Source organism: Ascidia mentula, chromosome 3 (assembly GCF_947561715.1).
Source record: "Ascidia mentula chromosome 3, kaAscMent1.1, whole genome shotgun sequence".
In the NCBI taxonomy this organism is placed as follows: domain Eukaryota; kingdom Metazoa; phylum Chordata; class Ascidiacea; order Phlebobranchia; family Ascidiidae; genus Ascidia; species Ascidia mentula.
In genome coordinates this window covers 18,196,417-18,324,029 of record NC_138568.1, presented here as the reverse complement: position 1 = coordinate 18,324,029, position 127,613 = coordinate 18,196,417, and the positions used below count along the sequence as shown (strand labels likewise).

At 38.8% G+C, this 127,613-nt stretch overlaps 14 protein-coding genes and 1 non-coding gene across 18 annotated transcripts; 7 read left to right on the top strand and 8 right to left on the bottom strand.

Annotated features, from left to right (window-relative positions):
- Positions 1 to 1,323: 1,323 nt before the first annotated feature.
- On the bottom strand, positions 1,324 to 13,589 carry LOC145895857 (uncharacterized). Its single transcript, XM_082984637.1, has 16 exons — positions 13,586 to 13,589; positions 10,960 to 11,082; positions 10,715 to 10,888; positions 10,031 to 10,117; positions 9,782 to 9,988; positions 9,197 to 9,321; positions 8,055 to 8,193; positions 6,690 to 6,878; positions 5,682 to 5,792; positions 5,156 to 5,330; positions 4,702 to 4,891; positions 3,988 to 4,163; positions 3,419 to 3,643; positions 2,537 to 2,714; positions 1,854 to 2,070; positions 1,324 to 1,508 (listed from the first exon to the last, which is right to left on the bottom strand). The coding sequence occupies exons 1-16, from the start codon at positions 13,587 to 13,589 to the stop codon at positions 1,324 to 1,326; spliced, it is 2,505 nt and encodes an 834-aa protein (XP_082840763.1).
- A 10,385-nt stretch (positions 13,590 to 23,974) lies between these two features.
- Positions 23,975 to 35,691, bottom strand: LOC145895855 (uncharacterized). Its single transcript, XM_082984636.1, has 15 exons — positions 35,577 to 35,691; positions 33,032 to 33,175; positions 32,679 to 32,852; positions 31,890 to 32,102; positions 31,500 to 31,627; positions 29,110 to 29,248; positions 28,390 to 28,578; positions 28,035 to 28,145; positions 27,619 to 27,793; positions 26,783 to 26,972; positions 26,263 to 26,438; positions 25,635 to 25,859; positions 25,185 to 25,362; positions 24,537 to 24,753; positions 23,975 to 24,156 (listed from the first exon to the last, which is right to left on the bottom strand). The coding sequence occupies exons 1-15, from the start codon at positions 35,689 to 35,691 to the stop codon at positions 23,975 to 23,977; spliced, it is 2,556 nt and encodes an 851-aa protein (XP_082840762.1).
- A 15-nt stretch (positions 35,692 to 35,706) lies between these two features.
- Positions 35,707 to 39,784, top strand: LOC145894527 (uncharacterized). Its single transcript, XM_082983142.1, has 5 exons — positions 35,707 to 35,801; positions 36,805 to 36,975; positions 37,313 to 37,410; positions 38,068 to 38,255; positions 38,644 to 39,784. Exons 1-4 carry the CDS (start codon positions 35,782 to 35,784, stop codon positions 38,118 to 38,120), a joined length of 342 nt encoding a protein of 113 aa, XP_082839268.1. The 5' UTR covers positions 35,707 to 35,781; the 3' UTR covers positions 38,121 to 38,255; positions 38,644 to 39,784.
- A 1,657-nt stretch (positions 39,785 to 41,441) lies between these two features.
- LOC145895256 (uncharacterized) lies at positions 41,442 to 43,193 on the top strand. The gene is made up of 3 exons (XM_082984026.1): positions 41,442 to 41,580; positions 41,954 to 42,221; positions 42,514 to 43,193. Exons 1-3 carry the CDS (start codon positions 41,485 to 41,487, stop codon positions 42,735 to 42,737), a joined length of 588 nt encoding a protein of 195 aa, XP_082840152.1. The 5' UTR covers positions 41,442 to 41,484; the 3' UTR covers positions 42,738 to 43,193.
- A 909-nt stretch (positions 43,194 to 44,102) lies between these two features.
- LOC145894894 (uncharacterized) lies at positions 44,103 to 47,426 on the bottom strand. The gene is made up of 4 exons (XM_082983563.1): positions 47,289 to 47,426; positions 45,846 to 46,005; positions 45,205 to 45,375; positions 44,103 to 44,906 (listed from the first exon to the last, which is right to left on the bottom strand). Exons 1-4 carry the CDS (start codon positions 47,379 to 47,381, stop codon positions 44,362 to 44,364), a joined length of 969 nt encoding a protein of 322 aa, XP_082839689.1. The 5' UTR covers positions 47,382 to 47,426; the 3' UTR covers positions 44,103 to 44,361.
- An 11,469-nt stretch (positions 47,427 to 58,895) lies between these two features.
- Positions 58,896 to 61,125, top strand: LOC145895130 (uncharacterized). Its single transcript, XM_082983888.1, has 3 exons — positions 58,896 to 59,139; positions 60,224 to 60,366; positions 60,435 to 61,125. Exons 1-3 carry the CDS (start codon positions 58,933 to 58,935, stop codon positions 60,607 to 60,609), a joined length of 525 nt encoding a protein of 174 aa, XP_082840014.1. The 5' UTR covers positions 58,896 to 58,932; the 3' UTR covers positions 60,610 to 61,125.
- A 1,386-nt stretch (positions 61,126 to 62,511) lies between these two features.
- Positions 62,512 to 66,041, bottom strand: LOC145895854 (uncharacterized). Its single transcript, XM_082984635.1, has 6 exons — positions 65,693 to 66,041; positions 65,293 to 65,460; positions 64,464 to 64,562; positions 63,839 to 63,945; positions 63,057 to 63,221; positions 62,512 to 62,754 (listed from the first exon to the last, which is right to left on the bottom strand). The coding sequence occupies exons 1-6, from the start codon at positions 66,039 to 66,041 to the stop codon at positions 62,512 to 62,514; spliced, it is 1,131 nt and encodes a 376-aa protein (XP_082840761.1).
- Positions 66,042 to 66,914: 873 nt separating this feature from the next.
- On the top strand, positions 66,915 to 73,617 carry LOC145894465 (FSD1-like protein). Its single transcript, XM_082983060.1, has 12 exons — positions 66,915 to 66,965; positions 67,408 to 67,635; positions 68,502 to 68,603; positions 69,017 to 69,039; positions 69,248 to 69,369; positions 69,643 to 69,876; positions 70,227 to 70,418; positions 70,683 to 70,802; positions 71,259 to 71,419; positions 71,807 to 71,900; positions 72,497 to 72,627; positions 73,006 to 73,617. Exons 1-12 carry the CDS (start codon positions 66,951 to 66,953, stop codon positions 73,096 to 73,098), a joined length of 1,515 nt encoding a protein of 504 aa, XP_082839186.1. The 5' UTR covers positions 66,915 to 66,950; the 3' UTR covers positions 73,099 to 73,617.
- On the top strand, positions 70,962 to 71,035 carry Trnat-ggu (transfer RNA threonine (anticodon GGU)). The gene has a single exon. It is a non-coding gene; the product is annotated as a tRNA-Thr (tRNA).
- Positions 73,618 to 74,186: 569 nt separating the features above from the next.
- LOC145894756 (uncharacterized) lies at positions 74,187 to 82,129 on the bottom strand. The gene is made up of 15 exons (XM_082983402.1): positions 82,079 to 82,129; positions 81,419 to 81,655; positions 81,153 to 81,254; positions 80,626 to 80,768; positions 80,111 to 80,266; positions 79,543 to 79,689; positions 78,558 to 79,159; positions 78,154 to 78,306; positions 77,486 to 77,594; positions 77,055 to 77,206; positions 76,299 to 76,529; positions 75,740 to 75,879; positions 74,977 to 75,257; positions 74,701 to 74,819; positions 74,187 to 74,527 (listed from the first exon to the last, which is right to left on the bottom strand). The coding sequence occupies exons 1-15, from the start codon at positions 82,127 to 82,129 to the stop codon at positions 74,187 to 74,189; spliced, it is 2,964 nt and encodes a 987-aa protein (XP_082839528.1).
- Positions 82,130 to 82,501: 372 nt separating this feature from the next.
- LOC145894315 (uncharacterized) lies at positions 82,502 to 89,099 on the bottom strand. Of its 2 annotated transcripts, none has more exons than XM_082982859.1 (10): positions 88,767 to 89,099; positions 88,547 to 88,626; positions 88,317 to 88,432; positions 87,393 to 88,119; positions 86,979 to 87,078; positions 86,685 to 86,785; positions 85,908 to 85,966; positions 84,864 to 84,967; positions 84,527 to 84,649; positions 82,502 to 84,065 (listed from the first exon to the last, which is right to left on the bottom strand). In XM_082982859.1, exons 1-10 carry the CDS (start codon positions 88,867 to 88,869, stop codon positions 83,938 to 83,940), a joined length of 1,641 nt encoding a protein of 546 aa, XP_082838985.1. In that variant the 5' UTR covers positions 88,870 to 89,099; the 3' UTR covers positions 82,502 to 83,937. The 2 variants fall into 2 exon arrangements, with proteins under 2 accessions (XP_082838985.1, XP_082838987.1); XM_082982861.1 differs by having other exon boundaries at positions 82,502 to 84,062.
- Positions 89,100 to 98,079: 8,980 nt separating this feature from the next.
- Positions 98,080 to 104,209, bottom strand: LOC145895853 (uncharacterized). Its single transcript, XM_082984634.1, has 10 exons — positions 102,570 to 104,209; positions 102,270 to 102,492; positions 101,666 to 101,914; positions 101,192 to 101,394; positions 100,877 to 101,001; positions 100,562 to 100,697; positions 100,332 to 100,485; positions 99,829 to 100,186; positions 99,265 to 99,441; positions 98,080 to 98,858 (listed from the first exon to the last, which is right to left on the bottom strand). The coding sequence occupies exons 1-10, from the start codon at positions 104,207 to 104,209 to the stop codon at positions 98,080 to 98,082; spliced, it is 4,044 nt and encodes a 1,347-aa protein (XP_082840760.1).
- Positions 104,210 to 104,978: 769 nt separating this feature from the next.
- On the bottom strand, positions 104,979 to 111,256 carry LOC145893874 (uncharacterized). Of its 3 annotated transcripts, none has more exons than XM_082982246.1 (9): positions 111,129 to 111,256; positions 110,388 to 110,519; positions 110,008 to 110,075; positions 109,546 to 109,693; positions 109,026 to 109,099; positions 108,651 to 108,791; positions 108,206 to 108,310; positions 107,504 to 107,678; positions 104,979 to 107,121 (listed from the first exon to the last, which is right to left on the bottom strand). In XM_082982246.1, exons 2-9 carry the CDS (start codon positions 110,508 to 110,510, stop codon positions 106,225 to 106,227), a joined length of 1,731 nt encoding a protein of 576 aa, XP_082838372.1. In that variant the 5' UTR covers positions 110,511 to 110,519; positions 111,129 to 111,256; the 3' UTR covers positions 104,979 to 106,224. The 3 variants fall into 3 exon arrangements, with proteins under 3 accessions (XP_082838372.1, XP_082838374.1, XP_082838373.1); XM_082982248.1 differs by having other exon boundaries at positions 104,979 to 107,118; XM_082982247.1 differs by having other exon boundaries at positions 110,993 to 111,131.
- A 3,105-nt stretch (positions 111,257 to 114,361) lies between these two features.
- On the top strand, positions 114,362 to 120,679 carry LOC145895852 (alpha-(1,6)-fucosyltransferase-like). The gene is made up of 10 exons (XM_082984633.1): positions 114,362 to 114,375; positions 114,655 to 114,768; positions 115,216 to 115,286; positions 115,548 to 115,645; positions 115,828 to 116,080; positions 116,483 to 116,738; positions 117,399 to 117,569; positions 117,818 to 117,965; positions 118,571 to 118,750; positions 120,473 to 120,679. The coding sequence occupies exons 1-10, from the start codon at positions 114,362 to 114,364 to the stop codon at positions 120,677 to 120,679; spliced, it is 1,512 nt and encodes a 503-aa protein (XP_082840759.1).
- A 19-nt stretch (positions 120,680 to 120,698) lies between these two features.
- On the top strand, positions 120,699 to 125,331 carry LOC145895220 (alpha-(1,6)-fucosyltransferase-like). Its single transcript, XM_082983994.1, has 8 exons — positions 120,699 to 120,825; positions 121,272 to 121,342; positions 121,605 to 121,702; positions 121,884 to 122,136; positions 122,537 to 122,792; positions 123,434 to 123,604; positions 123,853 to 124,000; positions 124,677 to 125,331. Exons 1-8 carry the CDS (start codon positions 120,719 to 120,721, stop codon positions 124,968 to 124,970), a joined length of 1,398 nt encoding a protein of 465 aa, XP_082840120.1. The 5' UTR covers positions 120,699 to 120,718; the 3' UTR covers positions 124,971 to 125,331.
- Positions 125,332 to 127,613: the final 2,282 nt, after the last annotated feature.

The following is a 127,613-nucleotide window of genomic DNA, read 5'->3' as shown; positions in this document are numbered from 1 at the left end:
TTTGTGGGACAAGGCAAAGCAGAAATTGTCGAAGAACACCAAGCACTAAAGAATAAAATTTATATTTAGGCGAAGAAAATCGTCTGGAATTAACCGCAGCCAGTGCGCCTGGCAGCTGCATTGCATTGATGTGCGCGTTTACTGTCTCGTGAGTGGGGAAAATCGCGGCGTCTGAACCAAAAGATTCCAAATCAAACTTTAAACGTGTTCTCTTATTTCTGTACGTCACTTAAGAAAGTTCTGCAATAGATTTTGAAATTACAAAACTTTTCCAACTCAGTTGTACGCACTAACATAATATCCGTCTGCTGTCGGTTTTCGCCAAGACTGTCGGTTTTCCAAACGGTAACGACGCATACAACAGCCAAGTTGCTGCCAGGCGCGCAAGTTGCAATAAATTCCAGACGTTTTTCTTCGCCTGAACGAAGTGTAAATTTTCGTTTTTGGTGCTGGGCACTTATATTCTTCGACAGTTTCTGCTTTGCCCAAACGTTTTAGGGCACGCGTTTAGTAAATAACTCCCATCTAAACCAATGCATTTTCAGCCAATCTTTACCGACAGCATTGTGATGTCAGACCCATTGGTGACCCGAAGGAACCATGAATAACAGGAACTCGCTTAGTAAATACCACAAGCCGTGTAAAATTGTGTCTCAAATCTGGTGATTTGCCACTGATCTCTATGTTTATAGCGTTTATATCACATCGAGCGCGAGTGAAACATTTGCCGAATCCCCGGCCGCACTGCAATTTCACAGCATCTTATACCCACTTGCAAAAGAAACGAGGTTATTCGAAGTAGCCACGGCATTACTTAAACCTAGTTAACTCTGTACCCGTTTAGGTTCACCGGAAGAACGAACAGGTTTGTCATGTTTCCTTGTGGTCAAAACATAAATTAAGTTTTTACTGCAGTGATAGTCATCGTTTTGCAATATCGCGCATTATTACTTTTTGATGCATAACTGCTTATGGATGTTTAACCCTTTAGGCATATTACAAAGGATAAGATAAACAGACTTCCAAATCCACAAAACGAATCAGCATATGATATCCATGATAGTAGGATTAGTGTGGCAGTCAACATTTGGGCGACTATAGAAACCAAGTGTATTTATCTGTACACGATTTCATTGTGTTGGGGCTTATATATCCATCCCGCCACGATATCCCTGAGAATTTTTTGATAGCTGTGGGAAGCAGTTTTTCACAGAAAGCTTCGTGCAAGGCAGAAGATATTCCGTTTATTGAACACAGCGACCAAACTATTTTACACACAGCAGTCGCACAAACAAAAGTTACTCCTACAATAACTGAAGCTTTCTAGGGATCCTCCCCGAGGTCAGCCAGGTCTGGCATCTTATACGACTTCGCTTTCCCCTCATTCACCTTCCTGGCTACAAGAATGGCTACTGCAATGAGGACGACAGCCACCACTGGTATGGCGATGTAATACCATTTCACATTGGGATTTCCTGTGCTAGCTGAAGGATTTGGGACTGGAACACCTGCAAAAAGTTCATAATTGTGGGATAGCGTCATTGGATACATCAGGCACAAAATTAACCGGTAATTCAAGGACCATGAAAAACCACACTCAAGTCTTGCGTTAACTTGGTGCGCCGTACTGGCTGCAAACTTCTCTCGTGGGGCGTGACACCACTAATAATTTGTGCTTCAATAAAATTGGCGAACTCAAGGCACCCATGCTAGAAACGCGTGCCAATAGCAAACAATTCCCTGGAGAAGATTTATATGTCGGTACCGAAATTTTGTTAATTAACTCTCTTTTCGCACCAAGGAACATTTCCCATTGTTATACTAAATAGATTATGCAACAGATTTATGCTCACCTTTGCACATTTTCGAGTCATCTGGGTCGACTTGAAATCCTCTCACACACCCACACACTGCTCTATTATCTTCACTCACTGAACACAACTGTTCGCATCCACCGTTACCACTACCCCCACAAACGTCTTTCAACACGATTTTTCCGCTCGTCACCGTTTCGGTCGTTGAAAGGAGAGTTACCGAACCCTTGTCATCTCCGCCGATACCGGTACAAACCTACACAGAACAACGAGCGTATATAATACAAGTAAAGACCTGAATGTTCGATATTGGCGAAGTGCAAGAGGATTTAATGTTTATTAAGGTAATTTGTTGTCCGTTGGTACCAGCCATGATATAAATTCAAAGCTCTTCGGGCAAAACTTATTTATTCCTTCCAAACTTTTTTTGCCTTATTCACGCTTTACTAATTGTCGTCTTGATTACTTTTTCGTACTTGTCTTGATGAAGGTCAGTTGGATGACGACTAAAACGTCGACCGAATAAAAAAGTTTTGCCAGAGAAGGGTTAAATTTCTTGTTTAAAGAAGAAATTAATACCGTGTGCATTTTTGCAACAAAACAATAAAAGTACATCGCCGGTTTTGTGGTTTCGCCCCATTGGTGCTGCAGTGTTTTCAGATGTGTGGGCGTATGACTGTTTCTTGTTTTTTTCAATAAAGCAAAAACGAGTAAATCTTTACCTCCGAGCAAGTTTGATCCCCGCTTTGGTCACACTTGTTCACCACACAGTGAATGTAAATATCCTCACTCTCACCACCGGAGAAGGAAGTTGGGAAGAAGGCGAGTTGAGATTTAGTTGCTGTGTTCTTGTAAATCGTAACCGAGTTCTTTAGTTTGTCGCCGTTCGATGCCAAACATCTAATATACAAGTTGCGATATTAAATTCTTTTAATTTTTCGTAGTAATTTCGTTTGACTAATAAATTCTAATATGATGTACTTTACTAATACAATAGCGCTGGACGAAGCACAATGTCATACAGTAAAGTGTACGTGGTTGCAATAATTTATGCGTTTGACGTTTTTTGACTACTCAAACATGTAGTGTGGTGTGGTGTAAGCCTTAAAACGGAACAAAACACAGAAGTAAATGTATTATCGGGCGAAGCATTGTTGCTGAAAGTAAGTGCAACCTAAATATAAATGCCAAAGCCAATATGCTTCTCATTGAGCAGACGTTTCGAACACAACTGCGTTCATCTTTAATGCTTTGTTCGAAACGTATGCTCGTTAAGAAGCAAAATAGCTTTGGCATTTATATTCAGATTATTAACCACCTAAGCAAGTGCAACCTAAATATAAATGCCAAAGCTTTTCATTGAGGAGACGTTTCGAACACAACTTTCATCATCTGTGCTGTGTTCGAATCGTGAACACAGTTGTGCTCGAAACGCTTTGGCATTTCAAAATTTTTCGTATCTATGCAAGTGTAACCGTGCAGCAAAAGCACTGTGAAAAGAAAACTTTGGTCCTTCACTGGCAGCGTCGTAGAACCAAAGCAAGTTTGAGTGTAATATATTTTAAACCTAATTATTTTAATTCAATCGAACCTCCCCCGCTTACCCGTTTTCCAAAATAACTCGCTTCTTTCCCAATTTGGGATCCGCGGAGTCGCTCTGCCAACACTGCAGCCACTGGAGGGCGTAGTTGTCCTCCAACGAAGGTAAATCCACTTCGAGGTAGGCAATGTCTCCTTTTGTCAGAGGAGAGCTGATGTCCAATGCCGACGAAAACGTTGCGTCACTTTTTGCTTGAAGTGTGAGTTGGTTATCGGTGGAAAGCAGGTCTCTGCGAATATTCAGATATTCCATTCAGTTCCAGATGTAATGGAGACGCAAAATCTGTTACTCAAAGCACACTAGGGAAGGTTTGCTGACCACTTTTACGAAAATGTCTATTAATTTTGTTAATTGCTTTGCGTGTCTTTATTTGCTGCATCATTAGTCTCCCACCAAAAAAATGTGTTTGTGGTGAGTAATTGACCTTCAAGGAAATGCACGACCTTGTATTCATTGTATGTAGACACTTGCTAAAACTTCGGGTTCTATGTGCATGTTGTTTACACAAAAGAGAATTACTGAGCGGGTAAAAGTAATTTAAGTTGTACAGGGTAGTGAAATTGTTGTCTGCACCTTCTTCTTCTACTCGGTGTGTAGACGTGGAAGGTGCTTCCACTGTTAATCGTCTGTGTTTTGGCGTAAGTACAAACCATCTCGTATCTGAGAAGAGCTCGTCGTGTCACTATTGTGTTTTGGGCGTCAGATATCCCAGTGAGGAGAAAGGTAATGATTTCTTCCGAGGAACTTGACTGCATCCAAAAAGAGTCACGAAGTTGAGATTAATGTGCAAATAAGGAACAGTACCACTTGGGCTCTTTACAAAACTTTTACAATGTAAAAAAATTCAAATGAAAAACACATTTTAGGCTATTGCATTTTTTTGGTGTTTGGATCTTTGCAATTATTTCAAATAAAGTAAAATCATTTTTTGCTTGTAAATTCTGGACTCACAACGACACCTTGTTTTTAGGATTATTAACACGAATCCAATTATTTTTCCGTTGAGTTATGCAATAACGTGCCAAACATATTTGCTAATGCCAACAGAAAAAAAACAAGCAGTTGTTTGGCCAAAATACGTGGTTTGTCTCTGTGGTTTTGTGCCAAGCTCGGTACTCAAACGATCGAATTTAGCTGAATAGTGCAACAAAGTAAATCTAGTTCATTGCCACATTCACCAGCTGCACTGACGAGACCTTGTAGGTCGAAATAATATACACTACTATCTGCACCTCAATGATTATTTTGTGACTCTTTGCTTCTATACAACAGAAAAAATACACCCACCACAGTTCGCGTCACTCCACACTTATTAGAGAAATCGTGCTCGAAAATGTAACGGAGTCCGGCGGGATCCGCGTAACGTCGTCCTCTGCACTCGGATGGGTAGTTTGCGGGATCCATACCACTAGGGTAATCCCCCAGAGCCATATCAGCCAAGGAAAATTCTGCAGCGTTTAGGACAGACCTATCCAACCTGGTGAAATATGGAAGGAATAAAACAGTTTTCACACTATCTACACTCATAACACCCCCTCCCCTGGAAAACGAAAAGCAACGTACTTATCTGGGCGGATTAAACACAAAAATCACCTGGAAAAAATATTTTTTTTTTTTCCAATGAATTTTTTTGGTCCGCTTAAACATGTGGAAAGTAAAAAGTGGAGTAATGACCACTTACGTCACGGGCGCATAAACAGCCGCAGCTTTTAGAATTCCAGACAGACACAACCTTACTTACACCACGGAGAACGTAGTTGCACCACAAGTAACAACTGGAGTCAACAGAGCCCAGCTCGTGTTAGTGTTAAATTCGCTGAATGTGAAAGAGTCGCTGTCGTAAGTGCTCACGAGGCTTCCGGACATGCAAGCACTCGATCCTGCAGTTGTTCCGGTCTCAACTTCCTCTGCAGTTCCTATGCAAGTGGAGGTATTGATGTGATTAGACCAGAATTTTCTTCTTGTGAAAGAAAAACTGAACAACTTATAATCTCACTTGCGACACCCTCAAAATAAACAATTTTAAACCAAATCGAGTGGTTTTCGTTAGGAATCCTTCTCTATATTTTTTAAGGTGCAGCATGCAATATTGCGGTTGAATTAATAAGGTATTTAGTTTTACTTTCAAGAAACTGTTACGCTCTAATTAACCATTAAATTTATTGCGTACTGATGCTGAAAAACTTGAATCAAAAATCAACATACTGGAAAGGTATAAAAGTTATATATTTATATATATATAGTTATATACTCAATATTTCACTTACCTGATCCATCACAGTTTAAGAAGCGAACTCTCGAGCAATCTGACGCCCATTGTTCAAGTCTGTTTAAAGTGTTGTCTGTTTCTGGGTTATCGATTGAACTGCAATCCAGTTCTACATGAAAGTATATTGCAGACAGTTTTAGCAAGTACCCAACTGCACAGATGTAGTGGCCACATCAATCTCTTTCATTTTATTGCATGACAAGCCAGGAGTCGTCCCACTGCGTTTACAGGCCCTTAGTGGCCGAGCTTAGCTATCGTTTTGAGCTCGTTATTGTGCTCACTGGCATTGATCAGTCAACCACTTTTTGTGTGCAAGTAAATTTTAATAGATGACTTCGACTTTCCATTGTTTAGCTGTATTGTGGGTTAACGCGGTCTAAAACACTAAACAAAGTGTTTGTTTGTTTTTCGTGCTTATCACCGACACGTAATCGTGCCACATGATTTAAAACGGCGGTGATAATTAAGTTTGAGTTTTATTCACGTGGTATACCTTAATTATCGACATTTTTGAGAAACGGCTGTGACAGGTTTTTTCACTAGAACCTGCTCGTCGGTAATATTTTTTTACATATTTTTATGGAGTGGTATATTACGCAATTTGTTTACAGTAAAAATGCATCTTGATTAGTTTAACTTTCAGTAACTTTGTTGGAGTTACGCTAATTCCGCATGATTGTGTAATATATCAGACAATTTCTCATCGAACACTTTTTTGTGCAAAAGAAATACTTTTGCTAGCTTAGAATTATTTGTAGGCGTTGTTAAAAACATCTGTTTCTAAGTCGTTGTTGGCCATAAAGACAAACGGAAAAAACAATCTTTCATTTTTGCTTCATATATTTGTCCCTTTAAAACTGCTTGTTCATCATACCAGCCGTTACAGTCGTTATAAAAGGTTTCAGGTCGACATGTTAAGAATGGCGGAGAGTCACGTCACAATAGGGTGAAATGTCTTGTTTGTTTGCAAACAATGTTTAAGAAACACTTCTGTGCACAATCTTACCGTTTACCGCGATACATTCACCCATTCCGTTGAAAATAAAGCCGGAATTGCAAAGTATAAGAAAGTCGTTCACAAGGTCAGTGCATTGTGCGTTGTTGGGTATTGTGGCAGTGGTGCATTCGTTCGTTTCCGAGCAAGTCTCTCCGTCGCCTACGTAACCGGCATTGCAGGTACATGTATGATCGGGACCTGAGTACAGAATAGAATTAGTCAAACCACCTCTCTCAAAATGAGGTATTCTGCGCGTAATTTTCAGCGATTGCATCAATGTCCTCTTACAATTTGTGCGCAGCCTTTTATGAAACGATACACTCTTACAGATGCAAAAAAACCTAATACAAATATCTTAACGTGACAAGTTATATAAAACAAAGTATATGTCAGAAACCAAATCACAAACACGATCATAACCAAAAATGACATTAGGTTTTTTCCTCACGTAAATTGTCAAACATTCGCCAACAAATCAGATTTTGGTGATCCTGATACTTCACCAAAGACTTCTATTTATCCTAAGGTGAATAGTATTTACAATTAAGTACGTTGTGACTAGGAATAAGTAGCCAGTTGCCATATTGCGCCTCTAGCGTAGCCAGTTGCCATATTGCGCCTCTAGCGTATACCTTCGTCACATTTATGTACGTTGTGACTAGGAATAAGTAGCCAGTTGCCATATTCTGCGCTAATGTGTTTGTGAACACAACACTGAAAGGTATACGCTAGAGGCGCAAAAGAGCACTGACAATTATGCGAAACAGTAAAGTGAGAATGTGTTTTTACTAGGGATGCACCGAAAGTTCGGTTTGCCAAATTTATTCGGCCGAAACCAAGGTTTTCATAATTATTCGTTTCCGGCCGAATAGTTTTGCAAAATTCGGCCGAAACCGAAACATTTGTACTACATGCAACGCTGATACGCAAAGATTAGAATCATTGTTCAAACTGTACTAATGTGTTTTAGTTGTTAATTGTCATCGAAATCAACTTTAAGAAGTTGGTACAGCATTCTTTAAGTGCCAATTAAAGGCTGTATGATATAGGATCAGATCCATTCCAGCACATGTTTTGTTTAAATTTATTGCGATTTTAAAGAGATGAATACCAAAATTAGTTTCGGTTTATTCGGCCGAATTTATTCGGCAACTATTGGCGAATATTCGGTTTCGGCCGAATAAAAAAATTGCTGTTTCGGTGCATCACTAGTTTTTACCACTATGGTATATTACCAGGTATGCTTTCAATACAACTTCTGCAATCATTTTTTTCGCCGGTACAACTCTTGCATGCGTAACCTCAACGGGATTCGGGTTCATTTCCCGTTGTGGTAAGAAAAGTTCCACTAAAAATATAAGAAAGTTCACGAACCAGTGATGTAATAGTTGGCGTATGCGCGTGTTGAGTCTCCGCACTTTTCGTTGTCGGTCGGCCCGCACGACTGATCACAGAGAGTTGATGTTACCGAGCTGCCCGGAGCGTCGTCCGTGCAGTAACATTGGTTTCCACCCTAGAATTTAAAGAGAAAGTTGACTCAAAGCGCAAAGTTTAAAAAATGTATGTTTTGGAATAAATGAGCCAGCTATATACCATTAGGTTTACAGGCATCGCAGCCCAGCTGGATCAAACACTTTATCCCGACAAGTCGGAGCAAGATCTGATAAATCAAGCTCCCGGTGAGGCCTAAACTCACGACCTCGGGCTAACCAGGCCCAACGCTCTACCAACCGAGCTACAGGAGCTCAGTGGTTTCACGGGTTATATTATGGCAAAGGTACACTGGTGAGGGTGCGCAACACTTTGCCAGACAACCTACACGTATACGGGGCTGTGATCGCCAAGTAAGGACCAGTGCAGTAGGGCGATCATGCAAATTATGCCATCGCATGAAACATCACTGTGTTGTCAGCTATACCATATACACCGACCAATATAAATGTATTGATTTCTGGTACTGCAATAATTCGGGAAAACAGAATTGTGTCAAACGACTTCTTAAAGTTGGTACCCTATACCTAAAAATGATAAGTTGTGAGTCAAACATCTTGTTTCTTGCACATACGTGTCTTTAAAGATGGTAATATAATAACATGCATACAGTGTGTAGTTTTTGAGACAGACACAGCATAGCTATGGTGCTTATTAAAGTTAGCAGGAGTTTTGCCATTTCACGGTCATTCAAGATTGCAATGCTGTTTTGCAACGTTTGACAAACTTTTAAAAATGTCTCACGTTCAGACTGGCAAAATATTGTGAAAACAACATCAGTGTGAATGATATGGTTGCATATTACGTTTAGAGTAAACGCAAGCAATAAAAATAAGAATTATTGCGTAAATTATAGTTTGGATATTTGATTTCATGCAATGGCTCTGTGACTAACAACACACTAAGTTTGTTTGTTACAAATTGGACCATTTAATTTCCAGATTTTTGTAAACGGTTCGTCCTATGTTGTTTCTTGGCATAATATTTCCATGTGCCAGACTAAGCTGTTGATTTTAAAGACTTACCGTTAACACTGCGTATGTGTATCCAAAGTCATGACATCTCTCGAGGCATTCATATGCAGTTGCGGGTGACTCGTCGGGCGTGGCTCCGTCTAATGCAGCTGGAAGTGAGTAGCAACCCTGCTCACCTGAAAATAAGGAAGACTTAAAGTAAAGCTTGTTTGCGCTTTCAAGAAAATCCGCTTTGTCCAAAGAAATTTCGACATTTTCAACAGCATTTCAACAAGAGCGGAAAAAGAGTGGTGTAGATTCCGGCTTAGCAAGTTTAATGAATTATGAATTTATGCAAGCATACAAAAGTTTATTTGTCCAATCTTCATCAAAACGGTACCAACAGAATTTATTCGTTCTACACAAAACTACTCTTGTTATTAATAGCTGGGCTGATACAATAGTTCTTGAATATATTTTCGCAGGGTAGTTGATAATCCAAAATTATATAAAACAGATGACTTTTGAATCGGTAGTCGATGTCTCAATATCAATGCTCTTTCTTATATATTGTCGTGAAGTGCGACCATTGAACTTAATCTAAATCTTAACAAGCTTGACTTCCTGAATAACCCACTATATTACATTCGTACTTACGTGTTATGCTTGCGCATGTGGCATGGATGTGGCATACGGGTGATGCGTTGACGTTGCAGGAGCTCGAGCCGCTCGGCAATTCGCAGGAGAAATCAGTGGTAGAAGTGTAACCCGATGTACACGTGCACGTGTAGCTGCCTTGGTTATTGGAACAGGTCGATCGGAACGGATCACAAGCGTCTGTCATGAGGGTGCACTCGTTCACATCTGAATACAAAATTGTGATTATCTTGTGAGAAAAGCTCGTACGGCAGAGCGTAATTCTCCGTATGGAAATCATGTGGGAGCCTGACTCGATAATCTGTAACGTTGTATCGGTATCCATGTCATTTTTAACTTGGATAGTTTATTAACGTTGTAGTATTTTGCATACATAAATTTACGTATATGTTTTTGCTACAGATATGCCAGACACACATGGATTTTGAATTTTTCGTACTTTTAGTTGTGAGTGCATGCAGTCATTTAAGCCGGATGCTTATAATCGGTAACTAAAAAGCTCAAAGAAAAGCTCACAGTTAACTATGATCAGCAAAAAATCCCAAATCTTTAATGTGGCCATCTTTGGCAGCGCGGGCAAACCTTGTTTTTCAACTTAAAATATACTGTTCTTCTGGCAAGAAATTGTGTTTTGTTACAGTGCCCGGAAGTCTCGCTGAATTGCACACGAAACGTCGTAACAATACAGTAAGTTAAATTTATGCCTTATTTTTTCTGAAAAGGCCTGCGCTTCGGTATCGTCTACAGCGAACTAGTTAGCAACTGTAGCTTTACCTGTGATAGCACCAGTAAATATTACAAACGCATAATAAACGGCGGTGATCGAGTATTCGCAGGAAATTACATACAGTTAGATCGACTTTCGAATTGGCTGTGTGGTAAAATTATGCAGTAAAATTATGCAGCTGAAAAAATGAGTAAGTTTGTTTTTACCGTTGCAAGTTCTTCCAGGGAGGTAGGTGGCGTCCATTCTTCCCTCTGTCCATCCTGGGCTCGGACAAGCGCAGGCAATCTCGTAGTTTACCGCGTTGTATGTGCAGTCGTAGACGTCGTTCGTGGAATCATAGAAGCATTCATTCAGAAGGTTACTAACGCAACCGTCTGAGACTGAATGATACGGAAACGCCTTATAAAATCCAAAAAAATGAATAATTCTATGTAATCATTACGATTCTTACACGCAAAAGTAAATGGGGCTGGAGCAGGAGTGGTTCGCAAGCTCTCCATGCATGTTGCGTAATCCGCTATCAGCAATTGGTCACTGCAACCATGTGTTACAGGGAGCGTCTGGCACTCCACATCTGAAGACAAACGAATAATAGCCGTTAACTTGCGTTAGTCGTCCTCAAACTTTTCTGCGCGAGACACACTTCCAAGAGATTTAACTCAACGAATCATTCATAAATCTGCCAGGGCGATTAGATTTAATGCTTGCAGTTTTCAATCGCAGAAGGTTGATTTAATTTGTCATTTGCCTCCAATTTTCACAAAAACCTGCATTTTTTTTGTTTAAACTGTTGCGCGACGCCCTTGGAAACTCTAAATGACGCACACCGTTTAGCGCCGCGACGCACAGTTTCTATACCTCCGACTAATGTTATTGAAAACTAACTTCTTAGCCTCTGGTTATATTAGTAATGTATACAATTTATTCCATAAGTTGGAGAAACTGATGATGCCTTTTTAGCCGAAATATATTTTTCTCATTTAAAAATCCATCTGAGCTGTCCACAGATCGCTTTGTGAAATTAAAAAAAAAAAATATATCGATACGGTGAGCCTTCGGTTTTCTAATTGATCCATTTTTATTCATTGATCACAATTTATTCGTTGTAGATTTTACTTTTATTTTCACTGACATGTTAAAAACTGATTTTATGTTGATAACTACGTAGTAAGGTTGCAAGCGTTTACACGGAGTTGAAAAGAAAACGCGGAAAAGTTGCCAAAAATATGCATTTGTTCACTGGTAACTTGCTTGTGACACAACGTGTTATTTATTTGTCAAAACAGGATACCAGCTGGGCTGAAATTCACGTCAAATCTCCGTTTTAACTGCGTGTTTTAATCACTCTGTGCCACAAAATCTGTCTATCTCAATATGGAAGAACGAATCTTTTCTTTGTTTTCAGCAAACTTCATACATAGATCATACCTTTTAGTAAAAGCGCACAAATTGCCGTTAGCAAGCACAGCGATTTCTTCATTATTTCGGTCAGTTGACGGCTCGAAAACCAATAAACTTTTCTTCGTCGAATATGGATGTCCAATCTTCGCAATATTAAAACAACAAGGCACGCTTCGTTGAGACCTCAAACACTACAAACTGACTCGTGTATCTAACATAATAGAACACCGCGCGCGTCCGCGTTGTGTGATTCAGACAGCGCTATTGTATCGTTACGTTTCCTGCTTTGCGCAGTGGGCCGGATGCCCCAATTGAATATCTCGAAGACATCAAACCTCCAGTCCCTGCGGTTCTATTATATTGCAAAACAATACCAGCAGCGCGATAACAAACACAGGTTGACACACTATTTTAAAGTGTTGATTACATTATATAATAAAAATACCTTGAAATCTCTTTTTGAATTCCCGGTATACAGTGATTTATTTTTCGTGAAATGTTATCATCTTTTTCCTTCATTTAATGATTTTTTTGAAATCTTATTATTTTGAACCATGGGGATATTTATATGTTTATGGTCACGTGTCATTTAGGTTTTGGACGATTCAGGGCCTTGGAACAGAATACGTTTTAGTTTATCACATATCTTACTCCCTTAAGTCACACACAAAAATACAATCCTCTTGGTTAGTTATTTGTAGTTGTTTGGTTGCCTTGTGTACACGTAACGTTTGATGCAATTTTTGCATTGCTGCAGTGGTTATTTCTGATCAGCGCGCAACAGGAAATGCGTACGTAACAAACAATGAGCGAGACGCCAATCTGGCGATTAACAAATCGGGTCGTCTCGTTTGCAAGCGAGCCCAGTCAGTTATTAGTTTGATTTATTCTTGACTGATTTATACTGAATTCTTGATTATTCTTGATTTAACACTGAAATGTTCCACTCCCTGTTATTTCGTTTGGACTCCATGTACGTGAAATATTTAACGAAAGGCAAACTACTATGTTATTGTACTACAGCAGTGTGCGTATTGTTTAGTCTTGGTAGAAGGCAATCCAAGATGTATAATATGTGCCTAAACCAGTCGTTCTCAACTTTTTATGTAACGCCCAAGCCGCGTGGACTCCTGTTCATCCAATCCATAAAAAAAAAATTTGATGCGGTGCGCACGCCGAACGTGGCCCCTGTAAAAACGCCCTCTAGTCTTGGGGGGATTGACCACCGTTGAGAAACCCTGGCCTCCACGTTATGTTTTTCAAAGAACTTGTTTGCTTTGTTTAAGTTCATTGAAATAATGGAAACGATTGCATACAAGAAACCCAATGTGATTTTGTGGTTATGACAAATTGTCTTTTGATCCCCTCAATTGTTAATACATTGCGACTATAGGCTGCAAAGGTAGCGCCACCATGTGGAGTAAGTATACAATTATACCAGCGTTTTACCAGAATAAAACAAGAATAAAACGCGTCAATTCAATTCAAGTCTGGTAAGAAATCGAAGGCATTTATTCTGAGTTCATGAAGTGGAACATTTTAGCGGAAATCCGTTTATTGCACGAACATAGATAACAAGGTTTGAAGTGAAAACATCAATCGGCTAGCACTTGTGATATCAAAGCAGACCCCCGAATGTAATGTTACTATTACTATCTAGTGCAGGGGTCTGTTACCCATAGCCCTAGAGACACGTTTGGCATTTTAATTCTCTGCTATGGCCCCATAGAGATGGCAAAAAAACATATTTAGAAGCAACTATAATGCAAAAAATACGAAACATTTCAAGGTTGTGATACACTTGTATGTTCCTGTACGGTATGCAAGCAAAAACGTATTGTCACGATCCTTGCGCGTTAAAATGCAAAAAACAATCTTGCTCACTTATGTTTTGTGTCACGAAAATACAACATTGTAGGCTACTAATCAGCTACTAAAATCCTTCATCATTAAGCAGAACACTAGTCATCGAGGTCAGCCAGGTCTGGCATCTTATACGACTTCGCTTTCCCCTCATTCACCTTCCTGGCTACAAGAATGGCTACTGCAATGAGGACGACAGCCACCACTGGTATGGCGATGTAATACCATTCCACACTGGGATTTCCTGTCCTAGCTGAAGGATTTGGGACAGGAACACCTGTTAGAAAAACAATGGTTTTGCACAAAGAGATTACAAAATCACTGAATTGTGTATATTATTCAGTTGTGTATATCATTAAGTTAATTGAATGTTAAATAGATCGCTTTTGTTTAATGTTGGCAAATACTCATGATCCGCTGTTTCGGAAAATGTGCATTTGTATGATGCCTTTGTTAGGTTCACTAGCATCGCAACCTACGCGTTACATCCAAGCTGTAACAATGCAAGTTTTTCCTATGACTACCGATAAAGTACGTTTGGAACAATTATTTAATATTTAACGTGTTTACATCCATAAAAACCCAATGTTTACATCCATAAAAACCGAATGTTTACATCCATAAAAACCGAATGTTTACATCCATAAAAACCGAATGCTTACATCCATAAAAACCCAATGTTTACTTCCATAAAAACCCAATGTTTACATCCATAAAAACCCAATGTTTACATCCATAAAAACCCAATGTTTACATCCATAAAAGCCCAATGATTACATCCATAAAAACCCAATGTTAACATCTATAAGCAGTTTTACTACCTTTGCACATTTTCGAGTCATCGGGGTCGACTTGAAATCCTCTCACACACCCACACACTGCTCGATTATCATCACTCACTGAACACAACTGTTCGCATCCACCATTACCACTACCCCCACAAACATCTTTCAACACAATTTTTCCGCTCGTCACCGTTTCGGTCGTTGAAAGGAGTGTTACCGAACCCTTGTCATCTCCACCGATATCGGTACAAATCTATAGGTGTAAAAAAACAAATTTTACATCTCGAGGAACTCGTACTAGTGAAACTGAGTACAAAAAAGTACTACCTGCGATCACGTGATACGCACAACGTTTTTATCTACACACGCAACGCATGCTTGCGGCCGCTGTGCTACACCACGCAAGTAGGTCACCAGACATTGCATGTCAGACTTGCTCGGCCAGTTTTTAGCATTTGTTTTTCAGCTATTTATTTTATTTTCCGTTTCATTTTAGAACTGAAGATGCTTATTTAGCGAAACATGTATTCTTGAAAATAAATGCGTTGACATCAGGCTATTTGATATTGTAATTTTGCAAACGTGAAGTTTCCACCTGTGTCACGCACAAGTGGCGTTGGACAAAAGGTAGATTTCGGAATATATACATTAACTTTTGAGTACAAAGAGTCATACACTTGGTCTATAGCAAGTAGTATATTTTGTTGCCTTTTTCACATCATTGGTCAACAAGCTGTAAGACCCGACAAACAAGATCGTCTTGAAGCCTTTTTACACATTGCAGTGAAATTATCCCATCTCGAAAAATAATGAGATTTGAATAAAATTCCCCGAATTTTGCAAGGTTTAACAACAGTATAAAAAGTTAAAGAGATTGAGTGGAAAAATGTTACGCTAAGTCCTAGCAATGTTTGGCCAGCGGCTAATTAAAGGTTGCCGACCCCGCATAAACAGAATGAGTAAACAGCAGCCCAAAATTTACCGGGTAACAAATGAACAAATTAGCTGCAAGACTTTGAAGATGCGACTTTTTTTGGATTTTTTGTAAACTTTACATGTATGCAAACAGTAAGAACATAATCATATAATCACAATATATAGCCAGTAAGTAATATATTTCACCTCTGAGCAAGTTTGATCCCCACTTTGGTCACACTTGTTAACCACACAATGAACGTAAATATCCTCACTCTCACCACCGGAGAAGGAAGTTGGGAAGAAAGCGAGTTGAGATTTGGTTGCAGTGTTCTTGTAAATCGTAACCGAGTTCTCCAGTTTGTCACCGTTCGATGCCAAACATCTAGAGAGAATATACAACTATGCCCTAACCTACGAGAATTTGACTAGAGTTGCTTTGCGATTTAGATGTGAAACTCTTCTGGTAGCCTAATGTACTATTATGTGCATTTACTCCAAACCTGAAACCTGTTTGCAGGCAGTGCAGCGACTATGCACAAAACCCACCTAAATCAACTTCACAAGCATGACACTCACCCGTCTACAAAAATAACTCGTTTTTTCCCAGTTTTAGGATCAACAGAGTCGCTTTGCCAACACTGCAGCCACTGGAGGGCGTAGTTGTCAACAAGGTTAGGCAAATATACTTCAAGGTAAACTGGGTCTCCTTTCGTCAGGACTTGGTTTGTCTGCAAAGCTGATGAAAACGTCGCGTCGCTCTTGGTATGAAGAGTTAGTTGACCCAGAGCTGACAGATCTCTACGATATTTTGGAAAAGATTTTCGTAGAATTGCAAAACGTTTTCAATTTTCTTTCACATTTCAAAAAGCAAAAAATATGCGGTGTCAAATATGCATTGGTGAAAAAAAATATTATGACGTGTTTTACGTTACGTATTAACTATTGTGCAATCGCAACGAATTGGTTAAAGGCATAAAACAAGAAGCACCGATGTGACTTCCCAAACGACCAAAGTTTATGTCCTTCAGATATTGTGTTATTCGATATGAGGTATTGGGAAGTCTATTTTCTTTTCTCTAGGTGGCGCTGTGGTGAAACCATATACCAAGAAGAACGGGATTCGTACCCGGGATATCCTCTGTTCAAATCCCGGCGTAGTCAAAAACAGACCTTTAGGATAACTTGCGTTCTAATCCCGATATGGGATAATCTTAAATCTACGAAGGTTTTGGCTTGTTTTTGCAAATTGTGATAAAATATATTTTACTTGCTGTGAAAAACAGCAAACCTTCTCTTTCTCTTCAAGTTTTCGATGACTCGGAAGGACTCATCACTACTGATCACTGCCCTGGTGTTGTAAACGCAAGACATTGAAAACTTGATCGTTGCTCGCTTCAACAAAAGTGCAGTGGTGAATCCCTTGATTCCGGACAGTGTGAAAGTCATAATCTCCTCTGAATCGCTCACCTGCATAGAAAACAATAATGGTCATAAAAATTTGTCAATGGGAGATCTATGCTTTGCATAAACGTTTGTACGTGGTTATAATTTTAGCTGAGCCGGAACATGACCTATTGTGAAATCAGGTCTTGATTTCCACTGCAAAAACGCTACTTTGGCGGTCAAACTCACCAATCCAGCTTGTGGTGATTTACAACGGCCTTGTCAACTAAATAGCTAAGCAAGATTTCTGCTATGTGGTGACTATGTAGCCGCTATAAGCATTGGGTACCAAACTAGGTGCAACCCCCCAGATACAAACAAAGCCGCATATTTGGGACATTTTAGGTCGAAACAGTAACCCAGCTCACTATAAAAATGTATAATTGGCTGTACAGGTTTTCGTTTTTCTGGTTAGAAGACCTTAAACTATTGTTAAATCACTGATGTCTTGATTTTCACTGTGCTGCAAAGCTACACTAATGAGACCTATTAGGTTAAAACAGTGGTAGCTTATGCATTACTTTTGTCTTGCTTTACGCTCGGCAAGTTGTAATCTATCCATTAGACTTCATATTAGTTCGATCAAATTACCACGTTTCGTTTCACGCCACACTTGTCAGAGAAGTCGTGGTCGAAGATGTATCGCGGTCCATAGGCGTCAGCGTAACGACGACCCCTGCATTCATCCGGATAGTTGGCTGGATCCATGTCCAAAGGGAAATCCCCCAATGCCATACTGCTCAGACTGTAACCGTACGCGTTGAGAATGACGCGATCCACACTGAAACGTAGTGCATTTATGAAGGTACATGCGAAAGTAAAGCACAGCAGTATAAGGGAATCCAGCTTTAGGACTACAGATGACTCATTTAAATAACGTTTCACAGTCTTTAAATCAACGCAACGGAAAAATTATTTAAATTACCTTGGTTTGGGACAAATCATACAAAATTTAGGAGCAACCATTTAAGAAGGAGTTATAACAAAACTTTGCAAAACTGAAGTTGTTGTGCATACAAAACAACGAGGAATTTAATACGTGTTTCTTCCCTAAACAGATGTAAAAGATAAAGCAAAATCTTTCCAGGAACTCACGTTACAGAAAATTGCGACTGTCCGCATTCGATCACGGGGGTCAGCATGCTCCAACTTTGGTTGCTTCGAAAATTTCTGGCGGTAATGCTTTTAATGTTAAAATGTCCAACTAGACTTCCGTTAGTGCAATTACTTGTTCCAGCCACGTTACCGGAAGTTACTTCTTCTACTTCGCCTATCCAAAGAAGTTTAAAACACATACTTAATATAATGATTCCTAAATATATACTTGTATGTTTTCAGAATATCGCTTTCCTGAAGTTTGCCTCAAATTCACAAGTGTTTTAAATTTTAAAACGCTGCAATTGTTGCACAATGTTTTTGTCTATTTTTTAGTATGCTGCGTACGGGGCCAGGCCACTGCTTCGACTTAATAAGTCTCATCAGTGCAGTTTTGTGGTGACAACACGGCGATCTTGCCGCCAAACGGACAGACAAAGAACTGAATATGCAGTCTGTTTTGTCCATCCTTACCACAACATATTTGATCGAATACAACATGACCCCCACCTGTTCCGTTGCAGTTTGTAAACTGGACTCTGGAGCAGTCGGGCGCCCAAGCCTCCTTTCTCTTGTAAACGTCATCGGTTTCTGACGAGTCGATTTCATCGCACGAAAGCACTGAGTTTAAAAAACAAATACGGCGTGCTTATGTTTCATAAACATTTGTTTTTAATTATATTTCTTTAGGTTTGAGAACATTATCATCTGTGACAAAAGAAACTCTTTTAACATTTTCGGTGCACGGTCGCAAGTTTTGAATTTCTTCGTTACATTTTGAATCTATTTGTGTTTCCAGTTTGTCCTTCTCTTACCGTTGGGAACCACACAGTCACCGTTGCTATCCATAATGTAACCGTCTTCACAGGTTATTTCGTAGGTGTTTTGAAGGTTAGTGCACCTTGCATTGGGAGGGATTTCAACACCTTCACAGTTATCAACTTGTATGCAACTTGTTCCATTCCCAATGAAACCCTCGTTGCAAACACATTGTTGTCCACTGCCTGTAAATATAGACAGACTTTAGTTTGGAAAAACAGTGTGTAGAAGATCCACGAAGTTTTTGCAGACTTTGACAAAGCGGAACTCTCTAATTACATTCTCCAGGCGGCCTTAGACATTGTATCGGCCAATAAATATCGGTATCACAACTTCAACCTAACAACAAGAATCACAAAATGAAGAAAATATTCGATTGACATTTGATACATCGGCGCAGTTTTCATGATCACAGCATCACATACAGCTAATCTATACCTAATGTGTTACACCAACATCGTAACACGTAGTGCGTGTCATGAAAAAATGTATTGATGTCAATACCTAACAAGTAGTACGAAGCGAAGGTTTTAGCTGTGTTCCCGCATATTTCGTTTTCTGTTGGGCCGCATGATATATCACAGTTGGTTGGGCTCTGTTGATTCGTAGGCATCACGTCTGTGCAGTAACAATCGGTTCCACCCTAAAACAAGTATAACGAATGTGATAAAGCATTGTCAAACTAATTATAATAAATTATAAGTTTGTGCTTAACAATGGTGGTACTTTTTAACTGACATCGGTAAAACTAATTCGCTCAAAATTCTGAGAATGAGGAGACTGGCCTATGCTCTAGAAAGCATTAACATGTTTTTTTAAAGACGTTTTGACATGAACATATTGGCTCATTTTATGCAACATTTAAGTTAAATCGGAGCATGGTATACAGTTATTGCTGCGTATGCATTCCCGGCGTCATAGCAGAACTTCATGCATTTGAATGCTGTCATTGAAGAAGACGCCAGATCCGGAGCTCTGTTCGGCAAATTATCCGAAGCATCATAGCACCCCTGTTCACCTGAAAATCCAATGGAAATTTTGTAAGTCTTGTAATTATTGACAAGAAAATGTGTTGAATCGGGAATAATTCAATCACAAAATATAATTGGATACAACAATTTTTATCTGTAAGCTAGAAAGAAGCCGTGGAAACTGAAAGTTTGCGAGAAACAGTAACCCCAACGTCGGGTGTAATAAAAAAACAGTGTTTCTACGTGAGTTATAAAACCAAACCAAACAAATTATATTTTTTATTATGTTTTGTTTAAATATATGCTGTGCATCGGAAAGAAAATATATTTCGTCACAAAGATGGCCCTTACGTGTAAGACTTTGACAGGAAGCGTCTGGGCTGCACGTTATATCCGGTAAGACCAAACATGCTTCCTCTGTGAGAACGCAGGCGTGATCTCCGACTGCCACGTAACCGTCTTTGCATTCACAGATATAGGAACCCTGTGTGTTGCTACAGAGAGCTCGTAACGGGTCGCAAAGGTCTGTACCCATCTCACACTCGTCAATATCTGTGTCGAAACAAACAAATGAAACCCTTTAGATATCATTCTCATTCTCACAACTGGAAACCAGCTGCTGTGTAAAGAAATGTACAGAAATAGATGAGAATGCGGGGGTGAAAGATAATACCACTTTGACGTGACAAAATTTTGCGAGGAAAACAAAACGGACCCTCATTTGCAAGCGAGCAAAATCATTGTCCTAATGTCTATGTGGCTGAAATTCGGTTGCCAAGAATTTGAAAATTAGTGCTATATTATATAGAGTACTATATTAAATATATTATCAAAACTATCGTTTACTGACCAACAAATAATTGCAACAGTAATACACTGGATCTTTTGTTATATAACAACAGTTGGGTGACCTGAAAATGCTATTCATACTGTCTTAATTTTGGCCAAAACATACCGAGAAAGCGGACGTACCGTTACAAGTCAACCCCGGAACGTATGAACTGTTGATTCTTCCCTCTGTCCAAGCCACGCCTTCGTTGGGACAACCACAACTCGTTTCAAGCGTTTCCTGGTTGTAGGTGCAGTTGTACAGATCGTTTAACGTATCGTGGAAGCAAGAGGAAATTCCCCCAGCGCAAGCATCTTCGACTGTGCAAAATAAGTGAGAAGGAAAATTGCATTCTAGTGCTGGATGTATTTGGAATCACGTTTGGAAATTGTGTAACTTGTACAATATTCAAAGGTTCGTACATAAATGCATTTGGGCTAGATCTGGAAAAAATAAGACTTTTCCACTTGAAATAAGTTGACGAATTCAAAACTCACATGAGAGTATGAAGAAAGGGCTGGGATTCTCTCTTGCAATGCGATAAGCTTCAAGGCACGCCTCGTACTTTGTGATGAGGATCTCATCAGCACAAGCGTGGTTTACTGCGATCGTAAAAGGGAAACCAGATGTTTCTGCAAGAAAAGTAATCTCTGCAAGGAAATCGCTGACAGAGTACATCTACCACAAACACACAAAGAAAGATTAAACCTGGATAAATTTTTGATAGGGCCGAAGCCAAATTATGGCATTCAATTATACGTTCAATGTGTTAAAATCAAATTTAAACAACGGTGCTTGGAATCGTTTATTATGTCGTTGGGATTTGTGAAATATCAAACACCAACGAATTTAGTGCACGAATAACGACTATAATTTTGTTATTGTTTTGCAGTGATTTCAGTCAATCAGTTCACAAAAACAGAAATCATACCTCGAAACACGAACAAGAAAAGCCACAAAGTGACGCCGATCGTGTTCAACTTCACCATTCTTAAAGAACAACTTTTTATTAAAGGTTGAACGTAATTCACTGTAACAGGCAACAAGCACGATAAACTAATGCACTCGTTTTGTTGCCCAAGGTTTTTCAAAACAACTACGTCTGTTGCGTATAGTGAGATTTCACGAAGCTCATATGAATCAAAAGTACACTTTGGGATGAATTAATACGTTAGAGATCGACTACCTACAAGTTTATACAAGGCTGAAGCATGACAAAAACTCTTTTTTTATGTGTGTGTTTTATGCAGCCGACGAAGAAGTGTTTGACTATGAAGTTAGCGAAGACAGACTAAAATGCAAAAGTCACTTAACTGTAATATCGTTACTTATCAACAGTTCAATACAGACCAGGCAATCAACAACACATTAGTAAAATAAATTAGATGCAATCTATGTAATGCAGTTGCACCAGGCAAATTGTATTCACTTAAAACTTTGCCCAGAAAAAAGGCATTAACAATTCACTGAGGTCAGTTTGCATTTGAAACACTTGCACACACAAGTGCCAAATTTACAAAATAGTTCAAAACGTTACTTGATTTGTGCTGAAACAAATACGTATCGATAACGACATGCGATTAACAAGCATTAAAACTAACTGTTCTGAACACAAGCATAACCACCGAACCCTTGCTAACAGCCTCCTGCCAGTTTACTCGGTGCGGTTGCATTGCTTTGGATGAATCAGTTTAAACGTATCTATTGTATTGTGTTTGTTTCCTGAGTATAAAACACTGAAGTCAAGAAATGCTTTATGGCGCTGATGAGCCGTACGCGCTGTGTTTAATCGTTTAGCAGAATAAAGTGATTTCTACACTAACAGTACGGGGTAAGCAAACTCTGCTGTTTTTGATCCCCTGTACAGTGTGTCACATTAACGCGAATAAAATGCAATAAAAATGGATATAAGTGCAACAACACAGTTATTAGACAATCAAATTCTATGGGGAAATTGTTGACATGGTGACGTATGACTGGGCATGACGAAAGGAAGTTACATAAACATAGACACTAATGAACATCAGCAATAGCTGCCCCCTGAAAAGAAATGCATTCCACGTGCAACGAGGAGTACACAAACTTACCTTTAGCAAACGAAAACAAACTGGGTTTGTTGAGGTCATTTGAGAAAGAATCATCGAAGCGTACAATTTTATGGAACACATCGCTTGAAACGTGCCATTCACCTCCATCTTGTACTGTGCTTGAACATTCAAATGCAGCTTTCTCAAACCATAAGATAAACCGGCCACAGAGCACCTGCAAAGTCGCAAAAAGACTGAATCAATTGGCAAACAAAATCTTTAAAGTGTTGGTTTACCAAACGTTGTTGTTCGCTATATCCGTACCACTTTTGTCTCTTGACAAAGAAAGTGAATGCCAACTTGTCAGATGTTCTGATAACAAACAACATCAAACGCAAATTCACAGATTGTTCTGTCGACGAAAGCTCGTATTATGAAAGTGTCGAGCGCGCAAGCTTCTTTGGATTGCAACGTTTGAGGCAGCATACGAAGAAAAAGGCGAAGGGGATGAAATTTGACACTGATAGGAAATGGTTGTCGATTAGCGCAGAGTTGCGAATTGTTTGCAACTCCTTATGTCTGTGGTTGTCTGTCAGTAAAGTGTATTAATTTCAACTGGCTATGTTCAATGTATTCGATTTGAAAAGACAGAAACTGACAATTGCATTAAACATGGGAGACAGACGGCGATTCTCCGTGATGAAATCACCTTCACATGGGCCCCTGACTTGACAACCTTCATGATTGTTCTGATTTTAACAGGTTATTTTCAACATACTCTTTTGAATAACGTTTTTTGTTGGTGCCCATGCCACTTTATATCTTTTATGTTCGTCTGCGTAGTTGTTTTCAGCGCAAAATACGCATGATTGGATTTTAATTTGACAATGTCATTAGGCGAAATCAATATTTCTGTTCATTAAAATAAAAGATCGTACTGGCACTAATCGTCTGCCACTCTATTTGAGTTTCTTGGACTGTATTCAATTGTATAAAAAAAAACGACTGTTACTGATCGACTAAAATGAGTTTAACCACCAAGACCTATTGTTTCTGCGCTTTGTAGCAAATTTGTCTTTAAACTTGATTTCAATTTTAAATTTCAGCGCTTTTATCCACTGTATCCACGCCTTCCGAGACTATTTGATGTTTCCGAGACTTTGTTAGTGTTGGTTTTTGTATTACATGACATCCGATTAAACAGGAAAAACACTTCACAACAAAACGATCTCGGAGAGCCAAACACAAAAAACAATTTTATGGCAACCAATAGCCATATGCCATAATGCTTATGTGCCCAGCCACAATGCCCTCTCTATTCATCATCATCTCCCAAAGCAAGGTCTGGCATCTTGTAGGAGCTGTGTTTTGGTTTTCGAGCTTTGTGGGCCACCATCAAAGCCACGGTAATTAGAAATACTGTAACCACAGGGATGGCAATGTAATACCATTTCAATCCATCACCACTTCTGGAAGCTGGGCTTGAAGATGGAACAGCTACAAAATAAAGATGTTTTGTTTGATTTCAAGTGACTTCCAACAAAAATATTGTGAATAACCATTATTAAATTAATTGTATTGAGATATTATAGTAAAGCAGCTTGCGTCGCATATTTAAGCTAAAGTGCACTTTTGTGCATTTAATTCCTGAAAAATCCTGAAATATCATTAAAACGGACAGCGGGTTAGCGGAAACATCTCGTAATCTCGTGTTTACTTTGGCAACAGTTGTCTTCAATCGCAATAATTAGTAAATGTAAGACGACATCTTTTGGTAATGTGGTGTGGTTATCTCATCCTTTGCTGCAGCATCTTTGCTTTGCTGTTTCATTATATTAAACATAACTTAGTTTTTTCTTAGCTAATGACCCTCTCACCTTTGCACATTTTCAAATCATCTGGGTCGACTTGAAATCCTCTCACACACCCACACACTGCTCTATTATCTTCACTCACTGAACACAACTGTTCGCATCCACCATTACCACTACCCCCACAAACATCTTTCAACACAATTTTTCCGCTCGTCACCATTTCGGTCGTTGAAAGGAGTGTTACTGAACCCTTGTCATCTCCGCCGATACTGGCGCAAACCTTAGAGGAGAAATGTTTGTTACAGCGTGTGTGGCAAAATTATCATAATAGATTTAATATTTCGTAAAAATCGCCTAGAGCTAACCGAAAAACAAACTTTGTGCTTGCATATTGTCAACAGCACAGCTTTAAATATTTACTGTGTGAATAAATACAGTTTTCTTGCGGTTTTTAGGTTAAAGAAGCATTCTATTTCTTGCAAGAAAAAAGTGATTTCACACAGAAAAGAAAATTAGCAAATTTTATTTTACTTTTTCTTCACATTGCTACTTGAGTAATTGCAGATATATTGTGGGTGTTTTCTAAGTTTTCAAATGTGTTTAATGGGGATGTTTACCTTTATTTCGCTAAGTGCGCATTAATTTGGTAACTATTACGTAAAAAAAATAATTTAACGTTTCTGTGTAAAATACACAAATAACATATGTTACCTCCGAGCAAGTTTGATCCCCACTTTGGTCACACTTGTTAACCACACAGTGAATGTAAATATCCTCACTCTCACCACCGGAGAAGGAAGTTGGGGAGAAAGCGAGTTGAGATTTGGTTGCAGTGTTCTTGTAAATCGTAACTGAGTTCTCCAGTTTGTCACCGTTCGATGCCAAACATCTGTACGAAATTTTTGAAACTAAGTTCGATGTCAAGACGCCATTCTAAGACAGATTTGCTAGAGTTGCCCAAATTTTAACGTTGTTCGGCCGGATGTTCTTTTATGGCCAACAATGTTCATTTGATTTAAACGCTCGTGATGTTGCGTTTGGTAGGTGCTGTATTTCTTATCCGCTGTGCTGGGAATACTGATGATTTTCTCTAAGATTTGCTTGCCATGCTGACTACCAATGCCCTTTACTTTGACAACGACCTTAAAAGATTCTACTAACCCATTCTCCAAAATAACTCGTTTCTTTCCCAATTTTGGATCCGCGGAGTCGCTTTGCCAACACTGCAGCCACTGGAGGGCGTAGTTGTCTTTCAGGGAAGGTAAATCCACTTCGAGGTAGGCAATGTCTCCTTTTATTAGAGGAGAGCTGATGTCCAATGCCGACGAAAACGTTGCGTCACTTTTTGCTTGAAGAGTGAGTTGGTTGTCGGCGGAAAGCAGGTCTCTGTGAAGACACACATTGATGTAAACTCTTCTAATGGTTAAGAAATACTCACACCAAGACTTCTTCTGCATTATTATTTTATGCGTTTCTACACAAGTGATTATGTATCGTAAAAACAAGCTAAAGTGTTTTAAACTGAAGTTGTATAATATCTACATTATGCACTGTCACTTACAACGTCGGCAACATGTCGCAAGTTTTCCTGGCGATATTTATGTTTGGGCGATTCCGTATTTGCTAATTATGTACATGGAAATGTAAGGTCATGCATTTTCAGTACAACATAAGTAATGCTTGCAACCGACTTATGAAAGGTGTTTCGCATTGTAAATGAAATTTTGTCGCACAGAGAAATGACATTCGCACCTTCATGTAACATTTTTAGCCCAAACAACCAGTTTACCTTCTTTTTCGCAATGGTGTATAGAAGCGGTATTTGACCGGAGTCAATAGAGTTCTCGCTTTAGAGTAGGTGCAGTCCATCTCGTATCTGAGTACGGTCCGTCTCGATATGACTGGTCCTCGCAACCCGAACACACCAGAAAGAACGAAGGTAATGATTTCCTCATCGCTGCTCATCTGTGAAAAGAATTGAAGTTTAAAAAATCTTACATTTTTTTACAGATACAATTGTTGAAGAATAAGAAGTCGAGCGAAAAACGTTTTTTATGGTGAGCTTCACATAGGGCCACCTATAGGTATTTACGTATTTTACCGACTGTTTAGCTGACAAGATCGTTGCAAGTTGAACCACAGCTGCACTGATGGGACCTTACTAAGTCGAAACAGTGGCCCTGTCTGCATCTCAATATAAAAAATAGTTCGTTGTTCTTGGCCTTATGGACAATACACAGTACTATCTGCATCTCAATGATTGTAATGTGACTTTTTATCTCAATACAACAGAAAATAATTACACCCACCGCATCCCGCACCACTCCACACTTATCCGAGAAATCGTGTTCGAAAATGTAACGGAGTCCGGCGGAATCTGCGTAACGTCGTCCTCTGCACTCGGATGAGTAGTTTGTCGGATCCATATTGAATGGGAAATCACCAAGGGCCATGTTTGCGAGGTTGAACCCGGCAGCGTTGAGGACAGACCTATCCAATCTGGGCAAAACCAAAGGAAAATTGCAGATATAGTTACGCTATTGCAACCTTTCAATATTCCACTTTTAAACCGTTTTCACCGTCGTAAACTTATCCCCTGACATGAAAAGTTGTTGTTATAAAATAGCTATTCAAACTGTTGATTTTTGCAAAACTACTATTATAGCATCTTGTGTATAAACGTATGTTTAACAAATCAATAAAATTGGAAGAGACCTTGTCCCCACGCAAACGGGAATTTATTAACAGCTATTGGTGTTTTATACATTGTTCTATTGATCAAGTATATCTTTAGGATATGCACAAGCGGTTAATCAATAAAATGAAAGGTTTGTGGCGGATGCCACCCTTGAATTCACTGAAGCGTGATACGTTTTGATTTTAGGATTGCCTTTTTCTGCGAGTTTCGAAACAATTAAGCGTTTTCTGGGAACGACGCGCATTTCAAAAAAATACACGCTACGAGGCACCCGCTTCAGGTTTAATATTTACAAAAAACAATTTCTTTTCTAGTTGAACAAGATACTGGGCTATGACAAAGATCGGTTTCTCGTTTATACAACTCAGACTCCTTATGTTAAACACGCAGCGCATCAGCAGCCGCACAGCTAGGAGGCTTGTGACAATTGGACACAACTTTACTTACACCACGGAGAACGTAGTTTCCCCACAAGTAACAACTGGTGTCAACAGAGCCCAGCTCATGTTAGTGTTAAATTGGCTGAATGTAAAAGAGTCGCCGTCGTAAGTGCTCACGAGGCTTCCGGACATGCAAGCACTCGATCCTGCAGTTGTTCCGGTCTCAACTTCCTCTGCAGTTCCTGTGCAAGTGGACAACTTGATGTGATTAGATTGTTGTTTATCTAATGTTTTTGTCTGCGTCTGTTTTGGAAATATGCTATGCAAAAAAATTACGTAAAGCTTGCAGTGTGGCCTGTGGTTGCCAATACAACGTATGATAAATTTATCTGTTTTTTTTTTTTTATTTAGAATTCAAAATGTTTTAGATTAAGGTCAGTTAGTTGATCAATATTAATTTAGCTTGCGAGGAGGTTATCTTACCTGATCCATCACAGTTTAAAAACCGAACCCTAGAGCAGTCCGGTGCCCATCGTTCAAGTCTGTTTAAAGTGCTGTCTGTTTCTGGGTTGTCGATTGAGCCGCAATCCAGTTCTACATACAAAACGCCAAGGCAGTTTGTCTTATACAAATTGACCTGCACCAAGGAGAATGATGTTTCAGTCTTCTGTATAGTTCCCCCATAGTGCCACGAAGAGAACAGAGTTTAGTTGCACAAATAAGGCAGTGTTTTGTTATTACTGTATGTAACCAAGTTGTTGTATCATGTATGCAGTAATATAAAAAAAAATTAGAAAGTTTTCAGGCTAGCACAGATAATACTAAGGAGAATTTTTACCTGTGTAAGGAACGCATTCACCAGATCCGTTGAAAATATAGGTGGAATGACAAACTATGAGAGAGTCATTCACAAGGTCAACGCACAGTGCGTTGTCGGGTATCGTGGCAGTGGCGCATTCGTCGATGTTCGAGCAAGTTTGCCCGTCGCCTTCGAAACCGGGATTGCACGTGCAAGTATGGTCGGGACCTGTTGAAACCGAAAAGCAACAACTTATTGTTGATCGTATTTTTTGGAACACTTAAGCAGCAAAAGTGAGCTCTGGGACAGGCTCCTGGGAAATGCTTATAGACAGAATATGGAGCTTGTATACGCCTACTTCAGGTAAGCAATATCACAATTTGATTCGATCTTTTGGCCTTAAAAATTTGCCCTAAATCAGTCGGATGTGCATGAGACTGGCCCTGAGTTTTCAAACTTTAAAGTAAAGTTAAATTTTCACATTGGTTGAAGTGGAGATTTTCCGACAGTTGAGCAGGGCTAAACTATTTGTGGAGGTTTCATACAATGTGAACCAATAGAGTGACGCGCCTATCACTACATTTAACTTCGAATTGACCGGGAGTAGAAAATGCGAACACAAGTAGTGGCCGATTTTAGTGAAGTTGACATGTTTCAAATTTAAAATGGGCCAAAAACTTATAAAACCACCGGACTATGGTCTGTATATTCTTGACACAAATTCCAATCTTTGCAAGTTTGAGGAAATCTACTACTTACCAACTTGATAGTAGGAAGCATGGATTCGATCACTGCTTCCGCAAAGCTCATTAGCAGTAGGGCCACAGGAGACATCACAGTTGGCTGCCGCCGTGTTGCCAGTGGGGTATGTGTCTGTACAGTAACACGAAGTGTTCACCTAAAAAAAGAAAATTGTTAGAATTTACAATGTAGAATGCAATATACAGTGTTCCACTTTGGCATCATGCAAAAAAACATAAAAATCATTACAAAATCAAAAACAAAAACAATCACAAAATCTCGTTTTTCCTCTCTTAAAATGCACGCTAGTGTTGCAAAATCCTCCAATTAATAAACATTGTAAAAAGTCAATCCAAAATGTAAGTGCGATTTAAGTAGCTTGTATTATTAGAATCTCGTGATAGATTTGTGTCCAACAGAGTAACCTAATTTTGAACAACTCCTATTAGAAAACACAATCTTATACAGGGAGTTGTTTGAACAACTTTCTCAAAAAATTTGTTGCGCGAATGCTTTTTGCAACATAGTTTAACAACTTTTACGCTTTCACATTTTGTTTAAATTGACGCCAAGTATGGTCATCATCGTAGTGAGGCGATCTCAGCTATCGTGTTTCGGTTGTTGTAGGCTTAATAGCATTTCCTAAAACGACTTAAGTTTTTAAATTTAAAAGTCAATTCACAACAAACAGATATTGCACTTTTTGAGAACTCTTAGTATAGTGTTTCAACTACGTTTATTACACAGCAAAATGTATTTGTGTTTTGCCTGCATTACATAAAATACGCAATGTTTGCCATAGTATGGTATGCGTCAAATAATTCATTAACTACAGTATTGTTTGGGTAAAATAGTTTACAAAGCCTACTATTCTTATATTTGTGGTGCCCAACTGCACCTTCCGGGTTATAGACGAATGACAAAGGGTGGAAATGGGTTTCCTTATTTTGTGGGAGTTGCTACATTAAAAAAAAAATTAATATGCATCTTTGATTTACATTTTTACGCCAAGGCAGGATCGACCAACTGCATTTACTTGACCTACACAGCTTTCTTATCGAACATAAGGTTAAAGTGCATATGACACGGCCATGACAACTTTGCGTAAAACTAAAGGTATACCTACAACATACATATATCCAAAGTTTTACGGTTCTACGTCAAGTAGAAATGTAGAACACTGCACGAAAAGTAGCGGCGACCAAAAATCGTAAACCTATTGCGCTGAGGCGGAAATGACATCACACAAAGCGCTCGCGTTGAAAAAATGTATTGTTTAGATAGGAGAAGGTACCTTACATTGCAGATATCGAGTAGTTTCAAAAATAGGAGAATCCACAGATTATGTCTGACCTCAAAGGTCAGGACAGGGTTTTACATCACACAAAAATATGTCACTGTGACGTCACAAAACAAAGACTTATTTGTCCCTGATTATCGGAAGACCAAAGGGTTTTGCAGAAACGACATTTCTCTGTACTTCGATAAGACGGGAATGGTGCGTTTCTTTGCTCAGTGACATAACATGACGTCATTTTGGGTGTGATGTCATAACTTTAACCTCGCCTTTGAGTTGACTTTAATTTGACGATTCCAACATTTCTATAGTTACAAACTATACAAACTCGAAAAATACAATAGTGGTTGATTTTGGCAAATTAAATAAATCATTTATGACCCGAACTCTTAGGCAACGCTGCTGCCAGGCAAAAAGTGGTACTATGACAGAATAACTGTGTTGCATAATCCGCTCATTTAATCGGCCTTTTTCGGCGGACAAAATTCAATTAACCTACTTCTATCTTTTGCTGTGAGTGGACAAAACGACAGAGCTAGTGCTAAACTAACGGTTTGTCTCTGTCGTGTTTTCAAAAGTTCATGTATCACGTTAGCGATCATGAATGCTGTAACAACCAGAACACCCTGTCCCAGTAACTGTTTTATTATTAAACAACTAAATAAGACATTATAGGTCGAACCAGTGGCCATCTGTCTGCAGCTCAAATTAACATAAAAATCCGTTTGTTGCACTTGTTCACTTGTTGTCCCCTATTTAATGCAAAACTATACTAAACCAGTTTTACAATGTTTTCCATTTCTATGCATAAGGCTTGCTGCACTCACACTCTCAAAGCGTCTTCTTTGATGTCACGCAACAATAATCTCGCTTTCGCAGGATTTCGTTCGCAGTGGTAAAAGTGCGACTTTAATCAGCTGAATCTTAGAAACCAGTCATCGTATCAAGCTACTTTTTTCGCCAAAAATGTTTTAAAGTTATGAACATCTCTTAGTTTAATTATAAACATGTTTTATTTTTCCGTGTCACATGCACTTTAAATCCCTTCATGCTTTGATTCAGCTTGATAGCGATTCCACTGTTATTTTAGAATCGAAAACAATCTTCTTACCAATGCCGCATATGTAGTGTTGCCGAAACAATGTTCCATACATTCAAAGGCTGTCAAAGTTGCAGATTCAAGATCAGCTGGTGCAGATAGTGCCGAGTTTGACGCAGCGATGTAGCAACCCTTCTCACCTGTGAAGTATAGTCTGCAGGATGACTGACCTAATTAGAGTAGTGTTTTCCAACCTTTTTCGCCCGCTAAACAATGTTATCTAAATGCGATAAAAACCCCAAATATCTCAGAACTCCCAAGTAAAGACGTTTTGCCCTTAACTTGTCGTTTAAAGTCACAAAAAATCGCCCAAACAAAATTGTTTGCTTTAAAACTATCTAGAATCTCAAGAAACCTCAATAATATCGTGGTGTAGTTACTTGTAGTAAAAATCATAATTACGTGTTATGCTAACGCACGTAGCATTAAGACTACAGACTGGTTCGGCGTTGATGTCGCAGGCGTCAGAATCTTCCAACAGAGAGCAGGTGAAGGGACTGCTGATGGTGGAAACGTACCCTGCTGCACATACGCAAACATAGCTACCGTTCGTGTTGCTGCAGGTTGACCTAAACGGGTCACAGATGTCTGTTTCCATGGCACATTCATCGACGTCTAAGTGCAGAAAAAGAGATGTGAATGTTTACAAACATGAACCACCAGCTTAATTGGTGGCAGATCCAAGGCAGTATTAATGCTTTCCGTTATTTACTTGGACTGTGCAAAAAAAAGCCATAACATATAATGCATTGGTGTTTTTGCCTCTAGCGCTATCGGTTACCAAGCAGATCTGTTTGGCCATAGTGCGTTCCGCAGTGGTTCGTCTCTGTTGTTCGGCACGCAGTTTTGGGTACCCAACAGATCGACGTTGACCGGAACGGTACCACAATGTGGAATTTAGTGTGCCTGCTACTGCAGAAGCTAGCATAGTGCCACTTCAACAGCTGCACTGATGAGACCTTACAGGTCGAAACAGTGCGTGTACACACCCTGTCTGTAGCTGGCCAATATTTGGACTGTATGTACTTGGAGATGAGATGTCCAATATTACTGCAACCTTACCTCAACTTAATTCTACCGCATGCACACCCGCATGACGTTGATACACAAATGTGTTTAATTTTCATCTGCGAGACAACCTTGGCCTTGCATACAGGCCTGAATAAACACAAACTTGCTGTGATGTTTTACCGTCGCAATCCCTGCCAAGGAGGTAAATATCACTTATTCTCCCCTCTTTCCATCCTGGACTCGGGCATGCGCAGGCAACCTCGTAGCTGGTCGCGTTCCACGTACAATCGTAGACGTTATGTAGAGCGTCATAGAAGCATTCATTGTTAATGTGTTCGGTGCACGGGTCATTCCCTGATAGAGAAGGAAGTAATAAACACAAGGCAGAAACATATTTAAAATGAAAATGATTTAAAGTACAATCGACGTCGATTGAAAACCACATGTTCCTTTTAAAAGTAACCAAGCCTCGCCTTTTACCCAATACCGGCAAATAAGTGAGGAAGTCAAACATATTATACAACAATTCTTACACTGAAAATGGAAAATAAATGGCGCACTTGGATCCGACTTATGATCGCGCATGGCGTCCATGCAAACGGAGTAATTCGCAATCTTCAGTTCATTTGGGCATGCGTGGAATTGTGGGACGTTGATGACCGTTTGACCTTGAACACCTGAGTAACAACAGAACAATAAACGGTTTAGTTCTCAAAATGACTTTTGGTATTGTGTGCATGGTCCTGGGCCCCAGCTGCAAATGACGACTAGGCGACCGACCTTAAGGATCAGTCTGCATCATGTGACAGACTGTAGCTTGTACTTCTAGTGTGTACGGTTTTGATGTTTGGCGTGTTTTGTGGCTTATTGAACAGGCAATTAAATCTTTTCACCTCAAAGTTTTGCTTATTGTGGATGTCTCGAAAATTTACGCATATAAACAAGTTTGCAACATCAGTATGTGAAACTTAGCGAAATATATTCTAGGGCGAAAAGAATAGTGTTCTTTTCCTTATAAACCCCCGCATTCAAAATATAAGGCGAGTTTATGCTTTAAAAAACACCTTGGCACCAGTGACATAAAAATATGACCTTCAGTCACTAATTTGTTTCAATGACTATAAATTCATTGCAGAGAGAATAAACACAACATTTCTGCCCCTCGTGTCTGCTGGTTTAGTGCTTTTGCGAAAATCCAAATTTCTCGCTGTCGATCTCGTAACCGTCACATGCCACATTTTTTATGAGGTCTCACGACATTTCTTTAACAAACCCCGATCTGTACAGGATAATTCCCACGTGAATAAAATGTATTCTTTGAATACCCAAACGGCAAACAGTAAACATGAAGCCCACAAATACCTAATTTCAAGGCCACACGAGTTAATCCAACACAAATATATTCAACGTGCTAATAAGCAAATTCGTCTGCCAACAGTGGAACCAATAATGTATTTTCAGTGATCTACAAATCTGGGACTGGAAATAGTGACCCTTATCTCTCCACAGCAGCCCACTAAACGAAAGCAACGTCACGTTATCACTTTACTGTGTTTTACTCTCAAGCAGTCAGAGGCATACGTTATGATGTTGCTTACCTCCGAATAAGTGGAACCCTGAGAGAATTAGAAACACGAAACCCACCAACATTCTTCTTTTTCACCTAAACCAACTTGTACGGTACAAGTGTATCAATTCTGAAAAGAAGACGTTAAATTGCATACGCATTCGACGAGTCTGCTCTGACAGAATTTCTAATCCAAATGAACCGTTTATATCTGAGAGACCGATGGTCGATCGCCTCAAAATCTACAGCGCGGATAATTTGCATGTAAGAAGATTGTTGGTATTTGTTAAATATCACGGATTATGGTTTCTTGCCTCTAATTGAAGAAAACAACGTTGCTATATGCTGCTATTTTACCATGCAGATGACCTTGCAGATTCAATGCTAACAGCGTCAAACAACCTTGAAGTAATTTCTATGTAACCGACCTATGGTTTTTTAAACGTTGATTTATTAATCCAACGGCGTTTCGCCACACAACGAAGGTTCATTAGCGTTAAGGTGCGGCTCTCAAACGGGCAAAAAAAGGTAAAACGCAAGAAAATTAACAACGCCAACACCGTTTGATTGCCAAAGTTCCAAAAATATTACATTGTGTCTAGTAGCGACAGCAATATAATACCAAAATAATTAGACCTTACCCTCGACAGCAACAACCTGGTACGTATAAATATTTCTTATCGAATAACATTAACACAATCAAGGCATAGACCGTTGAGTGCATGAGGATTTTTGAATAGTTTATGATTCATTGTAAGCTATTGTGTACCCCGGCTTCCTGCTTATCGCGCGGAGTACACGTTTCCGTTGTGTGGCCATTGTTATGTAGAGATGTCATTGGGCTAATCCTTGCTGTAGTTAACACAATATATATAACATGGATATGTATATTAATATACAGCACTCACAAACTATAATGTTTCGATGGGTTTTGCGGTGCGCCAGTGCTGTAATATTTATACGTAACACTTTTCCTTTGTATAGCTATGCAAACATACGATACTATTTCTATGGGGAATGATCACACAGTATAACTTTATAAAGTTTTGAACCCTTGGCAAATCTTACCACGAATAAGAGAGTACAATAAACCGGAAAATTTAACTATTCAAATTGGTACAATGTGGTGTTATTAAGTGTCGCACCAATTTCCGTTCATCTTTTTACGTTCATAGCTTTTTAACGGGAAGACTTACTCATGTATGGAATCCAACAATCCTATAGAATCATACTTGTTTTAGCACAGGTATTTGTGCGGTCTTTTCCAATCGCGGACAACAATACGGTCAAATTCATATGCAGCAATTCATTCAAACACAAGCACAACAATAGTGGATGTTGAGGTTGCTAGATTTAAAATACGCCATAGAAGTGCTGTTGCTTCGTTTACAGGACAATCTGTTACTGAGTCTCCGTTAACCATAGAAACAACAGGCGATTCAAGGAAAACAAACTTTTATTCGTTCACAGGAATTTGAATCTTGATTTAAAAGGACGTGGCCAGAACCAACCTTGGTTCAACATATCAAATGACTCCGGGAGTTCCCCCGGTCGTTGGATCTGCTGACGGGAAGAGAAAAAGGCAGTTGTCCCCACAATGTGTAGATAGGCGCTGCCCAACTTCATTTCTCAACCAGTTACTATCAAGCTTGTGTCGTCGTCGTGGAAAGGAACAACCCTGACGAAGCAAGTGCGCACGAAACAAATAACACTACCATGGCCATCACTGAAACAAAGTAAGTGCATGTATTGTGTAGTTTGCTCTGATTTTCGGCCTTTTCGTATTTTGCTTGTTATTCTAGTAAATAAACTGCGACTTCAGTTCACGGAGCAACCTGACTTATATTTTTGCCTGGTTGCGTATGTGCTACACTAAGGAGAAGCTGTACATAGTCGGATTAAGTTTAAGGTTGTTCATACGCATTCAGCAGTGTTGCGGGTACCCGGATATTGACCACCTTTCAGGATACCTAACATAAATTTTACGACACAAAACAACAACAAAATTCATGTTTATAATAATACCACCAAAGAGGAAAAGCAATTTTGAAATTTTGAGACTTTTTAACCTGAAAGCGTTCTTTAATTTCGCTCAAGAATCTGCCGCATCCAATTTAACCGATTAATATCCATCTGGATTCGGTTGAGTCGGATAATTCAGAGCTGGAAACATCACTAGCATCGAACAAAAATATAATTTTGAAGTGGATATTGCCCACATTATTGCATCTTCTTATACCAACAAACACAAAATATGGGTATTTGTAAGCAACGATATAACGCCAGCCTACTTTATAGGCTTGCGTGGGTGAATTGCTTACAAACAAAACGGTTTGTGAAAGTTGTTGGGTACCAACAATGGAACGGTATTTCACTTGTAATTGCCAATGCAGAAATATTTGGCTTACCTCCAGATGGACCAGGATCGACTTATTGTGAATACATAATGGGTCTTAACCAGTTGTTCCCAACCGCAGTGCCGCTGGACCATGGGACGCCATATGTACCTTCAGGGGTTTCGCGAGCTATATTCACTCTGGTCGTTTTTCACCATATGGTTCGTCGTGACATTTTAAATCCTACCTTGAATCTGATAGAAAGGCTGATCGCAACATTCGCGGCGGTCGCTCATTGGTTGGCCGCAATTACGTACTACAATATCTTTATGAATTCCGCAGGGGTGTCGCAAGTCAAGAAAGGTTGGGAACCACAGGTTTAAACAGATATCATTGTTTTAAGCAATTCCCAGCAGGGAAACATCACCGTGGGTGAAAATTCTCGAACTGTGAGGTTCACCTACAGATTAAGCACATTCTTGCATCTGCCGCCCACCTTACAACGTGGAAATGCGGTGGGACTTGCTTCTGACGGGCTCTTCTACGTCGCAGAGTGGCATGTCAAATGCTTCAGGTAACCAAAATTACTCACAAAAAGTGATTGACGATCAACGCCAGTGTGAATGTTTATTTAAAAAATCTCACAGAAATATTAAATTCGCCATGACGTCATCGTCAATTTCTGTGTTAAAAGGAAAAAAAAAACACAAGCAAAGCTTTACGGGGTAGTAGGCAGACCACCTCTCAAGAACAGACTGATTTCTGTTGCTTAAATGACATTTTTTACTTAATTCTTCAGGTATTCATCGCAAAATTAGATGTTTCAGTTCACGATAATAGAGCACAAATGAACACAAAATAGCGTTAACCTATTTCTTCCCAAACTATTGCGTAACTTCAATTTCCTGCAGCTGCGGCGTGCTGACCGACCTGCGACACGCCGGTAGCTATTTCCACGGAAGAGATTGCCGGTTCGTCAACGGTCTGGACAGTGGCAATATACCCTTAGGTAAGCGATCAGTGTTATAGAAGTGTTATATTTTACTGCCTTTAACAACTGCATGTTTAACAAGTGGCCATGCTATGGCTGCTGTAAGTTGTATCAGAATGTATGAGACCCTGTTCATTCAAGATGAATATTCGGACAAATTTGATGTTTTTCTTGTTTTTTTTCTTTAGTTACTGTGAAGCGCTGTGAGTCTCTTACATTACATAACCCTTAAACCATGCATATTATTGTTACAAACGCAAGTCACGAATAGTTGTGTTGTTTATAAGTATGGTGTTTTAGTTCGCTCGGTGAAAACAAAGACTCTCCCAGGGAAACTAATTTCTCCGCGGTGAAACACAACTCTCCGTATCCCCAACAGCGCGCGACTGGTAAAATTCCATGACGTAATCAGCTCGCTCGGCTTGGTTTAAGTTGCGACATCGATATTTAAACAATACTGTCTGTGTCGCAGGAATACAATGGGAATAGACTAAATTACATTAACATTGCTGTACAGGAACACTTTTTAATTAAATTATGGCGCTTCAGCAGTTTTAAGATGTGCGATGTAAATCTTTTGAACACTATTGCGTCCTCCTTTTAAAACAAACTTAATTACAACATAAGGTATGCCAGAAATATCTCAATTTACAAGAAAATGAATTTATTTTTTAGATCGGTATGCCCACGTTCCTCCACACGGCGACACACTTGATCTCAGCACGTAATTCCAATCAACATGAAGAAATTAAGTATCGTAAAATTAAGTAGTTTAAACAAAAATTGGAATATTTAGCCAAGTTAGTTTTTCTAAGTTAATCAAGGTAATTTCCATAATTGGGGCACTCCGCTCCACAAATGAGGTGAGTTTGAATTGGCGATAACTGGTTGCTCTCAATTAATGTAACGTTACATCACGGCCTGCTTGCAACAAAACTAAATTTACAGAAATAATTCACAGTATGCAACGACCGAGGAAGTAAATGTGTACAAAGTAAATGTTTGCGCTGAAAACTACAAATATTTAAAAACCTTCTTGAACTTCAATAAATTTCGGTTTGTATTAAATTTCTCTGCGTGTATGATTGAAAAAACTTTCTAAGTTCTACAGCATGCAATTTACAAACCAGCACTGACCTTGGTTGTTTTATACTGCAGTGTTCATAACACTTGACTATTCAGTTGTAGGAGTATACTTTTTAAATACTGAATGATTTTGTTATAATAAAACTTATTTTTAATGGTTTACAGAATACATGAAAAGGAACTTTGTTGTGATTTTAAGAAGTTTACGCCTATCTTTCGAGAAGATACGTCTATGCAACTAAGAACTCAAGCCTATCTGTGCAGATACGTGAAATAATATGCAGCTCTCTCACTACGTTTAACGTTCCCTTTGCGCGCCTGTAGCGAATCGGAAAGATTGCCTTCTTTCTTTCACTCTCGTCCCTCGTGGCCATCCGAATGGGAGCCGTTCTAGCCGGATTCGCACAATTCGACTAGTTCTGGTTCCACCCGAACCCTCACATTCACCGGCGGACCCACCAGAGCACCAGCGCAACGTTTCACGTTCACGCGCACACGCGCACACACGCACGCACACACGCGCACGCACGCACGCACGCACACACGCACACACACGCACGCACGCACGCGCGCGCACCCACACGCACCCACACGCACCCACACGCACCCACGCGCACACACGCGCACGCACGCGCACACACGCGCAACATTCATATTCCACCTCGTTTTAGGTGTTGATTTTTGTTTTTTGTTTTGTCCTTTTCCCGAGGGGGTAGCGGCCTCTCTCACTACGTTTAACGTTCCCTTTGCGCGCCTATAGCGAATCGGAAAGATTGCCTTCTTTCTTTCACTCTCGTCCCTCGTGGCCATCCGAATGGAAGCCGTTCTAGCCGGATTCGCACAATTCGACTAGTTCTGGTTCCACCCGAACCCTCACATTCACCGGCGGACCCACCAGAGCACCAGCGCAACGTTTCACGTTCACGCGCACACACGCGCACACACGCGCACACACGCACGCACGCACGCGCACGCACGCACGCGCACCCACACGCACCCACACGCACCCACACGCACCCACACGCACACGCACCCACACGCACCCACACGCACCCACACGCACGCACGCGCACGCACGCGCACGCACGCACGCGCACACACGCGCAACATTCATATTCCACCTCGTTTTAGGTGTTGATTTTTGTTTTTTGTTTTGTCCTTTTCCCGAGGGGGTAGCGGCCTCTCTCACTACGTTTACCGTTTCCTTTGCGCTCCTATAGCGAACCGGATAGATTGCCTTCTTTCTTTCACTCTGGCCCTCCTGGCTTATTGGCGTTTAATAAATTAATAATAAGTAACAATCAGATTCTTGCGGTCTTGTTTTCTAGTGCTTTGTTTGTAGCTAATGCAAAGATAGCGTAAGTGAGAGTTTTAAGAAACCAAATTCCATCCTGGTGGTAAATTTCAATTTCTTAACGTAAACACAACTTGTGTACTTCCAACTATTTTATTTGCCTGCACTTCAAATATCAAACCAATATCACGAGGAAGTGTTACGTTAACACTGAATAAGGGTTCCCTTGTTTGCAAACGTGAAATTCATCACCAGAATTACCTTTAGCTCGCGAAATCTCGTGCTAATATAAATGTTTAACAATCAGTCTTTCATTAACGCAGTACACCAGCAAGTACTATAGTTATAGACCAGCAGAGACTGACACGGCGCATTGAAGAAATTGATATTGAACTGATTTTCAAAATTAAGCATCTAAGAATATATATTTTCTACAGTTTCAGTCAGTGGCTTTTTTTGCATTAAAACAAAATTAAACAGGGTCCTCATTTTCCAGGAAGATTCCCGACCACCACCTTCGGTTCAAAGCTGTTCGGTTCATGCCAGTTCATTGTACTCGTTACGGCGTTCTTACACTTGTCATTACGACGGGAAAAAATAAAATTATTACATGATATTGTATTTTCCGTTCTTTAGTCATCCGATGTGACAAATATCCTGGAAATGCTTGACAACATCCTCACATTTCAACATATTTCCATGCAGGAAACGTGTCTGTCTTTGCACTTCTTCCTCATACTGGTATATTATTCCTGTTCACAATAACAAGACCGTGTTTTAAATTTATTTGTCAAAACAGAAGTTGACTAATTCTCGCAGATGGTTGGTAGCTTATTTGTTTTTTAGGCATCCACAGTATACGTTAGAACCCTGACACTGAAAAAGAAACATTAATTTATACAACACTTCTACCATAAGAGTTTTGCAAGCAACCTGCTGCGATTGGCGAAAATTTCCATCATAAAAACAGGATATTTTGAGTTCTGTAATGTCGGGTTTTTCTTATTTCCATAATATTTGAATGCACCATATGGTGAGTAACGTTCTTTTCCCGCGGGATTTGTTAAATACGAAACGTCGTAACAATACAGTACGTTAATTTTATGCCAGAAGAGCAGTATATTTTAAATTGCAAAAATATATTTACCCATTTCCTGTGACGTGTTTTTAATATTTTTGTCATTTCCTACCCTGTGGAAAGACGTTGTTGATCGGTCGTTGGTATTTTGGACATTTCCTTTTCAACACATTTGTCATATTGTCACGAATGCTTGGATTCACAACAAACAGCAATTGAAATACGCAGGGTTACATATATTTAAATGTACAGGACAACAATGGAATTGTATAGAGTGTATTTTGTTTTCCTTGTTAGCATCCTGCAGAAAACTTACTGTCTGCGAACTTCTCTTGCAGAATTTAATTCGGCAGTAATTGGTCACATAGCGTTGTTGTTTGGTGCGATAAGACTTGAGTATGTGGAAATTGTACTTTTAGAAAATATGACTGTTCTTTAAAGTAACAACCAGACTTAAGCAACATGTGTAAACGTATTTTGACCTTTTAGATTTTAACTATATCAGCAAAATAATAGAGTTATTATACAACCTATGTATGGGTATCCACCCTCACACGTATTTTATGTGGTCTACTGAGAAATTTGTTAACAGGCGCTTGTAGATTTTTTAGGCTTATAAACAAGGGTTTCAGTAATGTCGAAAATACTATTGAAGAGACTCGTCGTCATTTTCACAACGTTGGCCGTTGCCTCCTGTATTGTTGCCCTGGCAACCGAAACGTGGATAACGGTAGGTGTGTTAATTACTCGGGACGGAAATGCTATCTGTAATTGATTTCTTATACTATATCATCTTGAGGTCGTGGGCGTCTGAATGAGAGTAGTGGGATAATATTGGCCTGGTAGTCGAAAATAGCGCTGTAAGTTGGGCTTACAATTTATTTTCTTGGAGTATGAAGTGGGCTTGAAGTATATACTTTTCCCTTATTTTTCGACAGCAACTTCACATAAAAACACTCATCTGACATGCAAGATCTGTTTAATTTTATTAAATCAAATCAAATTCTTAGCAAAACAAAAAAACAATTACGCGAGTTTTTAACAATAATTAACGATAAACTTAATTATTGTTAAATTAACGAATTATTAACGATATTTTTCAGGCATGCGATGCAGAGAGAGATGATGGTTTATGTGTTAACACCGGTCTGTTTCCCATTAACGTGAACAGACACGGGCACCAAATTATCATGTCTGCATATTCAGTGCAGCAGGATACATCACTCCAGGCCACAGCAGCCCTGCTTATTTTAGGAATCGTATTTGGTTTTTCCGGGATCGTCGTGATAGCTGGCCACTCTTGTATATCCTTTGTCGAAACAATAAAGGCAAAATTTCCCAACCTCGAAGCAATATTTATTTACTCTGCAAGTATGTCGCTAAGTAGTCACTGGCAATAAAAATAATCGGACCCTTGTTGCGTAACTTTTCAAACAAACCATTAAACTATACCAAAAAATGGGTCTAAATTTATGTCAGTTTTGTGGTTTGTATGCTTATCTTTCAGATACTGAAGACGTCCATATGCAAAATACTTTTTCCTGACATTGAATAAACTATGGCTGGCGATAATCTTTAGCATTTTGTTTCTTGAACAACGAAAGACATGTATTAGCCTACATCAGCTTGAAAACACGCTTATTTCACCACTTCATTTCCGCAGGTACGTTTTTTCTTCTTGCAATGGCCGCGTTTACTGCGACTCAAGCTCCGAAACTTCACGATGAGTTTGACGCAAAATTAAGCTTCGGATTTTCATACTTCGTCGCGATGTTCGGAACCATATCTTCTCTCTGTGGCGTCACAATGATGATCATGAAACGTGCCAATCCACCGCCCGAAGGTCAGGTAACGTTTCAGGAGAGCAGGCCGAATGAAACGGTCTAAACAGTGTTTCTTACCTGTCGGTTGGCAGCATCGGCCAAGCACCCGGCCCTTACACCCAGAAAAAACTTGTGGCCAAAATATCCAGGGTTCAAATCCCGGAATGGTCAATTAAACTTTTTTCATGCTTGAATCAGATTTCCTACAAATTGCGTGTACCGTTATGGCGATAACTTGACTAGGCCTCTCCTCAAGATATTCAGGCTTTTCCTGAAATATCTTTTGACGCAGCCCACTCGAAAGTTGTGATACTGTCCACATGACAACAATGTGATATTGGCTTTAATAGTTGCTGACATGTTACACAGGGTATAGTATTTGTTTTCTTCCAATGGTGTCGCTGTTTTTGTAATTTTTTGCGTTATTTTCGTGTCAAATATGGCCAACTTCAAACATTAGTTTTTGTTGCAACATGTTGTCTGTTTGGTTCACGAAACAAAGTTTTTTTTTTGCCGTACTAGAAACCCAAAGGTCTTGATTTTCATTTTTCCTACAACATGATTCCCATTGCAACATATTGAACCGTTTGAATATAAATCTTCAAACCCGTTTGCTTGTTTTCTAGTTTGTCCAACTTTGGAAGTGAGAAGATTTTAAGAAATACAGACAGTTTACCTTGAAAGCACAAATGTTGTCAGAAAAGCGGTTGCTTCAGGTTATGATAAATTTTCTATGAAAGGTTAACCCAGTGGTTCCCAAACCCCCCAGCGCCCCCGTTTGCAATCGTAGGGGAGGGGGGCGCTGGTGACTGATTGGGCGATTGGGAGACGCTTGGTGACATGGCAAATTTTCTCTTATAGCGCAAGTCAGTGTTTCCCAACCGGTGGTACGTTTACCACTAGTGGTATGCGACCGCATTCCAGGTGGTAGGTGAGCATCTTTTCGTAATTATCTTAGTTCTTACTTGGTGGAACGTGCGTTCAGCGCATTCACCACTCTTTAAAAAGGAAAAAGAAATCGTCTTGATATCGACAATTGAGGAGACTTGCGATTGTTTTTGTCCGACATGAAACCTGATATTGAGAAATTGATGTCATTACACTAACCTCACCCATCGCATTAGTTGACAAGCAACAAATAAATTCGTTGTGTTTTTTGTCTGTTCTGTTGAGCGTTGTCAAATGACTAAGGTGTTTGGGGGGAGCGGTACAGAAAAAAAAAGTTTAAGAAACACAGGGATAACCCATTGTGACTCTTTTATGGCAATCTTGTGCGCTAAATTTTATAGCAAGACAAATAACGTTGGTGAAGTAAACAAAAACAGTTTGGGTCTGCCTTACTGTAGCGTTGGTTTTAATGCTATCACATGTTCTGTCTTCCTCACCATGATCTGACTCAGGGTTGCTTAAAATTCTGACAAGCTTATACCGAATGAAATCGTTTATTGAGAAGTTTTCAAACCCAAATGACCCGAACTGAAAAGAAAGGAAAGAGCTCGGTGATAGTGTAAGCCGTTTGCCATTAAAGCCACATGTTCACGCTATTTACAAATTTAAGAACTTTCAGGAAACTGTCTCAAATTTGTGAAGTTGAACGCAGAATACCAGATTTGATATTCAGAGAGTAAATGTCAGTCAGTATCGTCAGCAGTTGCAGACCTATGTACAAACACATCCGACCACACAACCTAAGCCAGGGGAACGCGGTCAAAATCCTCGCCAGATCGGCGACGGCAAACCATCAGCATTCCCAAAACCCCGGCAATTATAGCAACCAGAGCAGACATCCATCCAAGATAGTAGGAAAAGCCGAAAACTGGATCCATACCTTGAAACATCTGCGCCGCCATACTGGCGTCAGCCCCACTCAAACCGGGAATCTGTCGTTTCTTGCGGTTGGGACCCAGTGGCCATTGGGTCGGGAAATTAAAGCCGTTGGTGTCGCTCGGGAGATTCAAATCATTGGCATTTGGTAGATTTGGTATGTTGATGTCACCCATGTTGGTATTGGAGGGTAGGCCAGAATCTCCAGCAGATGGATAGTTGGGAATATTGCCCATGTTGCCTCCCAAGTTGCCTCCCATGTTCTGGAAGATAGACTGCAGACCGCCTGATCCACCTTGCATGCCTCCTGCAACTCCCAGACTCCAGGTAACAACGAAGTTCATTGGTTTATGAAGGTTGTGTGCTTGGGTTGCCGAGTACACGATCATAGCAACCATGATGAGACCACCTTTCAAACGAAAATAAAACAGAGCAATATTAATAGGTATTTTACAAGACATCAAGACCTGCATACACATAAAATTAAAAAACCTTCCAATTCTTATACGAAACACGGGAAAATTCACATCTGCAAACGATTTGCTTTACTAACGGCGCTGACTAAAAACGTCTTTTTGAACCACAGAAGATAGACTTAAGCCTCGTCAAATCGATATTTCAAAGTTACCCAATATTTAACGGCAAATCCAATAGGCTTACCCGAAATTTTGTATCAAAGGCGATTCGCCTCGTTAATAAATACGCACCTGCCGACAGATTAAGAGCCGATCCTGTACGAGTGCGTTGCATTGAGAGAGACTTGCTGTATGACCGAGCACACATTCCTCTTGACACACACACGAGGCCGGCAATAAGTAAGATGCATGCTATGACCAGAAGACCGGCAGTGACGTGAAGGGCAGTCTCCTTCGAAGAAACTGTAACAAGAGGCAATAATCAGACAAACAGTTGATCTAAAGCTTTCATGCAGTTTTTATTCAAAGAAGGCATCCAGAGATTGCATCGGTTCTGGCACTGGCAGGCATAATCTAATTACTTGTTATGTCCAGCAAACAGTTAAAATGAATATTTTATTACATTTTATTGTATGTTTAAACTGCTTCTCCATAACACTAGGGTGCATCACCACATAATAAGCAGAACGTTAATGTAGGACAGTAAATATTATGTCCCTTGACACTTTGCCAGAAGAGCTGCCATTAGAATTTATATGATATTCAGTCACTATGAGTGTATTTGTAAAAATGGAAGCTATTCATCAAAAAATGCATTGACTAAACCAGAATGAATTTCTTTTATGTTCGCTTTACCCGTAGCGAAACTATCAGCAAAATATACAAGACCAAAAATATATACACATTAGCTTTTAATCTTGAAAGGCACTTACATGAAAGGGCCACTTTCATGTTCACCAAGTTGGCGACATTCATTCCTGCCTCCATAACACCAATACTCATGCAAGCACTCATTCCAGATAAAGAAAAGCCTGGTGGTAGCTGGCTTGCGGCTCCAGAAGCCTTTATAACGTGGGACATATCCATGCATGCCTGCAAGTGTACAAAAATATGTTAACCTGGGTTTTTTTTCACTAAAAATTTTTTGGCAAATTACCGAAATGCCAGCAAAAATTTAGGACATTTTCAATTGATTTTGGTCATAACATGTTAACAATCAAAATACCACAATAAACTTGCGGAGTTGATGTTGGGCTATATTTATTGTAGCACTACCAACTGATTTACCTACATGGGTTCATCATCACATGGTTTAGAATCTAAGTGTTTGATGGTTGTCAGACAACAGGCCAATATGTGCTTATTCCAGGTTTGTTACTTAAAATTTGTTAATTTTTACCAGTAAACACTAAAGATAATGTTTTACTGCGTCTGTGATCAAACAATGTCTTTTGTTTCTGTGTAAAGGAGGGGTCAAAATTTTGTATTAAGAAAACAATTTTATGCAGTTTATTACTGTCTAGAATATATTTCAAACAAATAATCCACATGAATGCATTCTCTAGTTGTTTATTTATTACCATTTAGGCAGTTATTATAAATTGCATTATACCTGGCAGCCACATGTATTGGCATTATGTTCTGTGACCATGTGTGCGTGTGTAATAAAGGGATTTCTACAAGGTTACAAGAGGGCTTTCATTAGCAAAAGGTCTATGTCTGACCAATTTGATCCAAATTTAGACTGGCAAAGCATCCGCTCCATGTCTGTGAATTGGTTCGCCATAAACTAGCATGTACCGCATGGAGCGAGCGTTGCTTACAAGACGAGTGTGCCACAGTGTTTCGCCAACCCAATACAACCTCTGTTCTACAGTACATGGTGTGGAGTGTCGCCTATACAAAGGCAGGAATTCACGGAAGAGATTGTGTCGCTCACCACGCACATGATAACAAAACGCGCCTTTGTCACACAAACAACACATGAAACATGAAAAGGCGGATTGGGCCCGATGCTTCGGTCGTAATCAGACAGTATTTAAAAACATTAAATCGTTCATAGTGATAGCTTTAAAATAGCCAAGACAAAAAACGTAGTTCGTGTCAACGTGCAGTTTGCCGAAGCAACAAAATCACATCAAACAATATTCAAATAAAGTCACATGGTCGTGTGTCGAAGTTAATATGGCCTTCGCCTGCTGAAGCATGATCGCCCAACCGCGAACGCCTTTAAGTTAAGCTGGCCAAGATGACAGTAAACGTTGGCTTCAATCAATTATAAAACATTTTTTGAAAAAACCATTATAGGATAAACACATTAGCATTTTTCTGCAGAGGTGTTTTCTTTATCTTTTACTGTTAGTATAACTACTCACCTTCATCCATTCGGGGGTTCCCAATGCAGCAAGTGTAAGAACTATCGCAACCGAAGACAGAAAAACACAGATTCCAGGTACAGCCGATCCCATTTTCTTGTTTAACCGTCAAGGGTATCGATTTATAACTCTTACTAACTCCTTGGTAAACAAAGCAATATATAATTTTAGTTAATTTTCAGTTCTCCAGTGTGTGTGAAACGTATAGTTACTGCATTTCTTGTCCTATGCCATGCTCGATATCAATGTACATACAAAGAACGCTTCAAATACCCTTCGACTGTTCACCCTTCAGGCTGCATCCATACACTAGACTGCACCGGCCAAGACAAAAGTCGACAGATATCAGCCTCGGCCTTCTCAGTCAAAAAGAAACGCAAACTCTCTCCTACGTTGCGCAACAACAAGAAAAAGCTTCACTGTGACACACCGCAGGCAAACAACCCTCGTCTTGTGACCGAACAATGAAGTTTTATGAGCTGCCTTTGCGCGTCAACGAGCTGCAACTTCGTGCATTCGAAACGCTTACCAGTTTGTTTTGCGAATAACAGACGAGTAAGGTATATTAATAAGCAACAAATTCCGAAAAAAAACCAAATAATTTTTACAATCAACATCGACCTAGCTGATAAAATTTGATGAAACATAAAAAGGGTTGCACCTGTTGCATAATCAGCTATGTTTTCTTCAGGCCAATCTGAAACTGAAAGAGATAGTACGCCAACATGTTTGCGGAGGATTCCCGCGGCGCCTTGATTTAAAAAAAATACTGATAAAGGCCCTACGAGTCACAGAGAAAATAAACACTCTTATCTTTTCACAACCCGAAACGACAAAACACTCGATTCGCCGCTCTTTGTAACAGACACTGTAACTTGGGCCGTAAATTCCAGCCAACTGCCGCACGACGAACACAATTTCTCTCCATGGCTTTGTCTGCGGTTTAATTTCCAATAAATTTCCCTCCCAAATTTTGATGGAATTGCCACACTTGTATTCATATATGAGGTCACTGCTAATTTTAACAGCGGTATTGCTTTCAGAGCGCACGGTAAATCCTGGTCCTTGGCGATATATCTGTCCGGCTTACAGATTTTTTGTGATGTTTGTGGTCGATAAGGTCGAACAAATGCGATTCTTCCGAACAATGAAACTTTAAAAACAGTCCGTTTTGAAGAAGAAAGAAAAAAACAATTCACCAGGTCTGGGATCTTTGTGTAAAAAATCGTTCGCGAAAATCAATGCGTAGATCGATAAGTAACACGGTTGAGAGCATTGATTTTGTGACGCACGCCCTCGCTCTAATTCGCAGTAAAAATGGGCTAAAAAAACTATCGTTTGGCAAAATTTATGTACAGTAATTTGAATGTAAGGCCTACGTCTGCAATACGTGTCACATATGACATTAGTAAAGCGCCTTTTGGCATAATGAACTTGAAATGGCATTCATTATTACGTTTACCTCAGATAATGACACACTGTTATTACTATGTGCAAATGCACCACAAAGTGACACTTGATAAATTGTTTTTCTTGTCTGGGTTCATTTCGGTTCACTCGTCTTGTAAGTCACGTGACGGTCCAGTGCCGACGGCGGACAACGCGCTCTGCAGCAAACAATATTAGCCCGGTCCAGTCCTGAAATCTACTTGAATATCAACTGTGAATATCATCACTCCAATAAAAATAAAAAACAATTACCACGTGCGTCAATCACAAGTTAAACCCTACATGCATACACCCACTTTTTTGAACCATCAATAACAACGCCAAACCAGCACGCCACCAACTAATAATTACATGAATTTATAGGGATGCCCACTGTTTAGCTGTTTGTCTTCACTTGGACTGCAGTCACGAGTAACATATTTATTATGTAACGAATCGAAACTGTCTGCATCGGATGCGAAACCATGCGGAATGCGCCGTGGGACTGGCATATCACGCCGTCGCCCACGCGTCAATTGATCTTAACACTGGCCAGATTTCTTCCTACTTGGCGATTTCGTAAGCTTGTATCATGGATAACTTGTATCGCAGGCTGGGTTTTTTTGTGTGTAATTTGTCGGTCATTGACCGATTTTTAGTTGGCTGTTACGTCACGTAAATTACTGCAATAGTCTATGTAGTAATCAATACGAAATATACGTGGTAAATGTCCGAAATTTTTACTGCCATTTCGAACAATCGTCAGAAATTTTTTATTGAAATAAAAACCAGATCGTAGGTCAACACCAGAAACTATGCCTAATTTTGTTCTGCTGATTAACGTATTTTTGTTCTTTTTTTGCAAATGTTTAATAAAGAATGATTTCTTGCTCTATGAAAGTCTTGCGTGATGGCAGACGTTACGGTCAGCTTTATTGATAATAACACCTATATCTGGCAGCAAAAGCATCGGAATTTTTGTTTTTTGTATTAATTGTTGCATGTTCATGTGTAGCAAAAAAAATGCAAAAAGTTGAATCATGCATAACGATATATTGGACCTTATGATGCTTTGTATTTATCTATCCACATGTCCATAATTTAAAGTACCACCTTCCCCACAAATATATAAAGTTAAAGCAAGTCTCGTCCGCGTAGTAGGGCTCCCATAGGATAGCTTAATACACTGCGACCTATACATATTCCCAAGGGTTGCAGTTAATTAGCATTCCTTTGTCAAGACGTATCATACTGAAATAATAATATTGCGGCGGTTGGATTGTCAATAACACACAGCATAGAAACAAACATGACTTCTGTCGAAACAGCTTCTCAATATGTTTGCTTTCGAAACAAAATAGCTTTAAGGTGTCAATTTAAGAGAAACAAATCACTTTCTCCCCGTTTTCTTGTTAAAAAGACGAAACACGTATTTAGTAGGACTCCAAATCCCTTTAAAAAGGTTCATTTAATTTGTTTTTCGTTGGAGAGTGTAACTTAACTGTACAGCATTAATGATTTACACACAATGAAGCGGGAGGTACTCGCGAAAGTTAGTGTACGTTTTTGAATACAACAGTCAGTCTTCTTTGAAATAGTGCCAAATCAAGAGAATTCAGTTTGGAGCATTAATGAACCTTGTAAGGGGTTTACGATAAAGCGGTAACAGTTCTGTAAAGATAGTGAAAGGCCCTGTTAGCTTTATCTGATTTACAGGCCACAAAACAAATTCATGATGATGAGATTAATCACGTGTTCTTGCTTAAAACCAGCACTGGAAATTTCTTTATTTCCACGAAGCGGTTACGTCAGAGAGCAGTGAATTTGCTCCTACGCAAAAATGTGATAAACAACCTGGATAACCACCGCAGGCAGCCGAAACACAGTTACATCACAGCCGGATGCAAAGCGGCGATAAGGTAGCGATCAAAACACCGCAGAAATGCGGCTGCTCGACTTTCTCCGATTAAAAAGGTTCAACTAGTTTCATATCTACTGTAAGTTTGCTAACTGCACGCCGCGGGCGTTTTTCGCACCCTTGGAGCGACCCGAGACGGAACTCAGCAATTTGATCTTTTCTAAGCTGTGACATTGAAGCACGCATTCTTAACTAAAAGAAAAAAATAACAGAACTTGTTTGTGACGTCATAACGATCGGCACGAATCGAGTGCGGGGGTCCGCAACTTACGGCTCGCGGGCTGTCAAACATGAAACGATGTGGCCGCAAACCAAGGACACAGAGAAACTTTTGACCACACGCCGGAGAGCCGCATCTTTTAGTGGGCTAACATCTTCGTTCGTCAATTACAAAGTAAACAATTTTTAGACGTTACAAAGTGTAATATTAAAAAATCCAAGACAACTATTCCCGTGACAACAAAACTCCGGTTATATCAGGGAATTTCCTGACGTAAAACACACATATACAGCTATAGATAAGCCTTATGAAAAGTAAGTTGCAAAGTGATATTGGTTACAGGTACGTCATGAGCAACTCGAAAAATACAGAAATATTCTCATAAATCTGCACGGAAGAAACGCGGTTTCTTCTTTAACTCAGAGTTAAAATTGAAGTCATAAAAATTGTCTGCTGTTGGCACTGACATTGATCTATATGAGCCTGGCGCTTCCTCAAATACGCTTTGTCAAAAATAATGAGTCGCGCCCATACGTGCTGTGACAGGCGCTGCATGCTGTCAAACTTCCTGTTAACGTATAGAACTGCTGGCGGAAAAAGTTATGCAGCGTTGTTGTCGTTGATCAATTGTAGTAATACCACATCTTCTGCGATCTTACTTACTAATATACGTATAAACTACGTCATTGAATGTCTTTTAAGCTCGCCCTTCGTCTTTTTAAACAATTAAGAAATATACTTTCATTATTTTCCTGGAGCAATACATTGGGCTATTAAATATTTCAACAATATTGACAAACTATATGAACAATAGAGATAGCAATGCTTTCAATAGTGTGCTGCAGACTAGTCCATCGCTGTTTCGAACTAACGGTATATGCTCCAGATTGGAAAATATGTCGTGCGCGGAGGATTTATCCTCCGCGCAGAATTTTCAAAATCGGTCAAAAATCCGCGCAATTTTCGTGATTTTACTAGCAATCCGCGCAAAAATTATTAATCCGCGCACAAATCGCTCCAAGTCTTGCAACACTGATGACTTTTCCCCAAGACCCCAACTGTTCTGTGCCAATGTTCGGTTTGAAGGCTCTTTGGATATGCTTCACTGACCTGAGCGTTGATTTTTTTCTCTCCTTCTCTCGAAAATCACGAACAACGAAAAAAGGACAAGTTTGAGCGGGGTGAATGCAGTATTTGCCATCTGTACTTTATAATGGCGAAATTACGCACATTCGTCAAATTTGGAAATCCATTTGATCTTTTTTTGGAAAAACATGCGTTTTTGAATTCTTGGGCCGAGTTTTCTGCGCGCATTTATAGGAGGTTACAGTCAACCTTACTTAATGTAGTTTGGGGATTAGCCTATGTTTCAAACTCACTTTGCCGTAATGTTTGATCACATTAAGACGGAAGATTGCGACCCAAGCTAAGAGCCATTTTCTAAAATTGATGTTTCTACAACTCGGTTTCTTGAGTTTTCCTTCTTTTCTAAAACGTTCACCAAAATTTCTTTCGGTGATGGAAGATCGTTTAATGCTGCCTTATTTAACGAAAGAAAGTTTATCCGCGCCATATAGGTACATCGACCCCAAACTATACGCAAAAATTGGTCAGGAATTTTGCTTGGTTTTTCATGTTATGTATGCAAAAACAGGCACTGAAGCAGTTGCCGAGTCATTCTACGAGTAATGGAAAAAAGTTTTGAAGTTCTCAAAAACAGAACAATCGTTGATTGTTCTATGCCCCATGCAATCCAGTGTGACGAGGCGTTATACGAGATGGCCAAACTTTATGTTAAAGGCAGCAAGAAACATGGGATGGCACTCATCCCCGTATCGAAAGGTCGTCGGAGTAAACATAGGCATGGCGCTGCTTCTAAAGTGGTTACACGACAAAAAAATTAGGAACCAAAGTTTCCCTTTCTTGCATAAATTTTCGTGATGGCAACTGGCAAGTTACAAATCAAGCGTAAATAAAGTTAAAACGTTTTGAAACACTTGTTTTTGCTTCACAGTTGTTTGTGGCAAATGGTTTTGTTTGGTTAAATGCGTTGTAGCTCCGTGCCAGAAAGAAGAACACCAATTAAACATTAATAAGTTCCTGGAGAAAAAAAGGTGGGACCACGGGTTCCAACTCGCAACCCTCCAGACTAGCTTTCGCCACCCGTGGCAACTACGCCAAGTCATTGTACCAGACAGCCGCTTAAAAAGCGGATATAATCATCTGTGAAAAGTGCAATTTTATTTAAGTAAACGCTAATAACATTAAAGTATTATGAATCGGTTCTTAAAAATACATTATTCCAGTGTTTTTTGTCAAAGGGAAAATAGGCTTGTTACTAAAGGCACAGTGCACTAAACAACAAAAAAATCTACTACAATCCGCGCAAAAAAATCGCTAGTCCGCGCACAATCCGCGCAATCACCACCAACAGAAAAAAATCCTCCGCGCAGTTTGCAAACTTTCCAATCTGGTATATGCTATGGTGTGACTTACAACAATCTTGTAAGCTAAATAGCTAAGCAAGACTTCCACTTCGTGGTTATCATACCTTCGCCATCATCCATTGGTCTGTGACAAACACCCGTCGCTCATTTGACAGCTCTTTCGGTAACTGATGATACTGACTATAACTGCAACACACAAGCAGTTAAACCGTACATAACGACGAGGATGGCAACTCGCGTGGTGCTGTGCAAATTCGTATTAAAAAATCTATAGTGACGTAACACTGCTTTTATGACTCTTTATGGCCTGTCAATTGAACAGTAAGGTATTGTGATACGATTAGTTCCGCATAACATTGTGTCTTGTACGTCATTCGTCAATGCTTCCGTAGGCCCACTATTTAATTTGCCCATGTTTTAAAGGTGCATTTATACTGATATTTTTGGCAAGTTAAGATAACTATTTTTACTTGGTTTAGACAATGTCTAGCAGCACATTGTATCCAAAGATGAACATGGCAAAATTTGGCAGACAAGCAACTTTCTGTAAAGAACCTCGCCTTCTCTCCACCATTTGGAAGTCATCAATAATTTAGGGTGCGCATAAAATATTCCTAACTTTCTTAAAGGTCGGTGCGACTGAAAAATAAACCTGCAACCATTAGTATTCTGGCTGTGGCCGATTTCTATGAAGATGGTGAGCTAGCCTAACCAAGTTATACGACAAATATACTAAATGTGAAACACTGCTACATATGATAGAACATAGTTGTATGGTAAAATATTGAAGAGAGTGGATCGTAATATACCTTTCCATATCTTTAAGCCATGACGATTCGCATGTTTGGGTTTTTCCACGACCGATCGGCGTCGAGGCACGAGGTTACGACTTTATTTATAAATGATTGCTTCCGCGTACAACTTGATTGGGGAAAGCACGCAATTTCCTATGTGTGTGGAAATGCTGAGAATTGCTGGTTCATGTGTCAAAACTGCTTTAAAATACTGGACTCCGCTTTTTCTGGTTAATTCCATTCAACATAACAATACGATAATAATCTAACACAACGTTTATCAAATGTTGATATCCCATGCAGACTCACAAATAGCCAAGACACCATTTAAGACGGGACTTTTTGTTGCAATCGAGGAAAATAAGCACGCATATTTTCCCCGACCAAATTCCCTGGACAACCGCAGACAGAATGAAGCATGTGCAAAAAACTATTTCCAGTTTTGTCCATGCATTTGGGCCATGTGACCAAATATGGAAGTGACGCAAATAATGCAGGCCTAGTACTCGGCTAAAACGGCTGAATTTTTGGGCCATCAAAATAGGTGGTCCCTAAATGATTTCGACCAAGTAATTTTTGAGCCATGTAATAACTGAGCAGGGTTTGGCAGCTTTTTGCGCATGGAAACACGACCCGTTTTTGGACCAAAACGTAAAACATGAACCAATCATTTTGGGCTTAGCTAAATCGCGACATGAGGTTTTGGGCCTAGTGCTATAGGCCTATAACTTTCCGAATATGGTCATCGCATCATGACTCCGCGAAATTACTGGGCCAAAACAGTCGATTTTTTGGGATTACTACACTAGGTGGTCTACACCGTTCAGGTCTGGCCTTAAACTTTGCTGGTTTGATAAAATAAACCATTTGGTTGCTTTTTGTGTCAAGAATTGACCCCCAAATGAACTGAATTTCGCGCATTACCGCAATTAAAAACCAATTTTGATGATTCAGTAAATTTTAATTTTGCACTGTAGGTTTACAGTTTGCTGGTGTTTATTGTCTGTGCAACTTGAAGTTTTTAAGCTGCAGGAGCAGGATCTGTGACCTATACTTCAGTAATGTCAGTTGCCAATTTGTGTTGCATTAATGCAGTTGGGTTTAGCTAGGTTGTAATTTAGTGCAACCAGTGCTCTGACCAACACAGTTTTGTGGCTAGCATATTGTATTTTATCTTGTTTTTGGCAATATTTATTAAGTCAAATACTTGACTTTTTTACCATCTAATTTTTGCTGACTTCATTTTTGCGCTAAAAATACGCTGTATGAAACAAATGTTATATAACTTCACCAATCTTTACAAATTGGACATTTAGTTATGTCTTGCCTTGAAAAAACTATCATCTAAACTGATTGAAAGATTAAAAAGTTTCCTCATACCTACGACGACACACTGATGCCTAATTTTACGGCCACGAACGCTTGTCAAAGCAAAACTCTCGTACTTGCGAGTGAAGTCGAGACAACCCGAGCGAGAAAAAAAAACGCACCATTGCGCGCGGGACATGCAAACGCGAAAGCGTTTCGACCCATTGATCAGGCTAGGCCTAAGTTTAGTCCTACTAGTTGGGCCTGGCCAAATGATGGACATGTAAACGTAGTAGTAGACTTGTTCTTTTTCGATTCGCAATAAAACTGGTTGGTTCATTGAGTCAAATCCGCAAAGAAAACGTTATTTAGCAGCCAACCTATCCGCTAGAAATACCTTACTGATGACCCTGATGTGATCACGTTCCCTTGCCAGGTGCTGGGTTTGTTACTTTTACTGCTTTGTTGAAATCAATCCATTTACTGTACTGTTGCTGCCAGGTACAATGTTATTTCCAATAAAACTGACCTTCTGGCATAAAGCCAACGAAGCTTCAAGGTTGTAGCGCAGCAATTGAAACATGTACTACACGAAACGTCAAACAGGACAAGAAAAAGGACACGATTACACCGACTGTGGCGTCACGTGGTGGAGCAAATGCAGTGAAGCGAAACAATTATGACAAGTTGTTGATGGCAGCATTGGTCAATCCACCGACCCATACCAAGAAGAAAACCTGATCGGGCTTTCGTGGCCAGGATATCCTGAGTTCGAATCCCGGTGTGGTTAAAAACAAAAAAGTTGTTGTGACCTGCGGAAAAATAAACATGTCATATCCGCTGTTCTCATACGCGTCGCGCGTTTTCAGCGAAATACGATATAGTTGTATAGTCCCTCTTCCTCTGTATAGTAAATATCAGAATAGTGTATTGTTGTATAGAACATGTCATTATCGCCACGGAAAACCACCAGCATGCCGAACATGCTCGTTTAAACTTGCTGGTTTCATATATACTTTTTTGATGAGTATTTTTTTTACCACGCCGGGGTTTGAATCCAGGATATCCTGGGCTTGAATGGGTGATTGTTGGTCAAGCGTCCGACTGATGGCTTCAGAAACACCCAAACCAGAAATCTGTTGCCTCTTGCGGTTGCTGCCACTCATCGGCCAATTGGTTGAGAAATTAAAGCCATTGGTGTCGCTCGTGAGCTTTAAATCATCGGCATTTGTAAATTTCGGCAGATAGGGCATGTTGTTATTGCTTAACGGGTCCTAATTTATGTTGTCAGAAACGCCAAAATCTTCTGTATTTGGATTTTTGTTTCCCTCAAGGTTTAACGGCTGTATAGGTTTAGTTAGTTCGAACCAAAGCTCCTGTGTTTCGATGAGTATTACTGTGCGCCATGTTGGATTAAATGGTTCAATATAAAATTTTAATTAGAGTTCTGATACAATTTGATGGAGTCTTTTCAGGTGACTACCTAAAAGTAGTAAATCAACTACTAAATGCAAAACAGTAATGTTTCAAGCAATGGCATGATTGGCAGGATCGCCCCACTGTGCAGGTCCTTACTTGGCGATCACAGCTACCGGATCGAGATCATTAGGTTTACAGGCTTGTCAATCAGGCATTGCAGCCTGGCTGGATCAGCCACTTTTTTCTGACAAGTCGGAGCGATATTTAAAAAATAAAGCTCCCGGTAAAGGTTTGAGCACTGCAAAAGTATTAAAATGCAAAACATTTCGCAGAGAAATGGAATAATTACCAAGTACGTGCAGCCATGATTCGAACCGAACGCACACACAACACCGATACCATAACCGCACAGAGCAAACATAATAAGGTGTGCCACGCTTGTAGACAGCACTGGATCGATGTCGGAAAAATAAATTCCGCACAAAATGATAGGATTGATATTTAATATTTTCTCAGGCTTGGCAACTGTCTGTATACATTTTTCTTGCGTGGGCTCACTCGAATGTAGTAATATACACTACAACAATACAGGTCTTAATGCAATCCACAATATTCAGTGTTAAAGATACGGACACTTATTAAGTTATGACGTTAATTCAAAACTATTTGGTAACAAAGTAAAAGAGTAAACACGCTTCTTTAACTATTGATTTATTATTATGCTGTCATATAGAAGCAACAATGCAAGCGAAAGTCGGACAAATATTGTGAGAAGAATCGGTCAAATAGGTACTGTAATGTTTGTTGTTGGTGTTTTTTTAGCCTTGTACTACTTGCAAAACTTTCACTAATCATGCGTATTTTTATGTGTATCTATTATTAATCAGCCAAGCAAACAGTAGCCAAAGATATTCCGTTCCAGATAGAATCAAGCGTAGACAATAAAAGTTGAACGAGGTAACAAGTGGCTGTATTACGTCACAGACGCAATTACCATTTAGGTGTCAACTAGTGGAAGAAATCAACAAGCAAGCCACAAAATTTAACCGCATACCGTTCTTTGCGGTGGCGTGACAAGCTTCGTGTATAAAACCGCCATTACTGACTTAAATTATCCATTTTTGACCTTGCCTCGCCCACGCCGTCAAGGAGAATGTTACTGAAGCACGCTGTTGTTTTGCAAAAACGGGAAAGGTGTTGGAATTGAGAAATGTTTTAACGCTCGAGGCGAGAAAGCTACGTGCAAAGATGTCACGGTTTAACTTGGAGGTTACATGCAGCAATGGCAAGGGTAGGCAACGCAAATACTCTCAATGCGGACAGATGTAAGACAGCTTTGTTGCAGACAGTCAGGTTATTCGTTTACTTTGTTGTTGGAAATTACAGTTTCGAATAATACAAAGCATTGTACTTTGTGCCTGACATCGGGTGTTATACTGTTGTCGGGTCTCAATGGTTAACTATGCAGTTTAAACATTTTGGTAACATTGGCTTTGTGTTTAGATACTTGATAAGAGCGGCTTGGTCGATAGCTGCTAGACAAATATGTCATGAACCTATACTTGTTTGTGCCTCTTACATTCATCTTTTTTCAAAGAAATGCACAATTTATTTTTTGACAGGACGTCCAGGACGATCTTTGCGTTGGGGTCGGTAGACTTGATGATTTTATAAACAGGGTTCTGTTAACAAAAAGACCTACTTGGTAGACGTAATTGACAAACACGACTTTGTGTGTGGACAAATATTGCTCGTTTTTGGTTTCGCTGAACGCTTGAGAAAGAGTTTATTGTCAAGCACAACACGTAAATGAGGTTTCTCCAAATTGGTACTCAGAGCAGGATACGCACTTATGTTCGCACTGGACGATTTAAATATGAGGAGTTTTGCATACACGTATATGCTAAGCAATAAATTACCTTTCTCAGTCTGAACCAATTTCCTTACCTCGAAAAACGGATTGTTGTCGCTTTGCTTTATATTGGCTGAAAGTTTTATTCATTTATTTCAAACCTCATTTTGCACACAAAAGGCTGACGACCAAAATAAAAAACAATTTGTACTTAAAGCAGGTTGAAGTAAAGTAGTATAACAGCAAGAAATAGGCACTATGAAAATGACTGTAAGTGAACTTGAATCCAACAACGCCGATAACAAACAGACAAGCAAAGGGTCATGTTTCTGTGCGGAAAAATCTCGAATATTTTGGAGCGAGTTGAATTCCGAAACTGCAACCGCATTCCTCGCTACAAAACCACCTGGATCTTACCTGTTACGAAGATCTGTACACCCTTCATATGAATACGCTCTTTCTCAGGTAAGAACACTTGTTTATTGGCGTTTAATTTGGGTGCTGGATATATTCTTATGTGGAATCGGTTACAGTTATTATTGGAGTGCAAACAATAGCTTATATTATTTCGACTTATCAGTGCAAATGACGGTTATATTCCAATGTATGAAATTTACTACTATGTCAGGGTTTCTTAACAAGAGGCATTATAGACATCCAAGACTCCACAGTGACCTATTAAGTGCTGGTTACAAAGTAATTTCTCTTTCATCATCCTTTCGCCATAGTTAATTTCTTGTACTTTTATATATCGTCGTTTGTTAGGGCAAAAGTCTCTACCGACTAAAGAGATTATAAATCACCAGAAATTACAACGTAAAATTACAAAAGCGCATAAATATACAACACTTTTTTCACAAAATCAAGAGTCAATGCAAAAATTTCACACGAATTTATGTAATACATGGTTGGGCTGATATTTTAAAATCTTTTCCAACATCACTAAGTCAACAAATAAGCAGTCGAGTTATTAACGTCTCGTCTACAGGTTTTCTCCAAACCTGTCTGTAGATTTAAAGTGGCTTTTGATCAAAAAACAATTAGGTGTAATTCTCCTTGAGAGAGATCGTCCGCATCAAACGAAATAGCTCAGCACACTTACATGCGGCCTCCCCCACAGAACCTTATGATAAGATCGTGCGCCGTTGGTTGTTTCAAAAATCGCACAGTATTTGAATTATCTATTATTTCCGACGTTTCAACAGAAGTTTGGGAATCACAAAAGTAATTGCACTAATCGAGGTGGGGGCGTATTTGAAACTGTTTAAATTCTTTGTCATTAAATTTATTTGTTTTGTTCATCGATGAAATGCGGTTTTTTTGCCCACTGCGTTGATAAATCTGAACTAATAAAGATTTAATAAAATATTTCACGAAAAATTACAAAAAAGCTTTTCCTCATTTACACCTATAGCCGTGTTAAGGATTCGTTTCAAAAAGATCGGGCGCACCAGTGTTACAAGATTTTAGCATCGGTTTAACTCTAATAAACCTGTGCCAGCACACGTGCAGCAAAGTTTAAAACCGTTTACGTACGTTTTTCTTTCAGAAAACAACAACAGGCATAATCCATATACGTATCTGCCGCAACCAGACGACTGGACTTTATAATATGGATGGTTTTCCGGCATCGAGCGCACTCGGATTCACGTGCGTCGTTAACCTAGTGGAGGCCTGGAGCCGGATACACAGGTTAGTAACACACAACGTCGCTAAATTCAAATGACGCCTTCGCTCACTTAAAAATTACTTTTTTGCAGAGAGTTTTGTTTGAAGAACATGCAGCACCCTGTTCATGTGACGCAACCCGATGACGTAGCGTCCTACGTCAACATCACGGAGGGTGGAGTTTGTTTCCATGACGACAGAAAAACTGAAGAAAGGATTCGGTTTCTCGTTAAATCCTTCCTAAGGCGACGTTCATTTCTATTTTGAATGCGTAATTGAACTTGCGTGCTCAAGCATGAATCACGTGGGTGATTACAACCAATCGGCGCCACCGAAATGGGCATGAGATGTGCGAGGGTGCCAAGCGCGATTAGCGTTTCATTGAAATTTTGTGACTATGTTTTTTGTCAATTTACTGAACAGTATTGACAACATATAAATTGCGACCCTTCGCAAATTTAGTCAGTATTCTGCTGCGCACTCTCTAATTATTTTTGAATTGAACACAAAACAAGAATTGACCATGTCTATTGCTGAGTTCTGTAATGCTGACGTATAAAGACTATTGAAAGGTTTGTACACGGTAATATATAGACATGTCATATTGTGTGGCCTTTCAAATGTTGCGATAATAGAGGACAAAGTATGGTACGTAAGCGAATTCAGAAAAATGTTAAATACGCGGGTAAGTCTATGTCATAGTTAGGTCTAACGAATAAAGCGTTAACTTGTATCCCAATGATATACGCACCACTTAATTGTATTTTAGGCAAAGCAATCTTAATCGCGTAAATGGTTCAATAAATTGTGGAATAAATTTTGAGGTGTGAATGAATGGTTTAATGTCTTTACTGCACGTTTTTTCTGCATTATTGTGAGGGCTGTCGTGGCGGATTTATTTCTATTAGATTTGTCATGTTTTTTGTAATGTTTGAGATAGAGTCAACAAAAGACCTAATATTCAGTCTAAACAAATATTGTGTGAGCTGCAGGCAGATGGTCACTGTTTCGACCTGAAAGGTCTCATCAGTGCAGCTGGTGTGACTTTCAGACGACTTTGCTGACAAACGGCTAAGCAAAGACTTCCACTTTGTGGTGACTATACAATCACCGTCATCCGTTGGTCATACTATTGGCTCCACTTTGCTAAACAAATATTGTTCACAAACAAAATAATAAAATGCAGTTTACAACAGGATTATACGCAGGGAGATTAAAATGACGCAAATTTGACTTAGTGGTCAACATAACCATTCGGCTAAGAAGCTCAAGGCCAAAGAAACAAAACAATAAAACAAGGGATTTTTTTTGCAACGCATGTGCAAACATTGTCAGCTGGGTCACGACAAGGAAATACCAAAGAGTTCAAATGTGGGTTCAGAAGCATGCACGATGTCCACATTAAAGTCACGAAACTGGTCGTTTGCTGCCAGCATCTGTGCTTGTATTACAAACGCGGGGTACGGGCGCCAACCTGGAAGTAAATGTTTTGGAACAAGACGAACGGATAGCGATTTTTGGCAAAAGTTTTTAGTTTCAGCTTACTATTTCAAATTTGCCTCTTGTTCATTCAAAATACGCACATTCTTTGGCACTGAATCCTTTGCGCTATAAAAGATTAAGTTGATAAAAGGTAAGAGAATATGAAAATGCACAGAAACACCCTTTATGGCGCATTTATATTTATGTGTAAAGAAAACTTACAACGTATAAATTTGATTCGGAAAATTTGGCTACAATCACAAACACATGAAATTATGAACTTGTTTTTTAAAAGACTAATTACTCCAGGGTGTTGGTGATCCCAGGATCACACACTTTTCACCAAAAGGTTAAAATAAACCTGTTCAATTATATCCAAGGCTAAAATCCAAAGCAATTTTACTTACATAACACCTTTGCGGATCACAAAAAATGGAGATGTGGTTGCTAACGCTACCAGACATAATATTCAGTAACTTCAAAGCTCTTCTGGCAAAATTTACTGAAGCTTTTGTATTTATCGTCGTGTTTACGTGCTTGTCCTGATGAAGGTCTGTTTGATAATGACTGAAACGTCGACCAACCAAATTATTTTTGCCCGAAGAATATTGAATTTATTGACCAATAAACGGAGGTATTTGCATTTGGTTTTAATAGAAATCCTCGATACACTTTCGCAACATGGACTCAACTGGGACAACTGGAAGATCGATTAAAGTTTTGAGCGTTGCAAGGTGCCGGGTATTCCCCTGTGTTGACCAGGTTCCCGATGAGATTGTTGATGGCGTGAATGCAGGCATCGCCCGGCGAAACAAGATGAACGCACTGAGATTGGTGTTTAAATGTTTTCTTATCGTAGCATAGACAGCTGTATAGTGTGCTTTGATATGCTGATGGCTTGCAGTCGATCTCGTGGTCTCCGTAGTGTATCTGTACCGCAACCCCCAGGTTATCGAAAATAAATGTGAAGTGGAGGCTCAGTAACACAGTAACGCATTTTGTTTTCTTGAGTGAAACACGTTACAGCAACTCTTTTTAATACGTCACATTTGTGATTAAAGTTTGTTCCTAATTTTTACTTAGTTTCAATACAAAGTATAACCACATCAGCAGTATATAGGATTGGTCATACTTATGCACGTAAATCTGGCAAAGATCTGAAGGAATAGCAAAAACACTTTTTAAGATCACCCTCCAAAAACAAAAGCTTCCGTAATAATAATACGACATACCAGCACATCTTTCTTCACCGTGGCTGTAGCTTTAAGCTGAGCTACGATCGATTCCCAGTCTAGTGAATATTGGCACTGGGGACCTTGAACACAACCCGGACAAACACAGGTAGGAACGGGAGACGTCCAACGCCGAAACCACGAACAAGTTATCCTTGGAGATCCCTGGTAACACAATAAGTTACGAATATTAAAAACATTTTACAGGTTTCGCGGCCAAGGCATTGCAGCCACGCCGGATCAGCCACAAGTCGGAGCGAGATCTAAAAAATCAAGCTCCCGGTAAGGTTTGAACTCACGAACCTTATAGGATTGTCAGGCCAAGTTTAAGAACAGTCACAGTTAAAAACACTAAAATAGACTTGATATTAACGAAAATAAAGAGACGTGGTTTCAAATTCGGCGGCAAACGATTGACGTCACTGACTGGTGACGTCTTCACAATGTCGGGATGTTGACTGGATAAATATGCATTGTGTACAATTTTTAATAAATTTATCTCTCTGTAAAAGCACCTCTCTGTAAAACAGGATGAACATACTACTGTTGCTGTCAGGCATATTACAATGTAAAATAGACTGATCTTTTGGCATAAAATAAACGTACTGTATTCTAGACGTTTTGTTTGTCATGCCGCCACATTTGAAATGCGGTTTCGAACCCTTGAAGTCTGGCTGTATGACAACAGAAACGTGGAGAATATATACGTTCATTTTATGCCAGAATATCAGTCTATGCCTATCTTCGAACACACAATCGACGGTAATCTGTTTAATTTTCACCTTGAGTACAAATCCCTTCGAGCAAGTAAAACTACAAGTGGAACGGAAATGGTATTGTGACGAACAAACTCCTATTCTGTTGGTTTCCGGTCTTATCGATGTACAAGCTGAACATAAAGTAAAAACAGTGTCTCTGTACAATACTTGATAATGTATGTAGTCGTTGAAAACATGTAATTTGCATCGACAAAAAAATTATAGTTAAACATATTTTAGGGACCGATTTTATTTCGTACTTCCAACTAACGTTGACAATAACCATAAGAGCACAAAAATTGGGAGTTTTGTAAACATTTTCCGCGCATTCAGATATCGAGCCGTTTTAATGCAGATTATGAAACTGTGGCTATGCTGCAATTAATTTTGACGACAAACTTAATTTTCGAAAAGCAACACATTAAATTGACAATTTCTGAAATTTTGTGGTACATTCTGACAAAAATTGACCCATAAATATATCAATTTATGATGGCGCGAATCTCTCAAATATATACGTGTTTTTTAACTTCATTATGAGCCAGTCTTTTCGTCCTGAGAATTTTAACCATACGATTATGGTTTCAGTAAATTTACTTTAGATTTCATTATGTGTGTTCGTGATTAAACCAAGATAGAAAAAACTTACACGAGAAAAGGTAAAACAGAACTGCAGCCAAGACCATGAACAGGACGGTAATGACAATAGCTGATATGATGTAAGTTTTCTTCTGATAGCTATTCCTCTCTTTCGTCCAAACCGAAAATAAATTAAGAAACCATATTTAGAATAATAAGCTGACCATTACGACTCTTGTGTTTTTTTTTTTTGGCCGCCTGGCTTGGTGTGCAACGTGTCGCAACACATCAACTCACAGTGCGACTGACTACGAATTCTCCGTGAGGAAATCACCTTCACATGGGCGCCTGACTAGATAACCTTTATGGTTTTATCGGTGCCTATGCCATTCTTCTTGTTGTGTAGTGTTTATCTGCGCTGTTTTTTTGCACAAAATACACATGATTTGATATTCTTGACCTTAGCACAGACGTTGCATTTCTATTCTTGTCAAGGTGCAAAAACATTTACAGCTTATTTTCCTTGCTGGGAAAAACTAAAACTGCTAAAAACTAAAATGTTGTGTGCGGTTGTGAAGGAATAAATGTCGTATTGTTGTTCCTAAGGTGGCCTAAGAACTCTCAAACATCTACACGGTTTCTTGCGGTATAAACAATAATTTTTGGGAAAGAAATGTAAGTACATGCTGTTACTGTATGGGAATTGTTGAAGTAAATAAAGCTTAACTCTTCTATCACACTGGGGTTCGAACCCGTGCTATCCTGCACAAGAATACGTTTTACTTTTTACTTACAAATGATTTTTTGCCGCGTTTGTTAATCTCTGCCTTGAAATACCTTCAACCAGGCAAACAATAACTTCCCATTTCGTAATTAACATTGTAAGCTAACGTCATTACCTGGTTGGGCAATGTTGGTGTCAATACTGCCAGAAACCTCGACGGACGAGGTCGGTGGATTTTCTTCTCTCGATGCTCTGCTGGTTTCTTGAACCTCGTCCAACAATTCTCGGTTTCTGTCGCCTTGGAAGTAATGCTTTGGAAAGGTGTGGTCCTCGTCCGCTACACCTAAAACATAATCGTTTTTTTAATTTACCTGACTTTTAACCATTTTTTTTTTTCGGTCAGGTAAGTTGGTTAATAATAATAACGATTCGCCGGTTGGTTGATTTTTGTGCGTTATGGCAAAAAAATTAGTGATTTTTTTAAAAATATGCAATTTGAAATTGTTGGAAATTGACAAAATAAACATTTTAGTGAGAAGCCAATCGTTAATATCTTAATATCCTTGTCTACCTACCTTGCCTTCTATCGACGTGAAGTAGCAGCGAACTTTCTTCCTCGCCTAACTCTGTACGTTTTTTTCTGAACCTTTTTGCCCTTATAATGCACACGTCGTAGCTAACAGCACTACTGCCATCGCCGCCGCCGCCGCCGCCACTGCCTTGTGGCGTGGGCAATGGAGTTGCTGCCTGCAAGAACCCGTCACATATAGAGGCAAAACTCCCTGGTGTATTTTCGTGGTTTTCCCCTGGATTTTGAAAAGGTACATAACCTTTCTGGATCGGTAAAGGCGTTTGATCGACAAGTGGGTCAGCTTCCGTGTTGCTTGTTTCTTCACAAAGCGAGTCCTCTTCGACTTGTTGCATTTTAAAATAAATCCCTGCCTTAGTTTATTACAAAAAGTGTTTCTATCTTCATAGAAAGTAAAATTTCACGTTTGGCCCGAGCTTTCAGAACAGTCAGGCCATGCCTCCCGGAAGAAACCGTCTGACTGCTATGCTATGGCGCCAAATTGGAATCGGCAGAAAGGGAACAAGGTCAGATTTATAAATAAATTTGGGTTTGTTTCGGCCAAACAATCGTGATAACTTAAACATTACAATAAAGGCTTATTGAGCACTCCTAACATACAACAGCGGCTCCCCATACAATTTGTATGTGATTATACCTATATAGGCTATTACGTTAACTGTTCTGCATAAAAGTCATTCCTTATATTTTTGCATAGGCCTTGAAAATAGCCTAGAAAGCGCATTCACAGCACGTTCAAGTTGGCCGTAAAAGTCGTAAGTTTAGGCGTGGTAGCGTAAACGACATTGGCAAGAATATTGATTATAAATGCTAAGGGTGTTGCTTATTCTAACCACAAAAAATGACACCCACATTGCAACTTCATATTATTGTTTTGATTTATTTTTGTTCCAACCCACACTTTTGGGCCGAAAATTAAAAAAATGGGAGGCGAAAAGGTGCCTTGTTGTGCCAAACGTTCGTTGTTTGGAAATAAGCAAACCAATGTAAAAGTATGTGAAAATTTGGATTTGCTGTGATTCAAGGCAACACAAAATTAACACTTTTGGCCGAGCTAACAACTTACTTTAGGTTACTTTGACCAAAATGGTTGCAGAACAAGTGGTTTTGCTTGACTGTTTCGATAAATTTCCTTTGGTTCATAGAAGCAACATGTTTTTGTCCAATTAATTCATGCGTAACGTGAAACTAATTTGCATACTCTTGTATTGTTTTGCACATTATCTGCTATCTGCTCCACTAGAATGGAAAAACAAAAGGTATGATGGTTATAATTTTAATTATTGCACCAAATACTTAATCTAAGTGCACGCCTTGGTGCAATTCATTCATTACAGTTAGCACTGATAATGAACTCAGCGTTATTTGAAACATCTTCTCTATGTCCCATTCTGCACAATATGGCAGTTCCCGACGAGATCTCGGGCGTACAAGACTAAATCTTTTCGGGTGCGCACGTGCACGACCCCTAAACCCGCGTGCAACGAAAACGATAAAACGTATTTCTGTTGAATGTTTTATGTTTAGACATTCGCATGCCGAAAATTTTCGTGTGCAGTCAGAAAAATTTGGTGTGCAAACAAAAAAAGTTAAAGAAAAACTTGCTGTCAAACTCGTGCAGCTGCCCAGACTGGTCTATGTCTATGTCTAGCATACTAGCTTTGACTTTCCTGTTCAAAAATAATTTATTTTTGCTTTAAGGAGGCGTTGCTTCGTATTGTGGACCAGCTAAAATGCAAGAGTGAAGAAGCTGGAACTTGTCATGATGACCTGGTGGCTGATCTTCAAACACTTAACGATGCTTACGAGTCCAGCCAAGAAGATTTGAACACTGAATTTAACAAACTTGCTGAGGCCCTTGCCAAGAGGAAAGAAGTTATGAGCCAAGAAATTGCAAAAAAACTTGAAAACAAAAAGGAAACCATAAAGGTTAGTGATTTCAGCTGATGTTCCAGTCTGCAGAATATGGCATTTCTGACGAGATGTCAGTCGTGCAAGACTAAATCTTTTCGTGTGCCCGCATGCACGACCCCTAAACCTGTGTACAACGAAACGATAAAACATCCTTCTTTAAATATGCATGACTAAATCTTTCTGCTGCAATGCAAACAATAAAACGTCTTTTGAGTTTTCTGTTAATTGTATTATATTTAGACATTCATGTGCCAAAAATTATGCTTGCAGGCAAAAAATATTGGTGTGCAAACAAAAAAAGGTACAAAAGAACAACTCACGCATGCAGCTGCCATACTTTGCAGACCAGTTTATGTTTAATGTTAACTTATTGCGAAGTTTTCCAATGTTGCTGTTCATGTAGAATTCACGGGAGTTGGTGATTTTTCAGTTTGTTTGGTCATAAAGCATATTATTTAGATTTTGTGGTCTGGAAATATTTTAATTTGCACGGAAGATTTTTTATCGGGTTAATTGCATGGATTATCAGTTCATTTCTGCGTGTAAATTCATTACATAGAATTGATTTTGAGTGAATTATCAGTAAACTTCAAACGTTTTTATTCTCCAAAGCACAACATGTTTTCTAATGTGGTTTATTATCATATTCCATGTTCTGGAAATGTTATAAACCCAAAATAATGTCAACTCAAAGTAGGGTCGAGTTGTGTGATCAATCAGAAAGTTTTAATACCAACTACATAGAAGCTATACAGTTTTAGGGTTAAAGGTTTGGTTTAAATATTTATGACCTGAAATAGGTTTTGTTAAGACTAGATTCATTGCTAATGTTCCAAATAAATACATGGCTTGACCATTTTAAAAATTAAGTTGCATTGTAGGCTCAATTAAAGTTGTATGAAGATTCAAGATCAGATGCAAATGAGCTAATCAGGCTGTCTAACAAAGCTTTGGAACTGGACAATGCAAATGAGTTTAGCAAGGTAAAGCCCTGTTGGTTTTGATAATAGCTCTCATAAAATATTTATTGACAGCAGACAAAAAATTCTGCAGGGTTGGTTTAAAAAGAAAAAAACTAAATATATACTGACAAATATATATATACTGTACCGTACTGTAAACACGGTAAAATGGCAGTATTATGTCATAAACCCGACAAGTTTATTGGAGCTTGTAAGTTACCACACCCAGGTTTGCTTTAAATACGCCTTTATCCTCAAAACAACAACGGGATTGCAGGGCACGCTTAAATCAAATATATGAAAAACTAAATATATACTGTGTGTTCATTGATGCAGTAATTTTCTTTTTAACATAAACACTGTATATATATATACTTAATTTTATCAGGAAGTTTAATAATTTAGATAACATGTTGTGTGACTTTGTTTTTCAGACAGCTCTGTCCATTAAAGAGAGGTAAGGCCTTGACATTTAAAACATGTTGGCCCAAAGTACAGGCTGTGATTGATCAGTAAATGTACATTGATTTTTTCCTGATTGATTTAATTGATTTTTTTAATTTCATGATTAACTTTCTTTCTTCTACTGATCATAGCAGTTTAAAAAAACGGCCTTTGTTAAAATCTTTTTACGTCAACTTAAAAGCAGTAATATTTTTTATCAGAATAACTATGTCGTCATTATTTCGACTGTCAATGACACCATCAGTTGTAGATCCTGCCTGTCACCTAGTGGCTGATTTTACCCGAGAGGAAAAACTATTGGAAAGTTTATCATTTTTGCCAGGTATACAATCATTAGCGTTGTGAAGTGTGAGTGAACAGGTCACCATAACTGCATGTGCACATTCCAGTTTCTACCCCTTCATATAAACTCAAGAATTTGGTTAACATATTTTCATGCATATGTAAAAAAGGGAATTTCAAAATTTTGTTATCGTTTTCTGTTATTAATGTTTACTTTGATTGTAATGCTGTGTCTATAATATTGTATATGTCGTTTCATGTATGATAAGTTTCACCATTTCATTCATTTAAGGCATAAAAATTTTTTTTGTAGTCCCAAGTACACCAGTTATTGATGACGAACTTTGTTCTGTTGTCGACAACAACATCACATGTCAGTGGAAAATGCCACCTAGTGTCGAAACCTGTGACGATCTTGATATGGGGGCCACTGCTCCTACTGAACTTTTTTTGCTGCAATATCGACAAGTTGTTAATGACCAGGGTAATCAAGATGTGCCATGGGTAACAGTGGAAAACTTGAAGGAGATGTCATATAAGATTAATGGTAATTATGGCCGAATTTTTTTCCAGGTATAAAATTTAATGTCACTGTTTCAAAAACTATAGTACTTGCTGGTGCATTTTTTTAAAAGAGCTTAATTTGGATGAGCTTTCACAAGCTAAATCTTGCTCCCTCAAGTGCTGCAAATGGCAGGACAAAGTTATCTTGAAAAACGTGCACCAGCAAGTAATATAGTTATAGACCAGAGACTAACATGGCACATTGAAGAAATTGAAATATTTCAACGACTGGATTTTGTTGAAAACAGTGTTTCATTTTTATACTTTTCGCATCAATTAGAACCACCTAAACTGGGTCATGTGTTATAACCACCAAAACACATTCTACTTTAGATCTTGTCTTCACAAAACCAATGTTGCAAGTTCGTGTGCAAGCATGGAACAAGTCAGTTGGAGGCAATTTCAGTTCCATCTCCATAATCCCTACACCAGCATTCAACTTTGTCCTCGACAAGGATGCCTGTCATGGAAATCTTAAAATATCGAACCCACATTGCGTTGAGTGGGATCCTGCGTCAGTAAAAGGTGAAATATGTTGGCAAACTTTTTGACTCACAGGCCAGAATTATCAAAAATTTAACAGCTCTGTGTAATAAGTCATGTGGGTATAAACTGAACAAAAAGAGGTAACACTACAGTTTGAAAGTACACCTATTGACAATACGATTGTTCAAAAGTTACAACTTAAAAGCATAAGAAACGTGCACTGTAATTACATTTGGTCGTGGGGCTTGTCCATTTCTTATGTAGGTGAGTCGACCAAGCCCTAAATCCAACATTTTCTCACAGGGGTGGAGACACGTGTGAAAAGTGCTGGAAACAACAGACCAACATCCCCATTAAAAACAGCCTCACCCAAGAAAATTAAGTCCAAAGACAGATTTACTGGAGAATCATACACCGTACTTGGTATTAAGTGTTCATCAAGTTATTGTATTTTTAAAAGCAATAAAAAATACCTGTGCTATGCTTGCTGCTATTTGTACATATATATGTGAAGGTTGCCTGGCAAGTTGTGCACATGCCACCAGTGTACCTTGGCCACAATATACCCTGTGAAACCACTGAGCTCCTGTAGCTCAGTTGGTAGAGCGTTGGGCCTGGTTAGCCCAGGGTCGTGAGTTCAAACCTCACCGGGAGCTTGATTTTTCAAATCTTGCTCCGACTTGTCAGGAAAAAGTGGCTGATCAAACTAGGCTGCATTGCCTGGGCTGCCAAGCCTAAAAACCTTATGTATATATTAAGTTTATTGTTGAATCTGAATACATGTTAACATTACTTATATGTCTTGTTGGTATTATGTTGATATAGGTGATTTATATAACATATCGATTATGTTTATTAAGTCTATCTTTTGGTATTTAGGTGACGCAGCAGTGCCTGAAAGTGACATTTACTTTGAAGTCACTCCACAGGACGATAGCAAGACTTACAGCATTGGTGTCACTGCTCAATCTCTAAGCAGATACGATCAACTTGGTCGAACCCCTCTTTCGTGGTGTATCACAGTCAACTCATGGATTCAGGTATTTTCTGCACAATGATTTGAAACACGCCCTTTTCAAATGGTCGATGACCATGTATCAAGTTGTTGCAGCACCTACCTTGTTAGCAAGCATCTTAAAAAGTGTGCAATGAAATTTACTACATAGGGTTTTGTTAAACACAAAAATGATTTTATTTTTGAGAAATGTGATACATGTTATAGCTCTCACCTCACTAACAAGCCTATTTTACATAAAGATATTTGCAATGTAGGTTCAAGTGTTGATTTGGAAGTGTAAATTTTTTAGTTTCTGTGAAGAATACTGTAATTGTGCACCAACTTTTACATACAGAGCCACATATCTTAGCAACACACACAAAACTGTTTGCGTAATTAGCTAACTCATTCATTAATTATGATTCTCCAGAAAACATTTGTGGCAAAACACAACAACAAAATGAAAAACCTGGACAACATCAAAGTTCCAAAGAGGTTTGGAATCTATCTCAGTCCCAAACTAAGTAAGAATTAATAACACTACTTCAGATTCAATTAATTCAACCTATCAGCTCTCAATGGGGCAGTTTATTATTGGCTCCATTGCTGCTACATAAATGACACACAGCCAAAACCACCATTGGTTTCAGAAAAACATTGCTTTTTCAAAACCACCACTGAGTTTCAGCTGTTGCAAATATTTCTGGAACTTAAAGGACAATTGCACCTTTTCTTACAAGAAGAGTGCTTGCCACAGGATCACCGCCTCTGCCATAGGGTGAACAGATCCAGGCGTGTTGTACATAGCCCCAACACATTGACAGTGACAGACACATTGACAGTGACTGTAGTCTGTATGCTGGGTAATAATCTTTCGAGTGAAAGCAAAATATAAATTAGTTATTTAGTAAAGGGGGATTGTTAACCAACATATAACCCGGTCAATGGCTGAGCTCCTGTAGCTGGTTAGCCCAGGGTAGTGAGTTCAAACCTCACTAGAAGCTTAATCTTGCTCCGACTTGTCAAGAAACATTGGATGTTCCAGTTTGGCTGCCATGCCAGCAAACCTCAGTTATTGCACAATTTAATTTTTTGACATAATCTTCATCTGTATTTTCAGATTACCTGGCATTTTACAACCCTGACACACACGATTTTATTTATTCGTTCAAACAAGTGAAGAGTTCGAACCCACTGGTACCAGGTTTCTCGGTGTGGTGTGGATCGTTACAACTTTACACTGGTATCCAGGTATGTGTCATATTTGTTTACTAAGTTTTGTGAAATTGAAAATAGTCCGGTGCTGCTAGCTAGTAGATTTTTTCTCTATAGTCTTGCGATGACAAAAATATCTCTTGGCAAATTTTTTTACATACTAACGGCCCTGGTGGTCCTGACAGTTCATTATAAATGTTTCAAATTATAAATATTACAAATAAATTCAAATTATAAGTATTATAAATAAATTCAAATTATAAATATAAAGAAGTCATAATTTAAAATCATCGAAGTATTAGGAATATATCACATTTATGGTTTGTTTGGTGATTTTACTGAAATTTTTATCCCAAAGAATTTACATATTTCTCACAAGTTTGTCAGCCTCTGGTAATTGCGTTTTATTCAAAGGTTCCTTCCTGGGTTGAAACAAAACCAAACTTGTCTCCGAAAGCAAGAAGTATGTCCGTCGTATCTTCTGAAGCATCCAAAGACGAAGCATGAGGTGCTCTTCATCATCACCTTTTAACCACACATTTCGTTTACCTAACATTTATGTGTTACTGTGATATCCATTGTGGTGCTTCCTTGTAACACCTTAGAAGCATCATCTGTGCATGATATCTAAATATTTTGTTTTACTTTGTCACATACCCAGTGCTGTCAGCCACATGTGTTTTAATGTTTTCCATGACACAATAATGAAAAAAAATATAAGTGTGAAAATATAAAGAAGCTGCTCAAGTGTTAAAAAAAAATTCAAAAATTGTTCTTTCTATTCTGCCTGGTGCTCTGTGCATACTTTGTGCTTGTTCCTTAATTTTGTACAGTGTTGGGGCAATCTGTTACTTCATATACGTTATCGTTATGCTGTGTTTCAGTCACTGTTTTTGTTTAAAACTGTGCAGACGTCATTTACTGTTTTCATTGAAAACTGTTACAATCATGAAAAATTTGTGTCAAGTTTTGTGTGAAACTTCCTGCTTTTCAGTGCAATCGACCTCCACGTTTAAACGCAATTTACTGCCCAATAAATATTTAACATTACTTGAAATGTGGAATTCGTGTTCTTACCTGAAATCCCATCTAAATCTAAACTGTATTTGACGTTAAATTATCGATGAATGTTAGATGGACGATCAGACATACAAGATATTGCAACCTCATTCCGTTTGAATTGCGGTCGTGTGATGTGAACCGCCTTTAACGTGTAAGTAATTGTTTTGAGGGAGTGAAAATGTGCCCATAATTGCGCTGTGTGTAAGAGGGATACTTTATCTTACGTTATTGGCTGGAGACTTCCATGTCCAAATGGTGTTTAAGAGCCCACATCACGCGACTGCCTGTTTATACGGTAATCTTTGTAAAACGAGTCGAACGCCGGTTTAGTTATGCCGGTGACTGACTAACAAGCCACATAGACCAGATATATTGATTTGTATTATGCGAAGAGCTGAAAAAACATCACTGCACTCTAGCATTCAAAGGGTTTGTTAGAACAAGCAACAAAACACAAGGACGCCAGTGACAGCGGCTGCCTAAAATATTGAAACCTTTTTGCTCAACATGGGCCACTGTGTGTATGTAATAGCCTATGTTAAGCCGATATAATCGTCGTCAATCTCGGAATCGTCGACACATTGACACGTTTTTCTGCGAAGAAATTTCCCATCAATTTTGGGAACGTATTGCGGGCAAGCAATACTGCACTCTACATAGTGGTTTAGTAGGCAGGAATGGAGTGAACCGGGCTGGAACAACCTCCCGTCGGATTCTCCTGGGGTTTTTACCCACAAATAAGCATCTAGACCGTCGAGTTTCCCGTTGCCAGGGTCACACGTGGCGTTCACATCGCGAAGAATGATGAGACCTTTGGCATCGGCTCTCCGGCGAAATCTCAATGAATTTCCGCGCTTTTGCGAAACCAGCTGGTCTACGTTTAAATGTGTTTATTTTTGTCAGGTTAATAATGTTTACGTAAACATTGCTTTGTTTCAAATCTTGAGACTGTTGTGCAAAACAAATGGAATCCGAAAAACTGTATCGTTTTTTCACAGGATGTTTTACAGCAAACAACGTCAACACGTTATTCTTCAAAATAATTACCTGCTAATCGATTGTAAACCTTGAGATTGACCTGTTTGGAACCTTCCCTCCAAGCCGGCAAGTGGCCTTCAGATACTTCAGGTGGGTCGTACTTACAGTCATTTATAGCTTCCATTGGTCTGCGTAATATAACATACCGTTTATTTTGCTTTTTAGGGTTTAATGTCACAAGTTTTTACGTCAGAACAACAAACATCTTAATTCTTGATGCTTTTCCTGTTTCCAGCAAAAAAATTGTGCTGTGTTACATAATCAGTTCTGCAGTATTTCCCTCACCGACTAGAAAACATTCCACCGTTCCGTGACGTATCGATGATGTAATGGAGCCCGGTGCGACAATAGAGTGCGTCGGCGACGTCGGTGGTGAGACTCGTGTTCACGTACGAGCCGACGTTGATCGAAAAACCGCGAATCTTGCTCTGCAGCTGCTCGAGGACCCCCGCCATATAATCCAGGTTGACTTGCCACTGCAGGAAAAGGGGATTCCCCGCGTCGATGTAGACCCACGAGCGTTTGAAGACGCGAACGATCACCTCGATCCGCTCGAAGAAGGCGAACTGCATTGTGACGTCATTGTCATCGCAAAGGTCACAAATATAATATTCTTTCCTTTTTTTATGCACGAGCTTCATGCGATCTACACAGAAGCCGGACGGGTCTACTTTCAATAATCATTTTTGCAGCAAATTCATCAACGCTTTCACCAAAAATTTACGCAATTTTGTCTCGGTATTGTGGTTTGTTATATTTCTGAAGGGTTTTGTTTTAAACTTGCTTGTTGTTTTAGCGGCTCTACAAAATCCTGTAGGCTGTTGGCACGTTTTGATTGGATCGCCTACATTCGTGTTAACCATCACATTATTTGACTTCAGAGTATGTTGATTTGCCATTTTTATGTGCTCACATTTTTCCTTAAAACAGAGCTACATATAGACCTATAGTTGATAGTTCTGTGCGGTGTCATTCATCGAATGTCAACATGAGAGAATGTTCAGTTAATTAATAAGTCGAAATACACAAAATACATAGATTTCAAAACCTGATAGTTTATATTCCAATACTTGGCCTCATAATTAAAGGTGTGCATTAGAAGGGATGGTTCCATTACAATAATGGAGGGAATGTCCTTTAACTCCTCTACGTACATCAGCATACGTGTGTCATATTCCTCCCAAGTATCTGCACAAAAATCATAGTGAAATTCGGTCAAATTAAATGGTTTATCTAACGATAGTTCCATTGACATGACTACCACATGGTACTTTTTATTTATTGTAATAAATTACCCGCCAGGGGGCGCCGCTCGCTCTATTAATGCACGCGTCAAAAAAGCCACGAACGTCGCATTTCAGCGAAACAATTTAAGAATTTAACACAATTCAACATCGGTCAAGCGCCCGACCCGTGTATACCAAGAAAAAAACCTGATCGGGATTCGTGCCCAGGACATCCTGGGTTCAAATCCCAGTGTATGTTTTTCTGCGCTTTTAACGATTTAAGGGTGAGGTCACTTTTTACGATGTTCGTAGCATTAAATGCATATATTGAAAGCCGGTCGCCTTAAACAAACCGACCAGTGCTTCAACATGTCAACTAACCGATGTTGTTGTCGGGCAGATAGTGGCTGATTTCCGCGTTCAACACCAGACCTTTCTTCGGCAAAAGCGCGAAAACCAGCACCGGGATGGTTTTTTCGTCGCATGCGTATTTCTTGATTTGTTCGATCGTGTAAAAATCATCTTTGACACCGAGAAGCCAAAAGGCGTTCCGCTCCACTTCCTGCCCTGTCACGTGATCTTTGATTTTGGCCACTGTAAGCCGGTGGACTCCTGAAAAATGTGTTAAAATTACGCGTAGTTTTTGACGTATTGGCAACTTGATGCAAAGAAGTTTGTATGAAATGAAATCACAAGCTCTCCTCCAACCTTCTACATATTATCTACAACACGTCGCAAAAAAAATCACGAGACTTGATCACATTAGCTCTTCGTATTATTGTTGGAACAATGTAACCAAGCGTTCGATCTAAATGCTTAATATACCAATAATATTTGGAGGCGTTTGCTCTTATCCCAGTCGCGATATAGTTTCAGCGTCTTCTGGCCTATTACTTTATAACGGAATCGACAGAAACTTCTGGTAAAGTTTGCCTTCCTGATTGGGTCAAAAGTGAAACAAAAAGTTGGTTTCGAAAGTAAGTTTCGCAAAAATAACTTCATATGTTGTGGCGGTGACAATTGGTGGTGGACGTATTTAGCTCGTTTGTCCAAGATAAGGCCTTTCACTATACGATTCGACCATATCTTCTTGAGACATATCTTCTTAGACAAACAAATAAAATATTTGCTATTCACCCAGTTCGGCTTCATATGCGTGAGGGCAGTTGTACATCGAGCTTTGCTTGTGGATGAGGAACGACTGGATGACGATGAGGCCGATGCAGAAGCAGCGAAGAACCAACTGGGCGTTGCGGAGAGTGGCCAAAATAACTCCCGGTATTCTAACTCTGCAGGAAGATTTTTACAGGAGATTGATTGGCTTGTTTCACATTGATGTAAATTACTTTCAGTTGACAATTTCAAATACAGCACGTTCGGTAACTGTGCAAGACAAGACTGTTTCTCTAAAGCAGCAGAATCTATCGATTAGATATTGTCCTCATATCAGCGACACTTATTCAAAAATATTTTGATTGAATTTTTGTTCAATACAAATTATGCTTCGTGTTGTCATAGCAATGCGACACATGTAGAGATTTCTTATCGTGAGGCAAGCCCGACATTACCTGTAATAACAGTAGATGACGACTCCCACATATGGAACCATTCCCATTAACGTCCAACATATTCCAATCATCGCTGTGTAGTAATTCCGAATATCAGGGACTCGTATTGCTGTAAAACAGGAGAGATCTGTAGTGTTACAGAGCTTGCTTTGGGTGTGCAAAAACTAAACAAATATTCACAGAAAGTTTTCAAAGCGCTGAACTCATGTGTTGGTTGACTTATTCTTGACATCTTGTAAAGATATAAAAAGAGTAAGCGATACTGCTGTCCTTTGGCGCCTGAGTGTTTGGTAAACAGCTGGCACTAATCTAAAGACTAGAAAACACTTATTTTGTACAACACTTATCACGCACAACTATTACCCTTTACTAAACGGAATGTAAGGGGTTTGAATACAAGAAAAGCTTGGAGGTAAAAATATTAGGTCATTTCTTCAGAAAAAAACAATAACATTTTATAATTTTTTTTGTAATAATAACAAACAAAATAGTCAATGCCAGCATAGTCGAAAATTTCATGATACATACGTTTCGATCGTTGTACCACAATAATTTTCAGTGTAAAATGCATGCGAGCTGGCAAAGTTGGCTATTTTGTTTGTATTGAAAATTTACAAAACTTCCGAAGTTTATTTTTTGTTGTTGTGAACTCAAACTGTAGAGCGAACCTTTGGCGATCGCGTACACGATTGCTGCCACGTAGATCGACAACATGAGGATCTGCATGAAGCACAATCTCAAATCCCTCATCCTGAATCCGACTTGTGTCCTCTCAGTCTCCCCATCCTTCTTCTTTTCTGTCGTCTCAAACTTAAGATCACCTTATGAAAATAATCAAGAAAACTCAGCTTCTTTTTACAAAATATTATATAAGGTAGAAAATTATTTACTTTGGTTACGTGGGTTCGAACAACATTCTATTCTAATTTCATTTTCGAGCATAAATCCCCACAACGACGCGCGATTTTAAGCACATAAATTAAACTCGAGTGAAACACTAGGATTTGCGAGCAGTATTTAGATTCAGTGTCTATATTCGGATTCCACCCCGCACATTCTTAACTTCAATTACCTCCAAAAATCTTGGATGCCAGGACAGCTTTCAACGAACTAAAAAACGTGAGCCAGAAATTAACGGATGCCAGTTCCCCATTCCACATGTCCTTGATTCCGAATCCGACGGGAGGATACAAGAGGATGACGTTGCTCATTACGTAGTAGACGAGGAGGCTCATGGCAAATTCTGGGTTGATTTTGGAGATCGGCCAGAGATCAAAGAAGATTGCCCAGACTGGGATCAACTGGAAGATGGGAGTGGAGATGGCGATGCAGATGTAGTTGAATCCCAAAGAGCTGTAAAAGACTCTCTGAGGTAAGCTGAGACTACTCTTCATCAGAGGAAACTCGTCGAGGAAGATCTGCATGTTTCCTTTGCACCATCTTCCTCTCTGCTTAAAGATTGCCCCGATCTCATTGGGAGCTTGACCAACCGCGAGTATCTCGTGGTGATAAGCAACTCCCCATCCCAACTCGCAGAGACGAAGAGAGAGGAGCGTGTCCTCCGTTAGGCATCCAATAGGGAGGTAGCCTGCTTCTTTTAGGGAATCGGATCGGATGACAAAGTTGGTGCCGCAGCAATTGACCGCTCCCCATCTGTCGAGTGATGGTTCTATCCTGCAGCACAAGATTTGTGTAACAGATACTCTTCCCGTAAGTTTAACGATGTTAAAGCGTATTGACGGAATATTACGTAGTCCTACAGAAGAACAACATTATCTAAAGAAAATGCAGGCGAAATAATCAGTTGTACAACACCCCAGGTCAGAGGTTTTGGCCGTCGAGACGCACTGTAATGTCGTTTTGCTATTGTTGCCACTTCGAAAATATCTAATAATAATTTTAATTTTGTTCCTCGGTTTCTAAACAAGGTTACGAGCTTTATTTCATTTGACATTTCCACACTGCAAAGCTAGCCGTTACACAAACGATGTTGAAACGGAAACCTCTTCATGGCAGTTAGGAACCACTGCCGCTCTAAACAGACATCGCCCAATAACCTGTGAAAGAATGAAGTGTTCATGTGATCCCACATGTCTTCATCAGGATTCACGTTGTAGAAGTGTTGCGGTGTCTGAACAAGGGCGATTGGTTTTCCATTATTCGCCTCCGAAAACACGGGTAGGACTTTCAGCAGGAATTCACGCCTGAATGAGTTAAGGTAAGGAATGAACAAACATATTATTACATACGTAAAATCAATGCAAATGCCCTTTTAATAAATGCCGTTTTTACATTTAAAAAAAAACAGTTTTCGAAACCGACGCACTGTGGATATGCTCGACGGTAAAAATATTAAATATTTATGTCTCTATGTACAAAACGACCATCCCTATATACTAACATAAATTTCAATATCAGTAAATTTTACAAACTATGCCTCCAGACACGTTTATTAGGTTGTCTTTCAATCGTTTTTTCAAACCTGCTGTTCGATATTTTTTTTTTAAATTAGGTGATTGTCACACACGAAGGGTCGCGGTAAATGTTGTTCAACTGAAAGGGACGCGAGCAAAAAATACTGGAAGGCCTCGGTTTAGCAAAATCTCATTCAATGCTAATGATTACTTCGGCATAAAGTCGGCATCAAATACGACCACACATTCATTTTCCGGGTTTTCGTCATCGTATAAGTAGTGGAGGATGTGATTAATGTTTCCAGATTTAGCGTGATGTGGCCTTCCTGCCAGCTTCGGTCGAGCCACGTAATGCAAATAAACGCATCTAACGAATACAGATAAATTGTGTTTATTGTATTCGATTTGAAAACAACGATACATCTCACAGGCCAAGTTCAATGATTTTACGTCAGAGCTTTCACAGCAAACGTTTAGCTCCAAGACATACAGTTTGCACTAAATTCCTGATGTAATCTTCGCATTTTGAAAAAATCAATTATAAAACTAATGTAGCCTATATACATATACAGTTAAAATTACGAGACAAAATACGGACGGATTATGAATAAATTTGCAACTTTTATTCAGACCGTTACACACTGCTTTTTAAATTGCGATGCATTACAATCATGGTCGCTCATATATCAATGGAACTTATGGGTAGACCATGTGTTTCGAACCAACCTTTTTGTCCTCCTGGACAGGACCCATTGTTCAAGTTCGTACCTGGCTCCGTCATCGAGGACATATACGTGAACGTGTAAACCCGGGGGAACGTGGAGGTTGATAATTTCCCGAATTGTTCCAGACACAACTTCCAGTGGTTCCTATATATGGAGAAGTACCGAATTTTAATGACGAGTTATTGATCCCTCTATAACTTAACCTCGTCGCTACAAAAGTTGAACACTAACGAAGGTTTTATAAAATGCGGAAAGACAAGATTCATTAAAAGGTTGTTGTTTTACTAAGAATAAATATATCATCGTTTTGTTGATTTAAGCATAACGTTGTGATGAAATATGTCAGCAATCCCCAGTCGGCAACATAAGTAATAGCACTACTGATTTTTTTTAAGTTACGTGACGTCATACGGAGAAACGTGCATACAAGACTCATCAATGTTTATTACAAACGACTTCAATGTCGCTACATATATACTCTCATGACCTATGTCCGTAATAAGTGTGGATAAGAACAAACAAACTGACCTCAAAGGTGGGAATAAGGATTCGAGTCGTGTGAAATATCGAATGTTCCTTCTCGTCCACTTCCGGCGGAGTTCGGGAATACCAGCGCCACAGACACAGGCCCTGGAAAGTTTGGTTCTAAGTTTACTAATGTTACTTAGGAAAGTAAGAACGCCGTAAACGGAAGAAAGACATTGTGGAATAACATTCCAGTACACGATCTACAAAAAATACCAAGTAAAGAAAGAGGAAACAATCGACCCCAAATGCTAATAAACTGCACTTACGTGAATGATCAAAGCTGGTGCTGTTGAAACCTCAAGTACAGCAATGAAAGTGCAGTAAAGTCGATTGATCCCGGGCGCGTCCAACGTGAACCACAACCTCACGTACATGTAAACGGCGAAAGAAACCAGATAGATAATAAAAATCAGCCTGAAGACGAGGTTTCTGTGCCGGGGAATCACCTTTGGTACTGGGTAACTGGCCTCACGTATTGGAGCTTCGTCCTCGTTGTCGGACAGCTGTGGACAAATATATTGCTGGCTACTTAGCTGACAAGAAGTCACACCATAGCTGCACTGATGAGACTCATTAGGTCGGAACAGTGGCCCTGTCTGCAGCACACTATACAAAACATTATTTGCTCTATTGTTTATATAGGTTGTAAAGGTTAGACAGTGCCTTCTTGGGCTTAGGGATGATTGGGTCTTTCCAGCAGAGTTTTTCGCTTTTGGTTAATCGAGGCTTACGGCCAACAATGGAACATATCACCCTTAATCTACTATACGTGGCAGTGGGTTTGAACTTCCATGAGCCGATAAATCGTCACTTGTTTTACATCAGTAAGCGGGCATTACTATTTCCTGCAATTGCAATTATTTTTTTCTTTGCTGTTTGTACATCGGTTAAAGGTTGGAGCCAATTGCAAATCCAGTAAGTATTACCTCTTCCATCACAAAATCCGGTTCGCTGACCGTGTCTTCTTCCTTGATCATTTTCTTGGCAGATTTGGAAAACTTTGCCAGAAAGTTTCTATCAAAAGCTACTCTTGACCTTGCAGTTTCCAAATAATCTATTTATTTCACTCAAAAACGTTCTTTCGAGACTGTTTTATTAAAACAGTTCACCGAACAATAGTTTCCGGTGGTGGTCACATCACCACGTGCGGCAAAGCCTTTTTTCCTGTCATTAATACGATTGCGGAGGCAGCAAAAGCATGTGGTTGACAGCGTTCATGCGACTACCTTTAGATTATTTGATCAACGGAAATGTCGAATACATCAGATCCTGGCACTGCTTGCATTTACAGAGTTTTGAAATGGGTTTAGCCTGCAATAGATTTTCGACAACAAATTATCAGATAATGACGTAATAAAAGTTTTGTATTCACATGATGACGTCACGTCAAAAGGATATCGAAAATACTGATATGGCAAAATGTTAGTAAACGTCACCGGGTTAATATGTTGAACTAGAACTTCTCCGCTATGCTTTGTCATGGATTATGAGAGGTTTAAAGTGGGGCGTTCAACATTTTTTGGCCCCAGGGCCACATGCGGTTGGAAAATAACTTTCCTGGTCATCCGAACAAAAACTATTAGTTTCCATCGCGCTTTGGTTAAAAAACAAAATCATAACAGGGAAATTGCATCAGCAGGATGCGGGGCTTGGTACATGCTGTTGTCGTTCCATCATACAAATTTCCTAAATATTGACGTGTCCGCATGCGGTGCATGTAAATATAATCGAATCATCATTTTTTTTGTCGAATGTTACGAATAATTAAGCGACCTTACTGTGCAATAATTGGCATGACAACAAGCTGATAGAATTAACATGGAGCTTAAAATTTCAGTACCTATGAACGCTAGAAACAGAGGCGTGCTCTGGACCGAAACCTTGCGGACGCACCGATGTAAAAAAGAAATCCGCAAGGTGTCGCAAACATGGACGATTCAAAACACAAGGCACCGTTGGTGTTTACACAGCTCAAAGTACAACAGAAATATACAGAGCCATACATTCTGACTCATCGTAGCACCAAAATTTTATAGAACCTTGAAAAAAAGCGCGAAAAGAATGCGTTAGAATTGTGACGTGACAGCACGATTATTACGTCACAAAATCATAGGGTGTAAGGCACTAATGTCACAATGACCGTTGGCGAAAAATTAAAACAAGCATTGACGCTGTTGTTCATACACACGTGGTTTACATATCACACATATATAATGTAACGACATTAAGTAGTAAAAAAATGCAGAACGCTTTCCACTGTGACAAATCAACATGGTTGTGTTCAAACAACGGCCAAATACTAATTAACGTACTGCAGGCATAGAAAAAGTGTTTTGTGGGGAAGTTTTAAGTTCTGTGAGTTAGATGTTTGGTCCAACGTATTTTGTCAGGAATTATCTACTGGAAGGAACACACTTTAGTTGGTCCGTATGAACATGGATGTAGTTTAAGCACATGATCATTGAATTTCCATGCTTGAGTGATTAGAATTAAAATATCTCCGACATTGAGTACAGTTGCCACGTTCTTAACCAACTGTTCTTGTTGAACTCTTTCTACAACTAAGTGTCTACATTAACATTTCAATTAGCAAATAATTAACTTAACTATAAATTGAGGTTTTTAATTGTGTGAACATTTCAATATGGCCTTTCTTACTTCAAAACTACCATGCTTCTTTGGGTGCTAAATTGGCAGATAGCAGTAGCTATGCATAAATTTTTAAGCTGATTTCGATGTAAAATGATCATGGCAGTGTGTGGCAGGTTAGCAGAAGGTTCCAGAGTCAGACCCAAACCCCACCAGAATCACTAGAGGACCCAACAATGGGCATGGGGCGAGTATGACCCCGTTTTGAGGGTGACGATGGGGGCTTGTATGAATCATACGATTCTTTAGGTTGTGGAACTTCTGCTGGAATATAAATGATTGTGTTTAGGAATAATTTCAGTTATAACTAAGAAAATGATTGGCAAGTTACAAAATGCTTTCATGTGAATGTGACATTGGATTTTGTCAAAACCATATAAAAAATTACATACTGATTATGAATGGTTGTCAAAAATGTAAACTACGTAGAAAGTCACAGCTACATATTCCTCTTATTTTCACATGCAAGTTCTTGCATTTATACAGTTAGTTGAAGTGAGTAAGTTAAATTATGACAATGGCGAGAGGTTTTAAAACATAAATTCTAACAACTCAGTAATATTACATGCAATAGGCCCCACTGCGTAGATCACAGCTAACATATCATGATCATTAGGTTTGCAGGTTTCCTTATAAATTCAAACATTGATGTTTGTCCACACAAATTCTTTCACTTGGTGTTAAATTACCTTAAAAACAGTGAACAAAAAATATTAATAGAATACCTTTTTCATCTTCGGGTGGTAAGACTGTGACCTTTGACCCCGTTTGGCGTATAAACTGCTGTAGATTGACTTGTCGCAACTCTCGATTTAACACTTCAAGTTGTGTTTTTCTCACAATTGATTCTGATTTGAAAAACACGAGTAATTAAAATCCGATCAATACTGCAAGTCCTATGTCCAAACAACCAACAAAACACTGGCCATTTAATAAGACAGTGGAAACATTCATGTATATACTTATTTTTTGCTTTAGTTTTATGCTCGTTTAACAAAGCATGATATATAGAGGAACATTTATATCCACTTGGGAGTAACAAAACAACTATTATAAGTTTACCTTCATCTCTTTGTTCAAGGTTGCGTTCAACGTTTGCAATTTCCTCTGTGAGTTTGTTCATTTCCAGTGTTTTCTTCTGTATTTCTGTTCTGGTTTCGCGTTGGCTAAAACGTAAAAAAGAAACCTCTATTTATCTCCCACTAAAAATGTGATGATACGCAAGACAGAATATTGCAAATAGAAAATGAGTCCGCGATGTTCAAGGGTTGATAGTTCAAATCAGACCAGAGGAGCAAAATATGTTTTATAACAACCGGTGAAAAATTGTAAGGTGTTGATAAAAATTGACATTTTTTGTGTGGTGCTGGAGCAACAAAACCAATTTCTGTTTGTGTCATTTTTTAATCAGTGGATGTTAAAGTTTGATGTAAACATGTTTGACTTCCATCTAAGGAAATATTGGGGGTATACTAACTTGTCAATATAACAAGAGATACAGTAATTGAATACACACAACACAACCTAAACTAATATCAAATCAACGATTTTAACCTGTAGTTGTATTGCAAGTCCAATGAAGACATAAAAATATATTAATAAAAATTATTACCTAAAAGCAAGTATAAGTGCCTAAGTATTGATTAGTGATGACGAATACAAGTGCGCACCCACATACTATGCTGTGGATAAAAGAAAGGGTTTACTAATTGCTCATGGCAATGTGGTTAACAATGGAAGAGCACATGAATTTGTGCGCTAATGACATGGTTTAAAGGATGTGTAAACCCAGGCTCCAGCCTAAACACACTTGAACAAAAAGCTGTGATTAATAAGAGATAAACTTAGTGTTAAGAGGATTGTGTGACATGGCACACAGTACCACGAGACATCTGATGCATTGCACATGTGTTCAGGTTAATGTGATTTTTTTATCAATCAAGTGACATTAACAACTTTTTAAAGTTGTTTTTTGTCAGTCCAGACTTACATTTTTTGTCAGTCATTCTTCATGTGTTTTTGTAAATTCAAATAATAAACAATTATATGACCAATGTGAAAAATACAGAAGAAAAACTAAACTCCATAGTTTTCACATGAACTTACACATTAAAAAGTTTGTTCTGGGTTTCTCGTTTCTTCTGATTTGTTGCTTTTAATATTTCCTGCAAACAAAAAATAAAATATTTCAGTGACCTTCATAAGTAAGGATTAACAAAATTCCCTTGTAAAAGTGCAAATAACCCATATTAAAGTTTGCACACACAGCTTGGGAGTAACAGTTCAAGATGTGGATTGTTGTGTGATAAAGAAGTGAAACAATAATAAAACACCAGGGGGCATTGCAACAGTTATTCAGACAATGCTTACAGAAGAATACTCCACACCCCATTACTTTTTACACTGATTTAGTGACAAATCACTGATTGTATGCAATCAACTTTTACAAATACACAGCGGAAAAAATTATGCTTTTATATATTATATACATGATTAAAAAATGTGTTTAAATGTCAACAACAAAAAATATATGGTGTAAACACTATGCACACCTAAACCAGGAGTTCCAATTTTATTTCGTTTTTCTGGCCTTAAATTTGCCTATTTATATTGTATGTAGACCAAATGATTCTATTTAATCCATATTTACATTAGCTTGTTGGCCCCCAAAAAACTAAATGTGTAGCAAAGTCACCATAGATTTGATATTCTTGACATAGGCCACAGTACAGGACATGGTGGGCTGGATTTGGCCCTTGGGACAGTCAGTTTGACACCAATGGCCTACGCTATTGTCTGTTTCAGACACACAAGCTGGGTTCCCAGGCTACTATTACATAAATGTAGATTTGTCAGATCGCAAACAAAATTATCACTAATTACGTCATTAAGAAATCCGAGCTGTTTTTCTATTTCTTTGATCTGTGAATTCATTGAAGTGATTTCCGACTGCAGCTTGTTGCTTGTGCTTTGTAAAGTTGAATCTAAAAGTGTAGTTTACATTATTGTAAAACAACATTTATGACTAAAATTTGTGCAAATTTCAGGCTTTATCCCAAAACCCTGTTAGTGAAATGTTTATAATCATAATTTTATATTTATTACAGTTCAAGGGTTTGGGGACTTCTTGGATTATCAGGTACCAACTAAAAGTATTTTAAACAAAACTTTGCTTACTTTGATCTTCTTCATTAGAAAGTTGATTTTCAATGATGCTTTCATTAAATAGTTTATGTTCATTTTGTTGCATTTTTGCTTCCAACATATCAATTTCATTCTGTGAAAGGATGCACCTTAGGTTATATATTATATATAACACTAATTTGGTTATGTCGAAAACATGTTGCATTTTAACAATAAAATCTTAAATATATATTTAGAATAGGAATATTCATAGTGTGGCTGTGTGGGTATATATGTATTTGCACACTTTATATTATATTTGCACACAATAGGTTAACGACCCAGACAACTTATGTATGTATCATGTGATACATCAACTAAGTAAAGAGAATGATGCACGAGTAAATTTGCTAAACAAACTTCAGCATCGCAAACAACTACACTGTAAATGAAGAAAAATTTCACTACCTGAGTATTCACTGAGGCATGGGACTTATTTTCCATGGTCTGTTGGAACTTGTCCATTTCTTCCGTGATGGTTTTCAAGGTTTGTGTCTGCTCTTTAATGTGATTGTGCTGCTCCAGAACCAAGCGAGTAAAATCCTCTTTAGCTCGTGCTGCTTCTGTTGCTTTGATAGAAGCTTTGCTTGTGGACGTGGTTGCCATGGCACTGTCTGGACGTGTCTTTACTGGCGATGCCGGAGTGCTTGAACTGTTCGTCCGTCGATGGTGCAACTGGTCAGGTGTTTTACTCCTGAACTTGCCGGGCTGTGTAAAATGTTTGACTTTATTTTCGTTGAGATTTATTTTCCCAATATCATTCCTCATTGGAGGAGGGACAAGTGCTTTTTTTTTGACACCAGCAGCAGATGGTTCATCGTGTCTGAATGCAGGTGGAATTAGGCCTTCTTTCTTGACTCTGTTGCTTGCTGGTGTAATTTCCTCCTTCGTGGACTCCACATTTGAGCTGGTATTGTTTCTCAGTGGTGGAGGAATCAAAGCCTTTTTCACAGGTGGCAATTTTGGTTTTTCATTTTCAACTGTTTTGTCAGTAAAATGGTCGTTGTGGTTTGGGTGCTTTAGTGTGTTGTCCAACGAAGAATTTGCAATGGTCAATGATTTCCTTTTGGGCTCCTTTCTATTGAGCGTGCTATCATTTTTTTGTCTGTGTTTCAGTTGAGGAGGAAGACTTTGTCTAGAAGAAAGTAACACATTACATAGTGACGGCATCGCAATAGAAGAAATACAGCAATTAGTAACTTTAACAGAATGAAGAAATACAAAAAATTACATAGTAAAACATTATGCATAGAATTTAGATTTAAGCACGGATGCAATATAAAAATGCATGCACACACAAAGTTTAACAATGATAATTTGTTGCATGCAAACCTGTAGGTGGATCTTTCTGGAGTTATGATACTGTCTTGCGTACTGACACTACTTGCACCAGTTCTACGTAAAATAAACTGAATCTCAGTACTTGCTTCACCAAGTTTCGACAGCACCTGAAAAAATTTGGAGAAAAATAAATAATATATATATATACAAATATTTATGTGCTTGACTATTTGTGCATATGCTAAACGACACTTTAATTTGTTTAAAACATTTTTTGATACCTGAAGAGGCTTCTCAGAGGGTGGAAGCATTTTCTCAATATTTCTTCTCTGCTCAACCAAAGTGTATCTGCCGGTACGACCTGAAAATACACAGCTCAGTAATCAACAATTAAAACAAGTTTTTAAAAAGATTTATACAACTAAAAAACACAAACCAATTGCATTTGTGCAATAACTTTTACTTACACCCAAGGTTAATTGTGTATTTATATATATATACCTGTAGCTTGTGCCAGCGCAATCACTACTTCTTGCACGGTAGTCTGCTCAGTAATTCCACACACGACACGCTGAATCCCATCCACCCATACTTTGAGCTCCATGTTACAAAAAATACAACCACTCAAGAAATAATTCGTCCTCACGAAAACTCACAAGGTCATTCCTGTACTTGTACTGGCCTAATTGTGTCACCCAATCATGGCATACACATCTTTATCAAGCTGGAATTCTGCCCTGTAGTTTCAGTGGTGTTCTTCGTAATTGAAGAGTTGCTCAGAATATCCAAAATGTTAAAACTGTTGTTGCCTTACAGGCACAAACACAATTCAACAACCTTCAAGCAAAAAAAATATTTTTGTTTTAATATTAACAACAATAATAACTTCATGCAACAGGAAAAGACAAATACACCGATATACCAAATTGGAAGGTTTGTAATTTGCCATTAGGATTTTTGTTCAGTGATCATTGATTGTGTACACGATGGAAAATTTGATAATTTATACAAAAGTATATGTTAATGGTGCAGACTAGCCAATATTCACATGTACGAAATTCTTTTTTTCTGGGCAAATTGGTTGGCTACAAAAACTGTCAATTGTAATATATCGACCTTCAACAATTTAATGCAGCATTCCATCATTCTCACAGAACAACACAAATAAACGTTTGTTGAATCATATTAGTAAAAAAAATCCTTCAGAGAACAGAACATTCAATGACAATTAGCCTACTTCGTCATTTTTATAATTAAACTAGTATTTTGCACAAAAAAGGGGCAAGATGTTCAAATAAGGGCAAAAATGACTAAGAAAATACCAATTCCTAAATGTTTTGCAAAACAAACCAACTATTTTTACAGCTAGAAACTCATACACTACAAGAACTAATCTACATTCCGTCAAGCTGCACATAACTTTGAAGTAATCAGTGACGATTATGCGTCATACTGTGGTATTACGCAATGCTATAATCTCGTAAACACCGCACACTCCCAATCCAAAGCCATTTAATTTTTAACTTTCCTTTTGAAATGCCCGAAGGCGTTTTAATTGTTTTGAGCACAAAATTCCTACTGAACATAGAAATCACATTTCGAAATTTTTGGGTGGAGGGAAAGTTTTTACTAATAGAAAATTGATTCTCAGTAATATCAGATGTTGGCATGTTGCAAACACAAAATTAACAAACAAGTGAAAATTTACAGACACAATACTAGATAATTTATTAAAGCAAGGAGTAACGCATGTGGTTTAAACTAGTGGATAGTGCAACCGAATATATACGATATGATATACCACAAAACTACAATTATACGTTTTGGTATTTTTTAAAAACAAAAAAATTAGAGGCGACTTTAACAACTCTCTGAACTGTTATGCGAAACACACATCAGCGGAAGCGCTCAGTTGGAACTTGGAACCGAAAAAAGTTATTCATAATTTGCTTGGAAATATGTTTCAGTCGCTGCTGCTGTACTCTTATTCTTCCATTGCATCAAACTCCTCGTCAACTCCTTTCAGTTTCTTTCTTCTCCATTTTTTCCTAATTTTGGGGTTACCAACTTTTCCCAGTTTTGCAAGCTTCGTTCTTTTTACTTTCTTGCTCGACTTTTTAAGTTTTTTTTAGTCCTTTGCTGAATGCGGAACTTTCTCTTTCTTAAACTTTTTCATTTTATCGCCACCTTTTGCTTTCCCGAGCGATTTGTCTTTTGTCAACTTTCCTTTTTTTTCTTGCCTTACTTGAGACACGTACGTGTTATAAAGACGTCTCGGCTGTGAGACTGAAACGCATTTTGCTGCTTGAAGCAAGTAAAAAGATGCGAGTTACCAGACGGGTTTTCTGCGTGTTATCGTTTATACAACAAAGGACTATATCGTAAGGAAACAATATTAAGCCTCCCCTACAAGCGTACATACATTAGCCAACGAAAACAATGCACAGGTAAACCCATTGTTAAAAATGCAAATCATTGCAATCAATAGGAGTCACACAAAATAAAATGTGGGGAACGGTAGGCAAGTGGGGCGCAACCAAGTGGTCCATTTTGTCAACAAACCCAACCGCTAAGTTTTGCTTCAGAGTAAGACGTTTATGGAACGGATATGTTCCCCCGGAAATATTAAATGTAGATTTGCAAAAAGCTTCATATTCACAACCTCAAACAGAGTCCGCACACACAGGATAAAATAAAATATAGCCTATTCATTAACAACTTACAATTGAGAAAAATTGATCAAAAAAAATAGAAGTGTTTTAAAATTAAACTCATTTCTACGAATCGTTTTCTGTTAATAAGCTGATTGTAAATTTGAGATAAAGGTTTATATTGCAAAATAAGTTGCTGCTAAAACCGCACTAAGGAATTCGCACGCTCAAATAGAGATCGCATTTGCTGAGACACCAGGACGCGAACAAGAAGGTCAAAAAATTGTTTGTCGGTCGCACACACGAAAACTACCGTCGCAGAACCGCCAGACAAACGTCGTTAACTGTTCCAGTGCAGTGACGGTTTCTGTTTAATCGGTGAACTTTATTGTCGTTTGGTCATTGCTGGGAATACAACATGGCATAGAAAATCTTTTTTACAAAATCCAATTAAAATTATAAATCTTGTCATACTAAAAGTTCGCGAAAAGCATGTGTTTGTTTACAAAACAAAGAGGCTTGAGAAAAACTACAGAAAGTAGTTTTATTAATTAAGCAAATAAATATCTTACAAATGTGAAACCATAGAACGATGATCTTTATAAAGAAGCGTTGCTTGATCATGACCTTCAAAGGTTTTTGTAAACAGTGGACGACCGGTCTTACTGTCAACGTAATCTTTGTACGAAAGGGATTTGAATGGCGTGAATGACAACGAAAGCGGCACTTGTATAGATTGATTGCTTATTGCCAAAAGTATTTGTACTTTGCAACCAGCTTTCACGACCAGTTCTTCCAGTCGCTTTCCCATATTATGCAATAATCCACCATGTTGAAATTCAGGAACAATGCAGCAAGGTCCAAACTCCGCGAACACATTTGTCTGAAATTTAAGGAAAAAATTTTCTTCAAAGTTTTCGTAAAATCTTGTCAGAGCCTGGCACTTCTCTGAGGGCTTGAAACCTAAGCTTTTCGGATCTTGAACTGGAGTTACCTGACATTTGTTGTGGTGAATTGTTGCCAAGGCTAGCGCTACCACAGCGCCATTTTTTCCTGTAAATCCAACTGCCAGGTTCTGTTTTAGGGCGAGCAAAGTACGATGTTTATGAAACTGGAATGTTTCTTCCGGGGATACTTCAGCCATTTTATGAACATTCTCTAGGTTTGTGTAATGTTCCTTAATAAACTTTAGGACGGCAGCTAGATCCTTTAAGGAAAATCTACACTCAACCAAAGTCTCCATGGCTTGGGGTTTTCCTGTGTACTGTGCTGATGAATACTCTTCAAATCTTTAAATCCAAAGCAAATCTTTCATACGTTCCATCTTGCAAGACGCTGTGGTATTTAAGTAACCGAGTCACTGTTGATCTTGAAAAGTATTAAACTATCCAATAATTAAGAAAAACGATTATTTAAAGCTGGGTTGGCTACAGGCTGACATACAATACATTGTCCACAAAGCTTGCCAATCCAACCTTCCTTGTCCTAGGATTGTTTGTCTACATTGAAAGTACACCTTATGTCAGCAAACTTGGGCACTACGTCCAAGAACTTTTTTCTACCTTGTTACGGTTCAATAAATTTAGCAACTGAAGGGTGTCCATGGGTTTACATTTTCAACGAAGACTCATACATTTTCGATAGCAGGCGACTGCCATAGTACCACAAATCATTTATGAGGAAGGACACCACAAAAAGACAAACACAAAATACCTTGTTCACTATTTCGTCGAGTCAGTTTAAAGTGCTGCGCACAATTTGTTTTTCGACTGTACCAAAAGATGTGTAGGTGAAGTATATTGACCTGATGTCATGGAACTGCGAGGCACGTGACTGAAAATGTTCGATATTATATCAGAACAAAATATATTTTGTTACTAATTTACTGGTGTATTTATAAAGGTGTTTTATATATTTGTTTTTTTAGAGATGTTTTATGCTTCCGCATGATAAGGCACGATCGCCTCACTTCACAGCTCCTAATTTGGCGATCACAACTATCGTATGGAGATCATTAGGTTCACAGGCATTGCAGCCAACCTAGTTTCTTTATATGTATTTTGTTCAACATTTATACACGAAAAAAAAACATAATGTTAACAGCAAAAAACGGATATGAGCAAAAACCATACGAAATCGTGATGACAAGTATTACAAACGTCAAGCCATTGGACGGTGGTCTTTGTAGAGAAGCGTTGCTTGATCATAACCTTCAAACAATTTTTTAAACAGTGGACGACCGGTCTTGCTGTCAACGTAATCTTTGTATGAAATGCATTTGATTGGAGTAAATGATAAAGAAAGTCGGACTTAAATAGATTGATTGCTTATTGCCAAAAGTATTTGAACTTTGCAACCATCTTCTACAGCCAATTCTTCTATCCGCTTTGTCATGTGGTGCAATAAGCCAACATGTTGATACTGAGGTAAAATGCAGCAGGGTCCAATCTCTGCGTAGACGTCTGTCTCAAATTGAAGGAAAAAAACGTCTTCGAAATGAACGTAAAATATTGTCAGAGCCTGGCACTTGCTTTCAAGCATGGCGTATCAAGGAATTAACGTAGGCCCAGGCGACTCCCAAGCAACCAGCTTTAATTTTCTATATGTTTAAACTTCAATCGTCTTTATATGCGCTGTGATTCACAAATATTTAATTGTGACACATAAAAAAAATCTGTGCAGGGTTTCCATGGGTCTTTGGGGCATAGGGATGCGTCAAATATTTACGCGCAGTGCACTTTGGCGAGAAAAAATGACCTGACGTCATGATCAGCACCTCGCCAAGCATTGCTGTTGAGAAAGGGTAGCTGTTGATACAGCATGGGTTCGTTTGCAATCTCTTGTCGTGGGTTCCTGACCCAGTACTTACAACTTTGGCGTAAATACACATTCCCTTTACTTTTACCAATTTAGCATTGGGCAAGTAAATGAATTAACGTGACTGGATGAATTGCTACTTGAACAAGACACATAAAAAAGCATTGTTTCGCAGATTTTGCCCAGTGCTTCTTGCCAATGATTAACGCACAGGCCAGTAAGTCTCTTCTGAACGTTTATACTAAAACGGATATCATCAAAATCCCACAAATGTTTTCCATGTTGTATCTGCGAGCAAAACACGCGTTTCTGTCAATTTATTGTATTTCATCAAACTTTAGTCTTTCGAAATGTCAACAAAAACTAACAAGGAACCAGAGCAACTAGGCTGATCCTACCAGGGTACAAAGTTGCTTGTGTTTACTGACTATCAACCCTGCTGGCGAAGTGCTGGACTGTGGGGACGTTTCACACGCATGTAACGGACAAATGCGTTTTTAGCAATGTAAGACTGTTGCACACTACCTACATTTTAGGTACAAAAACACCAATTAATCTCGAATGTCATACTCTAATGGGATGTGATTTCCATAATCGATAAACAGGAGTAATTCCTTTATTAATTTGTTTCAGTTTTAGTCTTCCCCTTGCCCAAGGTCAAAGGTAAAACACACACAATTCTCAAGGTCAAAGCTAATACATAATCCACATTATCCCGAAGAATTACCGTGTTATTTTTGGCGTAGGTCTTTGTAAAATAGCGTCGCCTCATCTTCATCTTTGACGTTGTTTATAAACAGAGGTTGACCAGTTTCACTATCCACATAATCCTTGTACGCAATGCTTTTAATTGGAGTGTAACCGAGGGATACAGCAGTTTTGCATGAGAACGTGTTTATCGTGAGAGCAGTTAAAAGTTTACAATTCTGACTGACGATCAACTGCTCCAAAGAAGAAAAAGTTAGATGAAGAAGTCCTTTATGTTGAAAGCTTGGAATTACACAGCCAGCTCCATACTCGGCGTACACATCGGTGTTGAACTTGGAGAAAAAGTCTTCCTCAAAAAGATTATAAAACCTTGTAAGAGCTTGGCACTCTTTGGAGGGTTGAAATCCACGCTCTTTCAAAATAAGATCCAGCTCAATTTTTGGACGGTCTCTGGTGTGTAACGTAGCCAAGTGAATTGCCACCAGGTGATCTGGTTTTTGAACAAGACCTATCGCAAGGTTTTGCTTCAGGGCAAGTAAGCAACGGAGTTTATGGAATTGATATGTTTCTTGAGAAGAAACTCCAGACATTTTGTGAACTATTTCCAGATTTGTGTAATGGTTCCTGATGAATTTGAGAACAACGTGGGTATCTTTGAGAGTAAATCGTTTAAACTGAAGATTAAACATTTTCGTAAATGATTAAATACGCCGAGAAACATCGAACTAAGAAATTTCCTGAAACAAATTAGACGCAAAATGTTTAAAAACAAAAGTCAGATATTTTTCGTATTAAATCGCACAAAATTGCAATTTATATGGTCAGAGACACTCACACTAGAATGTGTTATTTATTATCAACTTCCTGTAACTTTTGCAACACTGCTGCCACTTTGAATATCCACTGGTTAGGACTATATACACTCCTAAACAAAAAACTTCTTCCATCGTGGTGTATTGCCTTTTTTAACAATCTGTACTTTAATGTAGATTTCAACTACCCACCTTCTATTTATTCTTACCCAAGTTTATGTTACAGTGTATGTTAGACTCCACCTGCAACAACGTAATGTTTTTTTGGGGGTACTTTTTTCATGTTTTGCTGAATGCCATTTTCAGGAAAACGTAAGCGATAAAAGAGACTGATAAAAACGTTCTATCGACACCAGACACGGTCTGATGTCTGGCCAACACACGTAAAATATGCAATGCCTTCTCTTTTAGTTTACTTGTTGTGATATTATATCAATATTTGATTATAATCAATATTTACGGTAATATTTTATCATGGATGTGTACGTTCCAAAATTAGGAGAACATTTCTGACAACTTGACTAACAATTTCTCAAATTTTGCTCAAAGCGCTGAATTACCTACTCAAGTTCCTGTACTTTCATTGATATCAACGAAAATTAAGACGGAAAGTTTTTACTTATTCCAGTTCTAAAATGCTTTTTGTTGCTTAAAGTACATATGACACAGTCATGACAAATTTGCATAAAACTGAAAGTACAAACATGTTTCCAAAGGTTTTCGGTTCTAAGTTAAGTAAAAAGAGTGGAAACTGCACGAAAAACAGCGGCGACCAAAAATCGTTAACCTTTCGCTGCAGCGAATTTCACGCCATACAAAGCGCTCGTATCAAAAAATGCATTGTTTGCATAGGAGAAGGCGCCTTATATTGCAGATATCGAATAGTTTCAAACACACGTGAACCCACTAATTATGTTACCTCAAAGGTCAGGACAAGGTTTTACATCACACAAAAATATGTTCCTCTGGCGTCACAAACCAAAGGCTTATTTGTCCCTGATTATCGGAAGACCAAAGCGAAAAGCAGCCACGACATTACTCTGTACTTCAATAAGATGTGGATGGTTGGGTTCTTCGCTCAGTGACATTACATGACGTCATTTTGGGTGTGACGACATAACTTTAACCTCACCTTTGTGACATTAATTTGATGATTCCAACATTTCCAGTTGCGAACTAAATTGCGTAAAATATACTAGTGGTTGATTGTGGCGAATTAATCACATCATATATGACGCGAACACGTAGGCAACGCTACTGACAGGCAATAAGTGTTGCTGTGACAGAATAACTGTGTTGCATATTCTAATTTTGATCGTTTTTTCTCGGCGGTCTTTGCCAGCCTCAAACTTTAATTAATTATATCGTTTGCTGTGAGTGGACAAAACAATGCTTAATTAGCAGATTGCATCTATCGTGATTTTGAAATGTTCAAACACCCTGTCCCAGTAAAAGTTTTATTATTACGCAAGTAAATAAAACCTAGTACTGTGGAACAGCGGCCATCTGTCTGCGGCTCAAATAAACATCAAAATCCGTTTGTTGCACTTGTTTGCTTCTTGTTCAGCGGTTCAATGCAAAACTATTCTAAATTAGTTTTACAATATTTTCACGCATAAGGCTTGGTGCCAGCACTCGCACGACTAAAGCGCCTTGACGTCACACAACAATAATCTCGGTTTCGCACGATTTCTTGCGCAACGGTTTGAACGCAACTTTGATCAGCTGTAACAAGTTGCCGTGCCAAGCTACATTTTTCAAATTAAGATTTTGTCGTATTTTATCGCTTAAAATGAAATAACATTTTCCTACTACACAATGACAATGGGACACGAACAGAAAAGATGACACACAGTTTCCACCTGCTTCTTGCATATAAGCTTGCAGTTAAACATAAGCTTGCAGTTCAACGGGCATTAATCAATAGTTTACTGCCTCCTAACACGTGAAATATAAAAAAGTAGCAAATCAAACAGACAGCACATGCAACACAGTCAAATGCTGGGATTTAGGATTCCCCAGTCGCTGCTTTGCTGATTCTAAAGTCTGCTTGCATGTTCTTGCTGAAGACTATACTTGATTTGAAACTCCGTGGCAGACTTGTTTATTATATTGAAAGGCACGATTGTAAATACCAGGTGGCTTAATTTTAATTTGTTTCAGGCGCGTTTAACACGTGACTGAATTGCAGCGAATTAACTATTAAAAGAACGTGCGAATGTTTACAGCGCGATAGCGAGAACGACAACAGGGCCGAGAGAGGTCGAGCGACTGAGAGGGCGAACAATTACTACGAGGGCGTTTTGTAACAAAGATTCAGGAAAAACGTGGTTATCCAGCAGGGTATCAGCAGCTTGTTTTGAACTCTGCAGGAAGGCTTAGCTTCGCCTGCATCCTTTCCGTCTAGTGTTTCAGTATTGAATTTCAGGAAACATGCGGCGTGGTCAGAACTAGGCCAGGGAAAACGTGCGTGTTGCCACACCATAGAAATCACATTTCGAAATTTTTGGGTGAAGAAAAAGTTTTTGCTAATAGAAAAATCATTTGTTTTACTGTCATAATACTAGATACTTTATCAAAACAATGAAAGGTTTAATTCTGGGAATGCGGTTTAATTCTGGCAAGTGGTGCAACATGCGATAGGCCATCACAAACATAAAATTTAATTCATCTGTATTTTTCAATACAAAAAAACATTAGCGGCGACTTTATTAACTCTCTAAACTGTTTTACGAAACACATAACGAATCGTTGGCGGAAGTGCTCAGTTGCAACTTGGGACCAATTAAAGTGATTCACAAGCTTTTTAATGGGCTTTGAGATGTTTCAGTCGCTGCTGCTATACTCGTATTCTTCTTCCATTGCATCAAACTCCTCGTCGACTCCTCTCAATTTCTCAATCCCACCTTGTATGAGATCTCGCGTTCTCGTGAAATCATCCAACCAACTGGTCGCCTCTTTTTCTCTGTTATCGACCACGTGACCAATTAAAGTGGTGACCTTTGCGCGGTTTCTGGTACCAGCCACGGTTTTTTGAAGGGCATTTTCCGCTTGCTCTTTCTTGCCAGTTATTCGCATCAGTCCGTCGGCCACGTTCATCGCTCCTTCCACCCCATCCATAATGCCGCCTTTCGGTCCCCCACGACCTTTGAACTTCATCTTAGGCATTTTGGGAAGTTTTTTTCCAAAACTTTTCCCGCCGAGTTTCCCCTTCAACTTTCCCATGTTTCCTTTGAATTTTTTCTTTCCAATCTTTCCGACTTTCCCCAACTTCTTTTTCATTTTTCCGCCTTTCAATTTCTTCCCCATTTTTCCTAATTTTGGCGTTTTAAATTTTTTACCCAATTTCGGCTTTTTCCCGATTTTGCCAAGCTTCGGTTTTTTCACTTTCTTGCTCGACTTTCCAAGTTTTTTTAAATCCTTTCCTGAATGCGGAACTTTCTCTTTCTTGAACTTTTTCATTTTATCGCCACCTTTTGCTTTTCCGTGCGATTTGTCTTTAGTCAACTTTCCTTTTTTCCTTGCTTTACTTGAGCCACGTTGATCTTTTCTATGCTTTGAGTCTGACTTCTGTTTTTCTCTACGTCTGCCCTTGCCACTCTTATCTGCCGAAAACCGCAACAAGCTTTCATGGAATAATTTTATTGGATACAAAACATGTTCACAAAACCTGCGACATATCTTAGTAGAGATGAGCTAAGTAAACACAAATATCAGGATTATATGAGAAGTTGTTGTTTTGCCAGAGGGGTCTTTCTGCGTATTTATCGTTTATACGAGGAATATACCGTAAAGAAATGATATTAAGGCACCCCTACAAGCGTACATAAATTAGCCCAACCAAAAGAATACAGAGGTAAACCCATTGTCAATAATGCAAATCATCACATTTTTTGCCACACATAATAATATAACTTTGTCATATGAGATGATGAAGCACGCCATTTTTGAGATATCCACGGACACATTATTATGGATCATATTTTGCAGTGAATCACTTTTTCTCGCTACCTGGTTTATTGTGAGTTTTTTCCGCGTTTTTGTCCTTGGAGTGAGAAGCTTTGTTTTCTTTGTCGTCTTTTTTATGCGGCGCAGGGGGGCGCTGTGGAGCTGGCGCCTTTTTCGGAGACTTTTTTGGAGAATCTTGTCTTTCGTTATCACGTGTCTTGTGTGATCCTTTGTGTTGGTCTGTTGCGTAACAATCAACTATTCTTTAAATTGTACAATTCGAACCGGGTTCCAGAACATAAAGAACTACGCGAATCACCCAAAAATCTAATATCGATTAAGTTCATGGCTTCATTGGTGTGAGCGTGGGGACAAAATTCAATGGACATTATTATTGTGGGAAATAAAGTAGAAATAAGGTATTATTATTTGCCTGAAAAGGATATTTATTTCTATGAGTCCACTTCAACACCTTTGATTTCATCAGGACTGATAATACTGTATGCGCTACCTAAAAATGTATATACTGTACAGTTAATTACGTGAAAAATGACAAGCATTTTAATTTCCACTAGAAGAGTGCTGTAGATGATGCTTAATATCAATGTAAAAGAGTCAAACCGTTACCTTTTCCTTGGGACTTTGATTCGTGTTTTTTGTCCGAAGATTTCGCCGGATCTTTTCGCTCGTGGGACTTCGACGCCTGTTTGTTTTTATTATGTGAAATTGATTCTTTCTTGCTCTCATGGGATTTTGTTGTTTCTTTTCTTTGACTAGACTTATCTTTCGACTCATGGGACTTAGACGCCTGTTTGTCTGAGTGTAAATTTGATTCTTTCTTGCTCTCATGTGGTTTTGACGACGCACTCTTTTCCTTCGATTCAGCTTTTTTCTTTTGCGGCTTTTCTTGTTCTTTGCCTTTTTGTTTCTCTTCGTTTTTCGAGTCCCGTTTTTTCTCTTTTTCTTTTTTCCGTTTTGTTTCTCCCTGAATTGTTCACTTTGATAATGCGCAGAAATAACATAACCTATAGTAAACTAAAAAGTAAATGAAAACTACAAACAACTGCTAAAAGTCAATTTAAACAGATTTGACAAGCGAAATTTGACCCCGCCCCTTGACTCATACTCACGACGTCGGCATCCAAATCGTCGAACTCGTCAAACCCGCTATACTCGCTGTAACTCGTTCCGTAAACGTTTTCACGGGCTCCGGGCATCCGTTTAAAAACATCGGGGGAGTTGCTGCGCCTACTTTGGCGTTTCTTCTTATGTGGAAGTTTTCGACTGAAAATAGCCAACAAATATCGGGCTGTGTAGAAAGTATTTCGAATCGTGATGTGAGGATTAGTTTGAAACTTACGAATGAGATCCAACGTCCGAATACACGTTGCTGTAACCGTCAGTTTCTGATAAAAGTTCAACGCGATCTTTTCGTTTCTGTACGTTACGCTTGACTGCGTCCGCGTTGTCGTGATGTACTTTATCATAAGGCCCGTCTATGTCAATTTAGATTGAGTTTAACAAAAAAGACAAAAAGAACTCATAAAAATATCACAAGGAAATTTGTCGTGAAGATTTGTTGATTTAATATATCAACAAAATACTTTTGTTTTCGTAAGGCGTAAAACCACTGTTGAAACACACATTTCGGTAAATATTGGTCACAAATTTAAACCTTTCGAGTAGGTAAAGTTAAGGGCACTTTCCATCTGCTGGAAGAAAATCTTCTGCCCGAAATACGGAGAATCATCAGTTCCATCATTCAAGCTGATGTCGGTGAGATAACAAACGTACACGGATCTGAATTGAATAAAAATGTATCTCAAGATATACACAAAGGTAAACGTTTGACTGTGTGCATGAAGGAATTACTTTGTATTGGGTTGATACGTAAGTTTTGAATCGTTACGTAAAGTATTTTAAAATCGTTTTAATGAAAGAACGATGTATTGGATTGTTACGTATGTATGGTATTGTTACGAAGACTGACCCGACGGCTGCTTCCAGCATAGAGTAAAATACATGTGATATGAAATAAGCAAGTAGAGCCCCCACGGCAAGGGGGTACCCGTACATAAACACGCCAGGTTTGTCCTTGAGTAGAAGAAAACCGACAGTAAGCACGCTCAAGGTCACCGTGAGTTTGCCGAGGAAGAAAGCGTAAGAGGATATGGCTGTGATGCCTTTGAGGTGCTGCAAATAATCAAGTTTTCTTTAATCCGCTTTAGTCAGCTGTTTTTCGGTTGTAATAGGGGGCAAAATAAAACAAATCAAATCATTTAATTTTGCACTACATTGCAATGTAAATGAACAAGTTATTAGTAAAACTCCATACTGACGAAACCATGGAAAAAAATGGGTCGGACGCCAAAATAAGTTCACAAAGATGTAAAAAATAAGCATGAACTTAGTCGTATGGAGGTAGACATGGATATTTCATTTAAAAACCCTAACGTAAACGTACCTGACGGTCGAGCAGCACTTGTTTAAGCTTCCTTCCACTCTCAAGAAACCACGTGCCCTCTAGCGCCACCATGGCGTAGTTCAGATCGCTGATGTAAATGAGAATATTGTTTTGCAACCAGAAAAAGGGGGAACACCCTTTGTTGACAGTGTTCCACACCGACACCGCCACGTATCCGTCGGGTTCCTTTTTCTTCTTCTTCGGCTTTTTCTTCGTGCTCTGAAGGCTTTCTTTTCGTGCAGTTGAACCCTGAAAGTAAATGACGCGATGAAGAGACACATGATATTTTTGGGTGGTCGTGCATGTGACTGCTTGGTAAACTGGCGCAGTAAAATTAACCAAGTCGTTCCCAACCAGACACCAAATCACCCATGTTTGCTTATTTGGGTGAACGGTGCGATGCCACTGGAACATAGTAAAGGCATTACAGTATTGGACGAAAGTATGCATGATTCTGCGCTTGCTTTTAATTATTGGCCATATATATGTATACTATTATATATATACTCTACACCAATATGATATACTAACCTATTATGAAAGTTCATTTTACCAACCCAGTTGATTTTTAGTGCAACGAAACACCATTTAAAACCCAGCTTACCCCTCTTTTACTGTACACGTCATCGTATATTGCTTCGCTGTATGCGTCGGTATGAACGTCATCATAGATTGCTTCCCCAGCTTGAGATGTCGGTGCAGCTGATGGTGGAGGGCGACGGTAGGTTGAGTAACCATAGTAATCTTCCTTATCCATGGCGATCAACTGGTCGTGCTGGAGTTTTTTGGCGTTTTCCGTCGATGCAATGACGCGAGATTGAATAAAGCTGAGAAAAAACGTTGCGTTACAAAAGTAAGTCAAAAAAACATTAACGTTTCGCGCAGGGGTAGAAACCGTTGGTACCTCAAGGGAGCTCTGAGAAATCCGAAGTAACCGGCCAAAAACGAGCCTGCTACAGCAGATCCAAGGTGTTTCCGTATCAACCTTGATGAAGCGACTCGCATAGGACGGTACATGTACATTTTTTCCAGGGAAAAGTACCACGTGGCCACTGCAACACTGACTATGAGATTCTGACAAGCCAGAATAAAATTAAGTACCCAGAAAATGGACAAAAACTCAAAAACTAAGACGCCGTTTGTATAAAAGTCGTCCGGAACGTAGGATGCAGTACTGAGTCCAGTGGACGGGTCATTTTGTACATTCAGTTCAGGCTTGAATATCGCTGTAACATACTTGACTGTGTACATCCACAAACCAAACCCGAAACTTATCGAAGCGAGAGAAAATAATGGTAACATATAAATCCATTTCAGCTGCAGCAATGCGGAACATGCTTGGTCGAATAAAACTGCGCTTGCTTCCATATTTCGGCGGCCTGCGATCAGACAAGCTCCCGAGAAAACGATTACGACTGTGGTGCTGTAAATTGCGGCGTCTCTGAATACAATTGAATAGCCAGCTTGAGGCGCTGATTCGCTTGCGTTCCGGCCACTTGGAAATAGTGAAGCCCTTGGCTGAGGAAATATGCGTAATGCTGCATCTCTGAGACTGTCTTTATACGAGTATCTTGCTTCCGGCAACGTCTCCACAAGACCAGGGTCAAACTCGTTGATTAGAGTGTAGAGGTACCACATGCAACCAGTTGCTGTTGCCCCAATTAAGAAGAATGAGACAAAACTGTACCAACACAACGCCGCGGCAGCCCCATGAACTATGACAAGAAAGATCAACGAAAAAACACAAGCAATAAGGGCAATCCAGGTTAATTCAGCTGCACAAACGTGGCAGTCATCTACGAGATTGTGGAGCCAATCGACGCCGTACAAATTCAACATTCGGTTTTGCTCTTGGATTGACAAGCTTTTAGCAAGGTAGAAAGGAGCACACCGCTTGTTTTTTTCCTCAAAACGCATGTCTTGCGAATTTGCGTCGCTTGCAGGGCATATAGCGCTTCGGATTGTGTTGTCATAAGGCGAATGTTCTTTCAAAAAATCATCACAAGAAAATTGTTTAGAAACAGCAGGACACACGCGAACACACAGCTTGAACCCTGTTGTCGTAGCATCGACTAAACTTTCGGGTTTGGTGATAAGGGCAGAAATTAAAGTTTTGTCGAAGGCTGTCGCGTTTTGCCCAGAAAAGGTTGCACCAGAGATGGGTGAGTTCAATAGTCCGCAAACATTTCCCCAAGAATCAACGCCGTTGGCAAAAACTTCTGGTCTGCCGTAGGCTAAACCTTGTTGCATAGCAGCACACATCCCAACCAAAGTGACAATAAACAATAAAACAGAAGGCACATCCGTAAGCCGACGTTCATATGACACTGGAAGATGAAAATCTTTGTAATCCGGATCTTCCTCCGAGCCGCAAATAGTGTAGGTGTTTCTGAGAAGTCCTTTCCAGCCTTGACCACAAGTGCAAATTTTCGTAAACCGACTCCATATCGCTTTTAGGGTCTCTACACCACAGGCGACAGCTTGGCAACAGTAACCACAAACTTGCAAGCACTTGGCTCCACCTCTAGCTACTGCACCTGCCATTTTGTTTCGCATAAACAACTAGTCATCCAAAGAAAAAAACAAGGCTATTGTGATGTCATACTGGACAACTAGTATTACGCAACAGTGAAACAATGAATATAATCTGCATGGAACTATTGGATTATGTTATTTTCTTGTATTTTGGTTTGTGTTATTAAAATGAGGCCGTTGTTAGCAATAGCGAATAACTACTTGGCTAGGTTAATAATTATGGTCTTTTACTGTCACATACATGTAATGGGTCGAAACCAGAGAAGTACTTAACCCCGAAATAGACTTAGTACTGGTTTAAAACACTAGCGTGGCCAACCCCGAAATTTAGGTGGGTACCAAATCCTTTGCAGGTTTAAGGAAGTAAAGGTCTCCTACTTACAATATCACCCAACGAAACAGGAAACGATTAGGCGTGCTTATTTTTTATGAAAACGGGGCCACAAAATATGCATCTGAAAAAAACATGCAAATCTTTATCTCAAAAGATTTTGGAGGATCCATGACACCTACCTGTCTGTATCAGTGGAAAAATTATTTTGTTGACAATTGGTGGTTTACAGTTTCACATTCTCTTGTTTCAGTCGTTTTTTTTTAAACGCAGTGAACAGTTGTGGGTCGTCTCAAAACTTTTATGAGGGACGTGGTGATGTTTAGGACAAAAATGCACCGATCTAACTATTTTCACCAAAGGTCACACCTTGGTGTAATGTTGTTGAAAAATGTCAGAGTCCTGTTGTAGCAGATGTGGAACACTTACAAAGGCACAATTCGCGACAACATATTTATTGAAGGTCACGAAATACCACATGGTTTGTTAGCATAAAAAAGTTAGTAGCTCAAAAGGCATACATTCACTTTCAACACAACGACAGTAAAAATGGATGGTACAAGCATTAGTTATTTACAAGCACATACAGAAGAAATAACTAGTCCCAAGGTCAGACTAAGTCGACAATGTTGTTGAAATGAGTCGTTGTTGGACAGATGTAAAAAATGAGTGCCATGATAAGAAAGCATGTAACAGAATAATATTTATAAAACAAATGGAGTCAAGTTTTTTTAGTTATACCCAACATAAGATTTTTCAGTGACCCATTTTTAATCCTGTTATACATGTTTGAATTTGATATTCTGAAAATATTTGCGAGAGGTAAAATATCTCTTTGATGGACGATCTACTCCACAACTGGGATACACACTGAGATGAGCAGCCAAAAAAAATATAACACAAATCAAGCCAAGTTTGCTACTTTGAAGATGGGACAAGCACTAACAGGATATCGCCGGCACCATTCTAAACTTTTGGCATCAGACAAAATTTACACAGAGCATAACACAACAATCATTGGTATAATAATGGATGAGCCATCTTTAAAATTTTGTGACAGAAGGCAAATTTCCGATTGCTGGAATCAAGTATTGCAAAAAACTGGCAGTGTAAGCAAAATATCTCAATGCTGATAATGTAAACATAAAGTTGCAAGGACTATTTCAATTAAACCTCAGGGAACAAGATATTCATGATTACTTAATTCTTAACTTTGTCTGAGAAACCTTTGCAATTGGTGGGCTGGGGAAAACCCACAAAACTGCTTTCTATGTTAAAATACTATTTACAAAGCAGGAGATATGGCTGCATGATGGCCAGCACAAAAGAAAACACTGCCAAAAATGGGCAACCTGGCATGACAGTCCACTCAGAACGGCATTGCAGCAGCTCTGGTATAAGAAAACACATTACAAGAATAAAGAGATGTTTTGTAGTGTAAAAAAGAAACTTCATTTTTATGAACAGCCAAGGGCAACATGGTTTAAAAACTTCTAAATTTGATTTTCTCATAAAGGCTAATCAAGGAGTTTTTAAACAGATAAAAAATTTGTGTTAGTGCAATAAACAAAGGCCAGGTAATTTCTGTATCACGGCCATGTAACATTTTCAAACAAGTTTGTGGCCATCACATTTTATGAGATGAATGTTAATTTTCGCAACCCAAGGTACAGATATCACAATAAGCACATGCTCAGGGAAAGTTTAGGCGAGGAACTGGTTGATCCCATTGCCAACGGATAGCAGCCTGGTTGATGGTCGAATGATCCTGTTCATTGTCTTTGGTTAAATCAGAGTTGGTTGTGACAGGCTGGGATAAAAGGATAGTAGGAGCTTGTGATAGGTTTTCCACCATTTGCTGGCTATGCTGGTGTTGTTGTGCATCTGTGGTAGTTAAAATGATGTTTTGCTGCTGTGGTGTGCTTGCTGATTGGCTTACCAATAACTGCTTTTGATCAGCAATTTGAAAAATCACATTATTTACTGGAATCTGGTGTTGACTAGGTTGTACTGTGTACAATGTGTGTTGGTTGCCATCGGATGCCATCTGTGGCACCTTGTACTCAGACTCCTGCGCTATGGCATGGCGAGAGACAAAGTTTGCAGCATCATTTGCATTATTAGGTTCTTGTTTGACGTGCACTTCACCAACTTCAGAGCTGATGGTAACTTCCTGTGTCTCAATTTGCTGTTGTTGCTGTTGTTGCTGTTGTTGTTGAACTGAGCCATCAATGGTAACCTCCCTAATTTCCGTTTCCAACCGTGGGCGTTTTGCTGAGTCCTCCTGGTTTTGTGCAGACCCAAGCTGCACAATACTGGGGTCGTACTCGCTTAAAGCAGCACTAGAAGACGGTATAGGGGGTGGGTCAATTCCTAAGGCAGAGGCAGTTGCAGATATGGACTGTTGTAACTTGGTCTTACACTCTTCCAAGTGCTTTTTAAATGTCGCTTCTCGCACATAGAGTTTTGAGCACCCTGGACATAGATACGGACGAATCTCCGCTTCTTCATCGACTGCAGTTGGTGGCACAATGTTAGCTGCAGCAGCGGCTTGGTTGATGACATTCTGGAAGTTGAAACTACCATCCTGCTGGGATTATTAAAAAAAATGATTAACGTAACTTGCGTTTCTCCTACACAATGGGTGTACAACTCAAAACAGGATGCAAGTAATTTTTATTGTATACACACTATTCATCGTGTGCCAAACATTTGTGTGGTCAGGGCTTTTTTAGCACCAGTGTGCATGAAAGCTTGATTGGAAGTTGCTCGATATAAAACAATATACATACGACCATACTGGTCAAACATGCAATAAAATTTTATACATTATCATGTGAAAGTTAGCCTGCATACCATTTTTAAACCAATGGTGCACCAAGTTTGGCATGCATGCACAGTATTGTGCACCACTGACTTGCACTTTTGCCTTAAAACATAAGCTTACTAATTTAACATTAATGCTACATTACCTCTTCTGTAGGCGTTTCTTGCTTTTTGGCAGTGGTATTATTAGCGCTTGTTTTTCTGTTTTTTCCTTTTCCTGGAGTGTGTCTTGCAACATGTGACTTCAGGTTGCTGAGTTGGGCGAACGACTTTCCACACTCAGGCCAATGACACTTGAATGGTCTCACACCAGTGTTGGGTCTGCATGATACAAAATCCCTAATTTTAGCATAAGATATTTACACATGCTAGTTACTGGTAAACGTAAGAACCAACAACAAAGGGGTTTATGATCTTGCTGTGTGCATGCGGCAATATACCAGGTCTAACACAAATCCAACTACTATAAGAAAATTAATTCTGCATCATTTTTGGGCGAGGTATAACATAATGGTTTTGCTTAACACCTCACATTCTTTTGGAACAACGTATGCCCGTTTACAAAACATTTCAAAATGTTGATATCTGCACAATATAACAAAACAAAACAATAATTTTTCCATTACATAAAGTTGCAATTTTTTGTGGGTAAATTCACAATGTGAAAACAATTAAATGCAAGTTGTTGTTTTCCTTCCCAAATTTATTTTATGCACATATGGCAAGGTATTGTTGTGTGAACTAAATCACTACTGTGTCATAAACAATCACCTTCCAAACCTGGTATGAATGGCAGTAGTTGCCGACTTAACATCAAGTGAAGCAAAGTTTAACATAAAATAAATTACTTTGGTGTATGGCGTGCTTCATGGCTCTTCAGATGAGACTGTTGCAAAAATGCCTTTCCACATCCAGGCCAGTGACATTTGTATGGGCGAACACCAGTGTGTGTTCTGCAAAATTATATAATATTGTCCGAAAATGAACGAACTGACAATTGCTAAAACTTCAAAACATATACTTGAAGAAATAAAACCAAAGCTAGCTTTGAAGGAATACAAGTTCAAGAAAAGGATGAACATATATATATCTTTACCAAATCGTAATAAAACAATCAAATTAACAATTGTAAATAACACAAAATTAAAGCAATATCAAAAGTATTTTGATGATCAGTTATGGAAAGAAACTTTGACTTGTAACACTTAAGCTTTAATTATACATTTATACAGATTATATATACAAAAACTTTCCCTGTTAAATACAGAATGTATATAAATGTGTTAAACATACCGCACATGCTGTTGTACGTGAGACAATTGCTTGAAAGAGTTGTCGCACATTGGACATTTGTAAGGTTTCTGTCCACTGTGGATACGTTCATGCTGTTTCAAGTAAAAGTTGGTGGAGAAACCTTTACCGCAGAAGTTGCATCTGCACAACAAAGACATTAACATTATTCTATGCACCAAGTATTCATGTTCTATTTGATGTGTAAAATAAATATATATGATTATTTTTCATGTGGTGCACCAAAGAAAACTTACATGTGGTGCACCAAAAAAACTTTCATGTGGTGCACCAAAGAAACAGTAGTTTTAACAAGCTTTCAACCACATATAGATTAGTTGTGTTATATTTTAATGTGAATCTGTTTAATAAACAAACCTGTATGGTTTTCCCTGATGATCTGTATGGAGTCTTGAGTGAACTGTCACAGCGCTTTTGTTGGGAAAAGTAACCTGGGTAAAGTGCTACAGATTATTATCCTTTGCTTCACTGATAACCAGGGTCGCCAAGCAGTGCTTATTTCTGGGATTTGTGCTTATTTGCACAGTTTTCTGACCTAAACATGCTTATTTTTTCATTAAATACAGATAATTAGTGATATCGAGTGATGTTAGACATTTATAGATGTACAAGTGTGGCTGAAAAACAATTGTGTGTTATAAATTATTGCAGTTCTACTGAAAAAAATCTTTAACATCACGACAAAATCAGAGAAACTTTCTGAAATAATTCCAATTTCGGCATCATAAAAACAACATGCCTATTCTTTTGTCTGAATTGATAAGAACTGTAGATTATGCCCAATTGCCTATAAACTATTTAAAGTGCTTGATGAGTTCATCAAGTATTTTAGCAAATACAAGTGTCAATTACAAACAAATCTGCAAAATATTCTTACTTGACATATGCGACATGTGTAAGTGCGAGCTTTCGGCTCAATGGCATCTGGATTTATTATGTCAACTGGCATGACGTTGTCAGTGGTTGTGTTTCTGGAGTCTTCTTGTTTTATTTTCTTATCTGTACCACTTGATTGTGACTGTTGGCTACAAAATAAATGGGAAATGGATCCATTGAAATTAGTAAACAATGAGGAATCTGATTAGAAGAGCCAAAAAATTTGGACTCAATTGCATTTGCTAAAGCCTTTCATTAATATAATACAGCCCACCTACCTTGTCAAAACAAGTCAAGAGTTGTTGCAATAATTAACAGTTTAGGCAAGGTAACAATACAAATTTGGTGATAGGCTGTTACAGAAAATGGAAGTATAATTCTTTTTGTAGAAATTAAATGTCTGATTCTAATCCTTGTAAAATTTGTTTATAGTCAAATAATAAATTATGTTTTCCAAACTTACACAAATAAATGAGGACTAGCAGCAGATGTTGACACAAGTCCAGACTGTTTGGTGGATGAGCTTGAATCCTTCAAAACAAAATTTCATTTTAACGTCCTACAAGTAACACATATTTCGAATTTGTTCCAATGTAACAATGGGTTTATTCAGTATATCATTCTCCAAAAACACCTAGGTGCACTAACACAGTGAAGATTTGTTTATGTGTAAAACTTTAACAAACAGTTTGTGTGTAATTCATAAAAATACATATTTACCTGCAAGAGTAGAACATAAAAATATATGTAGTTTATCTTATTGAAAAACAAACTCTTATATACTTTGTCAATTCACATATAAAGTAATTCACTCTTGAAATAAAATGATAAGTTGCAACCTACTGTTTGTGCAATCAATTGTTGTTGCTGTTGCATGAAACTGTCCATTGAATTTGGAATCATAGCAGTTTCACCACCATTTGAAACCTCCCCCGTATTCCAGAAAAAATTTTCTGACGATTCCATTGCAATGGTCTGTAGTAATGTTTGATCAAAAAGTAAAATTTCTGTTTTGCCTAGAATTGGCCATCCACGATTATACCTAAGTTTCTGTTAGCGCATATTCCAACACAAACTCCTACTTAAAAGCAATTATTCAAAAATCAGTTACCCTTACTGAAAGAAACGTTTATGTGCTAATTTGTATAGTTTATTCCAATGTAAAATTTCCACAAAATTATTGTCCTGCATTTGATGAAGATAGGAATGTACTTCACATGAAAATCAAATAAAACTTCTACTTGTTTAATTTTTTCTTATTACTCAAAGTTAAATAAGAAATATAATAACATTGAGCATGGTCAAAAAATAGACTTTATTATTTCTTGCTGTCTGGGCTTTTTTGTTGTGAATGGAAATGGGTTATTTAAAAATTGTTTACTAAAATACAAACAACAGAGAATTAACTTCATTGATGATTTACATGGTGAGTGGTATCGTTAAAGTACCTTTGGTTGTTTATACGGGGTTGTCTATGCCGAGCGAGCTAGCTCGACCGCAATGGCGGCGGATTGCAGAATGGCATGATTTTTAAACTAACTTCTACCATTTCATGTAACAACAACAGAAAAAAAAACAGATCACCGTCGCCTTTGCAGTTCTTCCTGATGTAGCTGCGAGATTGTGTTCTTCTTTTTTGTCTCTTCCTCGCAGGATCCGCTCGCAGAGTCAAAGCAAAATGTCCCTTTTTTCCACCTCTAGCCGTCGCAGCGCGCAGAAAAAATGTCTGCTCAGTGCCTCGCGATGAAAACGAAAAAGAACGTGACGTCACAGTTCAAGTGAATTGTTTGTTTAATGTTTGAATAAGTTTGCTCGAATCAATGCAGGCGCGTTGCCCTAATTACAAAAAAATAGCCAATAATTTGTAGTATTTTTTTCTTTAGGTTGCAATAAACCTTCTTGTGAACCATTTTAGCTGCCAAAGTTTTTCTTAAAATCAGCGATGCGCGACTAACTTCTATTGGCTACCCGGCGACACGTGATCAAAGAAGCGACTGTCTGGAATAATGATTGACAGATGGCCTTTGACGCATTAAATACAACGAAAATTTGGTTGAATTGTTAATTCATCAATAGTTTGAGTTTAAACCTGCCATACAGTGAGATTGTTAATCCCAAAAAAATTTGATAAAGGTGTTTTTGAGTGAATTTTTATTTGGCAGCATTTTCTCCCAACCAGGACTAGACTCACTGGATTTGGAGCGTGATTCGAACTTAACCAATATAAGTGTACACAATTTCAAGTAATTCAGTGTTAATTTTCTTTTGTTCAGACACAGTTATTCGTAAAATTAAAATAAATTGCCAAAAAGCCACAAATTTGCAATAAATTTACCAAAATATTTTTAGAAATAAATGTTTGTAGATTGTAAAAATACATTTACTTTTGTGACACTTATCATTTTAACTTTATGTCTGTGTACAAGTATAAGCAGGTACCACGATGGGGGTGTACAGTCGATGCCATTTTATTGGCTTTACGATGAGAATGGCAACGATTTATATGACATTAACACTTTCGTGCTGCACAATTCGCCGGTTTTGGCATAAACTTGCCCCAAAAAAGTAGCATTTTAGGTAAATATCGAAAATTCGATAAGATTCGATAAGAACGTCTACAGCTTACTCACTTTTTTTCAATCCAGATTAGAATTACCGACATTTTGGTGTAATTCGTCGAAACGTTTTTAAACATGACAATGTTAACAGCAATATGGGCCAGTCTTTTTTTCTCAGAATTATGAGGAAATCCGTGATTTGTGTTCCTAGAATTATCTGACATCTATAGATGTCCAAGTCTGCATTCGGCAACCAATCATAGGACGATTTGTTCCAATACATACAGTTTTCAGTTTGAGCACCTCGGATCTAAAGTGAAAGGTCATGTTTTCTCAGTTATTGTTCCACGCACACACACATTCTAGGAAAATTCGTATTTTTACATATATTTTTTTACCACATCGGGATTTGAACCCTGGATATCCTGGCCAAGAATCCCAATCAGGTTTTCTTTTCGTTATACGGGTCGGGCGCTTGACCAATGCTGCCAATCACCAGCCCACAAGTGCGCATTTGTCGAAGTTGCTTTAGGGCTGTTTCTCAACCAAATACGCCTGTTTCAATACATTTTAGCTTAAATATCATGAATTTACCGGATCGTAAAAACAATTTTGAAACTTTTCCGCTCAATAAGTGCAAAAAAGGTTGACAATCACTGCTCCAGCGCACTTAAAACAATTAATATTTAGTAATTGTTAGTGACGCCTCGTTTTGAAACAACGAGATCACGCGTTTTGCTTAATTCTTGTTCCAAAAATTTAAACTAAATCCCGGACATGTCAATGACTTAGTCATTTGTTGAATTTCCGCTGTGGTTTTAAGTATTTCAAACAAGGAGAATTTACAGGCAGTCGATGCCCAACACAAGCAAAGCAACCATGCATGGTTAAAATGCTAGGACAATTCGAAGGCTTGCTAGATAGCATATTGATGAAGGCAACCACACTAGATAGAAGAATTATTATAACACAGAGCATGGTCAAAAGAATAGACTTTGTATTTTATTACTGTGACGTCACAGTTCAGTTCAATTGTTTGTTTAATGTTTGAGTAAGTTTGCGCAAATCAATACCGACTCATTGCCTCAATTACAAAAAAACAACCACTTGTTTCAGCGTTAATATGGACTGATTTTTGTGACGTCACGTTTTAAAACATTGAGATCATTGTATTCAAAAGAGATTATGGCATTGCGGCACAAGCAAAGCAACCAGAATGCATGGACCAGTGCTAGGACAATTCTAACGCTCGCTGGATAAAGTCCTTTTAAATTGCAATGTGAGTCAAATGTTAAAAGAATTAGTCATAGTCAAAATATTTCAACGAGGTAAAATGCACCTATCAATTATATTTGAAGGTTACACAGTTTAGCGAAATTGAATAAGATTGGTAACATCTTTGTTGATATTGACCAAAAACAGCTGCAACCATCAGGCTTTATAACTTTTGGTTGAAGACAGGACATTTTTATGCCTAATGTGTTATGACTTGCGACTAAGCACGATGACGTCAACTCGTTACAGCAAATTGATTTCCACAAGCATGGGTGTGCAACTGATTATGTCAGCAGGCCTATACGGTTAGCTTGCATTGGGTTACTTATTCCAGATTCAATTCACTGTTATTGTGCACTGGTCTTCCCAAAAGGTACACCAGGAATTACTACAGACAGATGATAGCACATTCCAAAGTAATATACAAATTTCAGCGTTTCCGACAAATGTATGAACTTGAACGTATATCAACTCAAAGGCAAATATGCCTTAGCTTAGGACAACAGACCAGCTTCAGAAATATGACATTTTTAATTGTTCCTTATGATTAAAATAGGTTTATTATCCGTCCAAGCCATGTGAATCCAGATAGTACTTACACGTTACAGATAGAAATGCATTGAGTCTCGTTGTACAGAATAGAATAGAATGTCCAAGCACCAGACTGCAAACGCAGGCTCTACTTTAACTTGGTAATCAAACATTCGTTGCAACAGCGTGTTGGCAACTGCAATTTTTAGTGTATGGTATAAATTTGAGAAACACAGGCCTATGCAAAAAGAAAACAACTTTCGTTCAGGAATCTTTAAAACCACATACTATGCGTTAACTCAGTTTCAAAAGACCTGTATTATCAAGTGTCTCGTGATTGTTACGCAACGCAGCAATTGTTGTAGCATAATGGTAAGAATCGGCATTGTTGCGTAATAGATTTGTTTGTTACTTCATAATTACTAAATTTGTAATAGACCGAGTGAAACAAAAATGTACCGCTTTCAGTAAGGGGGTTCGTAACTAAAGTGTTTAAAATTTAGTGCTATAACAACATGGTTCGGTGTAAAAAGAAACTGACACGAAACGGAATTTGCGTCGTTTCCTATTTAGGGCAATACGACTGACGGAATGTTTTTTGCGTGGTTTCAAAAGCTGAAAAAGTCACCCTTAATATTTTACAAAACTTTAAAAACATCGACGCCTATGATACGAACCGATATTTTTTCACGAAGAATGTAAGCATGGTTTTAGCAAAATGACATGCGAATTTTTTGATTTTGCAGAAACGTCATATTAGAAATAGAAAAGGAAACCAACATGAGATCCAGGAAAATTTCTACGATATTTTGTGTTGTATGTTTGGCTGGGGTACTTCTCTACATCATTTGCAATTACAGGTAAGATGAAATTCCTGTTGATGCCAGGCATATTGGTCACAATTTACCCGGCCCAGTAACCGCCGAGCTACTGTAGTTCAGTTGGTAGAGCGTTAGGCCTGGCTAGCCCAGGGTCGTGAGTTTAAATTTAACGTGCAGCTTGGTTTTCTTGTTTCTGGTTGTACACCTCATCCTTAGAGAACAAATGGATTGACGAAACATGTTGTTTTGATTTTTATGTGTTTTCGACTAGATCAGTGTTTCATAATCATTTTCAGTCACAATAAAAACGTTTGATAAAACCTTTGGCTTCCTTCGCAATCAATGCATTTTTGTTGTCATTTTTGACAAGATAGCTTCAACCACAGTAAAATCGCTAATGAGTTCACACATCTTAGGTTCAGAAACCCTTGGTCTATATAGTATCAGTCGCTTTATGCGCGGTAACTCAATTTATTTCATTATCAGGTGGAGTGCTTCCAGTTACCACCCCAGCATCACTTTGTGGAATCGGGGTTCTGGTCCCTCAGAAATATCTTGTAAGTAATGGAAACCTATCCTTTCATTTGGAACTTGTCATCATCAACCTAGCGTTACCATATGTGTTGCAATGGCAACATTTTGGTCATGTCAATGCAATTTATTATAAAAAGTACCTATACGTTCACCGCAAGGTATGTAACATATAGGGACAAACTATATTCCAAGACTGGCATGTCTGCTGTTCCTATTGATTTAAATATACAGATTTATTTTTCGTTTGCTATCAATTTATTGTTTCTGCATAATTTATTTCTTAGTATTACGAAGTCCCACAAACGTACACAAGGAAAGGACAAAACCCAAAACGCTCGGTGCCTTGCGAAAATTTGTGCAGCAGAAACTGATCGTGCTACAGGTCAATTTACACTGTTTAACGGTTTTTAATAGCAATCAAAAAAATTGTCAAAATCTGCCCGCGTGTCATTTCTAAGCGTTAGGTGTTATAATTTTCATTAAACAAGCTGACATTAATCTGTAGCATTTTGCCTCACGTAATTGGATAAGTTGTTGATTTATCAACTTTATCCCTTAATTAAGAATCCACGTAACTGCACGAGGGCACGGAAGCTTCTGTGCAAGATAAAAGTTGGTTGGTGCGGGTTTGGATGCCAACTCCACTACATCGGTATGTGTTTTCTACTGGCTGCAGGAACTAACAGGACCCTGGTTTTAAATATTGAGTTGAAAAGCCACCCAACGATTAAATCCATCAACGAAGCTTATCTGCCCTTGAGCGAAACGTGCTCCCATTGGTCTGAAGAGGAATTTAATAAGGCCGATAATTTCGAAGGTAAAAATTTTGGAGTTTTTTTTCCTACACAGGGATTCGAACCCAGATCACCCAACCAGGTTTTCAGCTTGCTCTCAAACGCCTGACTTATGTTGCTGCTGTGTGAAAAGCAAGAATTGCTACATAATTCTACATTTTTCGATTTTGTTTTTAATGTATCTTATTGTACTCTGCCATTCTTGGTCAGTGTCGTATAAGTTTTCCCCACTCTTCCTTAAAAGACACACGCCACAGATTGCTGTCAGCAAAATTCAAACCGCGACTTGTTGCTTTTTTAATGCACATAGCACGTGCAGTATTTCATATCGCCGAAATAAAGGCAATGTCAAACAGATGGTAAGGTTCTCCTTAAATTAATTAGCAAGCCTTCTGCTTTGAAATTGTATTGTTGGACTTTCTCAGGCGACGGAGTCAAGGAAACGAGCGACAGGAAACGAGTGGTCAAGTTTTTCATAAACGACCTATTTCAACCCTTCACGGCGTTCGCTCCAAACACCTTCCCGGAATCTCTGAAGGACAAACTGGAACCAATATGTGAAGAACCACAAGTTTGGTGGGTTGGTCAGCTGATGACGTACATCACCAGAGCACAACCTTCCCTCACAAAACAAATTGAAGAACTCAAGCAGAAGATTGGGTTCGTTCACCCCATTGTAGGGTGAGTGTACCAGTATATATTTAAGGCATTGTAGATGTCACGTTCTTCCACTTAAATGAAATAATGCTGTTGATTTGCAACTCTATCATGGGTTTGCATACATGCCCTACAATTGGGTGAAATGGGTTAGGATGTAATACACAATTGCTTCCTCTCACGTGTTTTTGCGATTGGCTGGTATCGGTCCAGAAAGCTATGGTGAGGTTGCAGTTGTAACACTTCCTAGAGGTTCGCATGACCTGCTTCAAACAAGTAGGGAAAAAATGCCTTAATTGAAAAACCGCAAAAAGATAGAAAGTAATCCGTTTCATCCCCACAACACGTCATTCGCGTTACTGCCACGCATACACACTTACATTTACTAACGCCTAGAAGTCCTCGCGGCAATTTCACGCAACCACTAGAGGCGTAAGCAACATGGCGATACAAAAATATGGAACAGCAGTGACCGATAAGATGATAGCTAATCCAGCTTTACTTCTATCCATATGCTAGATAAGTAGACTTGTTGGGATTAAACTGTTGGAAAGCACACCATGCATCCAACAAGATGTTGCTAACCAACATTTATTTCCTGGAAGTGCTTTGAGGGCAACTGCGATATCGTCTTCCACTTGTGTACGTATTACTACATACCAGAATGATAGTTTCGTTTCCAAGAGTCCACATACGAAGAACAGACAAGCTGCAGAGGGAAGCTAAGTTTCAGTCGATTGAAGTCTACATGGATCAGGTGGAGAAATGGTTTCACAAGCATCAACACCGAAACGTCTCACGCCGCGTATTTTTGGCAACAGATGACGTCAGCGTACATAAGGAGGCTCGTAAAAAGTACGTACAACTTTCATTTAGTTCTTGTTTTAACAACTTAAATGATGTGTCAACTTTCTAGTCAGACGACCAAGTGTGGATAAAGGGTATAATGGCGTTAGCTGTACCTTGATCGACGAAATTTATTTGTCAGATTAAACATCAACTGAGCTGTCTTTTTGGTCGCTGTTTCGACCTCAAAAAGAATCTACAAATAAGTAACGATAAGTTCCTGACCAACGTAACAAGTTTATGTCCGTTCGTACCAGATATCCATCCTACACCTTCGTTACTTTGACCCATAACACAGAAACCGCCAAAGCTCAGAGGGAAACAGAAGCGGGTTTCTGGGGAATTGTTCAAGACTTGGCGTTGTTGGGTGAATGTGATCACGTGGTTTGCACTTTCAGCTCCAACGTGAGTAAACTAAACCCGTTTACATGAACAATTGAAGCGAATTCGAATGCGCTTCGAACAATCGATCCCACGTTTTTTGCGCAAGAGGAGCGACGGAGCGCTCAATCCGTTCGCAGGAGGTGTATTGAATTCGCTTCGGTTTCAATCCACTTGGAACAAACGAACGGTTTAGTTAAGTTTGTCACATTGCATTATTATAAAGATGAACATTAAAAGAAAAGTGCTTGACATAGGTTTTAGAGTTGCGTATAGACCGTCGACATTCGCTACCAATTTGTATTCCGCTATGTTTTAAACCGCTGGTTCCCAAATTTCCCAAACTGTGATGCAACCAACCCTGAAAAAATGATGTGACGACGAACTAGGAAAACGTCCAGTTTTTTATAAAAAATTATGGGAGTTTACCTATTTTAAAGGACGAATTCCCTTGTGTAGTATGATAAATCGTTCGTGTCACTGCAATAGCGCAAATGTAACTGTTTATTCTCCAACTATAAGCTTGCGACGAAATAAACGTCGCACTAATGCGTTGTGATTTACCTTTTGGGATCCTCCATTTCAAACCATTTGACACAGTTGTTGACATATTTCAATATGCTTTCCAGATCGGTCGGCTTATTCATGAGACGCTCCTAGCGAACTTCGACCCAAACCCCGCGACTGCCACATCTGTAGACACCAACTGGTTCTATTCAGGACAGATTGGAGTTTATCAAGCGATCTCTGACTATAAACAAGAAGACCCCAATGGCATGCAAATGTTGATTGGGGATAACATCACCAATGTACGATGTCAACTGATGTGCAATGGTTTCAACACAAGAACTAAAAGGATTGCAGTCTTTCCTCCGGAAAAAGCTAAAATAATTCCCCAGACTGCTGCGTACGCTATTTTTTAAGTAACATATATTGTTAAAATAGTCAAAAAGAAATTAATACACTAAAATTTATTATTCATGATATTAAGGCATAGGCTTGTCAATGTTGTGTCTGTTTTGAAGTCTCTTTCTCATGTGGGCGGTGTTCGTAATAATTTATATCCAAAGTTCATGTCTGGCGTTTTGCTTTCATGTCATGTTAAAATAAACTTTTAAAATATGTGGCAAGCTGGGTATAAATAAAATTGCAAATTTATACGATTTTTAGCACACAAATGCAGCGTTTTTAAAGCAAGTTAGAATAGACCAGTCAATATATAAAATATTTACCACCGTTTTGTAATTTTTACAATACTTTCGCCAACTACAAGCGATCACGTGAATGTACCATAGACTTAAAAGCCAACAGCAACATGATTTTTCCATGGGGCAAAATAGGAAATTCTACATCACGGAAATCTGGCCACCGCCAAAGCAAGAGCGCAGTCAAATGCCGAGGCTCATAGCTGAGAAAAACGCAAGTGTGGGTAACGGATAGATAAAAGAAGTCAAGGAAAGGCGGAAAAACGCAACTGCAATGCAATTATCAGCAAATACTAGAGGTGCGCTACTTCTCACTATACTGGTATTCATGAGATGCAGGGGTAGAAGTTCCCAGCCGCATGATGCGAGAGAGCTGTTCTTAGTTCACTCGTGTTTGGCCACATGTCCAGCTGCGGTAAAGACGGGACACAGCGTTAGTGAACAAGCGGTGATGTCAAATTTCCATTATCTAGGCCACACGGAAACGGCTTTAACGTATAAGTTGATACCCGACTATAATGACTGTTGCTATAGTTGGAAAGACGTTGGTCTGTGTACTTCGAACCAATGTGATAAGAAACAGTAGCAAGTAAACGAGTAGGTTTCCGATAAAAAAACATCTAATCGTTTTCTTTCAATTCTCTGAAGGAAAACTGAATAGTGATTACTGCAATTAAATTCTAAATTTATTAAAATATATCCGGTGTAGACCATGGACCATTTTGTGATAACTTTTATTATTATTTGAGTACAAAAAAAATTCTTACTAATTGGTAAATATTGTTACGACCCAGCTTTGAGCTCTTCACCCTATATATAGGTTGCAATAGGATTACTAGACTTTGATATGTGTCAAACTTGTTAGGCGTGTTTGTAAGTGCATCACAACATATAAGCGCAGCAAAGTTCTACAATAAATATTTGTTAGTTTGGGTTTTTCGAAGTGAACACTTTACGGTTGATTTTTTTTTATTTAAAACTTTTGACAGTTTTTTGATGTGTAATACGTTGGTTTAAGTCAAAAATCTTGACGCGCTTCAAAGAATTAATCATTTGTCCCAACAAAAAGTTTCACTGCAGCTTCACAGTGACACCTTAATGAAGAAATTGTAGCTGCACAGAATCTACAGAAAACACTTTTCGTGCAAGAGTGGTTCGGAAATTAGGTTGGGCTTGAGAACTAAATCTTCAGCTTTGGGATATAGCATCCGCCTGAAATTACACGCAACCACTAGAGGCGCAAGAAACATGATGATACAAAAATATGGAACAGCAGTGACCAATAAGATGATAGCTAATCCAGCTTTACTTCTATCCATATGCTAGATAAGTAGACTTGTTGGGATGAAACTGTTGGAAAGCACACCATGCATCCAACAAGATGTTGCTAACCAACATTTATTTCCTGGAAGTGCTTTGAGGGCAACTGCGATATCGTCTTCCACTTGTGTACGTGTTACTACATACCAGAATGATAGTTTCGTTTCCAAGAGTTCACATACGAAGAACAGACAAGCTGCAGAGGGAAGCTAAGTTTCAGTCGATTGAAATCTACATGGATCAGGTGGAGAAATGGTTTCAAAAGAAAAGGAAACCAACATGATATCCAGGAAAATTTCTACGATATTTTGTGTTGTATGTTTGGCTGGGGTACTTCTCTACATCATTTGCAATTACAAGTAAGATGAAATTACTGTTGATGCCAGGCATATTGGTCACAATTTACCCGGCCCAGTAACCGCCGAGCCACTGTAGTTCAGTTGGTAGAGCGTTAGGCCTGGCTGGCCCAGGGTCGTGAGTTTAAACATAACGTGCAGCTTGGTTTTCTTGTTTCTGGCTGTACACCTTATTCTTAGAGAACAGAGAATGGATTGACGAAACATGTTGTTTTGATGTTTATGTGTTTTCGACTAGATCAGTGTTTCATTATCATTTTCAGTCACAATAAAAATGTTTGATAAAACCTTTGGCTTCCTTCACAATCAATGCATTTTTGTTGTCATTTTTGACAAGATAGCTTCAACCACAGTGAAATCACTAATAAGTTCACACATCTTAGGTTCGGAAACCCCCGGTCAATATAGTATCAGTCGCTTTATGCGCGGTAACTCAATGTTATTATCAGGTGGAGTGCTTCCAGTTGCCACCCCAGCATCACTTTGTGGAATCGGGGTTCTGGTCCCTCAGAAATATCTTGTAAGTAATGGAAACCTATCCTTTCATTTGGAACTTGTCGTCACCAACCCAGCGTTACCATTTGTGTTGCAATGGTAACATTTTGGTCATGTCAATGCAATTTATTATTTAAAATACCTATACGTTCACCGCAAGGTATGTAACATACATGGACAAATATATCAAGACTGGCACAAATGCCTGCTGTTCCTATTGATTCAAATATACAGATTTATTTTTCGTTTGCTATCAATTTATTGTTTCTGCATAATTTATTTGTTAGTATTACGAAGTCCCACAAACGTACACAAGGAAACGACAAAACCCAAAACGCTCGGTGCCTTGCGAAGATTTGTGCAGCAGAAACTGATCGTGCTACAGGTTGATTTACACTGTTTAACGTTTTTTGATGGCAATCAAAAAAATTGTCAAAATCTGCCCGCGTGTCATTTCTAAGCGTTAGGTGTTATAATTTTCATTAAACAAGCTGACATTAATCCGTAACACGTTGCCTCACGTAATTGGATAAGTTGTTGATTTATCAACTTTATCCCATAATTAGAATCCACGTAACTGCACGAGGGCACGGAAGCTTCTGTGCAAGATAAAAGTTGATTGGTGCGGGTTCGGATGCCAACTCCACTACATCGGTATGTGTTTTCTACTGGCTACAGGAACTAACAGGACCCTGGTTTTAAACATTGATTTGAAAAGCCACCCAACGATTAAATCCATCAACGAAGCTTATCTGCCCTTGAGCGAAACCTGCTCCCATTGGTCTGAAGAGGAATTCAATGAGGCCGATAATTTCGAAGGTAATAATTTTGGAGTTTTTTTTACTACACAGGGATTCGAACCCAGATCACCCAACCAGGTTTTCTGCTTGCTCTCAAACGCCTTACTTATGTTGCTGCTGTGTGAAAAGCAAGAATTGCTACATAATTCCACATTTTTCGATTTTGTTTTTAATGTATCTTATTGTACTCTGCCATTCTTGGTCAGTGTCGTATAAGTCTCCCCACTCTTCCTTAAAAGCCACAAGCCACAGATTGCTGTCAGCAAATTCAAACCGCGACTTGTTGCTTTTTTAATGCACATAGCACGTGCAGTATTTCATATCGCCGAAATAAAGGCAATGTCAAACAGATGGTAAGGTTCTCCTTAAATTAATTAGCAAGCCTTCTGCTTTGAAATTGTATTGTTGGACTTTCTCAGGCGACGGAGTCAAGGAAACGAGCGGCAGGAAACGAGTGGTCAAGTTTTTCATAAACGACATATTTCAACCCTTCACGGCGTTCGCTCCAAACTCTTACCCGGAATCTCTGAAGGACAAACTGGAACCAATATGTGAAGAACCTCAAGTTTGGTGGGTTGGTCAGCTGATGACGTACATCACCAGAGCACAACCTTCCTTCACAAAACAAATCGAAGAACTCAAGCAGAAGATTGGGTTCGTTCACCCCATTATAGGGTGAGTGTACCAGTATATATTTAAGGCATTGTAGATGTCACGTTGATTTGCAACTCTACCAATATCAGATGGGTTTGCATACATGCGCTACAATTGGGTGAAATGGGTTAGGATGTACTACACAATTGCTTCCTCTCACTTGTTTTTGCGATTGGCTGATATCGGTCCAGAAAGCTATGGTGAGGTTGCAGTTGTAACACTTCCTAGAGGTTCGCATGACCTGCTTCAAACAAGCAGGGAAAACATGCCTTAATTGAAAAACCGCAAAAAGAATGAAAGTAATCCGTTTCATCCCCACAACACGTCATTCGCGTTACTGCCACGCATACACACTCACATTTACTAACGCCTAGAAGTCGTCGCGGAAATTTCACGCAACCACTAGAGGCGTAAGCAACATGACGATACAAAAATATGAAACAGCAGTGACCGATAAGATGATAGCTAATCCAGCTTTACTTCTATCCATATGCTAGATAAGTAGACTTGTTGGGATGAAACTGTTGGAAAGCACACCATGCATCCAACAAGATGTTGCTAACCAACATTTATTTCCTGGAAGTGCTTTAAGGGCAACTGCGATATCGTCTTCCACTTGTGTACGTATTACTACATACCAGAATGATAGTTTCGTTTCCAAGAGTCCACATACGAAGAACAGACAAGCTGCAGAGGGAAGCTAAGTTTCAGTCGATTGAAGTCTACATGGATCAGGTGGAGAAATGGTTTCACAAGCATCAACACGGAAACGTTTCACGCCGCGTATTTTTGGCAACAGATGACGTCAGCGTACATAAGGAGGCTCGTAAAAAGTACGTACAACTTTCATTTAGTTCTTGTTTTAACAACTTAAATGATGTGTCAACTTTCTAGTCGGACGACCAAGTGTGGTTAAAGGGTATAATAGCGTTAGCTGTAACTTGATCGACGAAATATACTTGTCAGATTAAACATCAACTGAGCTGTCTTTATGGTCGCTGTTTCGACCTCAAAAAGAATCTACAAATAAGTAACGATAAGTTCCTGACCAACGTAACAAGTTTATGTCCATTCGTACCAGATATCCATCCTACACCTTCGTTACTTTGACCCATAACACAGAAACCGCCAAAGCTCAGAGGGAAACAGAAGCTGGTTTCTGGGGAATTGTTCAAGACTTGGCGTTGTTGGGTGAATGTGATCACGTGGTTTGCACTTTCAGCTCCAACGTGAGTAAACTAAACCCGTTTACATGAACAATTGAAGCGAATTCGAATGCGCTTCGAACAATTGCTCCCACGTTTTTTGCGCAAGAGGAGCGACGGAGCGCTCAATCCGTTCGCAGGAGGTGTATTGAATTCGCTTCGGTTTCAATCCACTAGGAACAGACGAACGCGAAGGGTTGTAGGAGGTGTATTGAATTCGCTTCGGTTTCAATCCACTTGGAACAAACGAACGGTTTATTTAAGTTTGTCACATTGAATTATTATGAACATTAAAGGATAAGTGCTTGACATAGGTTTTGGAGTTGCGTGTATAGACCGTCGACATTCGCTACCAATTTGTATTCCGCTATGTTTTGAACCGCTGGTTCCCAAATTTCCCAAACTGTGATGCAACCAACCCTGAAAAAATGATGTAGCGACGAACTAGGAAAACGTCCAGTTTTTTATAAAATTAAGGGAGTTTACCTATTTTAAAGGACGAATTCCCTTACGTAATCTGATAAATCGTTCGTGTCACTGCAATAGCGCAAATGAAACAGTTTATTCTCCAACTATAAGCTTGCGACGCCCCACCGATATTAAAATAAACGTCGCACTAATGCGTTGTGATTTACCTTTTGGGATCCTTTATTTGAAACCATTCGACACAGTTGTTGACTTATTTCAATATGCTTTCCAGATCGGTCGGCTTATTCATGAAACGCTCCTAGCGAACTTCGACCCAAACCACGCGACTGCCACATCTGTAGACACTAACTGGTTTTATCCGGGACAGATTGGAGTTTATCAAGCGATCTCCGATCATAAACAAGAAGACCCCAATGGCATGCAAATGATGATTGGGGATAACATCACCAATGTACGATGTCAACTGATGTGCAATGGTTTCAACACAAGAACAAAAAAGACTGGAGTCTTTCCTCCGGAAAAAACTAAAATAATTCCCCAGACTGCTGCGTACGCTATTTTTTAAGTAACATATATTGTTAAAATAGTCAAAAAGAAATTAATACACTAAAATTTATTATTCATGATATTAAGGCATAGGCTTGTCAATGTTGTGTCTGTTTTGAAGTCTCTTTCTCATGTGGGCGGTGTTCGTAATAATTTATATCCAAAGTTCATGTCTGGCGTTTTGCTTTCATGTCATGTTAAAATAAACTTTTAAAATATGTGGCAAGCTGGGTATAAATAAAATTGTAAATTTATACGATTGTTAGCACACAAATGCAGCGTTTTTAAAGCAAGTTAGAATAGACAGTCAATATATAAAATATTTACCACCGTTTTGTTATTTTTAACAATACTTTCGCCTACTACAAGCGATCACGTGAATGTACCATAGACTTAAAAGCCAACAGCAACATGATTTTTCCATGGGGCAAAATAGGAAATTCTACATCACGGAAATCTGGCCACCGCCAAAGCAAGAGCGCAGTCAAATGCCGAGGCTCATAGCTGAGAAAAACGCAAGTGTGTGTAACGGATAGATAAAAGACGCCAAGGAAAGGCGGACAAACACAACTGCAATGCAATTATTAGCAACAACTAGAGGTGCGCTACTTATCACTATACTGGTATGCATGAAATACAGGGGTAAAGGTGCCCAGCCACATGATGCGAGAGAGCTGTTCTAGTGGTTCACTCGTGTTTGGCCATGTCCAGCTGCGGTATAGAAGGGACACAGCGTTAGTGAAAAAGCGGCGATGTCAAATTTCCATTATTTAGGCCACACGGAAATTTGCTTTGACGTGTAAGTTGATACCCGACTATAATGACTGTTGCCATAGTTGGAAAAACGTTGGTCTGTGTACTTCGAACCAATGTGATAAGAAACAGTAACAAGTAAACGAGTAGGTTTCCGATAAAAAAAAACATCTAATCGTTTTCTTTCAATTCTCTGAAGGAAAACTGAATAGTGATTACTGCAATTAAATTCTGAATTTAATGAAATATATCCGGTGTAGACCATGGACCATGCATTCTCCTCGGTTTGTGATAACTTTTATTGTTATTTGGCCACATTTCTGATGTACTGAAAAGTACGAAAAAAATTCTTACTGATTGGTAAATATTGTTAAGGACCATGCAGCTTCAAGCTCTTCACCCTACATATAGGTTGCAATAGGATTACTAAACTTTGATATTTGTCAAACTTGTTAAGCGTGTTTGTAAGTGCATCACAGTATATAAGCGCAGCTAAGGATGCACAAACTCGCAAAGTTCTACAATAAGTATTTGTTAGTTTGGGTTTTTCGAAGTGAAAAAAAAAATAACTTTGCGGTTAATTTTTTTTTATTCAAAACTTTTGACAGTTTTTTGATGAGTGAGACGTTGGTTTAAGTAAAAAAACTTTACGCGCTTCAAAGAATTAATCAATTGTCCCCACAAAAAGTTTCCACTGCAGCTTCACAGTGACACTTTAATGAAGAAATTGTAGCTGCACAGAATATACAGAAAACACTTTTCGTGCAAGAGTGGTTCGAAAATTAGGTTGGGCTTGAGAACTAAGTCTCCTGCTTGGGGATATAGCATCCGCCTGAATTTTCAGTGATGTATCCTTCCATTTCCGTCATTACGTCATCACAGGAAAAATCTCCTCGAAGACGTATGTCTCGTGCTTTTTCTGTTTGTGAGTTTCTCTGTGACTTCGAAGAATTCTAACTTCCGTCGCCATTTTTTCACGACCAAACATTTCAACCCGTCGCCAAAACGTCTGGTTGTAATGATCGTACAGTTGAATATCCTGGTAGGAAAGGGCCACACTTTAAACCACGTATTCACATGTTCATTTCTGCAAACAGAATCAACTCTTTGCCCGTGATAAATTCACTTTATTTTTTGAAAAAATTATTGTTGTGAATGTCTGCAAGAGCTTATATTGTCCAAATGCAGAGTACGTTGAACAACATTACAAACTACTTTAGCGATTTTCTTTATTTTCATTTGGATAGTTGCAAATAATAAAAATACATTCTTGAATTTTGTGACATTGCACCCCATTATATACAGAATACAACTTCCCATTTTGAAATCAAACAAGTGTGTATTAACGAGCTATTATGTTGAGACTTAACATTAGCCCGAGACCTAATAAGTGGATACAGTGGTTCTATGTGTTGCCCACTTACAATTTGATTGAGTTCCCTAAAGACTTTCCAGTGGTGTTCACTTGGAAAATCCTCGTGTTCGTAATTTCTCTCGTACCAGTGATAATATTTCTTCATCGTGTTCCAGCTAATGCACAAGAGATCCTATAAGGTAAAAATAGATCTTACAAAATGCTTGATGTACAAATCATCATGCTCTGCATATATTGGTTAGACCGCCCTGCGCTTGTTTCTTGTAACGCATTGCGTTTATTTACGTTTTTCAATACAAGAAGTCAGTCTCCTTAAAGACTGTGAAACCAAGAGAATTCAGTCTGTATAAATACAATTTAGGTTAAATATCATGAATTTACCGGATCGTAAAAATAATTTTGAAACTTTTCCGCTCCATAAGTGCAAAAAAGGTTGACAATCACTGTTCCAGCGCACTTAAACAAATAATGTTTAGTAATTGTTAGTGACGCCTCGTTTTGAAACAACGAGATCACGCGTTTTGCTTAATTCTT

What these genes read in the sequence shown, in the direction of transcription:
- LOC145895857 (XM_082984637.1), bottom strand. An exon ending in GTGGAGTGACGCGAACTGTG is followed by an intron (nt 4,164 to 4,701) that starts GTGGGTGTATTT and finishes TTTTGGATGCAG; the next exon opens with TCAAGTTCCTCGGAAGAAAT. An exon ending in ACACCGAGTAGAAGAAGAAG is followed by an intron (nt 3,644 to 3,987) that starts GTGCAGACAACA and finishes GAATATTCGCAG; the next exon opens with AGACCTGCTTTCCACCGATA.
- LOC145895855 (XM_082984636.1), bottom strand. Translation starts at nt 35,691, where the DNA reads ATGAAGTTGGGCAGCGCCTATCTACACATTGTGGGGACAACTGCCTTT. An exon ending in TTTAAACTGTGATGGATCAG is followed by an intron (nt 27,794 to 28,034) that starts GTAAGATAACCT and finishes CCACTTGCACAG; the next exon opens with GAACTGCAGAGGAAGTTGAG. An exon ending in ACACCATTGCGAAAAAGAAG is followed by an intron (nt 25,860 to 26,262) that starts GTAAACTGGTTG and finishes GTGTCTTCACAG; the next exon opens with AGACCTGCTTTCCGCCGACA.
- LOC145894527 (XM_082983142.1), top strand. Translation starts at nt 35,782, where the DNA reads ATGGCCATCACTGAAACAAA. An exon ending in ATGGCCATCACTGAAACAAA is followed by an intron (nt 35,802 to 36,804) that starts GTAAGTGCATGT and finishes CATTGTTTTAAG; the next exon opens with CAATTCCCAGCAGGGAAACA. An exon ending in TGGCATGTCAAATGCTTCAG is followed by an intron (nt 36,976 to 37,312) that starts GTAACCAAAATT and finishes AATTTCCTGCAG; the next exon opens with CTGCGGCGTGCTGACCGACC.
- LOC145895256 (XM_082984026.1), top strand. Translation starts at nt 41,485, where the DNA reads ATGTCGAAAATACTATTGAAGAGACTCGTCGTCATTTTCACAACGTTG. An exon ending in CAACCGAAACGTGGATAACG is followed by an intron (nt 41,581 to 41,953) that starts GTAGGTGTGTTA and finishes GATATTTTTCAG; the next exon opens with GCATGCGATGCAGAGAGAGA. An exon ending in AATATTTATTTACTCTGCAA is followed by an intron (nt 42,222 to 42,513) that starts GTATGTCGCTAA and finishes TCATTTCCGCAG; the next exon opens with GTACGTTTTTTCTTCTTGCA.
- LOC145894894 (XM_082983563.1), bottom strand. Translation starts at nt 47,381, where the DNA reads ATGGGATCGGCTGTACCTGGAATCTGTGTTTTTCTGTCTTCGGTTGCG. An exon ending in GAACCCCCGAATGGATGAAG is followed by an intron (nt 46,006 to 47,288) that starts GTGAGTAGTTAT and finishes GTACACTTGCAG; the next exon opens with GCATGCATGGATATGTCCCA. An exon ending in CATGAAAGTGGCCCTTTCAT is followed by an intron (nt 45,376 to 45,845) that starts GTAAGTGCCTTT and finishes CTCTTGTTACAG; the next exon opens with TTTCTTCGAAGGAGACTGCC.
- LOC145895130 (XM_082983888.1), top strand. Translation starts at nt 58,933, where the DNA reads ATGAAAATGACTGTAAGTGAACTTGAATCCAACAACGCCGATAACAAA. An exon ending in ATGAATACGCTCTTTCTCAG is followed by an intron (nt 59,140 to 60,223) that starts GTAAGAACACTT and finishes TTTTTCTTTCAG; the next exon opens with AAAACAACAACAGGCATAAT. An exon ending in GCCTGGAGCCGGATACACAG is followed by an intron (nt 60,367 to 60,434) that starts GTTAGTAACACA and finishes ACTTTTTTGCAG; the next exon opens with AGAGTTTTGTTTGAAGAACA.
- LOC145895854 (XM_082984635.1), bottom strand. Translation starts at nt 66,041, where the DNA reads ATGCAACAAGTCGAAGAGGACTCGCTTTGTGAAGAAACAAGCAACACG. An exon ending in CACCAACATTGCCCAACCAG is followed by an intron (nt 64,563 to 65,292) that starts GTAATGACGTTA and finishes TTTGGACGAAAG; the next exon opens with AGAGGAATAGCTATCAGAAG. An exon ending in CGGTGAAGAAAGATGTGCTG is followed by an intron (nt 62,755 to 63,056) that starts GTATGTCGTATT and finishes GTTGCGGTACAG; the next exon opens with ATACACTACGGAGACCACGA.
- LOC145894465 (XM_082983060.1), top strand. An exon ending in GCTCTGTCCATTAAAGAGAG is followed by an intron (nt 69,040 to 69,247) that starts GTAAGGCCTTGA and finishes ATTTTTTATCAG; the next exon opens with AATAACTATGTCGTCATTAT. An exon ending in GATGTCATATAAGATTAATG is followed by an intron (nt 69,877 to 70,226) that starts GTAATTATGGCC and finishes ATTCTACTTTAG; the next exon opens with ATCTTGTCTTCACAAAACCA.
- LOC145894756 (XM_082983402.1), bottom strand. Translation starts at nt 82,129, where the DNA reads ATGATCAAGGAAGAAGACACGGTCAGCGAACCGGATTTTGTGATGGAA. An exon ending in CGCATATGAAGCCGAACTGG is followed by an intron (nt 76,530 to 77,054) that starts GTGAATAGCAAA and finishes CACATTTTTCAG; the next exon opens with GAGTCCACCGGCTTACAGTG. An exon ending in ATTGGAATATAAACTATCAG is followed by an intron (nt 75,258 to 75,739) that starts GTTTTGAAATCT and finishes GTCACAATGCAG; the next exon opens with TTCGCCTTCTTCGAGCGGAT.
- LOC145894315 (XM_082982859.1), bottom strand. Translation starts at nt 88,869, where the DNA reads ATGGAGCTCAAAGTATGGGTGGATGGGATTCAGCGTGTCGTGTGTGGA. An exon ending in TGCGCTGGCACAAGCTACAG is followed by an intron (nt 88,627 to 88,766) that starts GTATATATATAT and finishes GTGTATTTTCAG; the next exon opens with GTCGTACCGGCAGATACACT. An exon ending in CAGAACAAACTTTTTAATGT is followed by an intron (nt 84,968 to 85,907) that starts GTAAGTTCATGT and finishes TTTACGTTTTAG; the next exon opens with CCAACGCGAAACCAGAACAG.
- LOC145895853 (XM_082984634.1), bottom strand. Translation starts at nt 104,209, where the DNA reads ATGGCAGGTGCAGTAGCTAGAGGTGGAGCCAAGTGCTTGCAAGTTTGT. An exon ending in AAGTGCTGCTCGACCGTCAG is followed by an intron (nt 101,395 to 101,665) that starts GTACGTTTACGT and finishes GATTATTTGCAG; the next exon opens with CACCTCAAAGGCATCACAGC. An exon ending in AAAAACTCACAATAAACCAG is followed by an intron (nt 98,859 to 99,264) that starts GTAGCGAGAAAA and finishes GGTTTTCGGCAG; the next exon opens with ATAAGAGTGGCAAGGGCAGA.
- LOC145893874 (XM_082982246.1), bottom strand. Translation starts at nt 110,510, where the DNA reads ATGGAATCGTCAGAAAATTTTTTCTGGAATACGGGGGAGGTTTCAAAT. An exon ending in GCTAGTCCTCATTTATTTGT is followed by an intron (nt 109,694 to 110,007) that starts GTAAGTTTGGAA and finishes TTTATTTTGTAG; the next exon opens with CCAACAGTCACAATCAAGTG. An exon ending in GAAGCACGCCATACACCAAA is followed by an intron (nt 107,679 to 108,205) that starts GTAATTTATTTT and finishes TGTATCATGCAG; the next exon opens with ACCCAACACTGGTGTGAGAC.
- LOC145895852 (XM_082984633.1), top strand. An exon ending in TTCGTTCACCCCATTGTAGG is followed by an intron (nt 116,739 to 117,398) that starts GTGAGTGTACCA and finishes TTCGTTTCCAAG; the next exon opens with AGTCCACATACGAAGAACAG. An exon ending in TTGGGGATAACATCACCAAT is followed by an intron (nt 118,751 to 120,472) that starts GTACGATGTCAA and finishes TCCATATGCTAG; the next exon opens with ATAAGTAGACTTGTTGGGAT.
- LOC145895220 (XM_082983994.1), top strand. Translation starts at nt 120,719, where the DNA reads ATGGTTTCAAAAGAAAAGGAAACCAACATGATATCCAGGAAAATTTCT. An exon ending in TGGTCCCTCAGAAATATCTT is followed by an intron (nt 121,343 to 121,604) that starts GTAAGTAATGGA and finishes TTTATTTGTTAG; the next exon opens with TATTACGAAGTCCCACAAAC. An exon ending in CATAAGGAGGCTCGTAAAAA is followed by an intron (nt 123,605 to 123,852) that starts GTACGTACAACT and finishes CATTCGTACCAG; the next exon opens with ATATCCATCCTACACCTTCG.